The following is a 144179-nucleotide window of genomic DNA, read 5'->3' as shown; positions in this document are numbered from 1 at the left end:
ATACAAAACACTTTAAACAAGCTTTCCTTTAAAAGGGGTCTCGTTGTTGTTGTTGTTGTCATTGTTTTATTCATTGTTCCGAAGGCACAAGTTTTATACAACATAACAAACTTTAGGCATTTTGGCGGCTTCCATTTTTTTGTGTGCATGATTTTTTTTGTTAAAACGACGCGGGTTAAATAATTGTTAATTATCAATCAAATAATCAATAATTAATGAATAAATCAATTACTTGATCATTGTTTTTTTTGTAAATCACATTCAGGATGGATAGCATCAGTAGCTGATTATGAAGTGACATTTGTTTTTCTTGGAGGGTTGAATGTTGCTGCTCTACTAACAATGATTCCTGCTTATTACCACTACGACACCAAGCCTAAACACCGAGAAAGAGGAGGTCAAAATGACGGAAGAGAAACACCAATCTAACACCTTCCATGTTCTTATTATCATTATTATGTACAACGATTCCAGCTTATAACCACTATATGGCAACAATATGAAACACCGAAGAGATCAAATGATGACAGAGAAACACCAATCTAACACTTTCCTTGTTTTTACAGTCACGTGCAATGATAATCTGAAACACCATATCAATGGTGGTATTTAAGTGTGCGGCCCTTAAAACCCCCTTTCATGCCTTGCCGGCATTGCAGTTCCCAAACATATAATTTTCACCCTTTTTTATTGACCACCCCCCCCCCCCCCCGTTCCTCAGCCGCTCACTCCAGGCATTACCTCTCGAAGACCCCCATGCTAAATTCCAGTTTGACACCTCCATTTGCAGAGGGCCATCTAGCATAGCAACTTAAGTTCTTTTATATATATATATATATATATATATATATATATATATATATATATATATATATATATATATATATAATTCAGTTTCAATTGATAAAATAATTATACAACAACGATCAAAAAACAATTCCATGAAATGTCACACATGAAATACAATATAAACAAAAATAGAATAATAAAGGAATAGAAAGAGGAATGAAGGAGCGACATGAATTTCAATACATAAATATTGATAAAGATTACCACGAACATTCATAGCAAATTACAGTTCAAATCTCAATTTGCAGAAATGAAGAGTTAGTTTACCTTGCTTTTTGGTGATCATATACTCTGTCTCTCTATATTAACATACAAATGGATTTTAAAAGCTTGGTAGGTGGGAGAGTTATTTTGGAATTTACAAATATAAATAAAATATTTCAGTATAAGAAAAATGTAAGTCACAAATCTATCGTCTTTGTGTCCGAACATTCTTTCTAAGGCAGTAAATTTAATGTTATTATGCATTTCAATATTTATGGATTTAATCACTTCATTCCAAATAGGTTGAATGTGGGTGCATTCCATAAACCAAATAATGTACAAATGTTTCTTGTTTACTTTTGAAAAAATCGCACTTTGGAGAGCCCTTTCTTTTAATCTAATGTAAAAAGAAATTAAAGGCAATTGCTCTATGAAGGAATTTGAAATATAATTAACGAAAACGGGTAATGATCGAACATTTAAAAATTTTCAGATGAATTTCTTACCAATTCAAAGGTACATCTTTACAGAGAGCATTCCAGTATGATAAGGAGTTTTCAGGAATACAGTCCTCCAACATCGTATTATACACATCATGCTGGTTGATATCAGAGCTAACAAGCCAGCCTTCTGGAATATTTTTCATCCAAAAATTATGTTTCCTCCTTTCGTGTAAAATAATCAACACCATAATCAAAAACAATGTCTTGAAATGATTCAATGTCTGGAATAGGAAGGTCAAGTAAATCGCTAATATAAATCAAATGTTTATCCAACCAGTTTTCATTTAAAAAGTATTGTTTTGATTTGGACCCAATATTCCTGTTAAAAGCAACTTGAAGGGGAATCCAGCCCTGGTCAGAATATTGTGTTTGAATAGAGAAAAATAAGTAAAACAGAATGGTGAAATTTTGAAAGAAATCGGACAAGCAATAAGAAAGTTATGGCTGTTTAAAAATTTAGATCTCTCAGACTATGTAGATTTCATATTGGCAACTGGGTGAGTAAATTATGACAGGAGGCAAGGACAACTTTCACATAGGCCATGTACTTTATAATCAGTGATATGTGATTTTCTGCCAAATACCCCCTGGGACTGTAATCAAAATATAGCCTAGAGCCTAGAAATAAAACATCTAAAAATGTAATTTTAGTCATTTTATGTATTGGAGTACATGAAAGAGTAGTCCTTGCCTTAACCTTACATCACTTTGACATTACTTTTGTTGCCAATTTGAAATCTCTATAGGTATAGTGATTACCAATATTCACAACTTTAAAAATTCATAACTTTCTTATTGTTCGATATTGTTCAAACTTTCACCTACCAACTTGTCTGATTTTTCCTTTTGTTTTTATTTGGGTAGGATTCCCCATTAAGTTCTTATTCCACATCCCTACACACAAGTTTCAAAATCTGAGTGCCCGATGTTGTCACTACCATGTGATATACACAACCCAGTGACATGCAAATGAAACAGTCGATGATGTCCCTCACTCACTATTTATTTTTTATTGTTTGAATTACGCAATATTTCATTTTTACAGATTTGACAATAAGACCAACTTGATTGAACCATACAGTATTAAACAATACTAATTCCACATGTCAAGGGATGAATAAATTGTTGTTTCACCTGAAAATTATCATATTTTATATAATAGAATACAAAATAAATAGTGAGTGGATGCCGTAATCAGTCTCCTCATTTGCATACCGACCAGGATGTGCATATAACTGTTTCGTGAAATTAAGTGAAACTTCAAAAATGTCATAGCTTTCTTATTTTACATCCGATTTTGATGAAATTTTCAGCGTTATACTTGTTGGATTTTACTTTTTTTTATTTTTATAAACTTTTTGTTGGAGTAGACTCGTCCTTTAACACACCGAAACATTATCCAATAATGCGGCTTAATCCTCACTCATAATATAAATTCAGTGGGTATATTTAGGATTTCTTATATAGGGCAGTAGACTTGTAAAAGAATCCACTTTTTCTCAAAGACAAGCACCCCGAAGGATATCTTTCCCAATCACCTCCTTTCCTTGGCAAAGGCATCGAAGAGGGAGAGGGGACTTAAAGAGGAAAATACTCATACTTTTCTCAGGAATGGGGGTTCCGCCACTGGAACGATTAATTGATGACCAGTGCCTCCTAACGCAAATGTTAAAGTTTGAATGAAATAGCCTATATCGTTGACATGCGCATTTTACTCAGTATGACTAGCCGAGGGACCAATCAGAATTATTCTTTCAAATTAGCGACTAATCACTAACCTTTAATAGTATTTTACGGGGCCCGGGTAATTTTTCAGCATCATTATTTAGAAGAGGCGATTTTGAGGTGGGTTTAAATGCCAAATATTGTGTCTGACATCTTGCATGACGTGCATGCAGCCTTTACATAATCTTTGTTGCTTGCACTGCCGATGAGTCTCATAAGCTAAAGGCACCAAACTTTGAAGCATCGCATGGTTGGGATGTTCCACAGTCACAGTCAACACAATGATTTTAGAATATTGAGCAGACCATTGTGGAGGAGGTAGGCTACTGGCGAATCGGCGAGTGTGGGGAGGGGGGGGGGGCAGATCCGGCCTGTGCCCTTGAAAGTTACAGCATATATTTTCAATTGTAATATGTCGTTCATACACAAGTTTTTTGTCAAGTTTAAAGTGAACGAAATGACCTTAGATGTTAGGTTAACCCCCTTTTTTGCTCGTAATTTTTTTTCTTTGGAAAATATGCCCCCCCCCCCTCATTTGGAAAATCCTGGATCCACCCCTGAGGTAGGTCTAATAAAGGAAGGCAGTGGCACAATGAGCAAAATATTTAGAGGGGCCAGACATGTCGTATGAGGAAAAATTGAGCTGTGAGCAAGAATATTTTTTCAAAAGTCGATTTTTTGAAAATATTTTGACATAATATCCAGAAAACCAAATAATATTTGAACATTTTCCTTTCATCTTTACTTCTCTTCACGTGCTCCCGGTTCCTTGGTCTTGAATCTTCTATCATGCCCTCGAAGGAAGTGGGATAGTGTAAACTATATTGTAAGGACTCTGTTATTTTTATTCGTGGAGCTATCATTAACGGCCAAGGCGGGTGAAAATAATTTTGATTACAGTAAGCTGAATCATCATGGTATTATTTTGTAAGCAAAGAGTGCACTTATCTAATGGTAAGGTCCAAAAGACCACCAAATATTCACGAGGCCGAAGTCCACCCATTTGAAAACACGGGGCGTGTCTTAACCAGGTAGAAGTCAACCATGCACTTTCGCTTTTTGTTTTAAAATCGAATGCAAAATATAGGAGTAATCAGAAAAATATTTCAGATTTAGTGCTATAAAAAGGCAAATTTTCATTTAAAAGCTATGTTAATTCACGAGTTCATTAGTCTGAGTATTTCAAAATGATGAACTTTCCGACAGGGATGGGGGTCTAATCTATCCAGCCGATTTGGGTGTCGGACTGTCCGAGTCCTATCATGGAGCTACTAGGTCCATTGTCTTACAAACTACCAAGAAGGAAATATTAATAAAAACGAATATTATCGATTACGATCACATTATGATCACAGAAAGAAATGCCTCGATGATAAACATTAAAGCATGTTGATTTTTTATACAAAGTATTGGAAATGCACAGTTGGATGTTATACAGGTAATTATATTTCATTGTTTAATGTTATAGACGAGAATTTAAATCCTTTACTAATAAAAGACTGGCGTTGACATATCGATATAAAAAGGTATGTATACAAAAAATGATCACAAACCAGCCGAACAGATTCTGGGACAAAGCGCAAGATAATGATAATAATTATTATTCTTATTATTATCATTATAATCACTATCATAACACCCATGATAACGATAATGATGATAATAATTGTAAATTTCAAAAGCATGAAAGCCCTTAATGAAAGATTACATGAATTAGAATGAAATTGAACGGAGCGTGACCGTACTCAAACCACAACGCTCATTTATTATCGTGGCTAGCTGTACTGTGTGCGTGTGTGTGTATACGTGCAACGCATGTACATGTAGGGCCTTCGTATAGCGGCTCTGTGTGTTAGTTAACAGCATTAGAGAACCTCGGCTAATTTTATGATCCAATATATTCCATTAGAAAGCAGAATCTGAGTACACATTCTGAAAAAGAAGTATTTTATCTACTTAAACAAATGCAAAGCATGTACAGTGTAGTATCACCTTCACGTGAATGCGACATTTTATTATTTGCATCGTCAGCAGTATTGTATGCTCTCTTATATAAGTTATAATTTTTCCCGCTCATTCAAGCGAATCCCGTGTGGTCTAGTGGTTAGGATTCGTGGTTTTCACCCACGCGGCCCGGGTTCGATTCCCGGCACGGGAGAGCTCTTTTTTTTTTCTTCTTCCGTTATGATGAAGAAAATATGGTTACACATTACCAAATAAAATCTAAAATAAAATCGAAATGAAATGATACCTGACGTCTTGCGGTTATTACCACTGACAGGGTAAAATAATAGGGCAATTTTCACCAATATCATGTCACTAAAGGCACTGAGAGTTTGCTTCCCCCCGTACACTGTAAAAAATGAAGTGCTAATTTAGCACTACCAAGACTTGTATAGTGACTGCACTACGAGTGCTCATTTTCTATCTTAAATTTGAACTAGAAAGTCAGCACTCGTAGTGCTAAACAAGCACTGTAGGCCTAGGTGCTAAATTAGCACTTCATTTTTGCAGTGTATACGGTACTGGCTAGCTTCGAAATCTTTCAAATACTAGTATGTGTTTCTGATGAAACACATAATGATTCATGTAGGATAATTTTCCCCAACATTACCACTAAAAGCACTGAGAGTTTACTTTTTTTCTCACGGTATAGGGTATCTGGCTCCGGAGGGGGTGGGGGCACTTCCATTCACGAGTGGATACCATGCGCGACCATGGGGTCTCGAAAAGCACCCTAAACACGTAATTTTCATATTCTGAAAATGCACCCCTTAACAAGTGTTGACGTGTGAAACCCTACCCTTAACAAGTATTGGAAATAAAACGATACTCTTGGCAAATGTTCCCTGAGATGAACCCCTAAACAAGTACAGGAATGTTTTTTTTTTGTTACGCGTCCTTCGGTCGCCGGCTTTACCTTATTTGGTTTAGTACGACCCCAGCTAGTACACCTATAGGTGTTATTACAACACCTTTGGTGTTATATTCAATCTCAATTTTAACACATCAGGGTGTAATTAACACCTCAGGGTGTGGCTCTCTATTAACACCAACTGGTGTCAGTTTTAACACCATAGTTTTACAGTGTCGGAACGTACATATTCATTTGTAAGTTTGCTATACTTAACCTGGCTTTCGAAGTAGGGTCCATTATTAGCGGGAAACTCGCCAGTGTCGGACCATAGAGCTATTCGGACTCTCAATAACCAGCGACGGGTGTAGACTCTTCACTAGTCGCTTTTTAGCTATATTTGCGGAAAATGCCTTCGCCAGGGTGTAAAACGGAAACTCGCAGCCGGGGGAGGGCGGGGGGAAAAATAAGTAAAATAGAGTAATCAGGGGGAAATTAATGGAAGAGAATAGTCATGATAGAGGAAACTGGAGACATTTTTGTTATAACAAATAAATAAAAAATAATAATAAATAAAACGAAATGCATATGCATAATCTTGGCTTGACATGATTATGAATAGATTCAGATTAAGTTTAACAATCACTTCAGAAGCTATTATCAATTCAAAACAAGAGGTCAAGTGTTTCCAATCGCCCCACAACACGGGGTAATTTGAACACACTTATGTGGCATTTGTAACACATGAAATAATAACATTTTGTTTTTCTTTAACTTTATGCACTAGAAATTTCTAGTATAGATTATGAAAAAAAAAGAACAAAAACATTGAAGGTCCTGATTCCAATGAAATAATATTATGCAAACTTTGTAGGACGAAATTCATATTTTGCATTGCAACAAAAGAAATTTGACAGATTATATTCTAACTTATGTAGCTCTCATTTCTAAACTTATGAAGAAGGCTCTTTTTTTCTTCTAAACAAAATAAATGATTGACAGATAAGTTCTAGGTTATGCCAGTTTCTTGTATGACCTGTATTTTGAACAGTTTATTAAGTGCCACATTATTTTGGAAAGATTTTTTTTCCTTCCTTTAAAAAAAGATCTTAGCATAGGACTGGCCCCATAGGCCAAGTGACAAGTGATTTCGAAACGTAGATATTTATTTCAGTGTAATTTCACTATACAGACTTAACTCTTTCGAAGTAGGACCAATGCTTAGACGGGGGGGGGGGCAAAAAACAAGTAAAAAGAAAGTTTTAAAAAGTGATCAGGGGAAATCAGTGGGGAAAAAATAGGCTTCCTCCACTGGCCCTCTTCACTGGATTGGTCTTACGCCATCTTCGGTAGAAATATTACATGATTATGGTTATTCATTTTCCCCAACTCATTAGGCCCTAGAATCATGGAGATGATTATGATGATGATTATGATGATGATGATGATGATGATGATAATGATGATGATGATGATTATGATTATGATGATGATTGTGATGATGATGGTGATGATGATGATGATGATGATGATGATGATAATGATGATGGTGATGATGATGATGATGATAATGAAGATGATGATGACGATGATAATGAAAATGATAATGACGGTGATGATGAAGATGATAATGATATTAATAATAATAATGATAATGATTATAACAATAGTAATCACATTACACTGTAATAAAATTTGTCCTTAAAGGAGACACTCGAAGAATCCAAAGTATTTTATAATGCCTTTTTGTGGTCATCATTGTAAAGGGGAAGTATTACTAATCAGATATATAACTTCACTTTTCAAAATAGTCATTAGAGTTTGCAGAAATCAGCTCTCAAAAATGATTTATTTTCATGCCATATTTCTGCCTTCCATCGGTCCTCTTGCGAGCTCCAGCTGAGTGACGTCACACAATGAGCGTGAGCAGCTGAGCTGACAGCAGCCCATTGAAGACGATCTTTCCAATCAGCGTTTTTTGCTCTTAGAATTGTTTATTCCTCACAAGATTGGTCTTGTTATATAGATAAAAGCTTGAATTTACTGAACAGTGAAATAAAGCGCACATTTAACGTATTTTGGTAACCGATATTTAGCTTAGAAAAAATGATTTTTTTTCAAGAAATATATTTGAATAAACAAAGCATATTTTCACTTAGAAATCACACTTGCGACAAATTGATATTATGATCAATATAAAGCATAGACATTCTTCGTCACGACTGAAAAAAAATTATGAAATTTCATTACGTAACAAAGTCAGGAACCACAAAATAACATGGCAATATCCATCCCGAAATGATTGAAATTGCAGTTGAATTGCCGAAACATGATTAGCCCACAGCGGCGAGCGGACTTTGTTTGATATATCTTAAAAGCACGCCAAATTGTAGGGAGTGGTCTGTGGCCAAACGTGTTGGCCATCGTTTTGTCGTGTGCGAGGACCCTGGTTCAAAACTCGGATTAACTTGGTTAATTTTTTTTAATTCCTTCTCGTCCCTACCCAGCTTTTTTTTCTTGTGAAATCCCATTCAAACCTGTATTTATCAAATCTTATTTAATTGCTGCTTTTGATTTTCAAGTTCTTGATTAGATTCTACTCTTATTTGGGATGGGAGGGGTACAGGATGAGTTAAAAGTCAAGTCCACATCAACTAAAAATTATTTGAATAGAGTAATTTCCCTTGCTGTTTTTACTCAAAACAGTCACAAAACAATGATATGCAAATTAGTGTTGTCACATCACATTCGTTTCTAATTTTTTTGTGGCATTTTGTTTTTTAATTCTTTGCAGATTTGAGTATAGGAATTTCTTCATCCGAACACAATAGGTTACATTTACGGAACTGTAACTCTAAATGTTATTTGGAGGAATTAAAATCCCTCTGAAAATTTTTCAGAAAATAAATAGAAAATTAAATATCAAATCTACATGTCATGTAAATATATCAAACAACAAAATACAAAAGAACTTAGTGCGTGTGACATAACGGTTAGTGTAATTTGCACATCGACACAGATGAGCATATCATCGTTTTATAAATTAGGCAAAATTTCTCAATGTTAGAGTAGTAATTATATTAATTTGAATTAAAGTTTTTATGAAATTTCCTGCAATATCTTATTTTTCTTTAAATTCAAATGAATTTTTGATTGTGTGGACTTCTTTACTCTTAATGTAGGGAATGCATAGCAATATTTATCCAGAAACAAAATTGTCTTAAAATATGCAAATCTGTAATTGGGCACATGTTCACTTTTCTTTCATCCAGGCCACTTCCTCACACCCACCAGGCTTACAGTCTTAGAACAAAAAAAAATGATGAACCATCACACAACATTCAGTGCTTCACAATAAATATTTCACTTCTGTTCATACATGTACATGCAATAAATATTGTGGAAAACAAATAAAAGGCGTACCCATATTCAAATACCGTTTAAAAGGACAAATATATTGTACCTTTCGAGAAAAATCAGCACGTTAGATATCTGATAACAAAACACAAATATGGGGCACTGCAAGAAACTTATGTTCCATTGCAAATCAAGCGTAAGTCTTAAATTCAAATTCAAGCGTAATAAGGTTGAGTTGCAATAGCAGTTCAACTACATGTACATGTTTGTCTTTAATCAAAGGACTTACCCTTGATTTGGGACGTGTGATTGATTAGAAAATTTCTTGCAAAATGCCCTAATAACATTAAAATTGTTTTTTTCGTTTTAAGTTGTGTGTTCTTATTTTCGACAAGCTGTATTCCTGTCCAAGTCAATTTTTTTAGTTCTCTCCAAAACTGTGCTCAAAATCGTTTCCAAGATCGATAAAGATAAATTTTCTGTTGCATCATTATCAGTCCAAAACTTGCATCGTAGCTCCTGGAAAGAGTGAAAAAAAAATGGCTATATCCAAATCAGTAAGAAGACATGATGGAATCTCCCAGATTGAAGTAGCGAGCAGAGACCAGAAGTCACCAGAGTCAGCAAGTGTGCAGATCTGTGTGTAGAAGAGAGAAAAAATAAAGAAATAATTTAAATAATCAAATCAAAGTATGAATTTCATTATCTTGATGATTGACGACGTGCGGTGGCATGTAATTCCCGGTCAACAACAAATAATAGTAGGTTTAGACACCTGAAAAATTCCACTCAGAACACTGGTGCTCTACCTCAACGCTCAAGTGATGTTTGTGTAGGCCCCACTCTACTTACCACTTAGCGGTAGTGAATCACTTGAGGTACGGTACTCTGTGTCATTACAAAGAGTGCATTTATCTTCATTGTTTTATGTTGAAGGCACTACGCATTCATATGTAGAAGCACTCTAATCAGAAAGAAACACCAGACTCTAGTTTTGGCCAGGAATCAGCATGATCAGGGTAACCACTGCTGAAAATTTGTCTTGCTTCATGACATCGGCATTATGGTGATATAATTCTGTGTATCTGGATGTATACGATACAGGGCCCTCCTGAGCATAAACGCATTGGGTACTAGACCTGTGTATAATAAAAACTTAAACATTTGGCCTTATCGTGAAAACATTCGGCCTTATCGTGAAATTTGGTGTTTGTGCGCTCGTTGTGTACAAAGTCAATGGGAGTGGATCACCGCCGTTGACGAAATAAACGGCAGTGAATGGACTGGGGACAAAAACTACGATAATGCCAAACATTCCTCTGAAACAGCATATTTTCAGCCATGGTCCATGCCAGTGCTCCTAAATAATTTAATCGCCTGAGTCCTGACCAGTTTATTTAGAAATCTGACTGAAGTCTTTGTGAAGAAAAATCTGCTGGAATTGTGCAAAAACATTATTTCTAAAATAAAGACTTTTTAATTTTAATAGTAGTCATGCCAAAATGCATGATTCTAAAATTATATCAGATCTGTATCTGTCATCTGACCTGAATGCATCGTCAGAACAAGTACAGACTACAGTTTCCAAACATGCTTACCTTGACTTTTGACTGGATCAAACAGCGTAACCTGCATCGGCAGCAAGTGAATGGGACCGTACAGCTTGGAATCAGAGCAACACAACGAAGACTGTCGAGTGGACAAAATCGGTCTTTCCAGTTCATAATTCAATAAAAATGGACAAAGTAACACAGTTCTGGTTCTCTTATAGTCTGAAGATGTCGAAATCGGATATCACAACACATGAAGAAAACGGTAAATTCGAAGAAAAATAGAGACCAGGAAGGTGTATCAGTGTATTATGCACAGAGAGATAGTGTGTAGTCGATCATGTGACGTCATTATTCTCGACTGTTTTCGATCGCGTGAATGTCTGCCTGGGGGCGGCTGGGGGGCTGAGAAGGGTCTCTATTAATGTCATTTCTTGCATTTCCACAACATCTGTAAGACTTTTTAGTGACATATTTGTGTATAAAAAGACAAGACCTTTCCATTCATATATAATTTGTCTATAATCATCACTTTCGTGAATTTTCTTTGTGTGTATCCTTTAAAAAAAAGTTCCTGCAGCAGATTCTCGAGAATACTAATAATCTTACCAGACTGCGTGATCTTACAGGAAATCGGTATTTGGCTTATGGAATCCTACAAATTTCCTTAAATAAAACAACCTTTTCCCCTTTTTAAACAGACCTGTTCTGTTAAATTGCAGAAAAATTCCTGTTTAACATATTTACAGAATAATTCTGTCATTGCTTTCTGCAAAATCCTCTTTCTTTTTTTCTGAAAAATCAGGTTTTTTTAACAGTGTACTCTCTAATCCAGTCTTATTGCAAATCAAATACCGACTCAATATTTCAACGATGGGGCACTCAACAGGATGATTTTTCAAATATAACTTATTTCAAATATTCCTCTTTCTCGCACTCTGTTGTAAATCCTTTGGAACTATAGTTATGTATAAGCGTTCATTTGAACGCAATCATGGAACTCACATTTTATGTTTTCGTTGTCAGTATTCAAAGTGAGTTTGTTCAATCCCTTAAAACAGTTGATAAATGGAACACTCTTTAACATGTTTTAAATTCTCAAAATTTGAATTAGGCCAATATATTTGGAGTGTCTATCAAAATCCTGATCTTAATGAACACGCTTTTGTTATTTCAGGGGCTGTGGAAAAGTGGGAAATGGGGTCCGTTGCAGAAAGAGTTGTGTTTAAACGCAAGTCAAAAAATCATTTTCAAGTCCCAAATGCGCGCTGTTGATGGTTGAAAATCAAGTTGCGCATGATTTTTAGAGTTGCGATTGATTGCAACTCTTTCTGCAACGGGCCCCTGACCATGCAAATAATTTTTACGTTTTTGTACACGGTTTAAAAAAAGGTGTGTTTCGCGGCCCCTGCAAAACACCGACTATTTCGAAGTCCGATTTACGTTAATTGCCCATTGCGGATGTAAAACGTTTTATTCTAGAGTGTACGTTAACATTTTTTTTTTAATTTGGACTTTATGGAAATATAGGTGTTTAATACCCATTTCAGACTCGCCTCTTCATTTTTTCCGGCGAGCTTCATTGTTGTACGAAAAAATATATATTTTCAAACAAAATGCAAATATTGTAGATTTCGTTAAACGCTTTGATTTTTTTCTAGCGCTCTGTTGAAGATTACATTAAGGTAAAAAATAATAACTTTGTATTTCATATCATATAAATGGAGAAATGTGAATTTGCTGTAGATATATATTTTTTATTATGCTATGTAAACTATACATTTCCTGTGTATTTTTTATGTTTTGTACAGAAGTATAGCATTTATGCGATATTTTGGTATGTGAAACACTGAGATGATCATCATATGATAAATAAAAAAAGTCATAATAATCATAATCAATTTGACAGAATCACGCCCTCTGTGAATATCTTTTTCAATCGTTAGTATTTTCCACCATGATTTTCATCGAATTTCCCTAAATGGCTAGATGATTTCATGTCACTTTAATGACTATTTTTTATTAGCTCGCTTGAATTGTAATAGTATCTAAATCTAAGTCCCTCCCTGGCCCTGGGGAAGCTGAAGCAGCCCTAACTTTTAGCTGGGAGGTGCTGCGTATATTATTTACCATAGGCAGCTCACCCTGGAAATGAAAATGACCATCATTTTGTAGTAAAAATTTTTTTTTCTTGTCAAATTCAAACCAAAATCGTTCCCAGGGCCATGTATGGGCAGCTTCCCCTGGAAACCAGATCGGTAGCTAAAATGTAGAAATGTGATTATGGAGCAAAAATCTATTTTTTTTTTAGTGCTTGTTTAATTTTTTTCTCATAAAAGTCACCTTCATTTTGGGGTGGAAACCTTTTTTGTTTCTATTGTATCATAATCATATTTGCTTGTCAAGTGTTATCAAGGCCAGCACCCCTCTGCAAATATCGTTTCCAGAGCCCCGAGTCCCCTTTACTTTCCTTTACTTAGGCCTACAGCTATTATAATACAACAATGCATTAATCATGCTTTTCATTTTAGAACTTTTTGAGGGTTTGGCAAAAGGGTATTTATGATATAATCTTCAAATAATAAATCTCTTAACCTGGCAAGAAACTTGATATGTTTATTTATGGTGGGTGTAGTAACCGCGGGTTAATGGGAATGAACCTGTAGGTGGATTGTGAACTGGGGGCGTGGTATATAAGGTGGGAGGTCGGCGTCAGAGATTGATTGATATTCATTGATGATCTATGCTAGCTACGTTGACAGATTTAACATTGGCAAATTTGTATAACATATTATCGGTTTATTTCCAATTCGTCTAATGCCAACTCGTCTACTACCATTTGGTCTACTATCAGTTCGTCCACTATCCACATGGTCTAATTGCCAATTTGTCCACTCACCATTCGTCTAATAACCATTTGGTCCAATAGCCGTTTGTCCATATACCATTTGGTCTACTTAGACTAAGTGTTAATTGTGCAAAATGAATGGTAATGAAATGGATATAAGACCAACTGGGTATGATACGGAATGGTCTTAGACGAAATGGTGATTAAACGAATTGATGATTGGCCCAAATGGTTATTGAACCAAATGGTACGTTGTTAGACGAAACGTTGATGGACGCAGTGGCATTAGACTAAATGAAAGTAGACCATGTGGTGAGTGGACGAGTTGGCAGTAGACATATTGGCAATTTACCATGAAGTTACGTTGAAAGTGAAAGGTTTTTGATCTTGGAAGAAAATAAATATTTATATCATGTACATGATGAGATGGGGTTGTAATTGACAATTCTTTGGGCCAGACTAAAAAATGTATCACTATAGGTTATCAGCAAAATAGAGATTTCCTAAAAGCGAAAGCCGGAAAATTAATTGAGTTTAATCAAAATGAAAATAAACTCATTATCATAATGTGAGGAGAATGACGAAATAAGGAAACGGGTGTTTTGTGCTTTATAAACATCTGTGATGACCGATTTGCAGTACTTGTGGCAAATTGCCACTTGGTCTATACATGGTTTCAATTCAATTTGTTTCAATTTATGTTTATTTCATTTTCAACAGAACAAAGTAATGTGGTCAAAATAGTTACACTGAACTTATTCTCTGTATAACACACACCTTGTCTGCTTCCCGTTTGTTCTCGTCCCATTATGGATACACTGTAAAAAATATTAGGTAAATTTTTTAACATCACTAGGGTAATTATTGTGTCCAACCATAGGTCCATGGTCCAACCAATATGGAGAAATATTTTACCCAATGCGGGAAGCATACATGTATTGTCCAGTAAGGTTAAAAAAGTAAGCAGCAATTGCTTTAGAATGGGCAAATTTTTCATCGCACTAGTTGGATAAATTGAAATGCCCAAAAGAAATGCCCAATGGTGGTTGGACACATGATTGTCCTCATGGAGCACTTTTACCCATTTTTTTTTAAAGAGTGTAGTTCATTTTCACCCAGTTCAGCTATTAACCACTCTGTCTCACTTTCATTTAGCCCACTTGTTATTTTGTCTAATTTCCAATTAGGCTGTAGGCCTACCCATTTCGTTCACAATCCACTTGACATAATTGGTAACACATCCTCGTATTACGTGGCTAGATGAACAGTAATGTTTATGAATCATATTTTATTTGTGTGCTATAACAAGTAGAAGATATAAAAATCTGGGAATTAGACTGTATAATGTAGTTCAAATGATAGTTTTACCACAACTATTACAAGACTATTATGGTCATTACAGACTATATCATGAGAAAAACACTAAACAAATTATTGAAATTTTAAGCACGTTGCCTATGCCCGTCACTCTGAAAACTATTGTTTAACGTTTAAAAGTCGTTTGTTAAGTTCAAACAATAAATAAAAAAGTAAAGTGTTGGTAAAGGTAGAACGTACTGCATGAAGACAAAAATACCTCAATTTCCTTTATTTATTAACCCTTTCCCCGAAAAAGGATAGGTCTTTATCACTGTAAATTTTACGAATATTCTACGAAAACTATAACAAAAACAAATTGAACTACGAGATTGAGTGGAGCTCGAAATTCCTACGATATAAGCGTTTACAATATTCAGAAGAACACATATTAAACAATTCCTATATTTTACATTAACATGAGAACTAAATTTAATTTGATAAAGATGTAATTTACAAAAAAAGTTGGCGTTTAAAAATAGATCTTATAACCAGGTTAATACAGTAACAAAGGTAAATACAGTGTACTTATCCACTTATTCGATATCGAAATATCAGCTCTGCCGGGAACAAGGAAAGGACTGTATACCATCTCAATCAAATAGGGTCAGAATTACATCAGTAATTGCCAATGATCCAGTATTCTTTGGACAGACATTCTTACAATTTAAGAAGTGCATCCCACTTGCCTGTATATAGTCGACCCCTAAAGTTCGAACGTATTCAGCTCAAGTTTATCATGTATTAAATTTTCACATGACATGACACACAAGGAAGGAATATCATGAATATACAGATATGCTGCGTTCTTCTACCCAGCACCCTTCATTCCCTTTGGGCATCTCTTTAAGTGGATCGTTACAATTATTTCGAAGCTTTCCCAATTGCAATTATTTTTTTTTTTATTTTTTATTTTTTTTTTTAAATATTTGCATTTCCACCCTTCATTTGTACTATGTATCCCCTGGCATTTCCAGGGATGGGTGATGATGGGTGATTGAAATGATTAAGATTAAGAAAAATTGATTATAAGAAGGAATTTATATAATATAAGTTAAGAAAATGACATCGTCTTAAAAAGAGAATGAAACCTTTGGACCAAGATAGCTTGTTTGAAAACAGAAAAATCAAAGAAACAGATCAACGAAAGTTTGAGAAAAATCGGACAAGTAATAAGAAAGTTATGAGCTTTTGAATATTGCAATCACTAATGCTATGGAGATCCTCACATTGGCAATGCGACAAACATGTGTGATGTCACTCTTGAACAACTCTCCCCATTACTTTAGTATATATTTCACTTAAATTGCGTCTTTTATTACATATATCAGTAGAACATGTATTCTTTCTATAGGAGGGCATGTAATACAGATTTTTAAAGAATACATCATGGATAAAAAATACGAAAAAGCAAAAAGACACATTTTCAGGGTATTTCATAGTCCATCAAAGGGAAAGTTGTTCATCAGTGACATCAAACATCCTTGTCGCGTTGCCAATGGGAGGATCTCCATAGCATTAGAGATTGCAATATTCAAATGCTCATAACTTTCTCATTATTTGTCCGATTTTTCTCAAACTTTCTTTGTTCTTATTCTTTGATTTTTCTGTTTCGACATAAGCCTACTTGTTCCAAAGGTTTCATTCCCCTTTAAATATTGAAATGGAAATTTCAATAAATGTATACGAGTATACTCTCGCTGCTATCTTGATCAAAGCAGGGGAACAGATGCACACGATTAATAGTGAAAATGTGTTTTCCACGTGGGAATTCACACGAAAACATGTGGTAATGAAATCTAACTGTTTATCTAGCAAAAAAAAAAAATCTGCCGTGTATATGATTATGAGTGTTTGTTGCGAATGAGGCTCTCAGCACTTATCTTGAGCATGTCGAGAAGAATTTGATATCATGATAAATTAGGAATGAATGTTAAATGGATATGATTCAGCCAAACTGGATTTTTCTTATGTCGTCAGATGATCAGATGATAGTGGTAAATGTAATTATGATGACTCGGCTTGGCTATGTTTTCTCTCACTCTTTCTTTTCGGAAGTACGATAACTCATTGTCAGCCATGCAGTCAAAGAGATAATCATAATACTCGAAACAAAACTCATACAATTAAGAAAAGGAGTATAGTGTTTGTATTCTTACCCTCCCTCTGGACTGTCATCGAATCCCTCCATTTCTTATACTCTATAAACAAAATATTCGAGTTTAGTTACATAGGACATGACAGATTCAAAGTCCTCTGCTTACTTATTTGAATGGATTCTATTAATTATTTTATTTAGTTTTATAGTGGCATTTTGCTCGAACAAAAATTGATGAATGTATTCCAAATGTGGAGAAGGAGGGGGGGGGGGGGGCTATAAATAAAATTTTATTTTCTTTATCAATGAAAGTTAAATTGAAACTGACCCAGTGCATTATCAATAATGTTATTTATAATTTCTCCCTGCCTCCTATTTTTCAAAACTACTTTATTAATTTATTTATTTTTCAATTTTGAAAGAATTCGTAAATAGGGGGGGGGGGGGCTTGGCACGTTACCTTACTATTTTTCCCGAGATATCTATCTTCTTTTTTTTTCCCTTCCCTTCTATTTTCTCCTCTTTTTTAGCTTTGTTTTTTCAGATCAGTTCATATAGTCTGCACGGTTACAAAACAATCAAGAATGAAACAACTGAATAAATATATTCTACAGAATGACACCCGCGCACGCACTGGACATAACTCCAACAAAAGGTATAGATCGATTCGTGAAAGATACATTCTTATCATCGTGTGTTATCATCGTGATCACTGCCATCTGTATCTTCGCGATTCGTATAAATGAATTCCACCTGATACATCATTATCTGTTTTAGGCAGGCAAGTTCGGAAGTACATTGCCACAGGTTGAAATTCCCAAGGTTATTGCTAAGGTCAAAGTATGAAACCGTGGTTTCAGAGGAAAACAATAATTTGTACAAAAAAGAGAAATACATGCAGAAAACTGCACTTAAAGGTATCTCTGTATATTGAAGGAGGGGATATGAGGAGGAGGTGGAAGCTAGGAGTTTGGGAGGAGAAGTAGCTCCATAGCCAGAGTTTGACTGATCAAGAAAAAAAGTTGCGAGCGAGCAAAAATTGTACACTTTTATTACAAAATCAATTTTTTCTATATATTTTGACTTAATATTCAAAAAATTATATTATGATTAACACTTTGTCTCTCCCGTGATTTTTATTTTATTTTATTTATTTATTAGTATTTTTTTTTTTATTCATTCATTTATTCATTTATATATTTATTTATTTATTTTATTTATTTATTTATTTATTTTTTTTTTGGGGGGGGCATGTGCCTCCCAAGCTACCCCATCTGTATGTCACTGTTTCTTGACCGTAACGCATCAAGAGAGAAGGGTTGATACCCTCGTCGTAGGCCTCCACCCGGGGTCTCCACACATAAAATTTTCAAATTTTGAACTATATGCGAGCGCAAGCTGAATTTTGAAAAAAAAGAGGATATTGCAAGCACCCTTTGAAGTTTTCAGTTTATCATAAATTCTGAAAAATGGGTGCTTCAGTGATATTGTATAGGTAAAATGATTATCATCGGAAAGAATGCAAACAAGGTTATAGCAACCGTTTTTTCATAACAAAATTTCAAACGACCTTTGAATTTCAGGGACGTGTGTCCCTTAAAGCATACAGATGAGAGGATTGTGCGCTTTTTTAATATAATTGTGTCTCTTTATTTTCAAGTAGGGTAAAACTCATCTCTTGGAACTAAAAATGTAGATGACAAGTGTGTCTAAACTAGACAGCTTTATTGTAAATCATAATATTGCAACATCTTTATAAAATGACCATATTTTCTTCTGACATGCAAGAACACATGGGAGTAAACGAAAATAATAGTCTGCACTCTGTCGACGCCCACGTAACTCAAGGCAGTTACTTCTTGGTAACTCAGTGCAGTTTGGTAATAGTCAATGATCGCGAATTTGTATTTCTAATTTCCCTCGCTCTCCGAATGCAATTTCCAATTTGTTAAGGTTCGAAGTACTTTCAAGAGAACCTGTTGGTCAGTTTAAACTTTAAACAAGGAAGAATGATTCACGTCCTGGAAATTCTAGGTGGTCAGTCTGGTCAGTATGAATCGGAAGACTTGTATACTGAGAAACTTAATTTTGATAATTTCTTGGCGCAGCTGCAAAACGTGTTGACAAAACCACAGGTCCTACGATTGGATCATAACTAAACTGTGGTGTTAAAACTGACACCAATTGGTGTTAATAGAGGACCACACCCTGAGGTGTTAAAATAACACCCTAGAGATTAAACATGTCACCAAATGTAACAACCATAGGTGTTGTAACAACACCTATAAGTGTAAAACTAACACCACTAATTTAACACCGGTGTAAAATAACTGGTATGGTCCTCTATGTACACCGGTTAACACCTGCACTTTTTGTTGTGTGGGCGCAGCTGTAAAACGTGTTGACAAAATAACAGGTCCTACGATTGGATCCCAACTAAGACCAGGGTGTACCACTTGAGTTGATGAATTGAAATAACACAGATTTGTATTACAATTGGCTAGCCGTAGCTAATCCACAACATTAGACAAAAGTTTGGATTAAACCAGACGTCAAAATACGGGCCATAGATAGTAAGTAAATAATGATGCATGATTTTTTTACATGACTTTTTCACATCATATAATAATTCCGTACATTTATGAAACAGTATAAGGCAATTCAATTTTTGCTGCTGTTGTTAAATCCAATGTCAACGAAAAATGGTCAGTGCGCAGGCGCGGTCAACCCCATTATTTGGCCAACACAATTCCGACTCCGATAAAACAAAATTGATAAGCTCTCTGCCCACCCCCCCCCCCCTTCAATATGAAATCCTGGACATGTCTGGTCGGCCGCCCTTGTGCCTCCATAGATTAAAAAAAAACAGCATCGTGTACATCATTTAATCCTATGTTTTTCATAAGCCGTCAGTGGTCCCACTCCAAGGTATCAAACGGTTGTCATCCGACAGTGCCCGTGGCTGATTTTAGGCACCCCAAAGTTTGCATCCAATTATCGCCTTGACAAGAAAGCGAATTATGATGCGAGAGAGAGAAAGTTGACACGCATCACAACCAGCGGCGATTTGGGCAAATCCAAGTTCAGCCGTGATGACTTGGAAGCCAAAATGAGGTCAGAGGTTTAAACCAACTGTTTTAGATGTTTCTAGGGGATGATAACAAACCCTTTGAATACATGTACATACATATACTAATTTGCCATTATCATCTCCCCCACCTCCCACAACAAAGATGGAAATCACTGCAATATTCCACAAGTTAGGACCCATTCCCAGATACAGATCTCCGTGGGCCCACTCGACGACAACAAATCCATATAAACACACACCCTCGCATCAAGTTACACCTCCTTTTAAAAGGACAGTTATCGAGAAAACTTTAATTCATTAAATTTTGAAAGTTTCTGAGATTGGATATCCCAAGCCGCAAGCCCCCCCCCCACACACACACATCCCTGGTCGTGCCGTTCTACTGATATGTTTATTTTGTTCTGTTTTGTTTTTGTTTTATTTTTTATTTTGTCAGTTTATTTTATTTCGCTGTTCTCGATTTTTTTTTTTTTGGGGGGGGGGGGTATGGTAACTCTCACAGGGTTCTGGCTCGAGAAAAAGGAAATTCAGATACTTAGTCAGAAACTAGAACGCGGACATACGGTTTTTGTTTAGGAATTTAGCGAGTCATTGACTAGCTCGAGGATATGCATTACCATGGATTCTACTGGAACTATATAGGATCCATAGCATTTTCAAGCTCCATGTTGATCCATGACCTTTGACCCGGATATTGTTCTGGAAATTCTAACGTCACCAGGGAATTTTGAAAAAAATGAAAGATCGTAAATCGATTAACTGCCCTGAATCCTTCGATAAGAAATGAAGAAAAGCTAACCTAAAGAAAGGAGCTCCGCGGTCAGCGTCGGGATGGACTGAAATGTCGTGGATGTTATCGCTTTTTTTTAAATTATAACATTATTTATGATTAATGATAATAGTTGCGTTGACCCTTTTGAGAAACTAATCAGCGCCCCATCTTATAAAGATATTTAAAGGGGAATGAAACCTTTGGAACAAATAGGCTTGTGTAGAAACTGAAAAATCAAAGAATAAGAATAAAGAAAGTTTGAGAAAAATCGGACAAATAGTGAGAAAGTTATGAGCATTTGAATATTGCAATCACTAATGCTATGGTGATCCTCACTTTGGCAATGCGACAAGGATGTGTGATGTCACTGATGAACAACTTCCCCTTTGGTGGACTATAAAATACCCTCAAAATGTCTCTTTTTGTTTTTTCTTATGATGATACAAACTCTTTATCCATTATGTATTCTTAAAAAATATGTATTACATGCCCTCATGTAAAAAGAACACATTATTTATGGATAGATGTGATAAAAGAGGCAATTCTCGTGAAATAAATACTAAAGTAATGAGAGAGTTGTTCAAAAGTGACATTACACATCTTTGTCGCATTGCCAATTTGCTATCTCCATAGCATTAGTGATCGCAATATTCAAATGCTCATAACTTTCTCATTATTTGTCCGATTTTTCTCAAACTTTAAGTTGATCTGTTTCTTTGATTTTTCTGTTTTCACACAAGCTATCTTGTTCCAATGGTTTCATTCTCCTTTAATGGGAAGAGAAATGATGGTTTTATTTTCTTTCGTTTTGATCGAGCAATTTAATATGCCTCTATGAACAGTTAAATAACAAATTTCCATATTTTTTTTGCATTTTTAAAGAGAAAAGAATATAAAAAAATCCTCAGTACATGAAACAAAGTGTGCTTTCCAAGTATACGAACCATATACTTGGAACATCGAGACCCTTCCCCTTGAATAGGGAATCTTATTTTGTTTCGGATGTATACCAATTACCCTTCTGAATGCCGAACCTTATTTTATTTCGGGAAGAACAAATCTTCAGATTTTATTAGATTTGAATTTTCCATTAAAAAATGTAACAATACCAATAACAATACAAAATAAACTTGAACGTGAGGATAAACCTACACTGCAGTACCAATCATAGTGCAGCGTTGCTGGTCTATCGATGGCTCCTAATAATGAAAAATAATAATAATATAGGGTATTTGTATTGCGCACATATCCACCTTAGATGCTCAAGGCGCTCCTATATTACCCGGCTAAGCTAAGCGTTCATCATGTTCATAGTGCACACAGCTTTTTTAAGGAATTACTTCCTACCTGTACCCATTTACCTCACCTTGGTTGAGTGCAGCACGTTGTGGATCAGTTTCTTGCTGAAGTAAATTACACCATGGCTGGGATTCGAACCCACAACCCTCTGTTTCAAAGTCCGAAGACTAATCCACTGGGCCACAACGTTCCACGTGAATGAACCCTATAGGGGTACCGAACCGGGGAAGTTACCCTGACAAAATGTTTAATGTAAAAAAAAGATTAAACAAAAATATTGCCGAAGTTTTGAGAAAAATCCATCAAAGAATGAAAAAAAGTTATTAGAATTTTGATTATTTGATTTGTGACGTCATACATGCAAGCAACTTTCCTACATATTGCATGGATAAAAAATCAATGAAATGTCATTTTCTCAGAAACTGAAAATGGCGTTTACTGTCAGTGCCTTCTGTATATTATAAGACAAATCATTCCACACCCGTTCCTAACAAGAAAGCAAAAATAAGTCTTCACGAACCAATAGAAAATTGAAAATTATTTATTTTAACATAACATAACATGGGGCAGCTGCTTGTTTATGACGTCACAAATCCAAAAATTGAATTCTAATAACTTTCTTAATAGTTAACGGATTTTCCTTACTTTTTTTCTTTGCTATTTTTACAACAGACTTTTCTTCACGGTGAACTTCCCCTTTAAATTCTTTATTTCATATCATGGAAACAAATAATACAAAGTAATATAAATCATATATAGATAAAATGATTTACATTTAATAGAAAAGCAGTATAAAATAGAATATCTGGAAAATGAAGGGGTCCACTAAAAGCAATGTTATGGATCCTCTGGAATATACACTTAAATAAAGTGCCACTAATTTAGCACTTACAGTGACTGCACTTCTGGGGAGTGTTTCATCAACATTTTCATCCGACAAGTTGTCAGATCTGACATCTTTCTCTGACGTTGATTGGCTGAGAGGTACTGTTACTATGGTAACTGTCGGATAAAATGGGACTTGTCGGATAAAACGTCCGACAAGTCCTTTCATGAAACGCCCCCCCCCCTCCAGAGTGCTGATTTTAGTAATTCAAATTTGAAATGAAAAAAAAAACTTTTCTCCTAAGTGCAGTCACTATACAAGCTCTGTAAGAGTCAGCACTTCATTCTTTTGGATGTATAATAATAATTTGGTACACTCTAAAAACTGTGGTGTTAAAACTGACATCAATTGGTGTTAATAAAGGACCACACCCTGCAGGTGTTAAATTAAACCATAGAGAATGAACATAACACCAAAGAGTGTCAAAGTAACACCTATAGGTGTCAAACTAACACTGTCAATTCAACATCGGTGTAAAATAACCAGTGTGGTCATCTATGTACACCGGTTAACACCACAGTTTTTAGCTCATCCGGCCCGAAGGGCAAGATGAGCTTATGGCGTGGCGCCCGTCGTCCGTCGTCTGTCGTCCGTCCAAAATTTCAAAATGCTACTTCTTCGCCATTTCAAGTCCGATTTCAATTCTGTTTGCTTTATATGATAGCACTAGGTGGGGGATTCAAAACCTCTACACAGAATTTTTAAATTCATTATATATGCGCATTTTTCAAAATTCACAAAAAATGCTTCTTCTTTTTTATTTGTTGACCGATTTTGAATTTTTTGCTTCCATCTGGTAGAGCTTCACGAGGTTCACCAACTTCTACACAGAATTTTGAAATTTTGATCAGAACAATTTTATGCTAATGTATGCATACTTTTAAAAATTCAATGAAATGCTTCTTCTTTATTTGTGACCGATTTTGATTTTTTTTTCCATCTGGTAGAACTTCATGAGGTTCACCAAATTTGTACACAGAATTTCGAAACTTTGACGAGAACAATTTTTATGCAAATTTATGCGAAATCAATTTATTCATATTTTTATTTTTTTTTACATAAAATGCTTTTTCTTCTTTAATTGTTGACCGATTTTGATTTTCTTTCTTCCATCTGGTAGAACTTTATGAGGTTCACCAAACTTTGTCAGAGTTTTGAAATTTTCAGGAGAAAATTGTTTATGCTAATTTATGTGAAATTTATTCATAAATCACAGAAAATGATTCTTCTTCTTTATTTGTTGACAGATTTTGATTTTTTTTTCCATATGGTAGAGCTGCATGAGGCTCACCAAACGTGTACATAAAATTTTGAAATTTTGTCTGGAAAATTATTTATGCTAATTTATGCAAAATTTATTCATAAATCACCCCAAAAATGTTTTTTCTTCTTCATTTGTTGATCAATTTCAATTTTGTTTGCTTTATATGATAGCTTGAGGTGGTGATACAAAGTTTTAACACAGAATTTTGAAATTCATTAAATATGCTAATTTATTCATATATTTTCAAAACTCACAAAAATTACTTATTCATTTCTTGATTGATTTTTATTATTTTTGTTCAATCTGAGAGCTACATGAGGTTTACCAAGTTTCTACACAGAGTTAAGAGATTTTGACTAGAAAGTTATTTGTACTTAATTTATATGAAATTTATTCATAGATCACAAAAAATGTTTCTATGTCATTTCTTCATCAATTTCAATTCTATATCCTCAATTTATGTCACCAATATGATTCACTACAGTGTCAACTGGGCTGAAATTAAAATTGTGCTAAATTTCGTTGCGAGATGCCGGATGAGCTCCACATCATTGATGTGGTAGTTACAGTTTATACTTGATAACTTTCTTTTTTTTTTTAGTTGAACAACGTGGCCCGTATTCTGAAGTCAGGTTTACTCTGCATGTGCTTAAATTATGGAAAGCCAAAAGTTTCATATTTTTCTTAGGACGTATGTGTCTTATGTTTACTGTGCTCTTTCCTCATTCATCGATGGTGAAGACAATCGTATATTTATACTTCCCAGACAATTATGAATGATTTGACAGCCAAATGAGCTGAAATATGATATCTCTACTGTTAGTGACTTATGTAAAAAAAAAATGCTATCCATACTCAAAGCACAACTTTAAAACCGACTTCAGAATACGGGCCTATACCGGTATATATGAAACTAAGTGCTGCAGTTCATAAATGTTATTTCGCTTGGAAAACGATTAGATTTTTCCGAAGGGAAATGAAACGTAATCCCAAGAGAACCCAAGCTTCTAGATCACTTTAGATATTACAAATTTTCAAACAAATTTTGATGTCATGATTTCATAGGGCTGCTGGCACAGAATATCAGTTTGGAGAGTTAGAGGTACTTTAGTAGTAGCCGTGAATAAAATCATGCTGGCCAGTATCCAGGGGAGGGGGCGGAGGACTTATTTATAACGGTGTAAAGAAACGCCAACAAATTACAATCAGGAAAGGGCGCTTCTTGAAATGAGGGGGAAAGTATTTTTTTCTCATAATGTATATAATTTATCATGTTCCATTTTTCCAATACTGGCCATTACTTTTGTGCGATCTAGAATTTCTTGATTACATGGATTAGGAAGCTTACGTTAGAAAGTTTATCCTGTTAAACGGGTAGATAGAATGAAGAGGGTACTATTTGACAAATGAAACTATGAGTATTTTTATGTGAACGACGATATTATTGACTGCCCCATGAAAAACGAAAGCATATCAATGTGCTGAATTGGTTTTATCTGCAAGTCTTACCAATATGCATTTGCAGGGATACATTTTTGCTGTAGCTCTGAGTCGACTTATCAGTTCATTTGATACCAACAATTTTGCTTTTCCCTTTTTTTCCAAGTGACAAATTTCAAATTTTCCATCTGCAGGCCTGTCTGGGAAATATCAATACCACATTTTCCACAACCTTTGTTAATTTTTTTACGGAGAAGAAGGGTCGGTTGCACTATTGTTCTGTCGTCGATCTGGGGCCCCCTCCCAGCTTACCTTACAATTTAGTCATGTTTTGGAGGGGTAGTTCATTTTGCTAGGCGCGAAAATGCCCTTGACCCTAGCAATCGTCTGCTTTGCGCCCTTCCTGTTTGACCGGTGCTAGAAAATTAAAATTATATCAGTCCAGGGTATAGTGAAGGAAACCAGTATGAGGTCTAGAAGGCCGGTACATTAGTATTCTAACAAAAGGTTTCTTTTACCCAGCTGGCGACATTCCGGACATCAGGGAGGCCGTTGACCATTGCTGACCGGGTCACTCATCACTTACTTCCTCTGACAAACGTCTTTCATCACCACTCTGTCCGGCCAATCTTAAGCATGTTAAGACAGTGATCGGACCAATGGTCATCCCAAAACAATACTTTCTTGTGGTATCAACCTAAACAAACAACAAGAACAAAAACCCTAGATACCGTTGCAGTCCATTTGTGAAGCCATTATTATGTTTTTCTGTACCTCTTAAGAAAATATGAAATAGAAATCTGAACTTCGCGCTTAAGAGGGAAAGGTCCACGAAAAGATCAACATAAAGAATGACCAAAGGGGTCCTTGGGTTAGTTTGTCTTCACAAAGTGCTTCCACATGTCTAAACAAAATTGAGGCATGCAAATTTGGAATTTTCTTTCTTTTCCCTTTTCCGGGCCCTTTTCAATCCAAAGTATGAGCCTATAAAGTCCAGTACACTTCCCTCATTATTGTAAGAAAAGGTGAATAGGCTTAACAATAGTTGAAATTGTACATCATAACAGAATCCGGGGAGGGGGGGGGGCAGCTTCTCCCTTTCGCCCTTCATTTGCAGCGTCAAAAAAGGAAATATGGGAAAAGAATATAAAATAAGGGGGGGGGGACAAAACCATTAATAGTGGGAGATCTTCCGCAAACAATTCATTAAAGGTCAAGTCCACTTCAGAAAAATATTGATTTGAATCAATAGAGATAAATCAGACAAGCACAATGCTGAAAATTTCATCAAAATTGGAAATAAGAAAGTTATGATATTTCGAAGTTTTGCTTATTTTTAACAAAATAGTTATATGAACGAGCCAGTTACATCCAAATGGGAGAGTGGATGATGTCACTCACTCACTATTTCTTTTGTTTTTTATTGTTTGAATTACACAATATTTAAATTTTTACGAATTTGACGATTAGGACCTCCTTGCCCGAAGCACAAAATGTTAAAATAATGGAATTCTACGTGTTCAGGGAGGAATGAAACTTCATTTCACATGACAATGACGAGAATTTGTTTTTTTTTGTTCACATAAAAGAAATAGTGAGTGAGAGATGTCATCAGTTCTGCATACCGACCGAGATGTGCATAACTGTCTTGTGAAATGAAAAGGAACTTTAAAATGTTAGAACTTTCTAATTCACTAAGCAAAATGCTGAAAATTAATCAAAATCGGATAACAAATAATAAAGTTATTAAAGTTTTAAAATTTAGCAATATATTGTGAAAACGGTCATTATAAATATTCATTAGGTGGGCTGATGATGTCACATCTACACGTTTCGTTTTCTTATGTTATTGCATAAAATCATATTATTTCATACTTGTGTGAATAATATGTCTCCCTTATATTGAAATAAGTTGCAGCAATAAATATCTAATGCACTAAATCAGTTGTCAATCCAATTTTTCTAGTTCTTGGAGGAAAAAAATTGAATAAACCTAATTTCATATAGTAAAATACAAAAGAACAAGTGGAGATATGACATCATCAGCCCACCTACTGAATATTCATGATGACTGTCACAAAATATTGCTGAAATTTAAAATTCAATAACTTTTTTATTTGTTATCGGATTTTGATGAAATTTTCGGTATTTTGCTTTAAAAATTCAATGAAGATGTAAGTATACATGAAGGAATGTATTTGAATTGTTTCTGATTGTTAAGATGGCTAGACTGTGGTCCCAACCTTTTATTACAATACCGAGCTAATGGTCGGAAATCAATCTATTTTAAAACCTACGCTTCCCTTACAATGACTGTTAAGAAAGGATGAAGATTTCATACAAAAACAAGAATTTCCTGTCTTCTTTACTTTCAACAGGAGCTTTCCGTTGTAAATATTTTTATTGGAATGCATAACCTCATCGACAAAGATAATAGAAATGTAAATGAATAGAAATATTTGTGTCTCCCTGTCCCATATCAAGAAAAAAAAACAAAGGTCCTTTCTTCATTTGTTATTTTTCTTTTTTATTATCTCTGATGTAAAATGAAATAACGATGTAAGTTTAGGTCAGTGAAATGTACGTGATCATGATTAAGATAACGAGTAATTATAGGTGATGTAAATAATAAATTGCTGCATTCATTCAACCAGGATCCTTCCATACTTCACCGAACAACAATTCATTATTCCATGATCTGCGTCAGTGGTGGATCCAGGGGAGGACACAGCCGGCCCATGCCCCCAACAAAAATCCAACAAGCATAACACATGCAAATTTCATCAAAATCAGATTAAAAAATAAGAAAGTTATGGCAATTTTTAAGTTTCGCTTAATTTCACAAAACAGTCAGATGCATGAAGAAACTGATGACGTTACCCACTCACCATTTCTTTAGTATTTTATTATATGAAATATTCTAATTTTCTCCTCATTGTCAATTGAAACAAAGATAAACTCATCCCTGAACATGCGGAATTAGAATCGTTTCATTACTATATGCTCCAGTCAAGTTCGCCTTTATTGTCAAATAAGTAAAAAATGAAATATTGTATAATTCAAGAAATAATGAGTGAGAGACATCATCGACTGTCTTATTTGCTTGTTATTGAGATTTGCATATAACTGTTTTGTGAAAAATAAGCGAAACTTTAAAATGTCATAACTTTTTAAGTTTACATCCGATTTTGATGAAATGTTCAGCATTATGCTAGTTTTATTCCTCTCTATTGATTCAAATCCACATTTTCCTGGGGTAGACTTGACCTTTAAAATCATTCTTATCCTGCTGCAAAAGTTTGCCAAAAATAATTAAGACGTGAAATGAGAAGAATATGAAAAAACAAAAAAATATGAATTTTAATGCATTAATTGATACATTTTACATGTTTGAAAAATGTAACCACGAAAAATGGAAGAAATCTTATTTAGCCCAGTATTCGATAAAAGTAAGCTTTATAATTCGAATTTAGGCTACGGTTTCACCTAATATCGCCATAAAAGTTTATTGTTATTCAAGTATGCAGATTGTATCAAATGAAGCTTGAACTGTGGAAACCCCGGGAAGGAAATGGTACATTTTGGAAACATCAAATGAAATATTGAAATCATTAATAATCACTTGTTATTCGAAGATCCTGCTTTCCCCTGGTATAATTTCATCTTATCCTTTATTATGTAGAGTTTGAAAAGTGAATTGTTAGGAATTTCCTGGTTTGATAGCACACTTCAATAGTGTTCTACATCTTAAGCCCATTTGTTTCGTGTTGGATGACAGATGATATGTATAATTAATCGTTATTAATTGCCTCCATTCGTTACGTAACATAAACTCATCATGATCATTTGATCATTATACTGGTGTCTTCATTTCAAAGGGAAAGTTTCCATCGAAAATTACACAAGAGACTTAGCAACGACGATTTTTTTTTCTTTGGGGGGGGGGTGGTTGGGGCTGAACCACTCCTCCCCTAAAAAAAAACGTCCAAACGCCCAAAATGACCACAAAGAAAGAATAAGAAACACACGCGATATATATAGGCCATGTAATTTACAGGGCAGCGATCCTGGGTTATGTTCTCTTGTACCGATCTGCGTCCTGAGTATTCCATTCAGGAATTTAAAGATGCTTTAGATTTACAGTAAAGTTTACGAATGAATTGCTCCAAATGCTCGAGTTCACTTCGAGAATATTCTTCTCATTCACATTTCCTTGGATTTTTAAGTTGGTTGGTACCAGGGTTGGAAATCTCCTCCAAAAAGGTAGGGGGACAAGGTGCTGGAAAATTTGACAAGCAAAAAAAAAGGGTTTTCTACCCAAAGGTAAGGTCATCTCGTCCAAATCCTAAAAGACCAAAAATAGTAGGGGGACATTTGATAGCGTGTCCCCTACTATTTTGAGTAGGGGGGACGCATCCCCCTAGGATTTCTGCCCATGGTTGGTACCACAATTGACATTAATAGCCCCATTATACATTTTAAAATAAGAAAATCTCGCTCTTAAATGTTGGATTTTTTTGCACGTTTACTTGGCCCACTTCTGTATAAACTGCCCTACATTTGCAACTTGCAGATACAGTAGGAACGATTTAATCATTATCTCGGTGAACGTTATGTAAGAGTTCCATCTCCCTTGTATTACCGATAAATAGTTTCACTGTGGTCATTAAAAACTTTAAAGGTCAGTTCCACCCAAGAAAATTCTTGATTTGAATCGATAGAGAAAAATAAAACAGGCATAACGCTGAAAATCCCACCAAAATCCGATGTAAAATAAGAAAGTTAAGACATTTTAAAGTTTCGCTTGTTTTTCACAAAACAGACATGTATATATGCACAATTTAGTTGCATACAAATGAGAGAATCTATGACGTCCCTCACTCACTGTTTTTTATTTTTTGAATAATACAATATTCCAATTTTTACAGATTTTCTTCATGGACCAACTCGACTTAATCGTAAAATGTTAAACAATTGTAATCATGGTAATTCAACATGTTTAGAGAAAGATGAAACTTTGTTTCAAGGGACAATGAGGACAAAATTATAATATTTCATCTTTCATATAATAAAATGCAAAATAAATAGTGGGAAATGTCATCAGTTCCCAAATCTTCATACCGAACGGGATGTGCATAATTTTGTGTAATTAAGTGAAACTCTTAAATGTCACAACTTTCTTATTTTACATCCGATTTTGAAGACATTTTCAGTTTTATGCTTGATGGATCATTCCCCGGATCTTTCTCTTTTTATTCATGGACTTGCCCTTTAAGCAAGATTGCCAACAGATAATGATATTGACAAGGTAGTGAAAGTAAATCAGTGATAATTGTGTCCATTATTATTGCCGATAAAGGGATAAAGGATAATTTGTTGATAAAAGCCATTTAAAAACAATAGATAATAATGTTCTTGACGAGGTAGCGAAAGTACAGCGGTGATAATGATGGAAGTTCAGGAAAGCATGGTGATCGATAACAAGTGAATGGAGGGGGAGGGGGCTCTCAGGATATGTTTAAAAAATGTATACCTTAGTTGTTCAAGAATTTGCTTAATCACCTTTCCTTGTTAATTTCCCGATAATTAGTCGCAAGCTGTGAACAGAGGGAGACGGCAACAAAACACGGTCAACGTCAAAGTTATATGCTTCATTATAAAGGTCAATATCAGGACTTCACATTTTTTATAGTGTATTCAAAGAAGGATTTACTCTTGTGTATTGAGTGACAATATCCAGCTGTCTTTTGAAAATCATCCATATTAGTTTTTCTGAGGGTCGACATGCAAGTTGGTAATCAGTGACGCTGTGAGCCAAATGTATTGAGATGGTAGCAAATAGCGTGTGGGGGCAACGGCTGTAATAGGCGCGAGCGAGCGAAAAAAAGTTTATCATATGAAAATCTATTATTAAAAGTAGATTTTGACGTAACATTCAGAAAATGCTAATCACACTTTCATTCTTTTTCGTCGTGGATTTTTTTTTTTTTTTTTTTTTGGGGGGGGGGGGGGTCGAGAATCCCAAGCCCCAAATACATATGCTATTAGGAAGAATTTAAATGAAATTGTTATGCTCCTTCACCTGTATTCGAAAAGGTGGACCTGAAAACAAATTTTCGCGGAAGAAGATTTTCACAAGCATTTCACAAGATACTCTGAAACATTAAACATACCGTTTGAAGAGATTGCGCATAAAATGTACATGTTTTGAAAATGCTCTTCTACAGATAAAGGAAAAATACATGTCTTCATGGAGACATTACAATATACATGTAAGGTAATTGAGCTGACCCTTCGCGCCCATATCTGACAAAGTTTATCTTCATGTTCCTTCCTAAATGTACAAAACAAGGAACTTTCATAGGGTGAGGGCATGTGAGTCATTGTGTAAGAGAATTCACAACGACTTTCCGTATTCGGATTGGCAGAAATGGGACAAGTTTGTCCGTATTAGGTAGGGGGAAGCTAGGGCGACCCTCTCCCACGGACATAATTCAAAATGGAATAAAGTAGAAAGAAAGCTATCCAAAAGTGATGCCTGGGTCAGGAGTAACTCTTTACGACCCCAATTATTCAATTTAGGAAAGAAAGAAAATACCCAAATGACGTCATTTTCAGGAGTTCTTGCCCCCCCCCCTCCCCTCCATCAAATACCCTGTCACCGCCCCTTGAAAGCGGTGAATTATTCCTGCCGTGTTTGATTCACTCTGAATCGTTTATTGCTTTATCCATAAACTAGAACAAATAGTATTTCCCTAACCCTTTTTTTTTTGGGGGGGGGAGGGGTCTAGGCCTATTGTCTAAAGAGTTCTGTGAATAGAATTATGACCAAGAGTGAGTAAGAAACTCGACTACAATCGGTATACACAGACACATCACATGTATTCGAAACTGCCCCTTGACCATTATTCATATTTTCTCTTATAAAAGTAACAATGTGTAAATTTTACCATGGGCCCTATTATCCATGATGTTACCACCCAAGTGTGATCCATAAGAAACATTTCCCATATCAAGGAAATTTATATCGAGACCCCGATCGAGATGAATAAAAGGGATACAATTCCTGACGTGAATGAATATAAAACTCCAGATTGATATCCCATTTTCTTGTGAATTTTCTCATTTTGTGACACCCCAAAACGAGCCACGCGCGTATTTTTTGAAATACACATCAAATATTGCCGAGTGCTGCAAACAAGAATGGAGATGGTGGGAGAGGTGGCGAACGAACCTTGCTCTAGACCCCTATTTTTTTTTACATCTTTAAATTAGGCTCCGTCTATTAATTCTGTTTGTCATTTATGTAAGTGCTCCGTCTGGTCAATCCCAGATCCACCCCTGCAGTTTGCCGGGGGGGGGGGGGGGGGTCGCATCATTTCAAGAAAGACAATCATCAAGCTAACTCCACATGACGAGGTTTCACTAAGAAAGTTTGCTTCAGGCAAGCTCTACATTTCTCTTCTATTGCATTTAGCCCAGGAGATCATAAAATTTAAGTCGCATGTGTTTCTGATGAAAATAGGACCAAAGCAGCCGGGTCAGAGGGCAAATTATTTTCGTGGTTTCCGGTTAGACGTATATAATTGGGTTGTGAATTTGATGAATCGCAGACAGACAGGTAGCAATATGTTTAATAGTTAATAGTACAGTTCCTTTTAATCTCCCTCTTTCATGACAAATTGACGAGCATGCTTCAGGCGTCTTGTTGCCATAGCAACCTTTGGTGGATACCGACCGCATCACCCACTCAATGTGTCGATAAATAGCCCGTAGATGTTGTCAAAGGATGTAGTCAATGGAATGTTTCTATATCCGCGATATTTATGTCTTCCATATCTACCTTAAAGGTCAAGCTTACGACGACAGAAATTGAATAGAGAAAATAAAAACAAACATAACGGACTCTAAATCGGTTTTAAAACTAAATAGTTTTCGCTAAAAATGTGCATAACTTGTGATTTAGGTATTATAATTTGATTTCTTAATTAGGTAAATTAACAGAAAACTATTCCATTTTTGTTTAAACAATTTTATGACATTTTTTGCAAGAATAAAAGCATATTCCTCGATATATTTTGTAAATCAATCTTTTCTAATTTCAAATTATCACAGAGGAAAGGAAGATATAGTTTGGGTCGGTCCAAACTTAAAAATAAAGCTATGTTAGAAATCAGCCATCTAATAAACTAAACAACATAGATAATTGGGTGTTTGAAAACGGCAATGCAATCAACATTCTTGGCAATCTCGCCTGAGCACAGCTAGACAGCCGCAAATCGTATGGGCATTGAATTTGTCAGTAGAAGGAGAATGGTATCGTGGAATCACAAATTTGATTAAGGTTCACTTTGATCAATGGAATTCCTTGGCAGTGCATGAACTCGACTACACGACTCAAGTTCTGATCTAATGGTAGCTAAACGATTTTTAAAACAAATTTAATTCCAGGACTTAAGAATACCATCAAATCATAAAAGTATTTTAATTGGAGCTTTAAAGGACAAGTCCACCCCAACAAAAAGTTGATATGAATAAAAAGAGAAAAATCCTATAAGCAAAACACTGAAAATTTCATCAAAATCGGATGTAAAATAAGAAAGTTATGACATTTTAAAATTTCGCTTAATTTCACACAACAGTTATATGCACACATCCTGGCTGGTATGCAAAAATGTCATAACTTTCTTATTTTACATCCGACTTTGATGAAATTTTCAGCACTATGCTAGTTTGATTTATCTCGATTTATTTCAAGCCAGCATTTTCCTGGGGTGCTGGACTTCACCTTTAATACGTGACACCCTGACCCAGGAGTAAATGACCTAGCTAGGAATCGAACGTGTGAAGGAATAGGGACATATTTTAAAAATGTTTTAATTTTCTGTCTGTTTTTTGTTTTCTTTTTTTTGAACAGTTCTGTCTTCCATATTTCTATCTTCATGTATGCCATTCTCTTTTCCCCTTTTCTTATTTAGCCAACTTTCCAAAAGAAAGATGCAAACAGTAAAAGTGGCTGCTATCCCTGCTGAGAACTTCAATTTGCAAGAATGAACAATTCCAACTTTAAACTCCTGAAACTCTCCACTTAAAATTTTAATGCTACCCTTCGCCATTTTATTTGTTTGGATGAAAGACAACCCATCCCCCCTCCTTCTTCTCCGTCCCCCTCATGCCACCAATACTTGACGATCCCTTCCCCATCATGCCCATGCTGTTTTTCCGCAGCGCACTCACGATGACGCGCGCTCTCTGAAAAACAGAGGCACCACCAGTCCATCCTTGTGTAAACATCCTTCGTTCGGGGCTTGATCAACCGTTCTACAAACATTGTACGTCAGGGAAGCAGTGTGATCAAGACACATGGACTTATGACTCCCTGTTCTCAGATCTGCAGATAGGGGGCAATTCCTCAGTTAATTACTACCCCACCATGAACCCGAACGAAAATTATGTGGGCACTGTGAATGTGATGCACTTCGAGCATCATCACAGAGTGTAAAAGGAATCCCGTCATTTTGAAAGCTCGCACCGTGTTTGTTTTCAAATCTCAGTTTTTCTCTAAACATTCTCAATGATTGAAGGCTACCAAGTGTGATACCTCTTATAGCCTGCAAGTCTTCGTTATGATCATATCAGCGATGTCTCAGGCCTCGGAATTCTGACATCTTCCATGAGAAACACTGAAGACTTCAGACTTCAATTAATTCAACTTGTAAGGATATTTTTCTGTGATATAGTATCAAGTTGGCATTGACTTTATTGAAACTGTTTCATCGTGTATCCGCAATTATGATTTGGGATTTGTTTGACCGTCTATCTCACAGGATATATTGATTTGGAATTCGTCCAACACTTGAATACTGCCTTTCAAATTTGGTTCATATCACGGATAAACTACAGTCATCTCCTCCTTATAATGAGCTTTGATTGCCTAGTAATGGGAACTTCGGATGCTCTGGCAAAGGGTAACACAAAAAAATACAATATTTCTTTTTGTTCGATAGCATGATGAGGAGGAACGGAAGTGCGTTTAGGTAACACTCAAAATAACTTCCTTGCAAGTATCAATTTGATTATAAACGTAATTTGGTTTTAAAACTTAATACTTAAAAGATGTAGGCATACATTGTTAACGATGTATTGAACTAATACTCAACAGTGCATTGATTGATGATCCGTCTTTTACGGGGTTCCACAAGAATGGATTTCCATTCCTTCTTGTCAAATCAATATGAATTAAGTAGTGCAATGTATGATTATAGAGCTTAAGGTCCGTATTCTGAGGTCGGGTTTAACTTAAACTAAGGTTGGCAGTTGTGGTTTAAGTACGGATTTCCCAATCGTTACCTAAATCACCAACAGGAGAGATACAACAACGCAGCTCATCTGGCTCTCAAATCACTCATAATTGTCTAGTAAAGTTCTGAGAAGTATAAATAGATGATTGTCTTCACCATCGATGAATCAGGAAAGAGCACAGTAAACATAAGAAACATAAATGTCATAAAAAATGACACTTTTGGCTTCCCATAATTTTAGCACAGAGTTGGACCATGGTCTAAGTTAAACCTGACTTCAGAATACGGGCCATAGAGTTTGTAATATTCTGTAGGTCTACAGTACAGTACGGAGAAGGATATGAGTGCAAGAGGAGGATGTTATGGTTGCCGGAATTGAAATGCCGATGATATCGACCTAAAATGCTTCTGATGATTGATATTATTATTTTTTAATTGTACCAAAACTTAGGACATATTCATACATTTTTTCAATAATAGTTCACAATATAACACGGGAGAAGAGACGAGGAAAAACAGATAAGAGAGAAGCGTCAGAGAGCTTAAATATTAGGGAAAGGAAGGCCTAAATATATTGCCTGTATATTCAATAGGTTGTCATGAGGAACAGTTATACTCGTATTGCTATTAAAATACCATAGCGTCACCCCTGTACAGTCTGACCAGGGATATCCCTGGTCTGGCAGCAGTAGTGATATTGTATCCTACAAGCAATTTGTTGATGTAATCGTTGTCAGGGTTTCTTTTTATAAACAATAACAACGATAGTGTGATCTTGATAAGTCCTTTTTGCTCATAGCCAATTTCCTAAATTTATTGCAATTATATTTGTCACGCGGCAACTTTTTGAGAGGTTTATGAGGTCGAACCTGATCATGGCAATTGTAGAGCAAGGCCTTCCGTACCTGAATCACCTTTGGTGGGTGAATGAATGGCTTTGCTCCTGGTTATGTTGTTGGATTTCTGGTTATACTTCGAGAGCAAGATTAGAGAATGTAAATCTTGTTTATACTCTGTAATCCCGTTTTAAAACATTTGCTATTTTAGGTTGATGTTCTGAACCGGCTGTTCAATATCACTAGCAGACTTGCACTTCTTATTTTAATTTCCTCTATCCGTCTAGCTGTCCCCCTTCATGTGCCTCTTCCTTATAACCCACCCCATGAAGATCTCTCTCTCTCTCTCACTCTCTCTCTCCCACTCTCTTCCCTTTCTCTCTCTCTCTCTCTAGCCACCCACCCTCCCTCCCCCCACACCCACCAAATACACACCCAACCCCCCCCAATAAATACACCATTCATCTTTTTCTCTCTCGAGAGATGGTGTCCATAGGGTATTCAAAGTAAAAATCCTGGATGAATGTAAAAATATACAGTAGGAGAGCTATCATTAGAGAGAGAGATATATATATATTCATTCAAAGAGAGGCGTGGAGGGGGGAACAAAAGAGAAATGCATACATTGCACGCAATCCCCTCACCAAGAAACAATGGTTGTTAATAATAAAATCATGATACTCGATGATGAGTACTACCGGTATAATATTGAAACTCGGCCAAAATAGAGCAAGTGTGTTCGAAAACGATACGACATGAAAGCAAGTGGTTCAGTCTATTTTGGTTTGAAATGTTAACAGTTAAAGTTCAAGTCCACACAAACGGAAATGGATTTGAATGATTATAATCAAACGTACAATAAGCATAACACTGCAAATTCCAGCAAAGTCGTATAAGGATGTAAATAGGGTTGTATTAATATTCGCTAATTTATTTCACAAATTTATTTAATACAAACAAAAATAAGATTCGATATGCAAATGAGAGGGTGACATGGACAAAATTGTAACTTTTGTAAATTCGGAAATTCGGCAATTCGGTATGATTCAGATGAAAGTCATGGTGATATCACAGGACCGGTTCAAGGATAAGTAAAATCTTTTTGTGTTATATTATAAGGAGAAAACTCAAAGACACTAACCTTAGCTTGACGATTTTAAAATAAATAATTGCTTCTGTTTTCTCTACCTTTCTTTTTTTCTCTCTCAGTTACCTAAATACGTTCGATTTTAGACCTTCCTTTTATTTCATTTTTGTCCCTCATTTATTATTTCACCATCCGATTTATCATCTCCCCTCTAAAATCGTATGCCCTCCCTTGACCTGGCCTTTGATTACCTTTTGTTTTGAGGAAAGTGCATTTGCCTGTTTCTTCCCGACATTAATCGTAGCCTTGATAAATGCTAACAGGAGTTAAAATGGGAAGCTTGTTGATTAGAGCTAAATCCTTTTTTCGTCTTCAAGAGTTGATCTTAACAATCAGCTGTCTAGTCACCTGCGAGGCACACATATGATGACGTATTTCATCAGGTTACTTGTTTAGTATACTTCATATCAGGCCCAATTAGCCATATACATTATATGTATGGCTTCTTTCCATCTCGAAGGGGATGAGGGTGGGGGCGCAACCATTTCCTTTGTTTTTCTTGAGTCACTCCTTAATTTGCAAAGTTGTATTTTGAGCTAAAGATAATGCAGGGTCCCGTAACACAAAGGTTAGCGATTGATCGCACGCTTGATTTTCACGATTGATTGTACATTGCAGTCAATGGCATCAATCGTAGAAAAATGTTCTACGACCATTGCTAAGTTTTGTGTTACTGGCCCCAGTATTCAGTCAGGATGAAATAAACATTTGCACGTCTCAGATACAGAAGATCAGCATTTCATGAATAAGTTGTTCATCTGACTAACTTGCTCTTACTTCGTAGAAGCCGAGATCTGTTGTAGCTTATAACAATGGTCAGCTCAGATAACATTACTATGTAATTTCATGAAATGCTCCCCTTGTCTCATCTTGTTAGTTATTGTTTTGAAGTAAACGTATATAGTAAACAAACATCCTTTTGTGCATCACCTTTCGCTAACTCTTGAGAACAATATATCACTCTCGTCAAATGTAACTTGACTCGTGTTATTACTTACTTGAAAATGGATAGGCCTATTTTCTTCCATGCAAGTTGAACAAAGGACAGTGGAGAACTATTAAAGGGATGATCCGGGCTGAAAATAGTTGTATCCCAATACATAGAGTAGAATTCACTGAGCAAAATGCCGAAAATTTCATCAAAATCGGATAACAAATAAAAAAGTTATTGAAGTTTAAAGTTTAGCAACATTTTGTGAAAACAGTGGTCATGAATATTTATTAGGTGGGCTGATGATGTCACATCTCCACTTTCCGTTTTCTTATGTCATTATGTGAAATTCATATTTTTTTGAATTATTTAATACTTGGGTGAATAATGTCTCCCTTATAATGAAATAAGTTGCAGCAATGAATATCTAATGCACCAAATTAGTTGTCGATCCAATTTTCTAGTTCTTGGAGGAAAAAAAATGAATAAACCTAATTTCATATAATAAAATACAAAAGAACAAGTGGAGATGTGACATCATCAGCCCACCTAATGAATATTCATGAGGAATGTTTTCACAAAATATTGCTAAACTTTGAAACTTCAATAACTTCATTATTTGTTATCCGATTTTGATGAATTTTCGGCATTATGCTCAGTGAATTATACTCTATGTATTAAGATATAAATATTTTCAGCCCGGACCATGCATCCTTTTACAAGGTGCGTGACATGTCCACCCCAGCAAAGAGTTAATTTGAATGAAAAGAGAAAAAATATATAGGATCACGCAAAAAACAATCATCAAAATCATATACACATCCTAGTCTCTATATGCAAATGAGGTGATACATGACGTCATGCACTCACTCACATTTTGTATATCATATTAAATGAAATGTCTTTTTTTCTCTCTTTTTAAAGGTTTGATTTCATCTGAAATATTTGGATTGCTATTGTTGCAACCTATTGTAATTCATATAAATTATTTCTTATTGTCTAATCTGAAAAAGGGAAATATTCTTTATAATGGGACATAACAGAAATAGGGATAGGGTGACATCATCTATATTCTCTCTCATTAATGCCAATTCATTGACATTTTTTGAAGTAAGCGAATCTCAAAATGTTAAAACTTTCTTAATTTACAACATAATGCTTATCTTTATAGTTCACTCAGATTTAATATAGCTATTAAGGCAGGAAATTCGATAAACATATTAACGAACATTACGGAGGTTTGCAGGGAAATCTAAAAAAGAATAACAAAAGTATTGCGTAAATTTGTAAGGTTGTGACGTAACGTGAGCTATATTTCATATGATATGAATTTCATGACATACGATTACTTCGTTGATATTCCATATAACGTTTCATCAGTCACGTTGCTTCGTATACACTCCTATAATCAATACTGGGAATTCATGGGTAATCTATTTTGACTAAAACAGGGCGAAAAGCCCAAAAAGCCATGATGAGAGTGAAAGCTTTCTTATCCTTCAGATGTAGATATGGTAACCACCACATTTTCAATTTATACTGGCAAGATACTAACGATTATCAAAAATCTTTAGTCTTAACTGATGACATGGGGTTACGGTACAAAAAGTCTCTGGTGGATTCACTTTTAAAAGATCAAACATTATCTACGTCTGGAATGTAAAAAGATGACACTCTTATCCATGTTTATGATACAGACGGTATGCTTAAGGGCGCGCGAAGTTCACCATGATAAGATTAAGTTGGTTTTGATAAAATCAGAAAATATAGAGAAAAAATATTGGTTAAGTTTTTATGAAAATTCTTGAAAGAATATCGGAATTATAAAGGAATTATGAAAGTGCACTACAGAAAAGCAACTCCTTCATATGCCATGTGATAGAAATTCTAAAAAAACAATTTTCTCAAAAATGTGAAACTTGAAAGTGAGTTTTCATTTGTGCGGTGGACATCATATTTCGTGCCCCCTTCTACGATTGCCCCCCCCCAGGAAAAATACACGAAATGTATATCACATTATATTTGGGGGAAGCTGTTCGCATATGACGTCACAACTTTGAAATTTCAAAATCTCATTTATACACTACTATTTTTCGATGGATTTTCCTCATTTTTTATCAATATTATTTCTCTTTTTTGCCTGCTTTTATCAAAGGCAACTTATGGGTGAACAGGGTGAACTTTACCTTGACATGCTTCAAGTGATATTCCAATATCCGGGGAAGATAGTAAAGTATGGCCTTGTTGTGAACCTTAGTCTGAGACAAAAGCGTTGGATTTAAAGCTATTTAATAGCCTAACAGTAGAAGAAAGAAAACAAAAGGAAAAGGGTGATAAAGAGAAATATTTTCTGTCTGTATTGTTCAAATCTGGCAGAATATCAGATTCAATTCAAAATGGTAAGTTTTATGCCCTTTCGCTTCGCTCTCCTTATTACGCCCCTTAATATCATTCACTAAGTGCTCAAAATGTGGCATTTTTTACTTTAAAATTGATATTAAACCTTACAGATAGAGGGCGCTACATATTAAAGAAATATCAATTTGAATTTTCACAAGTATAGATGGGTAGGGAAAAAATTAAGAGCAATGATTATGATACGTGAAATACTTGAGTGTAGTTCACAATATTGACCCGTTCGTACCGAAGCTCTACACGGGCTTTAAACTGTATTACGTAATAAGAAATAAAAGGTTATGTAACTTATGACGAATAGTCAAGATAAGGTTGATGGTAATAGTCATCAGAGTACAGACGCCGAAAGGCGCCACTGCAGTAGTAGGTACATCAGCATAATTATGGCTCAGATTATTCATTAATCATAAGGGCTTTGACCCATGAAGCATTTTTTTTTTCAAAAAAAAAACCCTGAATAGTGATTAACGTGTTTTATCCTTTAAAAGCGTGACCCCCCCAACCACCACAAAAGTTTGTGTGATTTTGGGATGGCGCAATTTTACAGACCAAGGGGGGGGGGGAGGAAGAGGGTGTGGGGTCTGCATGTGAGAACAATATTTAATGGATAGGTAATTTTCTGTTGATGAAATTGATAAAGAGTAACTGAAAGAAATATGAAATCCTGGCTCAGACTTTTGCACATCCCTTGAATACGGGGGGGGGGGGGGATCTAGATAGATGGTACTATTATTGTGTTATTGTTATTATTGTTGTAATTATTATTATTATTATTAAATTATTATAATTATTGTAGGGGCTGCCCATAACTCTCTTGCAGCTTTTTTATTCTTTGCCCTAAGACTAAGTACACCATGTCAGGCACTCAAAATTTTGGTTCGTTGTGAATACTGTTGCACATTGCATGTACATTGAAAACTTCTGATTTCCATGGATAATAACTTTTTTATTTACTTATATCATGGACCTATTTGAAACAGGTCCATGCCTATATCGATTTGTGAACAAGGTTTGCTTTCTTATTTATATAAAAGGGTAATCGAACAGGACAGCTTGTTTCCGATATAAGGTTGTCCGGAAAGACCCGTCTAAAAAATGGGCCCAACCGCATATATCAGTTTATGTTATATAATAAAACATTTTACTTCATTTGCTGGTTTCGATGAAAGTGATAATCACGGAAGTACACGGTAACTCTCAAGCCTTAATAACGCTAATCGATACACAATCGAACTGTTGATGGTGGTGATTGATTGTTGCATAATCAACATTAGTAGGATCATGGAGCTAAAAGACGTCTTTTACTAATATTTTGGTAGTAACAGAGGTGGTGGTGATGGTGGTGGTGGTAGTAGACAGTAGTAGTAGTAGTAGTAGTAGTAGTAGTAGCAGCAGCAGAAGCAGTAGTAGTAGTAGTAGTAGTATAAATTGTAGCAGTAGAAATAGTTCCAGTAGTATTTGGAGTAGTATAGTAGTAAAGCAGCAGCAGCAGTAGTAGTATAGTAGTAGTAGTAGTAGTAGTAGTAGTAGTAGTAGTAGTAGTAGTAGTAGTAGTAGTAGTAGTAGTAGTAGAAGAAGTAGTAGTAATAGTAATAGTAGTAGAAGTAGTAGTAGTAGTAGTAGTAGTAGTAGTAGTAGTAGTAGTAGTAGTAGAATTAGTAGATGTGGAATAGTTGCAGTAGCAGTAGCTGTTGTAGTAGTAGTAAAAGTAGTAGTAAAGCAGTAGCAGTAGTAGTAGAAGTAGTAGTAGTAGTGGTAGTAGTAATAATAGTAGAGGAAGAAGAAGAAGAAGTAGTAGTAGTAGTAGTAGTAGTAGTAGTAGTAGTAGTAGTAGATAGTAGTAGTAGTAGTAGTAGTAGTAGTAGTAGTAGTAGTAGTAGTAGTAGTAGTAGTAGTAGTAGTAGTAGTAGTAGTAGTAGTAGTAGTAGTAGTAGTAAAGCAGAAGCAGCAGCAGCAGCAGTAGTAGTAGTAGTAGTGGGAGGAGGAGTAGTAGGATTAGAAATATTTAGAAGTAGTAGTAGAAGTAGAAGTAGTAGTAGTAATAGTAGTAGTAGTAATAGTAGTAGTAGTAGTAGTAGTAGTAGTAGTAGTAGTAGTAGTAGTAGTAGTAGTAGTAGTAGCAGCAGTAGTAACAAATATAGCAGTAAAATAGTATTTGTTTTATATTGAACATGGTGACAAGAGGGGGGAATAAAAAATCAAGACGAAGAAAACAAGTAGAATTTTGTTGGAAGTTCGTCTGCAATCACAAGCAACCGTTTCATCCATCGATATTATCCCCGCCTTTGCTGTTGTTTGTTGTTTCGTCTGGTTTAAACAGTTCAGAAACATGAAAAGTAGACTGAATAGTTTACCAAAAATATGGACAGTGCGATCGAGGGGTCATTCAGGTGCGAGGCTGTAATCGACCCTCCTTCATATCCGTCTAAAAGGTCGTGTAAATGAAAGAGGTGTAATAAACTGCAGTCCAGGAACTGTTTTGACAGACACAGTTCCTAGAACGTGTCCTTTTTAGGGCTTCAACGTCACCCAGAATAAAGACCAAAGACGGCAATTCATACTTCGTCTGTCCATTCCCATTCTACGAAATCATTTTCATTCTTTGAAAGATAGACTTGCGTCGCAGAATTTGTGATAGACAAATCATTATCATGATTATAGTTTACTCTGATTCAGATTAGTCATTTCCCAGGTTACCAAATACGACAGTTACCAATAGCTCCAATTACTTCATGCGCACAACAACAGAGATATTACCAGGGGAACAGGAATAAAGAAGAATAACATATGATATTCAATTGCCCATATCTCATGTTTACCTCTTTTGAAAATTATAGACAGTACAATGCTCACATTTCTTTCATCGAATTTAATATTTTCAGAGATTTTGATTTTTTTTTACTTTTTATTTTTTTTTCAATATTAGGCCTGCCTATATTCCACCACACTGGCGTACTGATGGGGGGGGGGGGTGGGCTCTTGTCCCACTCCAATTTTTCACGACCAAGGGGGAGGGAGAAATATTATTTCTGAATATTATATCAAAATCTATTACAAACTTATTGGATTTTTGTAATACAAATGTCGAAATTTTGGCTCGCTCGAATCTTTTTATACATTTTACGCGATACGCCTTATCTAGCCCCCTCAATATTTTTTTTTCTTCATTCATGATACCCAACCGACTTAGTAACTTTTATTCATTCATTTGAACTCTCCTAAGGTTCCACAAATTAGTAGAGTGTTACTATAGCTAATTGTACCAGAGTCTACCGGCAAACTAACTGCAAATTCATTTATTTGAATGCTCATTTTATTCTTCAATAATCGTGAAAATAGAGAGATAACCTATTCACGATAGATCCATTGCGATACAACATACCTGTTATCATGGTTATACAGTCATTGTGGCCTAGTACCTGCTCATGACTGAGTGACAAGATGAAGTCACTGTAGAATGGTTGGGGATCTAATATCTATTTCAACGAGATATTGAAAAAGTCTGCCCTATTTCTTAAGGGATGTGAATATAGGTTAGTCTTTCAATGTGTTCCATGGTCTCGCATATATTCATCAAATCCACTGGGCTTTGATGGTAAAGTAGGCCTATATGAAATTATATGTATACATAGGCTAATCTCGAACATATACTTTGCTGGTTTCGAGTACAAGGAAAGTCGCGAGCTTCCGACTAGTCTAGGTTGAATGTACTGTGAAGATCCGGAGTAGGAAACGTTCATGACTCCTTAAAATGGCCTTCGCCAAGACAAGAAAACCAAACCAGGTTGTCATTGAATTGAATTGCTTGCAATAGTAACCACACCACTATAATCATGATAATAGCTGCAAGGCTAGTTATTTTCGCTGATCGGTGAAGACCCCTCCCCCTCCCGCGCTTTATGGATATTTTTATTATTATTATCATTATTATTTTTTTGGGGGGAGGGGGATGGGGTGGAATGCAGGTATAGACCCTCTGCAGTTGGACATCGAGGAAGCTACCTTCAATAATCTACAAAATTCTATGTTTATCTCCTCTCAATAAATATTTTATTTCCCTTTCCGTTTCCAAATACGGAATATTATCTCCAAATGCAGCTGACTAAATAGAAAACGAGCCATATCCATTGAATCCCGAAATACGCATTATATGCATTTTAGCAGAATTGTCACATAATTTAGTCACAGTAGAAACAATCAAATGTTGGTACATAGTATCTCGAAGTGCCTGACTAGATATTCATCTATCAAGTAATAGTATTTGGGAAATTGTCAATATTAATTTGGTACTGTCTGGAACAATTATCTAGTAGGCCTTTGTGCAGAAAAAAAATAGAAAATACAACGAAGTCATCTACCGTCGAATAGTCTATGCATATGAAAAATTTTCGAATTTCTATTTCATTAAAATGTATATCATTTTTTTTTTGCTCTTGAAAAATGTTTATACGGGAAGTGGCGTCGGAAGTTTACTACTGATAAATAGTCTTAAGCTAGCATTTCGTATATTTTGTTTCTGTCTGTCTGTATGGGATTTAAAACGTGTTTCTGACCTACTGAAGAGCCCCATGGTCAACTCCCAACTCACTGGTTTTATACTTGAAAGCATGTGTGCGTCACACACTCCCGTTTATAAGTCTGCTTTGTGTTATATTTTGAAAAAAAAGAGAGAATATTTGCACGGACCGGCACTGTTCTTCTGCAAGAGTGAGCGTACTGCATTGACCCCTGATGCTAAATTCTTTTTTTTAACCCTTAACATATTTAGTATATTTACAGCACGGAGGTATGGTTATAGAAAATATTTTACAAAGAACAGATGTAATTAGATGTTTTCGAAGAAAAAAAATGGCAGTTTGACCTCTTTCTGAGATTCTGTGTTCCATGTATCTCCAGGGTAAAAGCATGTGGTCATCAGTTCCTCTTCTTACCGTGGACCTACTAGAGTAGGTCCATGCTCTTACATTGAAAGCAAAAACGCTCAGACTTAATTGTTTAGAGCCATCCCCCTTGATGCAATGCTTTAACTTGGGAACGTGTCTCCAAGCATAGAGCTATTAATAGCTCTATGCTCCTCTATGCTCCAAGGAATGAAATTGCCAAAATGTAAAATGAGATGGACTTTCGGAAGGATTTTTGCCAGAGGATTGGGAATTCAAAGGTTGCAGGCAGTGCCCTATTCTTCATAAGAGTCGTGCGCGGTTGTTGAAAAATGAACTTGTATCTCAGTTTCCTTGATATACTTGTTCGTCAAAAAACCTCCATAATTATATCGTCTTGGATAACCAGTTGTGTTTTTTAATCCTATCAATAGTTGTTGGGAAACCACTTCATAATCATAGCTTCTATATTTTGTTTTGTCTACTTAATTTACCAAATCACTTATCTTTGTTCAGATAACACTGATATTAAGTCATCACTTTGCCACATTCCTATGGGGGGGGGGGGAGGATAAGTGTGTAGGTTGTTTTTATTATCATGGTTGTTATTTTGTCTTTTTTGTGTAACTAACTTGTGTTTATGTGATTTGCAATCACCTAATGATCATTTGTAAATTTTGTGATTTATTTTAATTTGCTATAATAAAAACAGAAATAATAATAATAATAATAATAATAATAAAAGCCATGAAAATGCACTTTAAAATGGTCAATGGTCCTGACAGGGATGTCGTACAACTTAGGGAGACAATAATAGTCTGGTATATCGTTAAACTTGGCCAACAATGTATACCTTCAACTTATATAATATGACTGGTGATAAACAATGAGTACAGGTAGCGAGGCCTATTTCCACTCCTTGTCTAGCAGAATTGTTGATTTGCCATTGCTCATCCCATGTAGTTATGAATATAATGTAAGCCTACGGGGTTAAGGCCAATTTATAAAATAAGTAAGGAGATAGTCGGCCTCAGTCCATGTTAATTATTACTGAATGCATATTTCATCTATTAAAAGGGTCTATGTAGGAATACCACACACAAGAGGAACGTAATATCCCAGGCCACTATAGGCCAGTATACAACCGCGGTCAGTGTCATGTACATGTACATTGTAATGACTTCAAGTGACCTTTCACTTGTAACTTCATATTTCTATCGTGACCCGGCTTTATAGTCGTGATTGACGGTTTTGTGGATCTTTTTTTTTTCCTAGGCCGGGGTATTTTGGGAGTTCATATGGCCGGGGGGGGGGGGTTCCCCCCCCCCCCTTGAGATCTCGACCGCTGGCTGCGCGATCGCGCTGAAAATTAATAATCTACAAAATTGTATAGTAAATTATTTCATGCAAATCGCCATTAAGTGATTGTGCTAATTTATGAGTAATTAGTATGCGAAATCATACATATCCCTCTAACTCCCTAAATAAAGCTCCAAATATTCTATTTTTTTTATTTGGAAACTCTTTGTGGTGTTCTTAGCTAGTGCACATGAAAAAAACTGCGATATCAGATCAATTTTTTATGTATTATATTGTTGTTTGCAATTTCTTATGTATATCTTTGTTTTTTGGACCTTTTATTTTCATGTTTTTTTCAATGAAATTTGTTGGGGACTCTTCTGAGATCATAAACAGCATAAAATAAATACATTTGGACCAGCAAAACTAAGAATCATTCATGTATGATTTTTGGTTGAAAACACAATTTGCATTGACTTTGTACACGAAATCACGTTTTTGAGCAATTTTTGGTCTTGCATGCACTTACATGTACATAATAATGTTGCATAATTTTGGAACCGCGTACCCAGTTGACGCAAAACTGGTCTCAAAAATTGCGCAAGACTTGAACGTAAAAAAGTCAGCAAACGGCGCAGTAAAAAAATTTCGCTCTGCGAAACTATTTCGCGAATCGATGAGGGGGGGGGGGCATTGGCGGCGGAAGCCAAAAAAAAATAGAGGGGGTCCGCCTGAAGTCTTGTGATGGACACTGGTAAAAAAAATTGACAAGAAAAAAACAACAACAACAACAAGTAATTTAGGGGGACCGTCCCCCACCTCAAATTTAGGGGAGGACCTGTCCCCCCCCCCCCGCTTCCGTCGCCTATGGGGGGAGGCCCCATCCCCCGGTTAATGCAGTAGTTAAAGGTTTATCTGAATAATGTTTTTTTTTTTACTACTATACTACTTTTACTACTACTATATTCGAAAGTCTGGAAAGCACGCTTTATGCTTTTAACATTGTAAATAATCTGTTTATTATAAAAGTAATCCAATGATGTGAAGTTGCAAGTCTAAACACTGATGTTATGTTTTGTCATTCAACACATCATGTAGATAAACACATCAAAATGACAAGTACGCAGCGGCTGTATTATTGACAAAAAATAATGAAACGAGAGAACTTCAGATTCAGACAGACCGGATCAGATGCTCTATCATGGGGATTTAAGTCTCAAGCTACGGATGAATATCATATCAGATTTTGGGAATATATCCCATATTATTCAGTGCTCACGCCTAGAAGCATCTCAGACATGATCTTTGAACTCACAAGATAGCTGAAGGGTGAGAAAAGTTCCTTTCGTACAAAATATATACATTCTCAAGTTATAAAATATTTATTGATAATTTTTGCGGAAAAAAGGGATCATGTGCATGAAGAAGGAGCCCCCTCCAAAAAAAAAAAATAAATAAATAAAAACAAGAGAGGCCAGAATAAGAAATGGGGTGGAAGGAGGCGAGGAGGGCGAACTCCACGATGATTCCTCCAGGAAAATGATGAGTAGAGGATGAAATACACGATAAAAATAAAAATAGAGGGCAGGGACATATATAGAAATTTACGGTCCTTCTTGTAAAATGTGTAAGAGAGGAAGAGTTTGCCTCACAAGCTTTCCTCAAACACGTGTCAAAAATATTGAAACATAACTTATCATCGTAACCATGGGCGTCATTGCTTTACAGCTAGTAATTTTTGCATGAACTGTGTTCCAAAGGACAGGACGAACGAATCCTGTACTCTAAAATGGTACAATTGCCAGAACGATTTGTCTCCACCTAATGTTGATGGTCATTTCTGGCCTCGTTAAAGGTTCAGGATAAATAAACACAAGGTTTATATGGTTATAAAAATGCCATTTATGGATGCCGCCTTTGTATGCATTTAAACCAAAAACATGGAGGGTTACCATGGCCGTATGCCAATGGGGGCAGTTGCTCCCCGATTAATTTTCGAATTCTCAGTTTGCATTGCAAATTTTCACAAAAATGCACTTAAAGGCGTGCACCTAATTTTTAAAGGACTAAAAAAAATGAAATAGTAAAATACATGCCTAAGTAACATGCTCGGTCGCTTCGTTCATGTGCCTAATTATATTTTCGAAACACCTTATATGAAGCCTACTCTTAAAAAAGAAATCTGCAGACGGCCATGGTTTTTTTTAACTTTCGTTTTGGTTCAGTGAAATATTTGTTTTATATAATTCGTCACGATTACAGTAGACAGGCCTTCAACTATAGGTATAGGATGGTTTACACACACACCCATATGTTTACATGTTGTATAGTATATACACACATACTGACTTATGGGGGGGGGGGCTTGGAGTGCAGCCCCCCCCCCCCTCGAAGCGAGAACATTGAAAGAAACAAAGAAATTAAAAGCATGAAAGCATTTTGAATTTCTGTCACTTGAAAATGACTGTACGAAGGCGGATTATATCTTGATCACCAGTAGTATATAGGTCTCTGTGTGACCTTTGGAGAACTTCAAAACTCAGTAAATGTGATTGTTTCCCAGAGGAATGTGTGCAATGATTTTCTGTTTTAGAACGGGGGAGGAAAATAACTAAAATAGGGGAAAGGAGAAAGGGGGGGGGGGGGGTTATCTCATAAATCGCGTGTCACAATGCGTTTGATGGAGGAAGTATTACAAATTTCCTGTGTTCAGGTCTGGGGGTAGGTTCAGGCTGTGTTATTCAATAAATAGCCCATGATCAGATTTATCCTGCAGTATGTTTTCAATTGATTCACGGGATTTCGTCTACTCTGTAATCCACATTGGACTACATAATTGCGTGATGTCGGTCAGTGACTCGGACTTATTCCGAAATGAAATCAGCTTGCAATGATGATGATCATGATCTTTTTATTGATTTTATGATGAACTTATCGAGCTCCTCTTCGTTTTGCAAATATTCACGATAAACATTCACAATATTTTCGTCTTCATGTATGCGATTCCTTTGCAAAAAATCCATATATCCATAATCCCATAAGAAATGATCGTAAATAGTGTAATTACTTTCTCTTCACTGTAGGCTGATAGGCCTATACGACAATAATCTTGTGAAATCTGTATAAGTTCGTTGCGCAGTCTAAATGAAACCATGGAACTATACAGCTCTATGATGAAAACCTGCTAAAAAATACTTTATTTTTCATTCTGCTTTTTCTGAATAAGTTTGTAATATGTTTAATTCTCGAATACCCAGTACATGGTGACTATGATGAAAAAAAAAACATTTGCTGATTTATGCATAGTACTGATTTAGATCATTGACTTGACTTAGGTAAATAATTATGTGGAGTGTCAGTTGCCAACCAGTGCATTCGCAAAGTACAACTTCTTCCATTCTTGCATTTAAAAACGTTATAAAATGAAAAAAAATGTTCAAAATTATGCCTTTGTGTAAACCATTTTCTCCTTTTGCCGATCGGTTTTCCCTTCCTCACGGATGGTGCTGACTGTGTAGAGAGTTATTTGTTTTGTGCGTGAGAGTTGAAAGTCGACAGTAATTAATGATTAATCATTTTTCAATAAATGGTGTGTGACATATCATTTGTAATTATTTAGAGTGGGTCAACAGCCTGGACCCCTCCAAAATATCTACGTGTGAGCTCTGATGAAAGTTGTATACATTATAATGCAGGCTTTTGTGAATTTGTAATCATAATTATTTGTGTTTACTCTTTCTCTGTTTTCTTTTCAGATCTGGTTTAGGTACAACCTCCAACATTTTGACTCGATTCCTTCTCTTCATTAACATTGCGCTACCAATGACGGTCGAGTGAGGGCGTAAGACTCGTTCGAAGCAAATGCAAGGTTGACCTTGTCAAAAGATCGTTGGACGTGACCAAATTCAAAGGATCCGTTTGTGTGTGTGTCTGTATTTTGTTAATACTGGCGTCCATCAAGTTCTATTATTAGAAACATTGCTAGAAAGGATAATGGTATTTTAAGCCTCGATTATTAGCGACTCTCCTGTCGAACATCACCGTGACTAACCCCAGGAAAGTCCATTTGTGAATCTGTAGGTTTAATGTGTAACGGGTTCTTTTTGTTGTTTGGGAAACTACCAAGCGAGATGGATAAAAATGTAATTATTTTTTCTGCAATAACTGTATCTAGGTGGCCCTTTTCTAAAAACAGGGTCCTTGTCGCCTCCATTTCATTTTTATTCTTAACGTTGTTTCTATTGGCCAACGATGCACATACTACCTTATATTCTAGAAGGCATGAGTTCTCTCTTACAAACAGGAACGGGAATGAGGAGAGGAACGAATCAAAACAAGTTACAGTCGCAAATGTTTCCTGTAATGAATTAATGTTAAACCATGGGTGTTATAAAATTGTCCAAGGCGAACATGAAAAGCCAAAGTACAAGCCACTGGAAGTGACGGAGTTAATACGACTCAAGTGTTCTAGAAGGGCGCCCTCTGCAATCGTAATAGGAACCAAGAAAAGTGGCACGACGACGCTCAAGAACTTTTTAAGTTATCATCCAGATGTTGCGTTTGCGGAGAGAGAGCTGAAGTTCATCAACAATAACGACCTCAGTGATTTAGATAAGTACATAGCCGTAATGCCATACTCATTGCCTCACCAAATAACCATGGAAAAAACTCCAGGATACTTCGTTCGTCTTAAGGTGCCCAGTCGAATAAAAAGTGCCATTCCCAACGTGAAATTTATTGTCATTATCCGCAATCCCGTCAATCGCGCCATCTCAGATTTCGTGCACATGAGATACAGTGATGAAACGCGAGTTGGTGGTGCAAAATTGCTTAAAAAATCACCAAAGCCTGGGGCGATTAGGTATGAAGTTTCTCAAACGTTTAGAGAATCCGTGCTTTTTGAGAATGGCTCAGTAAGGGAGAACAATGCACTCATCGACACTGGTATCTACGTCAAATACTTCCGCATGTGGCTTCAGTACTTTCCTTTGGACCAGTTTCTTATCCTTGACGGGGAGGAATTCGTCAAAGCTCCAACTCCCACCATGCACCGTGTAGAATCCTTCTTGGATATCAAACCGTTTTTCACGGAGGACCATTTTTATTTTAATGAAGAAAAGAAGTTCCACTGTTTGAAAAAACCGCTTAATACTTGTATGACGAAAAATAAAGGCAGGCCACATCCGTACGTGGATGAAGATGTCATCGAAAAGTTAAATGATTTTTATGCGCCTTTTAACAAGGAATTAGAAAAGTTTTTAAACAGAACGTTTTCATGGTAATGGCTTGTGTTTTTGTCTACGTTTTGTAGTTTTGTTAGAATGTTATTAACATTGACCTTATTACTGTGCACTTTCAAATGTGATCCTTGAATACCTTCGATAGTTTTGGGCCCCTTAGTTTTGAATGAATGCTTTTATTTGCATAATGCTAGCCCATCAGGAATAGAGTCATGATAAGAAAATTGCTCATAAATTCTAATGTCTGCAATGTTAGAAAACGTATAGATTATTCCCTTTTTTCATTTTATTTGCTAGTGAATTAAAAAGAAATAATATTTATGTATATGCATACCATGAAAACCATTTCTCAAGGGATTTATAAGGATACAATATTCTTATAGTTTTTTTATATACATGTATAATTACGAAATATTCAAGTTTCAAAGATATTGTATTATTAAATATGATAACATTACCCCAGATTCTGAATAGGACATTTCTACTTCAAATGTATCAGATAATCATACAGTCACCATTTCTTCATTTTTAGATGAACAAATATAAAGATAGTCAACTGACCCTATAAGACAGATTTTTTTTTACCAGTTTAGCTTTAGTGAGTGTTTGTATGTGTATAACGATAATGCAATGTACATTATTTAAAAATACCATGTGAAGTGTGTGAAAATAATCTATGATATATTTTGTTAATGTAGGATTTCAGATTCAAAAGAAAATATTCTGAAGGTTTTCTCATCAAGAACGAGAAATGTCTTAGTTTGATTTCGTGTCTTACATATTTTAAAGGGGAAGCTCACTCTGACAAAAAGTTTATTGTAAAAATAGAAGAAAAAAAATATTAGCAAAGGTTTGAGGAAGATCCATCAAAATTAAACTAGTAATTAGAATTCCATTTTGTCTTTTTTGTGACATCATTATGCAAGCAGATTCTCCGTTGTAGTGTATCTTGTGGAAAACAAATCAAATAATTTTCATTTTTGAAAAATAAAAAATTTCTAAGTGAACTTTCAGTATATCAACAGACAAATTGTTTCGCATCCGCTCCTGAAAGAAAGGAAAAAAAATCATGAATATTGAAAATTTAAATTAATGAATTTTTATATAATTGAGCAGCTGCTCTATATGCCTTTACAAATCGAAAGCATAAAGATTTAAAGGTCAAGTCCACCCCAGCAAAATGTTGATTTGAATAAACAGAGAAAAATCAAACTAGCATAACACTGAAAATTTCTTCAAAATCGGATGTAAAATAAGAAAGTTATGGCATGTTAAAGTTTCGCTTATTTTTCCACAAAAAGGTGATATGCACAATTCAATGACATGCAAATTACTCAGTCGATGATGTCCATCACTCACTATTTCTTTCTTTTTTTTTTTTATTTATACAATATGTAATTTTTACAGTTCTGTGAAAATGAAATATATGACCATAGGGACCGACCTGACCGAATCTTATACGCAATGCTATAATATCACATGTTCAGGGTGGAATTTATCACTGTTTCCCTTGATGATGAGGATAAAATTAGAATATTTCATATTTCATATAATAAAATACAAAAGAAAAAGTGAGTGGATGACGTCATCAGTCGCCTCTTTTGCATAGCAACAAGGATGTGCATATAACTGTTTTGTGAAATTAAGCGAAACTTAAAAATGTCATAACTTTCTTATTTTACATCTGACATGTCTGATATCGATGAAATTTTCATTGTTATGCTTGTTGGATTTTTCTCTTTTTAATCAAATCAATGTTTTGTTGGGGTGGGCTTGTCCTTTAATAACCTCTTAATCTTCGATAGATTTTTCTCAAATCTTCCATAATAATTCTCCTTATTTTTTTCTGGATTAAAACAACTTTTCTTCAGAGTGAACTCCCCCCTTGATATCAATGGTAGTATTCATTTCTGATGTTAATGCAAGGAGAACTCATAGCTTATCGGACGGTCTGCCCCTATGTCATCATGGTGTCAGTTGGGCTTTTCCAGGTTGCAGACATGTAACCCACAACAATCACAGGGGTCTTATAGGCGGAACTTCAAATGGATGGTCCAGGCTGGAGGTATCTCAATAAATACACTAACATTAACAGAGCAAAATGCTGAAAATTTTATCAAAATCGGAAAATAAATAACGAAGATATTGAATTTGAAAGACTTGCATTTTTTCCGGCAAAATAGTTCCAAGCATGTCGTCATGAATATTTATTAGGTAGGCTGATGATCTCTTATTACCAATTGTTCTTTTATATTTTATTGTATGAAAGCATGATTATTCAAAAAAATTCTACCAAGAACTAAAGCAATTGGATTGACAAATAACTGATTAAGTGCGTTAGTTTTTTTGTATTGCTGCAATTGATTTCATCCTATTATGGAGACACATCATTTACAAATGTATGAAAAATGAAACAATTATGATTTCATACATTAGAAGAAGAAAAGTGGGAATGTGACATCATCAGCCCACCTACTGAATATTCATGATGATGTGCATATAACCGTTTTCTCATATTGGTAAACTTTAAAATTCAATAACTTCGTTATTTGTTATCCAATATTGATGAAAGTTTCAGCATTTTGCTTTGTGAAATTTACTCTATTTATGGGGATATAAATATTTTTAGCCCGGACCATCCCTTCAGCTGTCTTCAAACCTATTATGGCCAAATTAATATCCAGACTTTTAGATTTTGTTTCTGTGATTACGTGAATGATGTGTATTGCATTCTGATTATATTTAGCCAAGAAAATGTGAGAATATACCTCATTGTTGTTACATGAATGGCATCATATATCGGGGGGGGGGGGGTGTGATTAATCATTGTGCATGCAATCACATCAGCTTTTTACAGTGTGCAAAGATTGGTGATGTACACTTTTATCTCAGGGAATTAATATTATCATTATCTGTACAGTTATGCAATGATTATGCGCCAGAAACGTTCTTGACCCGGAAATGAAACTCGAACTATTGATGTGCATGTTCGTGGGTTTGTCGCACCTTCTAGAACATGTAGAATGTCGGTATCCATCAAGATACAGGCCCGCTCGAATTTGACGTAGCTTTGTGACCTGAAGATCATGAATATTCAGATGTGATATTTACATTATTCGAATTAAAGGGGAAGTTCGCCCTCACGATAAGTTGCTTTCAGTAAAATCATGAAATATATTACTGAAGCCTTATGGTTTTATGAAAATCCACAAGAAACAATGGAATTGGTAATTGGATCTGTGACGTCACATGCATGGGAGCAGCTCTTCTTGTAGCACAAATTCTTTAAATTCATTTTTTCTTAATGGAACAGGCGATGGTGAATATATTCTTATAGAAGAGGGTGTGACGTTATGTTGCCTATGACAATGTCCACCGCGCAAATAGAATATTTTTTTAAATATTTTTTCTTTGAAAAATGACTTTTAAAAATTCATATCACACGACGTACTTATGGATGGGCTGTTCCTTTGAGGTGTCATTTGATCAAAATTTGATCAAAGTACATAACTCTGTTATCCTTTGTGCGATTTTCACCAAACCTTCACCATTATCTTCCTTTCATTTTTTAAAACCCTTTTAAGACCATCTTGTCGTCAGGGTGAAGTTCGCCTTTAACACATTACCATGGTTATATGAAACTCATTTTATATTTGTGCGTTGGAAATCATCATCCAAAACAACATTATCAAAGAAACAAGAAAAGTATGTAATTTGTCGAATTGAAAAAAAAAAATATTATGACTCGGCTAAATGTTCGATAGATTTAAAATATATTGCTTTGTCAGATTGTGCTTTTGTATAGACCAATTTCACGGCCGGTTTATGTATTTGGCCCTCTATCGGCGACGCCATTGCTGCGGTGGGCAAGTGCGCTGACCGCGATTGGCTCTGTGTACAAAATCAATGAAAGATTACAGATAAGCTCTGATATTGTGTCATTAACTTCATCATAAAACAATAAAATAAAACATGGACACCTGGGTAGACGATGTAAGACAATGGCCATATCTGACCGATGAAGGTATGATGAATTTTTGCACTTTGGCCACCGTTTTTCCCCTTAGTTTTGTCAGTAAAAGTGAGTTGATGATGACCAAGAATCGCTGTTGGTTTTCATCAGGGAGCTCACTTCTTGTTGCTAGTAAATTATGTTAGAGTAGCGGGAGAGTGAACGAGACATAGAGTGAGAGAGGGAGAGAGGATGAGAGAGGGGAGAGGGCCGGGGGAGAGTATGTGTGAGAGGAGGGGATAGTGAGAGGGGAATAGTGAGAAAGGGGGGGGGGGGTAGTGAGAGAGGGGGGGGGGGGGCTAGCAAGAGAGTGTGTGTGAGAGAGAGAGAGAGAGAGAGAGAGGGACTGATATTTCCGTCTAAGTCCTTTCTGTTGATGTTTTTTATCCACTGGCGACGCATTCCTTCATCACGGCCTGGAAACCTATGCAGGGAGTACGGCTTCACACACAAACAGGCTTCATGAGTCCAAGGCGAGTGAATTTCACATTCACTTTGCTTCCAATCCTGAAGCTTTCTCCAATTGTTGTGGCAATTGAACACAGCACAGCTGCGACCTGAACTTCTCCGATTAATGCTCATTGTGAATCTTACAAGAAATCTGCTCAATTGGCCCAAAATAAAAAAAAAATCGAACGAATGTACCAAATACCCTATTGACTTGTGTACTATAAAAGTTGATTCGCCCACCACAGCATGGCGACCAGTCTGCTGCCCTCTCACGTTGTGAAATTGGTCTATAGCTCTAGAATGGGCGTTGGCAAGTACGTCTAGCGCATGTCCAGGAACAAGTGCAAAGTGGCCATATTATTGTTATTATGACAGCAACGATGATGATCATCATAAATATTTTTTTATCCTTACAATAATAGTAATAATTATAATGATGGTGATGATAGTGATAATGATAAAAGTATTATTATTATCATCATCATCAATATTATTGTTATCTTCAGCATTAATGGTACTAGTATTATCATGAAACAGTATTGTTATTTATCGTTGTTTTTTTTTAATGTTATTTTTTATCGTTTCATGGCCCTACATACATATTGGGGAGTGTATGAAAATTATATCTAAATAGTTACTTCTATTTGTTTTTAAGTAGTGATGCATGTATTTCATATTTTTTCCTAGTTAAAATTGGGAAGCATATCATTAAGAACATTTTTTTTCTAATCATATAGGTTATGTTCTGAATTTCTCAACATGATTTATGGGCCTGTTAATTTTTTTTCCGGGTAGGGGGGGTCATACCCGTTTGAAATTATATAGTTCTCGAACATCATCTTGATGTGCAATATAAATTTATACATAATGTTCTGTTTCTTGGCAATCTATGTTCAAATTCGTATGTTCTTTTAATAACATGGGATGTGATTACGTACATATATGTAATGAAGTCGTAATGTTGGACAGTGTTTCATCTTTCGTTTGTCACAGGTAGTGACGATATTGATCTTGATGTATATGTGCACATGTATTTGATTGTAATAAATAAGTATCAAAAGTGTTATTTTTTTGTTCTTTGCACTTACATATTTTTGACAGACTTTAAATATAAACACTGCTTTATGGTGTTCGAGTACTTAGTACAATACTCAAACCCGTGCGATGTGCAAGAGACTACACATGCTACCCGATCAAGGGGCTGTTTCCCCCACACCCAGTACTCATTGTATCCTTCAGCTTGCTCCGGTCATGACAAACCCAGGGCCCCGTCTTACAAAGAGTCGCGATTGATCCGATCAATCGTAACTGTGGACGGCCAGCAACGTCATCATGTAAAATGCTTTTTTGTTCCAAAAAAACTCAATGTGAATGCATATCCATAAAGTGATTTCTTGACAATTTGGTGTGTTCTTCTTTGTTAACAAAGGACACTTTACAAATTTCCTGTAGAAAAAATTATGACACTGATGGATTTCCATAGAGGTACTATTGATTGGATCAATTGTAACTGTTTGTAAGACGGGCCCCTGGTGTTCCACTTGGAAGTCTGTTCGGTCCCCTGTTATTTCAGTTGTTTCTCCTCTGTAATTACACCGTCCATTACAACAATCTTCGTGCCTGTTAACATTTATTACCATTCTTTGAAACACATGAACTCACTACTAACATTTTTAGAAATCCACATTTTCAATTTCAATTTATTATTTTTCATTTTCAACAGAAGAACAAAGTAATGTGATCAAAATACTTACAATGAACTTATACAGATAAAATAAATTCAGGCATGTACGGTATATGATATTTATCTGTAAGAAATAAAAAAATTCCCGAGAAATAAAAAATCACAAAGCAGTAACTTGTTCTTATATTGCATATGGCGTCGTATCCCCACACAAAGGCCTTTTAATAGCGCGCAATGCGCGTCGCCTTCGAAAGGTACGTTATCGTCATCGTGCAGTGAACGCTACGCGCTACGGGAAGGCGACGAGCAGTGCGCGCGAACGGCCTTTGAGCGGGAAGGCGAAATATATATCCACTTCCGTACTACTAGTATATGTCCTCATAACCAACCCTTTTAATCTAATTTTGGAGCATGACCATTCATGTATTAGGCTATATTCATTACTGTAGTAATAAAATGAAACTCCAAACCAAGGTGAAATAATTATATAAATAACTAAATAAAATCTACAATAAAAAAAACCCCAATGAAATGCTCCGAACTGCATTAGAAAAATCGATAAATAACCGACATTTTTCGTGTACATTTTCACCAAAATGTTTTAAAAAGACCATTCCAAGAACCATGACAAAATGCCGTCAGATTATAACTGTGACTTGTAATTTGAATACTTTCCCAATGTCCCGTAAAATACATAATTCAGACATTTAATTTCGCCTTTATTATTTTCGAAAATTGGTGAGAATAATGGAACATCAGTTTGTTCTATGCAAGTTTCGGAGATAAAACAAAAAATGCTATTTTTTTTATTATCGATGGGTCTAGGACGAAACTACTGGTTTATTTCTCCAATTATCGTTAAAGTCTTGATTGTTAATTTTCATGGAGGCCATTTGACAATACATTTTAAGGTGCGTTCTGCGTGCACGGAGGTGCGAAAATTCCCTACTGTAGAACACAAGTAGGCCACTATACAGTGCGTATCAAAAAAAAGTTTACACTTTGAAAAAGCCCTTGGAATTAAAAAATATACAACATGTAGGTAATTTTTTCACATATTATCTTGGCTTTGGGTCTCATCTAACTAATGAAAGTAAAAGTTTTTGTAAAAGTAAAAGAATGCTACACTTGAGTGAGCAGTGTCTATTTTTGTAAAGCTCGCAGAAATCTGTTTGCGCAGAAATGCTCATTTTTCACGCTGTGTCAAGGGGAAAGGGCGAAATCAAACTTACTCTGCAAAACATTTCTCATACATTTCCCTTGCACTTTTAGTCTATTGAAATAAAAGGGATACATTCAAGCATTTTGTAACAATTTTGACGCCCACATTGAAATTTGAACACATAGTAAGAACACCTTTAACCCTTTTTGTGCCAGCTGGATCTGAGGACAAACTGAATCTGAACAAAAGTTTATATCAGACATCTCCAGCATTTTTCACTAAATTTTTATCATTTAAAGTGGGTTTACATTTCATTTATCATTTAATACTTGTTTCTCCACACATTCTCCAAGCTTTACAATAATTAACAAAATGAAAATCAAGCCTATGCCATTTCATGTAAATCACAGCTCAGTGTAAAGCAAATATCGCCACGATGGCCTCAGTGTGTGGGGGAGTGGGGTGGGGCGCAATGCACTCATCGAAGTGTTTTTAGCAAGGAAACAAGTTAAAAAAGGTAAAATGGTATCTTCAAATCAATTTTACTAGCAAAATGCCACGTGTCCTTCATGATTAAGGTCTGCTTTTAATCGCACAACTATATCAAAGTTCTGCGCAAGTCATTTTTTACTAACTTTTCATAAGTAAGTGGTGCTCACTCAAGCGGAAATATTTTTCGACAGTTATATCGTCATTTGCTTAAAAGGATCTGTACCAATGTTAAAATGTGGAAAAATCTTCAGGATAATACAAATGTATAATATTACAGGATTTTTTATAAGTGTAAACTTTTTTGATACGCACTGTATAATACATAATTTCAATAAGCTTTCGTCCAACTAAGTTCTCGTCCAAGGACCTTTACAAGCTGTCTATTAAATGGTCTAAAGTGGTCTTGTAGCTTTTTCATCAGGTCATCACTGACGAACTCATGTTGTCTCCCCTTGTTACTTCGCATACACATCTCAAAAGGATCTCGAAGACAGATAAAACCTTTCGTCTCGTTGAAATAAAACTTTGTATCATCAAAGTAGCGATCGATCCCCAGAAATTCCTCGACCTGTTGGAGAACTGGGGTGGGATCCTTAATAAACTCTTCCCCGTCCAAGATAAGGATCTGTTCTCTAGGAAAGATGTTGTACCACTGTGCTAGGTATTTGACATAGCGGCTCGAATCAAGGAGACGATTAGCAACCTTGAGTCTTCCATTCGGAAAGAGGACCGACTCACGAAAGGTGGATTTAATCTCATACTGTGGAGCACTAGTATTTTCGTTGATATGTATCTCATGATATTCATTACGAGCTACCATATGCATATAGTTTGACACTGCACGGTTTATGGGTTCACGGAGAATGATGATGAACTTGGTATCAGGCATTGCCTTCCGTAGTCTTTTTGCAATTGGTATCCTGATGAAATACCCAGCAGTTTTTTCTATTGCAATCTGATCGGGGGTGGAATACGGCATGACATCCGCGTATGCATCGTATATAAGATGACGATTGGCGAAATGCAGTTCTGTAAGTGGGAATGAAATAGCTGGATGGATTTCCAGATATGCCTTGAGAGCCGTGGTGCCACTCTTCATGGAGCCTGGAATGATGACATCGGGCCTACGTTTCTTGCATCCTCTCATCCTCAGAATGTCTTCGTTCAAAAGCTTGATTCCTGGGGGATATATATTCAACCCTTTCCGGCAGTAGCATCCACGATCAATATCACCCTCCTCGCACACATCACCAAGCTCTTCCCTGAGCTGCATGTACATGGGTCTTCTTGGAGATATGATCCCTTTGATCCTGCTGCCTGGGGCAGAAGCAGAAGTTCTGATGGCATACTGCGGCTGAACCCGGATAGCGCTGTTGGCATAATGCTCAAAAGGGCACTTTTGGAACCTTGCACAGGATTTAATCACCGACAGAAACCGCATTTCCCCTGTGAAGATTCCTAGCATCAGGAAACCACTGATGGCCACCGCCAGCAGGATTTTAATGGCTGTAGTTCCCGATGGTCTTCTAATGTGCATTTTCATGGTCATGATGGTTGAGACAGAGAGCTTTCTAAATACCTTTGCTTCGTATATTGAACTGCCACCACAAGAGTCTGCATTATGGAGATAAAGGATACAGGGTATTTTTCAATTACGAGAGAACAAGCTACACGGCACATCGTAGCATATCGTTTATGAAATAAAGTGTATCGACTGTTCCACCCTATTATACGAGGGATTCGTTATCAAAGTACATGTTTATTGGAATTTATTATGAAAATAAAGTAATTTGTGTAAGGAGAAACAAGTGGAGCGCCTCTGGCAGTCTCGCCTGCATTACGCGATTCAATGTATAGCAGCAGTGCTGACTTTGAAAACGACTGTAGAATAATCATTCACAAACAAGGCAAACGCCAAGCGTTGTCTCGCCTGCATATTGCAGTCATGACGAGAATGTATGTCAAAACTATGACTTCAGAGGCTGTCAGCAGTTTAGGGGATGAATTGTGGTTCTGACAGTTAACATATGCAAGCGCTATAGGCCTACTTTATCCCTAGGAAATGAGATAACACTAAGAATGCTGTTAATACTATGAAGCTATAATGATTTCCATGGAAGTAAGGAAATGAATGTTAGTGAAAAAGAATGTAATACATAATAATGTGAGTGAAAACTTTGACAGCTTTTCTATTGTACCTTTGGCAAATTTGTGTGAATATTATAAATGGTGCCAAGAGCTATAGCTCATTAAATGAATAACAACAACGGCTTTTAAAGAATAAACAAGTAAAATACAAAATTTGGTTCAAGTATAGAGAGTACTGAGTTCTGAAGTAAAATGTTCATTGACCTTTGACCTTAATCAAATTCAACTCACATTCGAACTTGACCTGCACCTTCAAAAGATGGACCTCTTGTATGAATTTGGCAATCCTACCTCGAAGCTGTAGAAAGTTATTGGGTGTACAACACAGCATAGTGCCAGTCATGGAAAGTTCATTGACCTTTGACCTCATTCAAATTCGACTCATATTCGAACTTGACCTGTGCCTTCAGGAGATGGACCTCTGGTATGAATTTGGTGATCCCACCTCGAAGCTGTAGAAAGTTATTGGGTGTACAACACAGCACAGTGCCAGTCATGGAAAGTTCATTGACCTTTGACCTTTAACCTTATTCCAATTCGACTCACATTCGAACTTGACCTGTGCCTTCAGGAGATGGACCTCTGGTATGAATTTGGCAATCCTACCTCGAAGCTGTAGAAAGTTATTGGGTGTACAACACAGCATAGTGCCAGTCATGGAAAGTTCATTGACCTTTGACCTCATTCAAATTCGACTCATATTCGAACTTGACCTGTGCCTTTAAGAGATGGACCTCTGGTATGAATTTGGTGATCCCACCTCGAAGCTGTAGAAAGTTATTGGGTGTACAACACAGCACAGTGCCAGTCATGGAAAGTTCATTGATCTTTGACCTTTAACCTTATTCAAATTCGACTCATATTCGAACTTGACCTGTGCCTTCAGGAGATGGACCTCTGGTATGAATTTGGCGATCCCATCTCGAAGCTATAAAAAGTTATTGGGTGTACAACACAGCACAGTGCCAGTCATGGAAAGTTCATTGACCCTTGACCTTATTCAAATTCGACTCATATTCGAACTTGACCTGTGCCTTCAGGAGATGGACCTCTGGTATGAATTTGGTGATCCCACCTCGAAGCTATAAAAAGTTATTGGGTGTACAACACAGCACAGTGCCAGTCATGAAAAGTTCATTGACCTTTAACCTTATTCAAATTCGACTCATATTCAAACTTGACCAGTGCCTTCAGGAGATGGACCTCTGGTATGAATTCGGTGATCCCACTTCGAAGCTGTAGAAAGTTATTGGATGTACAGCACAGCACAGTGCCAGTCATGGAAAGTTCATTGACCTTTGACCTTATTCAAATTCAACTCATATTCGAACTTGACCCGTGCTTTCACAAGATGGACCTCTGGTATGAATTTGGTGATCCCACCTCGAAGCTGTAGAAAGTTATTGGGTGTACAACACAATTGTTGACGACGCCGCCGTCGCCGCCGACACCGGAAATAGTGATACCTATGTCTCGCTCCGCTACGCAGGCGAGACAAAAACACCATCCATATGATGATGAAATACTATGTCCACTGACCTTAAATTACATTTGACCTTGATCGTGTGACCAATGAGCTGTGCAAGACGATCAGTGATACTGGATGTCCACATTTCATGAATAAGATCCATAAACGTTAAAAACTTATGGGCAATTCAACAAATACCCTCAACACGGCCAAAGTTAATTGACCTTGGTCATGTGACCTGAAACTCACTCACTGGTGCTTGATTACTTTTATGTCTACGTTTCATGAACAGAGTTGTGATACTAAAAAAAAACTTCAATTGTTTAAGATTTTGTTTTGATACCCCCAAACTGGTCAAAGTTAATTGACCTTAAATGACCTTTGACCTTAGTCATGTGACCTAAAACTCAGACAGGGTGCTTACTTGATTACCATTTTTTCACATTGCATTTCCTTAACCCCATACTATCCTTAACCCCGGACTATCCTTAACCCCATACTATATTTTTTTCGATTCACACTGTCATTCTTAACCCCATGCTATCTGCTCAACCGTGGTTAATGCCTTAACCCTGGACTATCCCTCAGCTCATGAATATTGATGGTTTTACCAAACAGAACGTGATTAACGTGCAATTAGACTTCTGTGATTGGCTAATGCTTAGCCCCGCTTTCCTTAGCCCTGTTTCGTTTTCACTCTGCATCTCTTAGCACCGCAATTGTGGTGCTAGCACCACAATAAGCCGGCTAACCCTGCTTTTTTGCAGGGCCAGATAGTACCGTACTAATTACCGTGCTAGCCCACTTTGCTAAAACGTAGTGTGAAAACGAAGTGGGCTAAGCTTAACTCCGGGAAATCGGTGGGGCTAAGACCCCCCCCTTAGCCCCCACCAATTTAGGACAAAAGTGCAGTGTGAAAAGCAAGTTTCAAAGCTATGATGGAAATCAACATAATCCCCTAACGTGGCCAAAGTTCATCGACCCTAAATGACCTTTGACCTTGGTCATGTGACCAGAAACTAAGGCAGGGTGCTCAGTAATACTTGGTTACACTTATGTCCAAGTTTCATGAACTATAATAGGCCCAAATACTTTCTAAGTTATGATGACTTTTCAAAAAGTTAATCTTCGGTTAAGATTTTGATATTGATTCCCCCAATATGATCTAAGTTCATTGACCCTAAATGACCTTTGATCTTGGTCATGTGACATCAAACTTTAAGAGGATGTTTAGTAATACTTGATAATCATTATGTTTAATGAACTAGGCTAATATACCAAGTTATGATGACATTTCAAAAACTTAACCTTCGGTTAAGATTTTATGTTGACTGTATACAACAAAAAAGTAAGTTCCCCCTAAATCAAATTGCTGTAACTTTTGAACCGAATTATTTTGAGATATGATATTTCATGGGTGTTCTTCTATACTCATTAAGCAACTTCTGGGGAGAGACTGATCGGAGAGACTGATCGGTTGAGTCATTCATGAGTAATTAAAGATTGAATTAAAAATGACAACTTTGAAAGTCACTGTCACAAGAGTCGTTTTTCAGATTGTGCAAATACAAAGTTGGGCAAAAATTGTTTTTAGGTGAATTTTATGGTGATATGCTGTTTTACTATGCATTATTTAACAACTTCAGACCTAATTTCGGTATCGTATGTTAATGGTTGAGTGAGGAGGATGTATTGCAGGGGCCGCGAAAGCGGGGGGGGGGGGGCTGGGGGCTTCAGGCCCCCACTTTTTTCCATAAGCAAGTACAAAAATGTAATACGATTGTGATTTTTGGCATGGTCCGCCCCCCCCCCCCCACTTTGAAAACTGTTCTGCGGCCCCTGTATTGTGACGTATCATCATAGGGTTTTTTGGTAGTATCTTCTACAACTTGTTAGATCATGTTAAAATATGAAAATGTCGATGGCTCCCCCGATTATAGGCCCCTCCCCATTTAAAATTCTTGATCCACCACTGATCTGTCCATACATTTAACTGATCCTGAGAAATTGTTAGGAAAAGAATACATTTATGCAGTATAAAGAGTATTCATTCCTAAGTTTTCGAATGTGCTCGCTCAACCATGAAAATGGTTAAAGTTCGGAAAGTGTTTGGTGATAGAAATGATGGATGATAAAAAACAACAGCAATTAAAGACACATTTGAAACCAAATTTGCCGCCAATATTCACGTCTGTGACATTGAAAATACCAATTTTCCCACTTTGATGCGTGCTCACTCATCTATAAATAAACAAATCCATTTCATTTTGCACAGAATTCTGCCCATAGGTTGATAAACATTACTGCCAAACGACATCGCTAAAGACAGCCTTGAAAAAAAGTTCCACCATATTGAATAAGGGGTTACGTAAGCTTAAACATATGCACCCATAATGTACACAAGTCTATGAGAGAGGAAGTCAAAATTTTAACAAATATGAATGAGGGTTTGTTTCATGGACGGATTTGTGTTATTTCTGCCAATAGTTATTTCATGAAACTTCGCACATGGCTTCGGAGTAACACTATCCAAAAGGCGCGCACACCAAAATAACCATTTGATACGGTACAGAGTGGGGCCAAGGCCTTGAACTTTCTTCTCATTTGCATAATTTTCGAATATTGTGTGCTCACTGATGCATTAAACATCGGAATTTTCATAAAAATCAAATCAAATGATCTGTGCAAGGAGTTTTGTGACAGATATCCATAATTACAAATTGCGATTTTTTCCAATGAACGTAAAAAAGAGCTAATCACATTCCACATGTTTATTCAAGCGTAAATGTTTAATTTGACACCTTTGAATCATTGAAGCATGTTAATTGGTCATGAACATAACGAAAAAGTTGAGAAAAGATAATTTTCAGTTACCAATATGAAGCAATACTTGCCTACGACATTTGAAAATCGCATTTTTTTGTTTCCAATAAATGTTAATTGAACCGTGAAACGATGAATATTGTTGAAGATATTCTTCCCCAAAATAACTGTCATCATTATTCTAACATTTTTATTGATAGAAATGTGTAAAAATCCAATTATAGCAAATTTGGACTTGAGTTTATTCAACCGTGAAATTTAGCTTAAAAAATGTATCGTCTTTTAGAAAGTACCTTTCACAAGCCTTCTGACTATTTTTCATGATGAGAATGTGAAATTAGTTCCAATAAAATGGAATCAAATTCATGACATTTTGCTTGTGACTTTTGAAAAGTGACATTTTTTTCCTTCTGACGGTGCTCACTGAAGCATGACGTAAGATACGTCCACCACATTTACTCAGAGGGTAGCTTATAAAATTACCTACACGCTCATGTAAAAATATATCAAAAACTCGCATTGGTTCGGAAATTATTGATGTTTGTTTAGGGGGGACTTACTTTATTTGTTGTGTGTGTATATATATATATATATATGTGTGTGTGTGTGAGGGTGTGTGTGTGTGTGTTTGGGTGTGTGTGTAAAGCTTTACATGTACAACAGCTTTTTGGCAACTCTTTTTTATCTAAATATTATAAAGAAATGGATGAAGAGAACAATGATATGCGTAGCTTAAATCAAGGTTCCCCAGAGCTATCACCAATTTTTCCAAAGGGTAGATAGCTCTGGGGAACCTTGATTTAGGCTACGCCTACCATTGTTCTCTTCATCCATTTCTTTACAATATATATATATATATATATACATATATTCAAAATAATGTGATCCTGATGCGCTAAACTAAATAATTACTGCGAGCGCGAAGTGCGAGCCTCTTTTAATGAACATTATTGGCTTGAAAAGGGACTATGTTAAGGACTTTTTGCAGTTAACCCATGAATACAAGACATAATTCAACAATCAAATAATGCGAGCGTGAACAATTTTTGTAATTCCGACCTAAAATTTGAAATAGTAGGCACTTTTTGTAATCATGAACAAGATAGGTATATAACTAGGTTGATGCAAGCACGAAGTGCGCGAGCGGGAAAAATTGTCGCTAAAGTGGGGGAAAATTGTCCCTAAAATGGGACACTCTTAATTTTTTTAGAAATCATGAAAAGGATGGGTAATTGGGCATCTTCCAACATTAATAATGCGAGCTGCATTCTCGACATTCTAAATACATTTCTTTTATTATGAAAGTCAATAATGCCAGCACGAAGCGCGAGCTGAAAAAATTCATATTCCAATCTTAAGAAGGGTCAATTTACGCACTATTTCAAGCACTGTGTCGGGAAATTGTGAAGTGGATATGGATCTCAATGAATAAATGGTGCGAACGGGAAGCGCGAGATGATATATATTATTAGTGTTATTTTGATTCAGGACCGGGATATTTATATATGGAATTGATTACTATCTTCCTATTCCTCTTCCTAAGTATGAGATTAAACTTGTCGATATTTCAATCTGAAATAGGGACAATTTGATTATTAGGAATTCGGGGATACCTAAAAAGCCTAATGAGAGCGTGAAATTTGTTGATATTATGGCCTAAAAAACTGGACATTTTAAGCAATTTTATAACGATGAATAGGATGCATGGGTTAATGCGAGCGCATTCGGAATTACGAACCTTATATCGTTTTCGCATTAACGAACCTTATTTCGTTTTCGGATTAACGGATGTATCATCGATCGTTATTACTATCATTGCATAATATCGTGTAATCTTGTTATGACAACACCGTTTTTGTTACCAAAATGAATAATTTTCATCATCGGAAATACAAACCTTATTTAATTTTCGAATTAACGAACCTTATTTCGTTTTCGGATTAACGAACCTTGGGAATTACGAACCTTATTTCGTTTTCGGATTAGCGAACCTTCGGAATTACGAACCTTATTTCGTTTTCGGATTAACGAACCTTCGTAACAACGAACCTTATTTCGTTTTCGGATTAACGAACCTTCGGAACAACGAACCTTATTTCGTTTTCGGATTAACGAACCTTCGAAACAACGAACCTTATTTCGTTTTCGGATTATCGAACCTTCAGAACAACGAACCTTATTTCGTTTTCGGATTATCGAACCTTCGGAATAACGACCCGTCGGAATAACGCCACAAATGTTCGGATTAACGAACCCTTTTTCGTTTTCGGATTAACGAACATCGAGGTATAGGCAATTTATGTGTTTCGGAATTACGAACCTTCGGAATTACGAAGTGTAACCGTGCCCCCCCCCCTTCTTTGAGAAGCCAAATTAATAATACATGTATGTAAGGTATATAAACATGCAATGAAAACAGACGTGTGCCCCCTCTTTTGAACCTGAAGACCTTTTTTTTTTGCTTGTCAAATTTTTTTCTGGTACGAAATCCTTGATTTTTGGTTGAAGACCCTTCTTTTCTTTTTTTTTGCTTGTCAACTTTTTTCGCGGACGAAATATCCTGCAAAAAATTTGCCCCCTTTTGGAAAATCCTAGGTACGTCAGTGATCATCATCATCATCAACTGTTGCTGTCATTTCTCCTAACTACTGAAACGTACTATATAATTTACCTGTAATATACCAAAAGTTGATTATGCCAAGTTTTACCGATTAAAGAGACATTTGTTGTTTTCTGCGGTGGTCAATGCTCCCATGCATGACATGGCTTAAATATCCATTTGATTTTAGTTTCGTTTTACCATTTTTTTACATGAACTTCTATACAGCATTGATTAGGTTCAACCTGTCAGATGCCTGTGCAACCAAGAGACATTTTTTGTTCGATCGCTATAGGCTCTCTTGTAAGACCAGTGCGAGAATAAAACTAACAAATGTTTGTAAATGGTTTTGTGCAAACAAGCTTACCATTAACTATAAAAAAATGCAATTACATTATATTCTGTAACTCCACAAGGCGAAAGTTAAGAACCAAATTATTCCCAGAGTTGAAAATACTACGTTTCTTGGCGTTATCATTGATAGTAATTTAACATGAATACATCACATAAATGAAATTGAGAACAAAGTTGCAAAAAATATTGGAATAATACGTCGCCTAAGTTTTTACTTTCCTAAAACTGTATTGCGTACATCATATTGCTCTTTAATCTTGCCATATTTTTATCACTGTAATTTGGTCTGGGCCAAAGTTCATTTATCTCACATGACCTTTGACCTTGATAATGTGACCTGAAACTTGCATAGGATATTCAGTGATACTTGATTACTCTTATGACCAAGTTTCAAAAGTCAGATAAATAAACTTGCAAAGTTATGATGGTAATTCAACAGATACACCCAATTCGGCCAAAGTTCATTGACCTTTGACCTTGGTCATGTGACCCTAAAATGCGCACAGGATGTTCAGTGATACTTGATTACTCTTATGTCCAAGTTTTATGAACTAGACCAATATACTTTCCAAGTTACGATGGTAATTCAACAAATACCCCAATTCGGCCAAAGCTCATTGACTCTAAATGACCTTTGACCTTGATCATGTGACCTGAAACTTGCACAGGATGTTCAGTGATACTTGATTACTATTATGTTTCATGTTTCAAGTTTCATGAATGAGATCCAAAAACTTTTAAAGTTTTGATTGTAATTCAACAGATACCCCCAAATCGGTCAAAGTTCATTGACCCTAAATGACCTTTGACCTTGGTCATGTGACGTGAAACTCAAGCAGGATGTGTGATGATACTTGATTAACCTTATGTCCAAGTTTCATGAACTAGGTTCATGCAGGTGAGACATGCAGGTGAGACAATAAAAAACTGCTTCTGTCATTTTATATATGAATATTTTCCACCTTACGTTTCCTTTGACATTAAGTTAACATGATAATATGAACCATAGACATTGTTGTTGCGGCATTTATATTTTGCCCTCACTGATACATTAAATTTTGTTGAGTATTCTATTTTATTCAGTAATTCATGCCTTCCTCCCCGCTCATGTCTCCCTCTCAATTCCCTTTCCTTCTCTTCATCTTTTCTCTGCCCTTTTCTTTGTATTGTTTTTCGTATTGTATTTTTGTCTATATAGGTGTATCCCGCCACAAGCCTCGGCTTTTAGGGTATACGCCTACTTCTTTAAACACAACATGTACATATTCATATTCTTCATAACAAATTGATTTTTGTATGAATTAATGATCCATCTTTCGCCAAATGGGGGAGGGGGGGGGCGAAAAATATTTTCATCCACATTTTTCTATATTGATTTGGGCACCCTTTACATTCTTTCTCAACCGTATGATCATGCTTTTGTTGTTCAACTGACCATGCTGACAATGGAGCAGAAAACAATGTAAATTCTTCCAGTAATATTCTCCACTAAAACTTTATCCGCCGTTGAACTAGTTTATTGTTGTAATATCTGTTGTTAAACGGACCATTTTAGGATCGGTTTGATAAATATAAAACGTAAACTCTTGTAATGTACAGGTAAAACAGATTATTTGGACTGGTATTGATGATTATTCTTGAATATTTTGATGCTGGTGCCATTCTGCTTTGGTCTCAAGAATTGTGATTTTCGGATAAATTGGTCAAAATATCACCCGGGAGTGTATATATATATATATATATATATATATATATAATATTAGTAGACCGGCCAAACCTCAAAAAGTGCTCTAGATAAGGATTCGACGGCAAAATTTGTTAATGCTTGGTATCCCAGCTAAAAGTCTTGCAAAAATACCCAGGAATAGCGTACGGCCGGATGCCAAGCGTAATTTTGCGTGAAAGTGTCATTTTAGCGTAAAATCTGAAAGACTGTCGAAAATCACGCATTTTTATATTTTGACGGATTATCATCATATTTTTGATTATCTTTGATATGAAATTATTTTTATTCAGTGTTTCAAATTATAAATCTACTAAATATGCATTTCAAATTTGAATATTACACACACACACATATGGCACAGGGAAACATAAAACCGCGATTTATTCGAAATAAAAGTTTGTGAAAACTATCAATAGTTTGAAGTTTTTTACGCAACATAAATTCTTCGATTTAAAATGCGTTTATCCATCGAATGTATAGTAAATGTTCTAGAGCCACAAATATTAAAAGAATTTTCAAATAAGATGGAAGATATCTCATTTATGTTATCCGAAAGGAGACAATGTGCATTTTACCAGGTGCGCATTTTGAAAGAAAAATTGAAAATACCGTACATTATGTACATAATTACATGTATAAGTATATACTAAAGCGAGTTTTTATTTACATGTATAAGTCCATAATAAAGCGAGTTTTTAATTGGATAGCACAATTTGTCAATTCCTTGCATCCAAGATAAAAGTCTTGCGGCAATACTGAGGAATAGCGTACGGGCGGATGCCAAGTGCACTTTTGCGTGAAAGTATCATTTTTAGCGTAAAATCTGAAAGACTGTCGGAAATCACGCATTTTAATATTTTGACGGATTATCACCATATTTTTGATTATCTTTCATATGGAATTGTTTTTATTCAGAGTTTCAAATTATAAGTCTACTAAATATGCATTTCAATTTGGAATATTACACACACACATATATGGCAATATGACACAAAAATCGTGATTTACTCGAAATAAAAGTTTGTGAACACTATCAATAGCTCTTAGTTTTTTTTTACAACACAAATTCCTCGATTTAAATTGGTTCATCTATTGAATATCGATCGTTTCTAATGTACAAATATCAAAATAATTTTTAAGTAAGGTGGAAGAGATATTTTCCGAAACGGGACATGCAAAAATTTATCGGGGGGGGGGGGGGGGGGGGGGCATTTTTAGTGTAAAATTGAAGATACTGTAAATTATAAACATAATTACATGAATAAGTACTTTAAAGGACAAGTCCACCCCAAAAAAACTTGATTTGAATAAAAAGAGAAAAATTCAACAAGCATAACACTGAACAATTCATCAAAATTGGATGTAAAATAAGAAAGTTATGACATTTTAAAGTTTCGCTTCATTTCACAAAACAGTTATTATGCACATCTCGGTCATTATGCAAACGAGGGAACTGATGGCATCACTCACTCACTATTTATTTTGTTTTTTATTATATGAAATATTTTGATTTTCTCGTCATTGTCAAGTGAAATGAAGTTTCATTCCTCCCTGAACCTGTGGAATTCCATTATCTTAACATTTTGTGGTTCAGGCAAGGAGGTCCTAATCGTCAAATTTGTAAAAATTGAAATATTGTATAATTCAAACAATAGAAAACAAAAGAAATAGTGAGTGACATCATCATCTCTCTCATTTGGATGTAACTGGCTCGTTCATAAATTTTAACCATTTTGTTAAAAATAAGCGAAACTTTGAAATGTCATAAGTTTCTTATTTTACATCCGATTTTGATGAAATTTTCAGTGTAATGCGTATTGGATTTTTTTTTCTCTTTTCAATCAAATCAATCTTATGTTGGGGTGGACTGTCCTTTAAAGTTCACATTTTAATTCTTAAAGCTCATTTCATCACAGTGTATTGCCATTTTGGGAAATGCAGTCGCACGACCATTATGACAAACAAATCTAAAGGCTAATGACCGGCGTCCAGCGCATATATTGTAATATATAGATGGTCGTACAACTGCATTTCCCAAAAGGGCATTGGTATTGCCAGGGCTGCCCAGGGTCGGGCTATCCGGCCCCCCGTCTTAGATTACGATATACAGTATAACAACATGGACCTGTGATAATAGCAAATGCAAAAACTTTGATGAAGTAAAATGAATTGAATGAAAATCATAATTTGCAATGCAAAAGACCAAATAACATTTATTATTCATATTTTAACATAATAATTATAGCAGCAGGACATTGAAAACAACTGAAATTAATAATTATTCACAAAAACGCCGTCCATAGCTCATCGAACCTAAATAACGTATGACCTTGATCATGTGAACTGAAATTTGTGCAAAATGATCGATGATACTTTAGTACCCTTATGTTCAAGTGTAATCTTTAACTGGATCAATAAAAATAAAAAGTTATGATGACATTTAAAAAAAAAATACCCCATATGGCCAAAGTTCAGTGAGTCTTAATGACTTTTGACCTTAATCATGTGATCTAAAACTTGTGCAAGACGATCAGTAATACATGAATATTAAAGTGTCTCATTAATTGTTTTCTATACGTTCAAAGTTATAATGAAATTTTGGAAAATGTAACTCTGGCTAAGATTTCAAGGTTGATATGACGCTGTTATATCAGAACTACCGTCACCTCCACCGGAGAAGTGGCTCCTTTAGTCCTGCTCTGCTATGCCGGCGAGACAAAAAATAGGTACTGCCGTGCAACGGCCATTTTTTTTTTAATATACTTTGATAATCAAATAACTGAAGTAAAATGTAGATTGACAGAGTGGTTTCAAAATGCTATTTAATCGCTTTATTCATTAATGTATGTTTTCTATGATCTTGGATATAGATATTCCTATGAAATTAATGCTACCATGGTAACGGCAAATTAAATATCAGACCTATTTCTGAATATCGCCACAGGTAGATTTAAGTTCAGCACCAATTCATTCGCGGAAATAGCAAGAAGATCGAACTCTACAAAAGCAAACATAATCCTATATAATAATATCATGACGAGTATCGCACTGATATAAGCTATATGTGCAATATCGATGTAATATTATGCGCTGTTTATTTTTTTTATCAGAAATGCGCATCTGATAAAATAATATGCATTGCTATATTTCGCATATATAACATAAAATGATATATATCTTGCATCTTATTTCAATATTTGTTTTCACTATATGTGACATGACAATTATTAAGTATTTATTCGGTTAGCACTAAATCTTGACAATATTGAGATGCGGAACACAAACATTATACCATTAATAGTTTTTACACACCTTTATTTTGAGTAAATCACGGTTTTATATTTCATATTGCCATTATGTGTGTGTAATATTCAAATTTGAAATGCATATTTAGTAGACTTATAATTTGAAACTCTGAATAAAAACAATTCCATATCAAAGATAATAAAAAATATGATGATAATCCGTCAAAATATCGAAATGCGTGATTTTCGACAGTCTTTCAGATTTTACGCGAAAAATGATACTTTCACGCAAAAGTGCACTTGGCATCCACCCGTACGCTATTCCTCAGTATTTCCGCAAAACTTTTAGCTGGGATGCAAGGAATTGACAAATTGCTATCCAATTAAAAACTCGCTTTATTATGGACTTATACGTGTAAATAAAAACTCGTTTAGTATGTACTTATACATGTAATTATGTACATAATGTACGGTATTTTCAATTTTTCTTTCAAAATGCGCACCTGGTAAAATGCACATTGTCTCCTTTCGGATAACATAAAATGAGATATCTTCCATCTTACTTGAAAATTCTTTTAATATTTGTGGCACTGGAACATTTACTTTACATTCGATGGATAAACGCATTTAAATCGAAGAATTTATGTTTCGTAAAAAAACTTCAAACTATTGATAGTTTTCAAAAACTTCGAGGAAATCGCGGTTTTATGTTTCCTTGTGCCATATGTGTGTGTGTAATATTCAAATTTGAAATGCATATTTAGTAAACTTATAATTTGAAACTCTGAATGAAAATAATTTCATATCAAAGATAATCAAAAATATGATGATAATCCGTCAAAATATAAAAATGCGTGATTTTCGACAGTCTTTCAGATTTTACGCTATAATGACACTTTCACGCAAAATTACGCTTGGCATCCGGCCGTACGCTATTCCTGGGTATTTTTGCAAAACTTTTAGATGAGATCCCAAGCATTAGCAAGTATTAACATATTTTGCCGTCCAAAGTATAAAAAATCGTTTTGGCCGGTCTACTATATATACTCTCTTATCTCAGGGACAAAATTTTGATGTAGAGCATATTCTAAATGAAAACAAAGCGGTACTATACGATATCACATCATTAACTCCAGCTCGCCTTCTTTTAATCTAAGAGGATCCCTTCTGCTTAGTGATTTGTTAAATGTTGATAGTGATGTATAATGTTGTATCACATGTCTACTCAGGAAATGCCCCCCCCCCCCCGTTCCCCTTCGTTATTATGATGATGAATACAGGAATCAAGATGTAATGTAGATGTAATTTGATTGGAAATTCTCTGATTCCTGTATTCTGTAGTTTCTTCTGCACTCTCAAATAGTTGGACAAAAAATGCCCAACTTTTAATCAACCATGGGCAACACACTGTCAACATGTGTGTTGGTTAAAATCTGTCAAAATTGGGTAATCAAAACTAATAGTTGGGTAATATATTTGCTTAATTGGATGATAATTGGCAAGAATATATATAGGCCTATACATTAATAATTATTATCATTATAATGATGATTATGATGTGGATGATGATAATGATGATGATGATGATGATAATAATATCTTATTATTCATACTTGTTATATGATTCATCAAATTAAAAATTAAAATGATTTTCGACATTAGATTTTCGACATTTCGATTACGTAGGCAACCCCCTCCCCCACCTGAAATATTTTGGGGAATATACTCCCCCCCCCCGGATATCGACACCCATGCTTGTAACAGTCACCTGATACAACACTTCTCTCTCTCTCTCTCTCTCTCTCTTGAATGGCCAGCTTTTCTCTTTTATCCTCCAGGCACATGACAAACTGAGAATTATTGACTCAATAATAAAAGAACAACACATCGGGGGAAAAAAGTCTCACTTCAAGAAAATAATGCATCGATGTTTCAAACAACATCGTCCATCCCCTACTTCTAGTCTATGTTTCCCGGTATTGAAGAACATCGTAAAATTATATCGAGGCCAATCATTTGAACAATACAAGCCACCATTAAGACAGATAAACTATCAAGTACATGATAATAGAAGTGGGAGAGATACAGAATTTTCAAAATAAAAACATCAATATAATTTACATCCATAAAACGGCTTTGTAAAAAGAAACGGTACCAGTAGGCCCTATTATTTGCATACTATGTGCTGGTACTGCCTCTTGACTTTCGTGGAACCAGAGGAACCACAATGTCATCATGAAATTTTTATACCATGTTGAAATTAATTTTCTTCCCTTTACCCTGAAATATTACTTACGTAATATATTATTTTTTTGTATCAAAGAGAGACAGGGAGATACTATATACGCTAAGGGTCCCATCATCGCAATCTTTGCTTTTCATATGTCCTACCGTGTGTATGTTTTCATTGTAAACTTATATGCCCTTGTTTTACTTGAGTTTAAAGAAGGTAGGAATAAATATATAAATAAATTATATATCTTATTATTTATTATTTTATTTTTTTTTATTATTATTCATATTTTCAACAAGTTCACATCTAATTACCAATAATGCATATTATTTCCTTTTTATTAGAAAGCAGTATAAAAGTGCATTGTAGATTAAATTCCTTGCTCACGGGCATAAGTGCCGCGGCCGTGGATCGAACCCCGGACTTTCCATGTAGCCAGGCGCCTTAGACCACTCGGCCACGGCACCTCCTTATTATTTGATGTTCGATTACTGGCGTACACTACGAATATATATTCTGCAAGCACAGACTTAAATATGACACTTACACCAATTATACCACTTCGAGAGTGAATACTATTCTAAACTCTCAATGTCACCTAGGTGGATTTACAGGCAGCCAGAGTACATAGTAAGCTCACTACTTCAGACTCTGCATTATGCACTGTGCTAATTGCAAAAAACAAGTACATGTATTGAAAAATACAAAGGTTTATGCCTCAGACTAATAAAAATCTCAGATTAAAAATCGATCCAAACGCCTGTCATCAGGACCAAACCAAAATTAGGTAAGGGTTTTTTTTTTAAAATAAGACATGCAGGCTCGTATAAGAAGTGGTCATGGTGGTGGTACAAACAATAATGAAAATGTCAACCATTTTTTTTGCTTGCTAGCCCTATTTGCCCGTATTCTGAGTCGGGTTTAACTTAAACCCAGGTTTAAAGTTGTGGTTTAATTTATATGAATGATATTTGTAATTCTTCTCGCATTCTTCAATATATACTATTTGCAGATGACACAAGTGTGTTCTTGGGTGATTATAATATCGCAAATCTAATTCTCAATTTTAATAACGAAATCAATAAAATAAGTTCATGGCTGATCTCCAACAGATTGGTTTTAAACACTAATAAAACTCGTTACATGATTTTTTCAAACAAGATAATTTATTATAATAATATAGTTGTTTCTATGAAAATTTCTGGGTGTGACTATTGATAGTAGGTTATCATTTAATGAACAAATTGATGTCATCTGCATGAAAATTTCGAAAAGTATAGGTATCCTTAACAGTTAAAGTTTTTTTCCCAAAAAAGATTCTCAAAATTTATTTATAATTCCGTTATTTCACCGTATTTTCGATATTGTAATATTGCCTGGAGTTCTTGTACTATACTCAATGCAACGATTATACCGGCTACAAAAAAGAGCAGTGAGAATTATAACACATGCCAATTTTCTTGCCCATACCATAACTAAACATGGCGAGATAGTTATATGTCTAAACATTTCATGCGAGTGCGAAGCGCAAGCTGAATACTTTTGATATTTCTACCCAAACCTTATTCTAAAGCACTTTTTGTGACAATGAACGCGATGGGTATTTATCTAAACAATTGATGCTAGCGCGAAGCGAAAAGTTTTTCAGAACAAAATCGAATTGAGATGGGAGTGAGTTTCAAATTTGTATATTTTCCAAAGTAAAAACTGCCATTTTTTTTACTGTACTATATCGGTTTGATGTTTCCTTTTTTAGCTGTTCGGTTTACTTGTTCCTTGTCCTTACTTTTTCTTTCTTTCTATCTTTCTTTCTTTTTCTTCCTTTCTCTCTTTCTTTTTAGGGGGGGGGGGACTTTTCCCTCCTCCTGAAATTTAGAAGGGACGTATACCCTCCCCCGTGTCCGCCGCCTATGGGTTATAATGAATAGAATAGTTACCTGTTGTATCTGCTCCTCAGTCTTGAAATAGGAACGGTCCTCGGATGCATCGAAGCAGATATTCTCTGCTTACAGGATGTTCGCCTATATGAGTATGAAGCCCTTGAACAGTATCGTTCAAGTGATTAAAAATTGCAAACATAAAAAACATACCAGCGGCTTGTACAACTCCATAAAATTGCCTTTCTTATTTGATACGTTGGAAAAATGATTGATGGCGCTCTTTGAGGATCTACCCGTTAAAATTATGGCTTTATGCCATATCCACCACTATCTTCATCATATTCATTATCGTCACTGCCTATACCATGTATTCCACAATCATGTACCACTGCATTCCATCAAAACCAGAGCCGAAGTTTATTTTATAGGAAGGGACAATATGACGGGGTTTTTTTAAGTTGCGTGCAACTACTTTGATCTATTTTCCTATTTTTGCGACTTTTTTAAACATATATAAAATTCAACTTCCTTCCTTAATACGAGTACTCCAGTAGCACTGCAGTAATATTGTTTGCACACTGTACTACACTAATCAGTTGGCTATGTTACTGCTTCGTTTTCCTTCCCTTTTCGTTGTTTTTCTCTTTTGCATGGAACCTTTTTGGGAAGATGAGGGCAGTGCTCCCAAACCCCCATTAATATGTCATTATCCACAACCACCATCACTATTCAATACTATACTCTGATTCGTCTTGTGGTTAAACACTTAATTTCTTGAATAGCGGCCCCACAACACAGCGTATATACTCATATACTCTAATATAAGAAATTGCAATTTCTTTCAGACAACACACAAATTGTTGGACCGCCCGTTATAGTGCAACAAACTACGCCATTTGAACACCCGTATTGCAGTATGACCATGATAGTAAGTGTCACGGCCCCTTTAAGAACCAAAAGGAGATCCTTGAACAGAGGCTAAAATCTACAGACTTTTTCAGGCTTTGAATTTAGTTTAAGTACAATTTGATTAGAGTATACTTAAACTGTTGTTCAAAACTTTCAAAGCTTGTGAAATTCCGTTACAACAGAATTTAAATACATAAACCATTAAAATAATTTTGTAGTGTTTAAGCATAACCGGCCGGCTGTAATCAAATCTGAATAAGTAAATCAACCATTCATGCACTCATACAAAGAAAGGGGGGAGAACCGTAAAAAGTCACTTGTTGTGTCGATGTCGACATCATCATGTTCCGCAGGCGATGACTAGCGGTTGACTATGGGCCTACTGGCGGTTCAGTGTCGATAAACATAAATAAAACTCTTTTTGAAAAAAAAAATCCAAACTTTCTTCTAGAATTTCATCGTAATATCACCGAACCCTTTCAGATCACACACATCCGCAATCACACGCATGCACACTGTATTCTATTCCGGCTTGAAAAATTATACTTGAAAATAATTGATCACAACTCTTCTGACTGTCATGTTTAATATGATGATGGTCCACAGCGTTTATATTGCGCCATATATCTGTTAAAAACATTCATAGGCGCAGGCTCATCTAAGAAAATAACTTGCCTAAATAAACTGTTAAATGTTAAACGTTATATTCTATCATATTATTTATCTCCCAAATCTAGTAACACATAACGATTTGAATCAAATTTATAAGTCTAATACAATCGTCAACTATTCAAATTATGCTTACCACCAAACGTGAGTTTTCCTATTAAAGTCAACGTATGCCATGTTCGACTTCTAAAGATTAGCAAACAGGCTAAAAAGAAATAACACAGCTTCCATTGCTGGTGGGAATAAATTTATCAGAACGTATCTCGATCAAAGCAGAAAACGTTAAGACCGATTCCTAACACCCGAATACAGTCACGTAGCCTTGTCCTACCTGGGGGCCGTTTCATAAAACTGTTCGTAAGTTATACCTTGGTCACATTTGCTCTACGGCGGCCGTACGGCGAGTCGAAAACAGCCGCTTTATTAATTTTAATTCAAATCACCTGTATATGTACAAAAAGAAATGTAAAAACGGTTATTTTCGAATCGCCGTACGGCCGCCGTAGAGCAAATGTGACCAAGATATAAAGAGCGACTTTAAGAATGGCTGGTGATCAATTCTTACGCGCTAAATCATCGCTAATGAATATACCATTTGCCACTAGAAAGGATCACCAGTCGTTATAAAGTCGCTCTTAACTTAAGAACAGTTCGTGCCCGTTACCCATAACTTCCCTTTTAAACCCGTAAACATTCAAAGTACTTTCGTTTATCATGAAATCACTACAGACCGTAAAAATTAGGATTAAAAAACTTATACAAGTTCAAATCAAACTCATTTGCATACGTTCCCACGATTAGGCAGTTACGAATAAATTACCGACAGAAAATGCGTTTACTCTGGTATCTACTGTATATCCAGTATCGCTTTTTTGGAGGTAGGGTAAATGAAGATTAAAACTCCCATAACTAACTTGGGAAAATAAATGTGAATAGTTAATTTTGAATATCCACTTGTGAAAGTAAGAAATATACTGCATAAACACACAATACCTATGCATCAATAAATCAATATTTGTACATAAATATAATATAACTAAAGTCCATATGATATCCCTATTTCTAGAAACATGTCTGCAACCATTAACATCAAACAATGTACAAATATAACAATTTGTTCTCTTCATTCATTTCTTTACAATATTTAAATAAAAGAGAGTTGCCAAAAGCTGTTGTACATGTAAAGCTTTACACATTTGTATTTCTTCTCCCATACGTGTACTGTATCAAAGCAATAGCTTCGATCCAGCTGAGGCATGGCGGCTTGTCATTGTTCAAAACTCACCTTCACTCGACAAAGGAAAATATAATTGGTAGAGTGTCGAAAATCTGTCTATCTGGCGGTCAGTCGGATCTGGCTCGCCCTAACCATTAACCCGTCTCTGTGGTCTAGTGGTTAAGGCACCGGCGTTCAAAGCTGGGGGCCCGGGTTCGATTCTCGTCAGAGACATTTTTTCGGCATCATCAATTTTTCCAAAGGGTAGATAGCTCTGGGGAACCTTGATTTAAGCTACGCCTACCATTGTTCTCTTGACCATTTCTTTACAATATATATATACACAATAATGTATACAGTATATAATATACAAATATACCAGGCATTGAGTAAGTATAGCGGGAATTCCGAGGATATAATTCCCTCTATATTTTCGAAATAAAGGCCTGGTCTATTTGTTTTATATCCTACATTTAATAAGGCACATAGAATTATAGTCTATCTACTCTTGTACACGTAGATCATCTTTTCTTAACGTGTTGCGCAGACTGATCTACTTTTCCCACGCGCTCAGCGGAACGCGGATTTGTGCCTGCGCCGTCCCTTCACATGACTTGCCCGGGAGATTCAACTCGCTGTCCGGTGCGCCCGAGAGATTGCATGATCTGTGCATAGACTTAAACTATCTGTGTCAATGATCTGTGACGTCAATGATGGAATGGTCAACTATTCCATCATTGACGTCACGGAATAGCACATTTTCTTCGGTGGGCGTTTCATCGACATCATCGCAAAATTATTACTCGATTCAAATTTTTTACTCGATTCAATTAGAACAATATAAACATGACATGAAAAACACATGGAAAGTTATTAATCAAGCTTTTAATATTTCAAAAAGAAATCAAATATTACTAAAATAATATTTAATAATCGGAATATAGAAGATCCCACAGAAATCGCCAATGTTTTAAATTCATACTTTTCTACGATAGGGGGAAATTTGGCACAAAAAAAATCCACAATGTAATAAGCATTTTTCTAAATTCTTGAGACAACCTAATGCCAATTCCATTTTCTTCTATCCGACTACTATATTTATGAAGTGACCGATATTGTTTCCTCCTTAAATAATAAAGACAGTGCTGGTCATGATGACATAAGTAATTTTATATTAAAAGGAACCATATCGTCTATTGTTGAGCCCTTGACACATATATTAAATAAATCTATTTTAAGTGGTATTTTTCCTAAACAAATGAAAATTGTGAAAGTTATTCCTTTATTTAAAAAGGGAGACGAGCTTGATACTGGTAATTACCGTCCTATATCCTTACTCTCTTCTCTTTCTAAGATTTTAGAAAGATTAATTTTTATTAGAACTCAATTTCTTAAAATCAATAATATATTCACTAACTTCCAATTTGGTTTTAGACAAAAACATAGCACTATCCACGCTCTTTTAAATTTTGTGCATAAAGTAGCCCATTCTTTAGATGATCATTCGCATCTAATTGGTATATTCCTGGACTTCTCCAAGGCATTTGACACTATTAACCACGACATTTTACTTTACAAGCTTTCTCATTATGTAATACTTGGAATTGCCTTGGAGTGGTTCAGTAATTACCTTAAAAAAGAAAACAATATGTTTATCTAAATAATCACATATCTGATCAACATGACATTAATTGTGGTGTCCCACAAGGTAGTATATTAGGGCCTCCTTTATTCATTATTTACATTAACGATTTTCACAGATCATCTGACATTCTTTCGTTCATTCTTTTTTGCAGATGATTCCAATGTATTTTTGCTCACAAAAACCCGCAAACTCTATTTCAGATCAAGAATTTGGAACTGCTAAATTATTTGACTCACTGGATACGCGCCAATAAACTATCTCTTAATTTAAACAAAACCATATATATGATATTTAGTAATTCTATTAAATCTTTAACTTCTGACATTATCTTTGATGATACACCTTTACAATGTGTTTCCCAAATTAATTTTTTTAGGAATTATAGTTGATAAGCTTTCTTGGAAAATCCACGTTCTTAATGTGAGCAAAATATTATCCCGTAATATTGGTGTAATTAATAAGTTAAAACACTATTTTCCTCCGGTCACATTACTCATGTTATACTCCTCGTTGATTTTACCGTACCTTAATTATGGAATATTAGCATTCTTTATTGGACAAAATATTAATTTTACAAAAGAAAACACTCCGAATTATATGTAATGCACCAGTTCGTTCTCATGCAGATCAATTGTTTCTGGAACATAAAATCATTAAAAAAAATTATATTTATTTCAATTAGGTCAATTCATGTATAGATACAAAAATAATTCGTTGCCACGCATATTTGACTCTATGTTTCACCAAAACCAATCCCTCCATAAATATCCCACCAGGCAGTCAAATGAATATCACTTGCCCCTCCTCAGAACGCATCTAGCACAAAATACTTACTTTTATACAGGACCAAGATTTTGGAATACCCTTGACGATGAGATTAAAGATGCCCGTTCTTTACTGTCCTTTGAAAACAAATTAAAATTTATGCTCCTTTAATCCTAATGACTTATATTCACTATTTAAACTAAAATTTGATATCATTTTTTGCTAATCTATTATCTATGTTTATACAGAACATAAAGCCTTATTATCATTTTTTATTTTATTTTTTTCCGCTTAGACATAAAATTTGAAATATGAAAGTTATAGCTTGTCTATACATTATATTGTACCTTTTATATTGTATGTGTGTATGTCCGAGAGGGTGTGTATGTATGTGTAGACATAATATATATGCAGCAAATTAGCTTTGCATCCCTCTCCCTATATCTCTATTTTCTTTCTATATTCTAGGCAGTTGTCATCGTACTATTGTCCACATCATGTTCCTGTTTTGTGTTGTTTCGTGTTATTTACTATTATTATCTTCATGTATTACTTTACGTATATTTCTATATTCCTTGTATCTATTTTTTGAGGGGTCCACATTCTCAAAGCTTTGCTTTTCAGTGGACCCCTCCATTCTTCTTATGATATATAATTGCATTAATTTAATTATATTTAATGATATTGATTATATTGATTTAAACTTGACATGTATGTTAATTAATATTTAAATTATTTTCAAATATGTATATTTTTTTCAATATTGATTTTAGTTCATGCTATTATTTATTTAGATTGAATCAATCTATCTTGTACTTATTTGTATCATTTTGAAGAATGAAAATGAATTTGAATTGAATTTGAATTGAAAATAGTAAGAATATGTTTGGTCACATGATGCTATTTAAACCAATCAGCATACAGGATTTAATGTATGTAGGATATAACAATAAACTAAATACGACCTTCGATCGGAGGTTCGGTGCACTGAAAAAATCCCCCCCCCCCCAGCACCAGTAACGCGAATGCGACTATATTCCTTCGTGGCTGCTGTCCTCATGAAAATAGTCGCATTCTGGTTTCACTTCGGGAAGCATAGTTCAAACCGCCTGCTCTTGTGTTCTTACACATTTCTTCACTGTTTTTATTCAAATATGCTGTGAAAGAAATGTGTATCTATACCTACAAGAAAATACTGTCATCTGTTTCCATTCTTTTAGATTTTTGCTATACTATCTAACATGTCTAATTTAGTAAGAATTTGTCCAGCTGAGTTCTCGACCAAGAACGTTTGCAAGCTCTCTATTGAATGGTCTGAAATGATCTTGGAGCTTTATCATTAAGTCACCACCGACTTCTTCATGTGGTCTTCCCTTAACGGATGCCATACACATCTCAAAGGGATCTCGAAGACAGATAAATCCTTTCGTCTCGTTGAAATAAAACTTTGTATCATCAAAGTAGTGATCGATCCCCAGAAATTCCTCGACCTGTTGGAGAACTGGGGTGGGATCCTGTGTAAATTCTTCCCCGTCCAAGACAAGGATCTGTTCTCGAGGAAAGATGTTGTACCACTGTGTTAGGTATTTAACATAGCGGCTCGTATCAAGGAGACGATTAGCAACCTTGAGGCTTCCATTCGTTAAAAGGACCGACTCACGAAAGGTAGGTTTGATCTCGTATTGTGGAGCTGGATTCGATTCATGAACCTTTAGAGCACCTGGATGCGTCGCATTAAGCGCTAGCTCATGCATATAGTTTGACACTGCACGGTTTATTGGTTCACGGAGAATGATGATGAACTTGGTATCAGGCATTTTCTTCCGTAGTTTTGCAGCAACTGCTATTCTGTTGAAATAGCCAGCCGTTTTCTCCATAGCAATCTGATCGGGGGTAGCATACGGCATCACGTTCTTATATTGGTCAAATTCATTTAATTTATGATGATTTGCAAATTTCAATTCTCTATCTGGAAATGTAATTGATGGGTGGATTTCCAAATATGCTTTGAGAGCAGTTGTGCCACTCTTCATTGCACCTGGTATGATAGCATCGGGTCTGCGTTTCTTGCACCCCCTTGCTCTTCGAATATCTGGGCTCAATAATTTCCTTTCAGGTGGATAAACATTGAAGGCTTTCTTACAGTAGCATCCGCGATCAATGTGACCAACCTCACACACAGGCTCATTCCCAGGCTGGAGGTACATGAGGCTACTCACGGTCATAGGCGATTGGGCAGTTCTGGTCGGCTTATGCGCTTCGAGAACTCGGATGGCATTGTTCTTACGTGTCCAATCCAACTGAGTAAAGTTGGTACCGCATTGAACCACGTGATGAAATTCCTGTTGATGTTCATCCGACACCAGGTACGTTGAGAAAAAACAGAGCATCAGGAATGCGGTAATAACAGCGACGGATACTTTTGAAACATTGGCCATTGCCGTCATGTTGCGAAAAGAATATAACTGCAGAAATGGAATGCCGTCCAGCTGGCGTCTCACTTCGATCAATCCTGTTTTATTAATCCATTTCGTCGTAAGGCTGTTGAGATAAAGAAATACGAACTTATTTTAGCCGTTAACTTAAAAAGATATATATGGTGCTCTATCATCAATTTCAAATTGATATAGTAGAAAATGGAACTCTTTGTTTATCACTTATAGCTCTAAGCAGTGATGATGGTAATGTCAACTAATATGCAGATCTTACAGAAATAGACGAATGGTATTTATGTCCAAAAGGATTATAAAATCGGTGATGCTGCCACAAAATTTAGATTGGCTGTGTTAGATCTCGACTTTCCAATATGTATACCTATTCATTCTTGGACTACTTTCGAGGGAGCGAAGCGGTCGAGAACGCCTGGATAAAATCAGCACCACATGCCTACTCTGACATGTCTGAGGGAAAGCCGAGATGGAACTCGAAAAAAAACCCAAAAAGAAATAGAAAAATGGAAGATAGAGGGGGAATAAAAAAAATCATATCCTCAGAAAGACCAAAGAAAAAAAAGTATTTTCGGTCATCCAAAATGATATTATCAAGAATTAAGTAGAGGGCATGGCTCAGAGCGCAGCGCGCTTCTCAGTGTTGGATACGGGGGGGGGGGGGGTCTGGTGTTTCGTCAGTTGCATGATTACAAGAGCAAATACTGAGTCCCCTGTTTGGGGATTAAAAATATTTTGTAAAAGGGGAAAAGAAAAATTAATCCATTTCATTTTCTTCTCGACGAGTCCTGAATCCTGCGATGACCCCCCCCCCCCCTTGTACCATATACACTAAAGCAGGTTTCTACAATACGAAGCACATGTTTGGTAAAATACTGATGAATATTGGCGTAAGTGTTCACACTACCAAACATTCTTTCGAGAAAGATAATAAAAAGTTGTCTTACCACCCCCCCCCCCCCTATCCATTAGGCCCTACCATGAGACCATTGCCACAACATGATTTGTAGATACGGTACCTAAGTCATGCTAATGAGAGTTCTGGAGCGAATGGAGCTCATAATTGCATTTATACGCATGACAATGACCGGGACAACGACTACACAACAAGTAGGATCGTACTCGTTTTTTAGTCCGGTTAACCATTATTATTTAGTTTAATAGTTTAATTTATCTTAGCATGAATCATATCGGAGTTAATGGCTGGCAAATGCAATTAATAGCGGCTAATGGGAAAACCAAGGCCACTGCGTGCAGAAACTGACGTTCGAATGGTATCCCAGCTATAGGGCTCATTCATTGCTAACATAATTCAATTTTGCTCAAACTTCCATTGATAAGTTGTTATGATTTTTCTCTTTGATTCAACAATTCAACTGGTTCAAGGCTTTCATTCATTCTCCTGTGAAACCTGCATGTTGGCTTATCAATTACTATAGGATGATTTTCTTGTATAAATCAACATAATTAAATATTTTCTATTTTGGAATTTAAAATAAGTAAAAAAAAAATGAAAAAATTGGCAATGAAAAATGGTAAAGCTTATAATAATATCATTGAAAGTGATACGAAAAGAACGGGAAAAGGGAAAATACAATAAATGACAATGAAAAGGGCAAAGCATATAACAATATCCTTAAACTTGTTAGGGGGAGGAAAAATGCAAAAAATGACAATGAAAAGGGGCAAAGCATATAATGATATCATTAAAAATGATTCGAAAAAAAGGGGGGAAAAGAAAAATACAAAAAAATGTTTAATGAAAAGGGCAAAGCATATTAAAAAGTGATGCGAAAAGAAGGGGAAAAGGGGAAAATACAATAAATGACAATGAAAAGGGCAAAGCATATAACAATATCATTAAACGTGTGGGGGGGGAGGAAAAATACAAAAAATGACAATGAAAAGGGGCAAAGCATATAATAATATCATTAAAAGTGATTCGAAAAGAAGGGGAAAAGGAAAAATACAAAAAATGACAATGCAAAAGGGCAAAGCATGTAATTCAATTCAAATAAAACATTCATTTTCTTCCATTTCATTACATTTTTCACACACAAAAAAAATTCATACATAAATCAATTTGTTATAAAAATATAAATTTGTACATATTGGGTTTAAGGAAGAAGGCGTATACCCTAAAAGCATAGGCTTGTGGTGGGATACGCCTGTAGACAAAAATACAATACAATACACAATACAAAGGAAAGGGCAGAGAAAAGAAAAGGAAAGGGAACAAGAGAGGGAGACGTGAGCGGGGAGGCGAGCATGAATTACTAAATAAAATAGAATGCTCAACAAAGTATCAGTGGGGGCAAAATATAAATGCCGCAACAACAATTTGTCCATGGTTCATGTTATCATGTCTGAAGTCAAAAGGAGACGTAAGATGGGAAATATTTATATATATAAAACGACAGAAGCAATTTTTTTTTCATTTTATACTTAAAGCTGGTTGTCGACAAAGATTTTTTTATGTAATCCGGAATTTCGTTCCATAGTTTGGGGCCAGTATAACGAATGTTGTGTTAGAAGATTATTTTTCTATGTTTGGGAATGAATATTTGATTATTTGAGCGGGTATCAAAATGATGTATATTGGAAACATGTGTAAATGAATCTCGATTTTTTCGTGGAATTTGAGAATTTAAACATCTGTAGATAAAATGACATTGTTGAAGTGTTATGATGTCTTCTAATTTCAACAATGTTAGGGAATGAAACAAATTCGTGGTATTTGCTAGTGGTATATTGTCGTCTGGAGAAATAATACGTACAATTTTATTTTGAAGGGAACATAATTTTTTTAAGATGGGTTTGATACAGTTTTAGGCAAGTAAAAACTTGATATTTTATTCCAATATTTTTGCAACTTTGTTCTTAATTTCATTTATGTGATGTATCCATGCTAAATTACTATCAATGATAACGCCAAGAAACCTATTTTCAACTCTCGGAATTATTTGGTTGTTAAGCTTCACCACTACGTGATAAAGATCAATACGCCTTGTGGAGTTACGGAATATAATGTAATTGCATTTCTAATAGTTAATGGTAAGCTTGTTGGCACAAAACCATTTACAAACATTTGTTAGTTCAGTATTTACAGTTTCACATAAGTGATAAAGATTTTTATCAGAATAAACAATATTGGTATCGTCGGCATACATAATAAAGGAAAGGATATTTGACGAACGATAAATGTCATTAATAAATAAAATAAACAAAAGTGGGCCAAGTAATGACCCTTGTGGTACTCCACATTCAATTGTCTTAAGTTCAGACTGAACATAGTTATAAATGGTGCATTGTTTACGATTTGAGAGGTAACTACAAAAAAGGTCGAGGGCAGTTCCATGAATACCATAGTTATCTAGTTTTGATAGTATATTATCATTAATAGTGTCAAACGCTTTTGACAAGTCAATAAATATCCCTATTGCAAATGAGTCGTGCTCAGAGGAGTCAATTACGGTATTTGTTAAATCAAGAAGAGCTCGTTCTGTTGAGTGGTCACTACGAAATCCGTATTGAGATTCATTAAGACACTTGTTATTTTAAGGAAAACTATAAGACCTTTTATAAATGATCTTTTCCAATATTTTAGAAAAAAACAGAAAGCACTGAAATGGGCCTATAATTACCAATTTGCTCTTTGTCACAAGTTTTAAAATTGGAGAAACTCGAGCAATTTTCATTTTGTCAGGAAATACACAAGAGGTTAACGATAAATTGAATATATGAAATAAAGGTTCGCTTATTAATTCGATTACAAGTTTAACAATCTTGGGTGAGCATTCATCAAGACCCGGGGCTTTATTGTTATCGAAACGCATGACAATGTTACACATTTAACGTTGGCTTACTGGATTTTAAAAAAAATATTTTGAATTTGGTTCAGATAGATAAGTTCTGAAATCTATATCACTTTGAGGAGTGATATTAGCTAACTTTGGACCTATTTCAACGAAAAAATATTAAAAGTATTTGCTATTTGGAACGGGTCTGTCGACCGACCTTCATCACAAACTATGGTGTTGGAGGTTGATTTTCTTCTTTTATTTAATATTGATTTGATCATTTGCCATGTACGGTTTATATTATTTTTATATGCTTCAAATTTGGATTTACAAAAATGTTTTTTAGCCTGCCGATTCAAATAGTTCACTTGTTTAAGAGAATCGTTGTATTGAATTTAATTTCATAATAATATCATTAAAAGTGATTCGAAAAGAAGGGGGAAAATGGAAAACTGACAAACCACTTGTCTCTACAACAAAAAGAGTGAGAGGAAAGTGCCGCTATTTCGTAAATTCTAACAATGGATAGAAAAAGAGAGAGAATTTCACAAGAGCTGATACGCATCGAGCACAACTAATAACGCAGTCATAAACCAATAATCTCAAAATCGTAAATTCTAACAATGGATAGAAACACTTGCACGATTTTGTGTCACGCACTGGCACGACTTGAGTCGTGCCAGTGCGCAAACTAGTCGTGAACTGGCGTAAAGTGTGAGTAAACACGTCGTGACTGCGTGTCATGTCGGGACGAGAATTTTGAAATGTTCAAAATTTTGGTCACGACAAAAATTTATGCTAAGTTCACACCAACGGCGAATGCCGCGCTTGAGATCGGCGATCAATTCGGCGTTATTTTTTTTTTACTTTTAGAAAAATCTCACGATCCCATCAGATATGTTATGCTCTGATAAGCTCTGATACGCTCTGATACGAAGTTCGTTCCCGCTTTGTGCGACAAATTATATCCCGAATCGCTACGGCTTCTCACGATATGATGCCGATTGATCAGGATTCATTACGCTTTAAATCACGCTTTGATATGCTTTATTACTCTTTGATAAGCTTTGATGCGCTTATCACGCTTTAAATGACGCTTGATACGATTATCAAGATCTCTTGTGCATTGATAGGGTCTGTCAAGCTCTGTTACGCAATGACAACATTCGAGATTCTGATTGCATCCCGCCTCTGATCCAGAGTATATAAAGATGCAGCAGATCGATAAACGAAATCATTACAATCATCTTTGGCAGAAGAACAAGATATGGTTCAATATGAACCAGACTATGAACCATCTTATGATGTAGACATGACCTTTGTCTCCCTGCTATATAACTACATCATAGCCCTCGGGGCAGAGGAGAGAGAAAGAACAGCAAAGACAAGAGGAGATTGAAATACCAGCAGGAGGGAGAATACCATTCATCAGGCGCTGCTGGACCAGGCCATGGCTCACTAGGGACAACTACAGATCACTGGCATATGGTTTCAAATTTGGTATCTCAACCATATCAGAGTTGATTCCAGGAGTGTGCAGGGCCATTGTAGAGGCGTATAAAGATGAGGTCTCCAACATACCTACCACCCCTGAAGCATGGAGCACCCTTGCCCAGCAGTTTGAACAGAGATGGAATATCCCCCATGCAATTGGTACCTTGGGTGGAAAGCACACAGCCATTAAGAAGCCAGCAATCACAGACAGTCTCTACTACAACTATAAGGGCTTTTCTCTATACCACTGCTGGCATTGGTAGATGCAGAGTACAAGTTCATCTAGATTGAGCTGGGAGGTAAATGACACATGTCTGACTCTGAGCTTTTCGAATGCCTAGAAGATGGGTCCATAGGGCTGCCCCCATCATGCTCCCTCCCTGGAGAATAATCATCTTGATATTTCCTACTTCATCCTGGGTGACGATGCTTTTGCCCCGAAGAGCTACGTGATGAAGCCATTCAGCAGAAGAGGGATGACAGATGAACAGAGGATCTGCAACCACAGGATCTCGAGGGGAAAAGAATGGTGGAGAATGCCTTTGGCATCATGACCAACAGGTTCCGGTGCCTGTTGGGAATACTGGAACAGAAGGTAGATAACATCACAGAGTTGGTGAGACTGCTGTGGTGCTCCACAACCTGCTGAGGAAGAGGGTGGCGCTGGCAGCCAATGCGGTGGACCACGAAGATGAAGAGCACAGCTTCGCACTAGGGGCCAGGAGAGGTGGACCTCACTGGGAAGATGTTCCGCAACCACCTGCAAGGGGAAACCTCGCCAATGTGGATGCCAGACATCAGAGAGATAATCTCAGAGAATACTCTCTAGTGGGTGCTGTTGACTGGCAACAAAGAATGGCTGGCGTGGTACTTCCTGATTGAGTCAAGAAAGGAGTGGCTCAGATATCGTCAGAAGCAAATGATGAACATAAAGACTTTTGTGTCTGGAAATAATAACATACTCCCATATGCAAACTTCGTTTATTTTTAATACAAGTTTCAAATTATTTTGTATTGTGCATACTTGTGAAGATGCAATTATTATTATTGATGTTATTGTTATGTATTTCATCTGCTTGTAAAAATATAAATACAGACTTTATTGATTTCTTATATACCCATGAAAAATCAGATAATACTACTATTGTAAATCAGGAGTGAAAATTTAAAGGAATCAAGTTGCAGAATTCGAAATTTAGATATGTGCGATTAAAGATTTTTAAAATACGCGTTTTTTTATTGGTTAAATTGATTACAAATTGAATTTCTTACTAATTAAAAAATTAGTAAGAAAATCAATTTTACATGTGAGATAAATAACCCTTATTGTAAAAGAGACAATAAAACAAAGGAAATAAAATATAAAACATTATAGAATTAAAATATGAAATATAATTTAAAAAAATAAATATAAAAAACTTTGTGGAAAACTTGGAATTTTAAACAGAGTTTTTCTATTTATCTTTTATTCTATTGCCTTTTTTATTTTATTATGTTTCATACAGGGTGTCCCATTAAAAATGCCCGGTACACTTCTGGTCGTTTTTGTCTCGCCCACCAGAGGTGAAGGCGAGACTTTAGGGATCCAAATGTCGTCCGTCCGTCACAAACCTGTAATGACACATAACTCCGCAACCATAAGTCGCTTTTCAATTAAACTTGGATGGTGGATGGACTTGGGGGACCTGCATGTTATGCTGCAATCTGAGGTCACATGGTAAGGTCAAAGGTCATTTTCAGGTCAACGTTAAAGTTTACATGCAAGACTCTCTTATGACACCTAACTCCACATCTGTAAGTCGCTTTTCAACCAAACTTGGATGGTAGATGGACTTGGGGGACCTGCATCTTATGCTGCAGTCTGAAGTCATATGGTAAGGTCAAAGGTCATTTTCAGGTCAACATTAAAGTTTACATGCAAGGCTCTTATGACAAGTGTTATTCCATCCCAGTCGTTTCACAATGAAGTTTCGATATATCCTCTTGCGTGCCCTCACAAATCATATTATTTCTGGTTATTTTCATAAGTGGGGAGACACAAAATTGCTTTTGCCTTGTTTTTTTTCTTTATTTTTTGTTTCATTGACAAGACCAACTCTTCATTTAGTAACTGATCCAAGAATACCAAAATCACATTCAGTGGTTTTTGTGTACTTCTTGAAAAGGTCTGTAAGCGGTCAAAATCAGGCTGAACGAATCCTTAACTGTATAGGCCTATGGGAAAAGTATCAAAAGTGGGGTCACCGCTTTGAACCAAGCTCTCTTAAACCCTGTTAAGCTTTCCTACGACTTTGTTAAGCTTTGTGACGCTTTGATAAGCTTTAATACACTCTCCCCGCTTTTCTCAATCCGTTAAAGATCGCCTCAAATTTTTAAACAGTTTAAAAAAATTTGGCGCTCTTGCCGAATGTCCCGAATTGCTCAAAGCTTTCTCATGCTCTATTACGGTCTTTACGCTTTAATTAAGCTTTGTTACGCTTTGCCGCCGCTTTGCACGCCGCTTTAAAGCGCCATCAAAGCGGCGTTGGTGTGAACCTAGCATTAGCGACCGGGTCGTGAACTATGCGCAAACTTTTCGTGAACTCGTCAGGATGATGCGGGAGGATGCGTGCCAGTGCGTGGCAGTGCGCGCCATGCCACGATCGACCGTCGCGAATAGTTCACGAACAAATTCGTCGTGCCAATGCGGGAAGTGCGTATAAACTATGCGTGAACTCGTCGTGAACTTGTGAACTATGCGTGAACAAGTGGTAAACAGTGCGGGAGCCTCCCAGTTCGTGCCCAAAGTGGCACGACTTGCTACGACAAAATCATGGCCAAAAGTCGTGCAAGTGTCTGCTAAAGGGCTCACACTATGCGATTCATTGCGATCCGAATTTCAAAGAAATTGTTATATAGAACATTTGATATGAACGTTCCAACCAATAAAATCTTAGTCTAGTTCAATCCTAAAAACAAAATTCAAATCCAAATCGTGATGAAGTCATTGTCGAATGCCACTTAAAGGCGATATGGACTTTACTCCGACCACAGGGCTTGCCGCAAAGTAAAATTATGATTGTTATCATTCCTCACATTACATGCATTATGCTGGACTTCAAATGAAATAATCTTACTTCTTGGAACTTTCCTATTTAATGAAAATGTGATTTATTGTTTGTTTATTCAATAAAAGAATCGCGTCCCTACAAATCGCATCTTGTGAGGCGGGCTTAAAGAAATAGCGAATGCCTTATGCAACGAATAATAATAATAATGGTGGCTATGTAGCGCACAGGTCTACCTTTCGGTGATCATGGCGCTTTAAAAAAGTCGCTGCTATTATCATTATCACGGCTAGGCTAGGCAACCGATTTAGTCACACACAGCTTTTTGAGGAATTACTTCCTGTCGGTACGCATTTACATCACCTGGGTCTAGTGCAGCACACAGTGGATGAATTCCTGGCTGAAGGAAATGACGCCATGGAAGGGATTTGAACCCACGGCCCTCTGTTTCAAAGTCCGGAGACTAATCTACTGGGCCACAGCGCTACATAATATCTTTGTAAGTTAATGAGCCAAACATTTTGAGGGGGCCAGAACTGACGTATTGGGCAATACTTAGTTTTAAAAAGTTGCAAGCAAGAGAGCGAGGCGAGCGAGCAAGAAATAGGGGGAGGGGGCTTCTACACGGCAAACCCAAACAATATCACGTCATTCGGGATATGCTAAAAGATTTCGATGTGTTACTCTGTTTTATTATCAGCCAAATAAACATTCCATCATATTACAGTTGACAATAACAGCTTTGATTTGAATATTAGGATGCAAAGTTTACTGAAACAAACAATAATAATGATAATAATATAGGGTATTTATATTGCGCACATATCCACCTTGTTAGGTGCTCAAGGCGCTCCTATATTACCCGGCTAAGCTAGGCGTTCAAAGCGCACACAGCTTTTTAAGGAATTACTTCCTACCGGAACCCATTTACCTCACCTGGGTTGAGTGCAGCACATTGTGGATCAGTTTTTTGCTGAAGGAAATTACGCCATGGCTGGGATTCGAACCCACGACCTTCTGTTTCAAAGTCCGAAGACTAATCCACTTGGCCACAACGCTCCACAACAAAGTATGGTTTCCGATGATCATTCTTCTCGGATAACACGTGTGTCGATTGTAGTACTAGCCCTCCAATTACATGCAAAAATGTAACCTACACTTTATTTTGATTCAGCATAATACTTTTTTATTCAATCATATAAAAAATCAATATACAAAGCAAAATATATACAAAATCATACCCGAATGTACAGTATTTAAATGATTAGGGTGCCCCTAAAAGCAAAAGCTAGATGAGGGAGGCCAAAGCTTTTAACAAAACTTACTTAGTCTAGTTATCTAATCAAGATGTTAACTTATCATTTCTAAGTCACGTCCAAACGCGTCTATATTGCTACTCTATCATGTCTATTACTAGTATCGTAAATATTGAGCTATACTATAACAATTCACTTATCATCTGATGAAAGCAGTGGGGTAAGGAGCCAACATTTTTGAAGGGGGGGGGGCAGATATGGCGTATCGGGAGAAATTTATTACAATTTACGGGCGAGTGACCTTGTTTATCAAATAAATCTAAGTTTGTGATAGACTTTGACGTAATATTCAGAAAATTATAATTTCCCCCTAGTCCCTTTCCTTTTTTTCCTCTTCTGTTTTTTTTTTCTTGTGTGATTTTTTTTTGGGGGGGACACCCCAATGCCCCCCCCATCTGTACGCCACAGGCTGAATGTGACAAAAATGTCCAGCGCCTATATTTTGGCACATGGGGGGGGGGGACGGTACCGCCAATATAAGATGAACTTCTTGCTCGTACATTGACTTTCATATGGAATGCAAGGAAGTAATCCTTTGATTTCAGAATAAACAATTTCCATCCCTAAAGTTGCCTCATTTATTACTTTCATGAATGAAATATATACCTTTTGTACGGGCCATACTGTTGAAAAGTATACCCCCCCTCCCCCTCCATACTTTTCCCTCTTCCATGTACGCGCGTACATCGCCTGGTGGTGAAATTTGTGAATGAGCATGATGTTGTGTCCAACTTGAATACGAGTGCCCCGTACTGATAAGATTGCAAATTGCCTACAATTGTATAACTTTCTTTAACATTTGCTGTGGTTGGATTAGAAAATTGCTACACAAAATCATATCAGCTATATAATCTACAGCGTTATATAATGTTTCATGCATACCTGCCATGTCTATATTATGAGTGACAGTCATAAGAGGTTAGATAACCAATGGAAAAGATCAAGTGGATTTTTCTCTTAATGTCCTTCTTACGTAATACGATAATGAATGCAATCATCTATGCTGTGAAATATTAAGAAACCAGTATTTTCCACAAGAGATAGAGTGCAGAATTTCACAAGAGATAGTTGTAGTTAGTCACAAAATTACAACATGAAACTCTGGCTGGACATTATAAATCACAAGTATGAACAACGAGTACTTGCAATACAAGCAATTATTGCTTTCCTGTCAATATAATTTATCTTCTATGAAGGAACCTTTTAATTCATCACAAACTTAAAATGTGAACATTATGAAAAGAAGTGAGTTTTAGTTGACATCATGTAACATATGATTTGAGTTCTTTTCAAACATGGCATTAATTTTTTTTCATACCCGAAATTGTGGTCACACTTGCATGATTTATAACAGAACGCCGCACAACGAAAGAAAACCGTTCATTCAGCATACATAAGTCAACGATATAAGTATGACGATTAGTCTGTAAATTTGCTTACCTAAGTGATAGAAGAAAAGAATGATGCAGTTCTTGTGTTTTTCATAGAATATACGAATACTGAAAAAAAAACTCGAAGTCGTGCTAGATGTCTTCTTTTGCTGTTCTGGTGCAGTATTGTGACTCATCACTATACTCTTGACACGTCAATGTCTCACCCAAAGGTGCTCTTATTTAGAGTGCAATGTCACATTCCACTTCTGCAAAGAGTCTCGGTGTCGACGCACCCAGGGTTGTATGACCTTTCCACATTTGATTTCGATCTACATCAGCTCTGACAGTGCGGTGTCGGAAGCCGGTTATTCCATAATCAAGTAAACGCATGACCTTTTTTGTTTACCGGTCTCCTTGAAAACATGGATCCTGGTAAAACTAGAAGAACCAATGCTGAAAACACTTGTTTTTTTACACCAATTAATTAGGAAATTATCTTCTATCGGCGTGTGTTGAAACTTCCATAGTATTTTGCATGAACCTCATTATAAATTATCTTTTTATCAAGTCCAGTAGCGCAATGAGGCAACAATATTTTGAGACGTGGCATGTATAACAAATGTCTAAAGAGCTGCGACATAGCGAAGCGAGACAGCACAAAATATCTCTTTAATGCAAAATATAATTTCAAGAAAAAAATTATATAATATTCAGAAAATGATATCATATTTCATCCCCTTTCCTTTCCTTTTAATTCCCTTTCTTCATTTTTTGTTTCTTTGTCGTGAAAATTTAGGGAGGTCCCAGCCCACTCTCCATCTGTACGTTTAGTGATCAGGCCTCTAAACATTAACTTCAATAGGACAGTCATTGACAATTAACTGACTTTTGGTAACAACTCTGAAACAGCATATCGTAATTCTACCCACGATTTCGTGTTTACTATCGCATTCTAATCCTTTTTTTACTAGTGTACAGCGCATGCCACTTAGGTTTATTTTTATTCTAATAAGGATGATAGCATCGTAATATCATTTATAAAAGGACAAGTCCATCCCAAAAAAAGGTTGATCTAAATAAAAAGAGAAAAATCCAACAAGCATAACACTGAAAATTTTATCAAAATCGGATGTAAAATAATAAGAAAGTTATGAAATTTTTAAGTTTCGCTTGATTTTACAAAACAATTATGCACATCCCGGTCGGTATGCAAATAAAGGAACTGATGAAATCATTCACTCACTATTTCTTTTGTATTTTATTATATGAAATATTCTCCTCATTGTCTTGTCAAACAAAGTTTTATTTCTCTCTGAACATGTGGAATTACCATTGCTAAACATTTTATGTTTCAGTCAAATTAGTCCTTACTGTCAAATCTGTAAAAAATGAAATATTGTATAATTCAAACAATAAAAAAAGTGAGTGAGTGAGGGGCATCGTCGATTCTGTCATTTGCATGTGACTAAATTGTGCATATAACTATTTTTTTTTGAAAAATAAGGAAAACTTTAAAATGTCATAACTTTCTTTTGTTCTTCTTGGTCGTGTTTTTTTTTATTCAAATCCAATTTCGGTAAAATTTTCAGTGCAATGTTGTCTGACTCTTTGCTAAAACTGGAAGGAAACTAAAAGACCTTAACCCAATATTATTTGCCGCGCTGAATATTTTGACCGCGGCGCTCTCTCAATTCCATTTCACCATGTTCAAATTTTAACTTTTGCCGGATATTTTTGGAGAAAATCTAAAAATATACATTGGAAACTTATGGTATGAGCCAACGATCGTAGAGGGCAGCAATAAAGATCTCTATCGTACGGATTTTAGGGGCTCTCACGCAACAAGCAACATGTCCAAATTGGCCAAAATTGACGAAAATAAGTTTTAATGAATTGCCCCGAACCCACCCCCCCCCAAAAAAAAGAAAACCCAGCTCTCTTCGATCTAAGGGGTCTTTTAGAATGTAGATGGGTCGACATACAAAAAATACAGAAGATCCATTTTGGACGGATGTTGGGGCCTCTCGCCTTACCCGTGAACTGTCAAAATTGGCCAAAAATAACGAAAATAAAGATTTTCAGAAATTGTCCCGAAAACCCCCTAAAACCAGCTATTTTTAGCATCCAGCTGGGTTGATATACAAAACATAAAGAAGATCCATCTCGGAAGGATTTTAGGGTCTCTCACCCAATTAACCCGCGACATGTAAAAATTGGTGAAAATTTATGAAAATAAAAACCTCCCCCCAAACTCTCTACATTCTGAGGGGTCTTTTGGCATCCAGAATGGGTCGATATACAAAGAAATAAAGACGATCCATTTCGGACACACATGGGGTCTCTCGCCCCACCCGCAACCTGTCAAAATTTACGAAAATAAAAAAATTCCCGAAAGTGCCTGAAATTCCCCCCCCCAAAACCAGATCTCTTCGCTCTGAGCTAGGGGTCTTTTATCATCCAGATGGGTCGATACACAAACATTAAGATTTATTTCGGACGGATTTGGGGGTCTCGCTCCACCTGCGACGGTTCCAAGACCGAGGGCAGCCATAATATTTGCCACATACCGAGGATCTCTCGATCTGTGTTTTAACACAGCAAGTTGTGTAGAAACTAGCAACCCTGCCTGAAGGCTTGAAGTAGAGACTATTGTGTTAACTGGTCCATTACCCATGCAATGGTATAATTAAAGAAAATCATTAAAAAAAATCAAAATAAAACCTTGTACCAACGGAGGGACATTGCAATAAATGCAGATGTATATTATAGAAACTTCGATAGATCACTATGATTTACATATTTGTTTATAGGTACCTCTAATTAGCGTTTGAGTTCATAATCACTTCAGTTTAGGAATCATTATATTTGTCAACTGATAATTAATTTTGTTCTCTCATTGTAGACACTTTAAGCTTTATTGGTGGGTCTTGGATATGTATGGCCCTTCGGAAAATATTTTAATAAAATTTTCCAAAAAAGATATTTTTAATATTACCCATTTTCTTCTCCCATTGCCATATGCAGCAAAAAGTTCTTTTTTTAAACTGAAAATTTTCATAAAATTCACCCAAAGTGTGCATGATAATACCTTCAATTTACGTTTAGAAAATGCAACAGCACCCCCTTGCCAAGCTCAGTCACTGCTCCCTCGCCTTGTTTCTTGGAGAAAGTTTAGCCATCTTGCCACCCCATTGGAAAAACATTCTGCATACGGACTCTCTCAATATGCTGACCGCCTGGCCAGATGGCTGAAATTGATTGTGATCACCATGATAAATGGTTAGAATGGTACATGATGCACTTTGATGGCAAAAAAAAAATCATTTTGTTTGGTTACATGCTTGAATTATTGCCAAAAAAGAGATAGTTGGTAGGGAAAATGCTGTTGCCAGGCAACATGGTTTCCATCTTAGGCAATGGGACATAATTCCATGATTACTCAATTATTCAGAAGATTAGAAAAGATAGTCATGAAACAGCAGGGTATCTATATGATTTATAATAGAATTATACAACGTATTGCAAGATAAGAGACCATACTGATGAGTATAGTCGTAAATACACACAAACAGTGATATTCATCACGTGCAGGGGTTAGACAGTTTTAAATTTTATAGTTCAAAGAGAGATGAATTTTCAGGTTTTCGTGAAAACAAAACATGATTAAAATAAACCTGAATCTTAGACAAAAATATGTCTTATAAGAACACTAAAAATGACACTTTAAGTTCGATTGATATATCAAAATTTTTACAGTAAATAGGGGAGAGTATAGGCCTACTCTTTCAGAAAACACCAAAAATCTGAATTGAAAATCAAAGTGTGACTTTTTGTGGGTTTTTTTGTGGTGCTGGATCACATATGATCTCCAATAGTACCCAGGCCTAGATATATTAAAGGGATGCTCTGGGCTGAGAATATTTATATCTAAATAAATAGAGTAACATTCACAGAGCAAAATGCTGAAAATTTCATCAAAATCGGATAACAAACACAGTTATTAAATTTTAGAGTTTAGCAGTATTTTGTGAAAACAGTTATGCACATCGTCATTAATAATCATTTGGTGGGCTGATGTTACATCCCCCACATTCCCTTTTCTTATGTTATTAATGAAATCATAATTGTCTAATTTTTCATACTTGTGTAAATGATGTTTCTCCATTATGATGAAATAAGTTGCAGCAATAAATAACCAATGCACTTAATCAGTTGTCAATCCTGTTGTTTTAGTTCTTGGTAGAAAATAAAAATACTAAAGAAGAATTGGGGATATGATATCATCAGTCCACCTAATGAATATTCATGACGACATGTCTAGAACTGTTTAACCGGAATAAATGCAAATCTATAAAATGAATTAATTTTGTTATTTTTCATCCGATTTTGATCAAATATCCAGCATTTTGCTCTGTGAATTTTATTCTGTTTATTGAAGTATAAATATCTTCAGCTTGGAGCATCTGTTTAAGGGAAGAAGGATCACATTAAAATACTCTCATACACCCAATACAGTAATAGCAAACAAATCAAATCTGCTCAACATACATGTACGCACAAGGTAAATCATATTGGTGTTAAGTAACCATTTAATATATCAAATAAGATCAATCCATATGTAGTTTGCCACATACATTTCATGCTGATCTTTGACTTGGATATCTATACTACCAATTACTATAAATATACAGCAGTTGCAATACAGATGATTTTATCAGAGTACAGTAATACACATTGTTGATATATCGATTAAATTATTTCACATTTGTCAAAAGTTGACAAGTGTGAAATAATTTAAACGTTTTATGAAAGCAACTTCCATGCATATCTGTAATAACCATTAAATAATTATTTTTATTGAGATTACTGTATATAAAAAGGTATACAACAAAAACCAAAATACACCAAAATCCTCAACCTCTGATTACACATATCATAGAAAAGTGTTTAAGAACGGAAGAGTAAAAGCAGGGGCTACAGATAAATTCCTTTAAAAATCTTGCCTTATTTAAGATAAAGTGACTAAGGAAACACAATGCTAAATTCACTTAAATAACATAAAATGACATTTCTTTTCCACAAAGAGTACTTTAGAAATCAGCAAATTATACATAACATTACTTTCATTATCTTTATGTGATAAGAACATGCATTACATTATAATATGATCTTTAAGCTGTTTCTTCTTAAAATATCAAACTTCTATAAAGACAAAAAAGGCAAGATATTTTTTCTGTTGTTTCATTTTTAACTTCATGTGACCAAAGGATAAGAATTTAGAAAACTAAATCACATTTTAAAGAGATTACAACTGTACATTGGGTCACAAACTGGTTGTAAGCCTTGAAAAGATTTCAGTCTTATTGCAAGTTTAGCTTTGCTTTAAATACTAATAGCCTCGACAGGTGTATCAAAAATCATATTTACAATTAAAAAGATAGAATGGATTGAATTGTTGCTATCTGTCTCTCATTAAGACATATAGAAATTATCACAATCTACAGGTACTATGCAGATCATTGAATTAAAAAAAAAAGAAAATGGAGAGAATATTGCAAGGCAGATGGGGGCAGGGTACTAATTAAAGGGAGTTAGTAACATCGCTCAAAATTCTAAATAAAAATCAAAGTGCAAGCTATTTTGTAATCATAATTGCTTGGGGAAACGATATTCCGATAAAAAATTAGGGGCTAATTGGATCCCTTAGTCTGGTCTACAAAGTATATGGTGGATGAGACAAAAAAAATATCACAAGTATAAGTGTAGGTAAGTATTATGATTAAGGCAATTAATATAGTTCGAGACACACACAATATTGAATCACGACAAGACAATATGTACACTATCATCTGGGAGTTTTGTCCCCTATAACACATGTAAAGACAGAAACGCACAAGTATATGCACATTAACAGATATATTCATGATTTATAAACACAAATGCAGCTTAATACCAGATGAATTACATTTTGTACATTTATTTTTAGCTCTCGAGAGTGCCATACATCTCCGAGTATCACAGAAATTTAGGACAAATTTTTTAAAGAAAGCGGATTAATTGTGACACTACATATCTGAAGTGCACTTTTTTTAGAATATCAGCTGTCTAGAAATGCTACGATATTTCAGACTATGAAATATACATACAGGCGATGATAATCTTTGCATTATAGTGTTTTCTGTTGACCTTCTGTGGGTCACAGCAAACCATGTCCAAAACTTCTGGGAAATCTTTAGGAACTAATTTCCAAGTAGCATTGTTAACACTTGTTTTCATGGCCTTAAAATAGATGCAAGTTGTTCACAGATCAATGTGAATGAATCATCTTGTGTTTGGAGCCTACTCATTTGCACAAGCCTAACCATTTGCAAGCAGACATTGAAATTTGCATAACTGTTACGATTATTTTCAACAATAAGCCAGTGCATAGGTAGCTCATTCATAATTATTCTTGGATGATCTTTCCCATTTTTAATTGGGATATGCATCATTACACTTCAGATGAAGCTCTTGATCAAGCTTTCCCAGCATAGCATTCTGTGTTATTGAAAGAAAGTCCTGGCATACACTACACTGTAGTTGACTAGAATAGTGTATTTATTGATAAATTAATAAAATAATTTTGGAAATCGTATGTTGCATTGTCTATTATTTGGGCTACTCTCAAATCATTATGAAAACTTAGTTGCTCTTTGGTTGATTTGATGAAAAGATTATTGCAAAAAGGAATATTTGAATAATCATCAAATCACATAGGTCCATGAATTTTAACAATACCTTGAATATATGTCTCATATTACCTTTTTCTGCTCATGCACATAATATGAACTGAAGGTGTTTCAAAAAAGGTTAAGACTTGCCTAATTAATGCTTACCAGTAAATAATGATGCACACATGATAGACAACATGCAATTTTATTGATTGATAAGCGGTAGCATGTGTGGACTTGGCATGACTTTACAAACAAAGTAACGCCTTTGGCAACTGGGAGTATAAGTCACACTTATACCGCCTGGTCCATTGCTATAATCAGGTTCTACTGTCACCCTTTATACTCAAGAAATTACGGTAATAAAAAGGGTGTAAGGCTATATAACATTTATGCATTGATTGATTGGGGCTTAAGAACACTACCAACACAATGGGTGATTTCAAGTATGGTGTTGGTGTTAGGTCAATTTTTACACAATTATAACACCAAACGTACAATGAAAATGGTCCTAAAAAGTCACTAACTAGTTGTTGAGATGTCAATAATGTGATCTGGATCAGTTTTACAAACTCTGAATAAGTTTTGGAGCTCGGGAAACCAATCCAAATTTCAACACCAAGGCCAACACTGGACTGAAATCACCCAATGTGTCGAAGAAGTGTCTAACAGTGTCTAAATGTTAGCCTGTTACATGGCAGGATTTGCTTTCTTCATGTTATTTGCATGATCTATGGACTGAATTACAAAGGTAGATGAAGTAGGTAAAAATGGCTAGCTACTTCACCAGGGAAAAAATATTCCCTACTATTTTTCAAACAGAAAACCATGTTCTTTGACATGCTGTGACTCTCCTTTATACGGGATTGAGAGCTCTAAGTCTCATTTAAAAGATGAGAAAATTTGAGTGAAATGCATTGCACAAGGTCATAGCTGTTATAATTGGAAATCTAGCAGTTTCTTAGTAAGAAATGTTTAAGATTAAGATTAAAGATAAAGTACTTAATACTTACAACATAATGAAAGATTAATTTTTTTAAAAATTCTATAATGCTTGATAATGAATCATCTATACAATTATTATCACTATTCGTTAATAGGAAGAGCTAGATTCCAAGAAAAATTCTGAAGAAAAATCACTATCATCCCCTCAGAATCGATTCGGCACACGCATATTTAAACAAGCCTACATTCCTAATCTTCTACACTGATGTTACCACCTAACTTCACACTCACAATACATTGGCCAAAATAAATTTTGTATTTTAAAAGTCTTGAATAGCCAATGCTTAGCTTTGAAATGATAACTAGCCAAAATTCAATAGCAAAAATCCAGATGACAACTTGATTTATTCAAGAAAAGAGTCCATAGACAGAACAAACACACAGAGTGGTGCAGCCACATCTCTTAAATCTATCTAGTTTAAGCAATTTGCTAAATATCAAAACACACACACACGTGAGAGAGTTATAGAATTGAAAAAATGAAGAAAAAAATATACACAAATATATTAGTACTAGTGGCAATGGTCACATATATATACAAACATCAACAATAAATTGCAATTGTGTTGAATGATTACATAACAAATCAAGCAGATTTCATCTGTTTCTAAAAGTGTCTATATGTGCCCAATAAGTGGCAGGAGGTGAATTGTTGCTCATAATAAGCACAACTGAAATGGCATTTCTATCCGCTAATGTTTCATTTCCTAAGCTATGAATGTTGCAATTACAGTGATTTTTAAGTCTTTTTCTCATTAGTGTTGCACATCCTTATACTCGACTCAATCTTTAAAAATTCCACCAACACACTGAATTGATGGTTCGCTTGCATGCTGATTTGTCCCACCCACATTTAATGACTTTCCCTAATAACCTTTACATGTGAGCTAGATTTTGAAGAAAAAAGTCACCAAGAGAGGAAAAGTTCTTAACATAAAGAAGCATTATTTCTATCATGACCAAACTACAGTAAAAGAAATTGTTGACAGGCTGATGAACACACATTCAGCATCTGACAAATCCAATATAAAAAAAACTAATAATTTCCACAAAATGCTTATTCCAATGTATACCACTCTCAAGTGAAATTATTTTAAAGTTTGATAAAAATGATAGTAAAACGTATAATATCCATATCAATCTGATGAATTCCCATACATCTAGTCGACACCAGTCATAACATTACAACCTTTACAGAAAGAAATTGATTACGGTTAAAGAGCTCACAAAATGAGATGGTTGGAGAAAATGGAAGCTCCCGTATATGGCCATCCTGATTTTAAAAGTAGATACTCTTTGCGTGGACAAAGGCATGATGGTATGTGCATACACTTTTAATCAAAACAAAGTTACTGCCCGGTACACTGACTGAACTGGTGTGAAATGATCGATACATGACACTGAGGGTGACTTCACCTTTGACACAAACAATTTCAGTCTCATCCGCAGCAACACACATGCATCATTTCCAGACTGACTGTCGTCAAAAGGACATTTCATAAAGGTCCAGTTCGTTGATTCTGCTGAAGTTCTTGCACCACGCTGACTGAGATCTGATTGTTTTTCAGTAGAATCACTGGCAAGATGCTTCCTGAAACGCCCCCTCATTATCGATAACATCTTTAAAGCATTCTCAATGCTCTCCGACATGCACTTCTTGCACAAACAGTTGTTATGAAGTACATGAATTTTTTAAAGCAACGCAATAGCCAAGTCAGTTGACTCTACATGCTTGGAGCAAGGAGTTTGCACTCAACACATTCTACACAGGACACCATATTTACTTGGGAAGGGATCCAGACTAATAGATCTAGAGTCCAGTATATGTTTACTTGAGTTTTATAGTGGAAACGTTCAGGTAAGGGGAGCGGCACAATATCAGCTTTTGTTGTTGAGCCCCCCCCCCCACAAAAAAAAGCAAGTAATATTGTTAAAGAATGTATGTTTGGCTCAAAAACAAAAAATACTCACCCATCAACTTTAATCAACAAATAGTTCAAATCTGATAAGTGAACTCCACACATGATATGAAAAAGTTTATCGAGAGGGGGGGGGGGGGGGGGGGGGGGTCAAATTGATCCCCCCCTACAGTTTAATTTATATTCCGAAATTCAATAAATGCCAAAGCCAAAGCAATTGTTGTGACGTGGCTATGTTACAGACATCACTATTACCTTCTTCTGTGATCCCAATCCAAACTTTAGCAGGGTTACCAGTATGTTTGTGGCAGATAGACATTCTAACTATGGTATACATGTATATTCATAAAATACATGTATATTTCCAGATTGTATTTCTTTTGGGCAACATATTATTTCAGTCCATTCACAAAACATCATCTGATCAAAACCTGAATACTAAAGGGCAGGAGATTTTACATTGCAATGAATCATGACTTCCAAGTCAGATTGACTGGAAAAAAAAATCCTTTTGGAACAATTGTTATTATTATCCATGTGAAGAAAATTAAGAAACATATAATCATATATTTTAATATTAGAAGTTAGAACATTCACTAGTTACTTTATACACGTATGAAACTGATACATGTAATATTACAACAGCTAAAAAATTACAACTTCCTGTTTGTTTTTTCTTAAGTACCGGTACACTAAGCTGTCTTCCTGTTTGTACTTTTGTCCAAAACAAGAAAAAACGAAGTGAATTAAGAATAATGTTATGACTGATTATCACAGAAAAAGAATACCAGACAAGCTGAACGAGATATGGGGCCAGTCACTATCAGGGACCGCAGAACAGGTTCGAAAAAGTGTCCAAAGAAATGATATGTGAATAAGGAAGGTCCAAATGAACATTACATGTACATCCTGACATCTAAAATGTTTTGGCATCAATTGATTTCTTTCCAGAGTATGTTTTCCATATCAAATGATCTCTCTCAAATCCTTACTGCATCCACTCTTGCAGAAAACCCTTGCACACCCCTAAGTTTGCAATTAATTCTTTTTATCCAACCGTTTGTGCTTGCACCCTCATTCAAGCTTGCACACACGGTTCAGAGTGAGACTCCAGACCAATGATATAACTTAATTAAAGGTCACAATGACAAAAATCAACAGAAATGCATATAAATGAAACAAAATCTCTAAGAGTCTCACTCTCATTGATTGAGAGTTGGCAGCCATGATGTTTTGGAATGGAGATGCATTTCACTGAAAAATGTGCATGCAAGTAGAATGAAGCCTCTGGCTTTCTGTCTCTCTGTCTTGCTCTTATGCATCAAGCGAGGTCTTTTTCTCCGGTTCTGTATCCACAGAGAGCACGGTGTATGTATCCATCACATCTGATGGGAAGGATCCTAGGGTGGTCAGAAGATGATTTCGGGCTCCTCGGTTGATGGCATCCAACGACACTGTGAAATTAACCTGCACCTTTGGTTGAGCATCACTGCAATAGGGGATGATAAAAACATAAAAGGATGTATTTAATACCAAAATGAAACCATGAAAAATTCATGTTAACCCCAAATATTCTGGGGGGGAGGGGGCATACTTCCTGTCAAAATTCAATTTCTATACCAGAACTCAAACTTACCTTTAATAATAATTTAAAAATGTGTATTTGAAATTATTTGGAATAAGGAGATCTTAAGCTTGTCTGGTTAGATGACCGGTAAGTGATTTATTTTGTACAAAACATTTATTAAGAAAGTTTGGCAAAAGATCATATTGTATTAAGAATACATGTACATAGATAGCAATTTGTTGATTATTAATTTGATCTACAGTGTGGATTTTATATTTGGCAAAAATGGTGCTGTACAAGTACAAGTATGTGTACAAGGGTTAGAGTTTGTGATAATTCTTATTGCACGTTTTTGAAGCATTTTCAATCTACTCAGATATGATAAATTGAGTAATTCATCAATTAAAGCAGAATTTAAAATATAATGATAAAAGGGTATTAAAGTCGGTTTATTTGTCCCTGGACAGTAATTGTTTCAAAAACAGTCATTCATATTTTCAATATTCACCTGAACAATTCTATTAGTTAGGCTAAAAAATTTGGGTAAGAAAAATAATCTATTTTGAGATTTTTGCAGAGAATAAAGTTGAGAAGAAAATGCATGGTGACATTATTTTCTATTTCTCATGCCCAACCCTCCCCCCCCCCCCCCGAATATCTGAAAACCCTCAAAATAGACAATTAAGAGACTGATATAAGAAATTGTTTTAAACTCTGAGAAAAAAAAGTATTCCAGAATTTGATGAAAACAGCTGACAGATCTTTTTCTTTTAAGATTACCCCACTGTACATGCTAAGGTTTACAAAATTAATGAAAATAAGTATTATAGTTTTTTTAAGATATAAAAGAAGAGCTTCAAAAAGTCTATCAAAGCTTTTGAAACACTGACGATTATTTGAATGGGTCTATTTTACATACTGTAGTGTATCGACACACATTTACATGTACCTTGAAAAAAAAATTGAAAAAAAAAAATGAAATATGTATACTTACACTATCTGGTCCACAATGGTGTTTTGATATATGAAATTAACAGCACTTGGAACTGCATATACTTTATCCATCTATATTGTACATACGGAAAATAAAATACAAAGCTTTATAACACAAATGATCCCATACTTTCTACAAAATGATAGGATGTTTATACGTTGTAATTGGTTTAATAATGGTCACTGCATGTTACATATCTAATTTATCTCTTGCATTTTATGCTCTTGTCAACTCACAATATAGTCTTCAGAATCTTTATATAACTACAGATACTTTTGTACAAAGCCTACTGGAATTTTCAAGAAATGTTGGGAATTTTCAAAAGTACAATTTTCTGATATTTATATACAGGAACTGAAAAAAAATACCCTGGCAAATGATTGTGCTTTGTCAGAAAGTATCAAGCCAAATATGATGTCAACAAGGCATAGTTTTAACCCTATCTACGCAAGGGGGGGGCTCGGAGGCCCCCCTCAACAAATCGCACAATATTTTCGAACCCCAATTTTTATTTTACCGCGCCACTTGCTGGCTTTTTACTTTCAAATCTTGCGCAACTTTTGAGACCAATTTTGCGTCACCCGGGAACGTGGTTCCGAAATTACGCAACATTATGTAAGTGCATGTCAGACCAAAAATTGCTCAAAAATGTGATTTCGTGTACAAAGTCAATGAAAAACGTGTTGTCAACCAAAATTCATAAATGCATGATTAATAGTTTTGCTGGTCTAAATGTATTTATTTTATGCTTTTTATGATCACAGAAGAGTCCCCAACAAATTTCATTGAAAAAACACTGAAAAACTAAAGGTCAAAAAAACAAAGAAATACATAAGTAACTGCAAAAAACAATATAATACATAAGACAATGATTTGATATCGCATACATGTACACTTGCTAAGAACACCACGAAGAGTTTCTACCCAAGAATACATTTGGAGCTTTATTTAGGGAGTTAGAGGAAAAAGTATGATTTTGCATACTATTTACGCATAAATTAGCATATTCACTTAATAGCTATTCGCATAAAATAAATTGCGATACAATTTTGTTGATTATGTCCAAGGCAACCCACGTGCCAATTTTTGGCGCGATCACGCGGTCGATGGCTGAGATCTTGGGGGGGCCTGGGAGGCCCCCCCCCCCGGCCATATGAACTCCCAAAATACCTTGGGCTAGATAGGGTTAATGAATTTCATGTAAAAGTTGATATACTTTTTAGTGGCAGAATGCTACATGTGATGGCAGTACACTGCGCATGCTACATGCATGGAGCTCTATGCTACATGTACACTTAAAGAGAAATACAGTGTACAGTACATATTCTGATCTGATCACAGATGATGATTTTTTTTTACAAAATCAATAATAATAAAAATAATGATAATAACAATAGTAATACCAATATTAATAATGAAAATTTATGGTAATTATAAAAAAAATCCCTTAAATATATTTTAAAAATCATAAAATGTCTCTGAGAAAATGACAATTTGAGGAATATGACAAACTGGGATGCTGCTTGTGAAATGTCAAATCTTAATAAACAAATCAGAACTTTTAATACCGGTCCTCTCTGGTGGATTTTCATCAAAAGCTCCATTAAACCATTCTCCTTTTCAATCAACTTGACGTCATGGTGATATTCCCCTTTATGAATTAAACATAATTATTGACACACTTTACTTGGTATTTCCCATGAAATCTGAGATCCTGATAATGCTCAGATCCTTTAATGAAAATCCCCCTAAATCCTGATATTACAATCATTCACCCTGTATTTCATCGCACATCCTGTAACTGCAAAAGGTTACATGATGCCTATGCCCTGTAATTTTTTTATTACTTTTTATTTACATTAGTCATACACATCTAACATTAGATGTTTAAATGCAAACTTTATGTTTTTCTATACATGTATATCAAATTCAATAGATTTTTATATCCCATTCTCTAAGAATATTTTTAAATATGTTGCAGGTTCTAAAGAGGGCAAGGTTACAAAGTACAAACAGGCATACATGTATTTCGATACAGCAAAATGGGGAAAAATAAAGAAAAACAGGCGAAACAAATCACCCCCAAAACGGCAATGTGAGGGGGGCTTCAGAGCACCTTTAAGTTTGTCAGTTCCAGGTATTTTCTGATTGGTAAATTTGCCCTGATCTACCCCAGATCAGAAAATACCTAGCAATTCAGGCATTGTGAAAGCAAATTACGCGTATTAAGAAATTCACAGCTAAATAATATGTACTTGTCGAAGTTACAAGAACTTTTGCATTTTTTTCCCAAGGTCGCAGGTATTTCGGCAGTGTGAAAGCAAATTACAGGAACTACATGTAGCATGTCGTTGGGCACAGGGGCAGTGAATGACTGCTGAGCTAGCGAATTTGATTCCACACCTTGCTTGCTTGGTGACACAACATTTGCTCCTGTGGCAATTGCTCAGGGCTTACTTCGTCTATAAAAGATGTAGGATTAGGATCACCATGAAGTTTTATGTTAGGTTTAGGGTAGGGTAATATGTTAAACCCAGGATGGAAGTTGGTAATTTGCTTCGTGTGTGGAATTTAGAGCAGAGCAATCGTCGCCGGAGCAAATGTCATGGAACCACCTGCTTTATATCAGGTCAAACTGCGCATGCTAGTAACTTTGAGAATTTACACAAAATGGGACTTCTTCTTAGGATGCTTTGAATGCGGAAAATAATTATCGGGTTTTTTCGAGCCTGAACAAGTTCTCGCATTAAATTACTCTGGTTACGTATGAGGTGGCCTGAATATCATTCTTCTGAAACTATGCATTATGCACTGCATGTATGTGTCTGTAAAGTGAATCTAAGCTTACCGCCTGTGTGAAGTTTGTCATCAGTTCATCAGTGCCTTGGGCTCGAACATCATCATAAGATCGCAGATATGGGGTGTCGAGGACGATTGCACCTGTGAAGGACCCTCTGACTGGAGGGCCGAATGTTGTGGGTGCAGGTGTCGGCTGGGTTGTTGTCTAAAATGAGAAATGTCAAATTTTTCCATTCTTAATAGGAACTTCGAAAAATGGAGGAAGGGTGACTGCCAAGAATCAGGGGTGAATCCAATTACCCTCGTTCAACAGAGACAAAACCAGATATCAGACTCTGGAATACTGACCTGCTGACTCACTGGTCAACCTTGCACTCCTAGTGAAAGCCTTTTCATAAAAAATTTAATTCTATTTTTCTGCAGTGGTACATATAATATATTACCAATGTTTTACCTTGGAAAGAAATGTGGCCAAGTTATTCCTATAATCCCCAGACATCCTTCTGAATATTCTTGTATTATGAACTTAAAATGTGTACATTGGGATAAGAATTTGTAGGTTTATACTAAGGTAAAATTAAATCTTCTCTTTTCAAAGGCCCCTTTCTTTTTTTATTTATGCAAATTCTATTTTGTATCAAATGTAGTGGGAATTAATGAGGGTTAGTCACCATATGCCCCTCCGCAACAGATCTTTTAAATAGGGCCTAATTTTTATGGTAATTAAAATATTTAGAACTAGAATACACCTGGTGGAGAGAAGTCCACCCCAAAATTTTGAAATTTTGTTATGTGTATACTGTATATGACATCAAAATAGCACTGAAAATTTGATCAATATTGAATGTAAAATGAGAAACAGCATTAAGTTACACTTATTTTTTTGCAAAACATTCACAACTCAGTGACATACATAATATGAGAGTCAATGTCCCCCAATCACTATTTCTGTTTGTCTGTTTGTTTTTTATAATACAATATTTAATTTTCCATATGACAATAAGGACCAATATGACTGAACTATAAAATGTTTAATAAAATAATAATTCCACATGTTCAGGGAAAAAAACAACTTTTGTTTCATATGACAATGAGGAGAAAATTGGAACTAAAATCAGGACCCTTATTCATTTGCATAACGACCAGGATGTACATACCACATGTACAAGTGTTTTGTGAAATTAAGCATTTTACATGTAAATCTATTTTTAATATAATTTTCAGCGTTGCTGGATTTTTCTCTTTTTATTAAAATCAACTTTCTGTTGGGTGGACTTGCCCTTTAAAATATGGTTTTCCGTTATTCAGTTCCAGGTACAACAATATGTAAATTATTTCATTCAAAATACAACATGCTATTAAGGAAATACCAAATGTAATCTATTTGCAAACTGCCTGTGCATACTGTGTGTGAAAATTTAGCAAAATCAATAGTGTATAAACAGTTGTTCAATATTTTGTATTGATTATTGGTACTGACACAACAGCAATGTCAAGAACTTTGAGTCAATGTTTTATAAAATGTTTGAAAATAACAAAAGACAATATTACAAAGCTATTAAAACCTCAACCTTCACAAGTCTTTTATACTTTATTTGATGCAAGTTCATGTAGACTTTAATGCACGTTGAGAAACCTACAACCCATCCCCTCCATAAAAGAACATACATGTATTTATAAATAAATTTTTGAAAATCCTACATCAAACAATTTCAAGTTGGAAAGTGCAACATGTATAATGACTACATGGATAATATGCTAGAAAATAAGGGCCAAACAAGGGCAGAGATGTCACAAACACTATCATTTCATTTCTAAAGACCTGAAACAAGAGATTAAAATCTGGGGATGGGGTGGGTACTTTGTATATTGAGGACAGTCGGTAAGTGCCGCAGAGGGGACCCCAGTTTTTAGTACTTTTTACACTCGATTTTTCGTTCCAGGGCATATTATTTTCCCCTCGGCAGCCAGCTACATGTACAATTAAAACCCATTCTGAGGCATGAGGATTTGTTTTCTTTCCGCTCCAGGAGATACCATGTTCATTCTGCCCCATGAGTCATGACGTCATCTTCCGAGCATTTTCCGAGGTGTTACAATTCTGATCTCGTGGCTCTGATTTGTGGGTTCCCGAAGCCAGCCCAAAGCCTTCATGCGTATAGCTTATACAAATTTTAATGGGTAGCGAGCTAGATGTGCAGTGGCGCTGGCCTCCGCCTGGGTGCGTATCATATCATATAGATAAAGCGCAGCTAGCCGGAATGGATGCCACCGGCACAGGACCATTTAGAATGCCCAAGAAACAAGTTCCAGGGCATCAACATTTACTAAAAATCTAGATCCAGGGCTTGCCCCATGATTTGTCAAGTATATTACTACATGTAATTCCAGGGCATCATACCTACATGTATATTTAAACTAGAGATGCTCGGCGGGTCGCGCAGCCGAGCACATGTATCCCCCGATCCCACCGCGTCATCCGTCATTGCGATATATAGAGCTCACATAGAAATTTGACAAAAAAATACAATTATCATGGCGACAACGTTGACCTGAAAATTACCTTTGAACTTACCATGTGACCTCTGACAGCAGCATAACATGCAAGTACCCCAAATCCATCTACCATCCAAGTTTGGTTGAAAAGTGACTTACAGTTGCGGAGTTAGGTGTCATAAGAGAGTCTTACATGTAAACTTTAACGTTGACCTGAAAATGACCTTTGACCTTACCATGTGACCTCCGACTGCAGCATAACATGCAGTTACCCCAAGTCCATCTATCATCCAAGTTTGGTTGAAAATTGACTTACGGTTGCGGAGTTATGTGTCATAAGAGAGTCTTGCATGTAAACTTTAATGTTGACCTGAAAATGACCTTTGACCTTATCATGTGACCTCTGACAGCAGCATAACATGCAGGTCCCTCAAGTCCATCTATCATCCAAGTTTGGTTGAAAAGTGACTTACGGTTACGGAGTTAGGTGTCATAAGAGAGTTTTGCATGTAAACTTTAAAATGTTGACCTGAAAATGACCTTTGACCTTACCATGTGACCTCCGCCCATACTAAAATCAATAGGCTTCTTCACTATATACCATACTCAACCTTCATGCCAAATTTGAAGACAATCGGAGAAGAAATGCAGCTGATAGAGCGCTCACAAGGAAATCTCTGCGGCGGAAGCGGCGGCGCGACGAGGCCAAAACCATACATGTAGTATCCTCCGAACTCTGAAGATTTAGTTCCAGGGTCCCTCTCTTCCCCAACATTTTAAGTAGTTCCAGGGACCCCTACCTTCATAACGAGCAGTTCCGGGGCCCCCTTATTCTGACTTGCCAGTAGCACATACCTGCCACACATTGGTTCAAGTGCCCCATCCCCCCCTCCCCCCCCCCCCCCCCCCCCCCCCCCCCCCCGAGTAGAATAGGGAAAGTCCAAGATGATGTTAAACAGGTTAAGTGAAAGCAAGAGGAATTTGGCAAAAATCCAGCAAAAAAACCCAAATAAATCATGGATTTTCATTTTCGAGTTGGTGAAGTCAAATGTGAGAAGTACTCACATGTGTCATGTGATGTAAATTCCATGCAATGCTGTTTTCCCCAGCATGTTTTCCCAACAACAGCAAATTGGAAATGATTTAAGCTTCCTGAAGATCCTGTAGTCTGGATATCAGTGCATCATTCAGTACATCTTCAGACACGTCTTTTCATAATGAAATGGCATTACGCCCATCCCCTTAACAAAAGATAGTGATTCTGTGGAATGAATTTCTTTAATGAAGTTTATGAAGAAAATGTGCAACTTGCAAAATGGAAATGGGGGGGGGGGGGGGGGAAGGGACTCCAGTTCCTTTTATAGTCATCCATCATACATGTGGAGCATACAGGAAATATCCCAGTTTAAAAAAAAATCAATTAAAAATAAATCATGGTTGCTTCCTTTGTCATGCTACGGCACATCCATAATGATATACTCTACAGTATGGGGCCAGTCACTGCGCACATTTGGTACGTGTCATAAATTCAAAATTTTTACGATTCATAAAAGTCAATGGATTTTTGTCAGATCTCCACTAAACTGCAAAACTTCCATTTCTGCTTTCATTAAAACAACTTGATGTCAGGATGGATTTCCAATGAAAATTCTGTACATACTGTGGCAATACCTACATGTATTACTGACAAAGTATCAACACAAGTGGAATGCCTCTGGCCGTCTCACCTGCATCACGCGGTTCAATATAGCAGCAGTGCTGACTTTGAATACTACTCTAACTCGCACAAGATGTTCAGTGATACATGGTTACTCTTATGTCCACTTTTTATGAACTAGACCAATAAACTTACAGAGATATGATGGTTATTCACCAAAAAACCCCAACATGGCCAAAGTTCATTGACCTTACATGACCTTTGACCATGATCATGTGACCTGAAACTCAAACAGGATATTCAGTGATACTTGATTACTCTTATGTACAAGTTTCATGAATCAGATCCATAAACTTTCAAAGTTATGATGGTAATTCAACAGATACACCCAATTCGGCCAAAGTTCATTGACCTTTGACCTTGGTCATGTGACCTGAAACGTGCACAGGATGTTCAGTGATACTTGATTACTCTAATGTCCAAGTTTAATGAACTAGCCCAATAAACTTCCAAAGTTATGATGGTAATTCAACAGATACCCCCGATTCGGCCAAAGTTCATTGACCCTAATGACCTTTGACCTTAATCATGAGACCTGAAACTTGCACAAAATTTTCAGTGATGCTTGATTACTATTATGTCCAAGTTTCATGAATCAGATCCATAAACTTTCAAAGTTATGATGGGAATTCAACAGATATCCCCAATTCGGCCAAAGTTCATTGACCCTAAATAACCTTTGACCTTGGTCATGTGACGTGAAACTCATGCAGGATGTTCAGTGATACTTGATTAACCTTATGTCCAAGTTTCATGAACTAGGTCCATATATTTTCTAAGTTATGATGACATTTCAAAAACTTAACCACAGGTTAAGATTTCGATGTTGATTCCTCCAACATGGTCTAAGTTCATTGACCCTAAATGACCTTTGACCTTGGTCATGTGACATGAAACTCTAATAGGACGTTCAGTAATACTTGATTAACCTTATGGCCAAGTTTCATGAACTAGGTCCATATACTTTCTAAGTTATGATGTCATTTCAAAAACTTAACCTCAGGTTAAGATTTGATGTTGACGCCGCCGCCGTCGTCGGAAAAGCGGCGCCTATAGTCTCACTTTGCTTCGCAGGTGAGACAAAAACATATTGGATTAATTTTTAATGTGTCAAATGGGGTTTGATCCTGCAGAAGCACAGACTACAGCATGCAAACTGATCCGACTTGCACTGCTTCCTACACTTGTACATGAAGATGTAGTACAGTAGCTGATGGGCCTGGGGATTCCCCAAATTTCTCACTGGAACTATTCACTTTAAAACAAGTGGAATGCCTCTGACGGTCTCATCTGCACTGATAACGCGATTCAATATAGCAGCAGTGCTGACTTTGAAAACTACTAAAATAATTATTCACAAAAAACACCATTCATATGGTATAATACTACAATCATTGATATTTGACCTTGATCATGTGATACTTGATTACCCCTATATCCACATTTTATACACTACTAGCAGCAATTACCCGTGGCAGCACAGGGGGTAGGAGTCATTTTTCTTTATCAAAGTGTGTGTGGGGGGGGGAGGGGGTGACATTCTTGTATGTACAGCTAGACTGCCTATTCACACTGAAAGCCAAGCAGTTTATTGATGAAATATATTTAGACAACTAATTCATAGCAGACTTCTCTTTCAATATAGATAGGAGGTTCAATTAAGTTAAGCATCTTGGGTTGAACTGGAGGAAGAACTTCAATAATCATTACAGAGTGAAATCCAAATCTAACTATAAAATACCATAAGCAGTCAAGAGGCAATTATTGTGATATAGAAATGTTATGATTACATGTATTGGGTCAGAAATAAATATGTATAAGTATAAGTATGTATATATAAGTACATTGCACATGTACATTAGACTGCGGTTGTTTGTACTTTTTGAATTAAAGGTTGCTCAATCATATATAAGTATGGCAGGATGTCGAAAAGAAGTGAGAGTGAGAGAAAGGGGGGGGGGTGATAAAATGAGTGAGACAGAAACAGTGGTGGGAAAAATGAGTCAGACAGACAGTGAGGAAAATGAGAGACAGAGAATGGGAAAAATGAGAGACAGAGGGGATTGAATGACAGAGAGACAGAGGTGAAAATGAAAGAGACCCACACGGGGAAAATGAATGAGAGAGAGATAGACAGACAGTGGGAAAAATGAATGAAAGAGACAGAGAGTGGGGAAAATGAGAGAGACAGTTGGGAAAATGAATGTGAGAGAGAGAGGGAAAATCAGAGAGATGAAGAGAGAGATAGAGAAATTAAAGAATACAATTTTAGAGCGAGATAGAGAGAGAGAGAAAAGGTTTTAGATGTGGAGCTAAAATATCTGCACACAATAAGCTCATTTGTGTAGTTTTACCACTTGTATTTCGCTGACCCGAGATAGGTAAAAGGGACTGGGAACTTCGAAGCTATACTCAGGGCTGCGAAAAGGAATGCCAAAAAGTTACGAATTGTAAAAAAAATTTAAATAATGCGACCAAAATACCACAAACAACCCCCCTCATGACAATCTGTGAACAATTTAACCATGTTTAGAAAAAAATTCCAGCTCTATTGAGTGGAAAACCACGGAGAAAAGCTGCTTCAAACAAACGGAAGGACACACAAGATTAGCCAAATTATAGTAAGGATGTCTATAGACTTTGAAAGTTGTGACAGCAATCGAATAATTATCTCTAAAATGGCCAAACTTCAATGACCTTAAATGACCTTTGATTTTCGTGCTGTGATTTGAAACTCAGACGGGATGTTCAAAGATACTTGATTACTATTATGCACAAGTTTTATGAACAGATTCCCCCATTATGGCCAAAGTTCATTGACCTTTGACGTTGGCATGTGACTTGAAATTCGCACAGGATGTTCAGTGATACTTGATTACTATTATGCCCAAGTTTTATGAACTAGACCAATAAACTTTCAAAGTTATGATGGTAATTCAACAAATACCCCAAACTTGGCCAAGGTTCATTGACCCTACATGACCTTTTACCTTTAATCATGTGACCTGAAACTTGCAAAGGTTGTTCAGTCATACTTGATTAATATTATGCCCAAGTTTCATGAATTAGATCCATAAACTTTCAAAGTTATGAGAGTAATTCAACAGATATCCCCAATTTGGCCAAAGTTCATTGACCCTAAATGACCTTTGACCTTGGTCATGTGATGTGAAACTCAAGCAGGATGTTCAGTAATACTTCATTAACATTATGTCCAAGTTTCATGAACTAGGTCCATATATTTTCTAAGTTATGATGACATTTCATAAACTTAACCTTAGGTTAAGATTTTGATGCTGATTCCCCCAACATGGTCTATTAAAAGTTCATTGACCCCAAATGACCTTTGACTTTGGTCATGTGACCTGAAACTAAGGCAGGATGTTCAGTAATACTTGATTAACCATATGGCCAAGTTTCATAAACTAGGTCCATATACTTTACCATATATATTACCTTTATGCACCCTTGTTATTTTGCAAATCATAACTTTGTTAATACCAATAGTCAGCCACTAATATAATTTTATCTCAATTAATATCATCTTGTTTCTAATTACAAAGAACCTTAATTAGAAATACATAGAAATCCTATTTATAAAGTGTGGTGTGTCCCATACGTCACAAAGCTTATAGCTGATTTTAGGTATTTCACTTCCATTTTTTGATGTAAAGTAATATAAATTAGAACTCTCCAAAGTGTGAAGAAAACTGTTCAACTTTTCCTTAATTAGAATCTAAAAGAACATGCTACATGTAATTAGGGACATATGGGACAGTGTCTGTTGGACATCAGATAATTAACATAAATCATTTTCAAAATCATATTTTTTCTCAAATGTTTGCATTAACTTAGCACTACATGTCTGTGACACAGAAATATTTGCAAATATAATTTGCGTTATCAAAAAATGTGATGTCTCTACGTCACACTAATTAATGATTTCTTGGAATCATGACCTTGGCATTAAACTTTACGTTTTCAGAACATAAAAAAGTATAAGGCAAAAGACTTCGGAGTATAAGCTTCAAAATTACATGCCATACATGTATGTTAAATTTAGGCAAAGATTTAATTCTTGCTTCAGAGGGAACAATAGCTTGGACCTGCCAATATATTCTGTGTTGTGCATCTTTTTTGTTTCTTGATTATATATATATCTGAAGTCTTGCAAATGGTCATTTTCAAACGTGAGTGACACGACAATCGGAGAGGTTTAAGGGCTCATATCTTCAAACTTAAAGGTTATGAATCAATCATGACTACTTTATTATATACAATGTAGGACTGGCATGGGCCACTACGAGTTTGATTTGAATTCAACAATTTGTTAGTAGATATGATTAAAAGACGGTGCGTGAGTGACACGACAAATTTTGGACATGGGTTTCTGACCACTAACACATATGGTTGGATTCGTGCCCAAGTAGTTGTCATTGAGTACTGTGAGTACCAGTAAATGGACATAAATAGTGTACCTACATGTATCTAACGCATATAGTCAAAATCAATCAAACCTTCTCTTTGGAAAATGGTAGCCTCCTATATACCGTGAGTGACACGACATCCAAAACGTGAGTGACACGACAAGTGCAAAAATACAACATTTATCTCAACATTGAAAGTATTTTTTGCATGATGTAGAAGAGTAAAATACCATTAACCAAAAAACAAGCTTAATTTCATAATGACTGCTTTCTTTAAAGTTTATAATATGTCATCCTGATGTTTTATTCTTGGTTCATGGTCATATTTGCCCATCAACTCACATTCCCTATACCATACCACATTGTCACACTAGGGCTTCTACCGCTCTCCTCTTTAGAGGAGGAGGGGGCACTTGAAGGAGGTGTTATGAGGTCTTGGCATAGACATCAACTCAAACATTCTTTTTGTGGCCTGATATCATTCAAAACTTTAGCTCTTACTCCCTATCTGTATATGAAAGTTTACAGGTTTATACAATCCAGCATCCAGAATGGATGGAATAATTTTTCCTTGTAAGAAAGGTATTCTCAATAGTCACATCATCTGGCATGGTCTGGTAGCCAATGATGTCATGTATGACTCATTTTTCTTAAAATATTGGATTACAATATTATCCTCCTTTAATATTTTAGGCATTGTCCAAATCGGACATGGCAGTTTCAATGTCTTTTTTTTGGTACCAAACCACAATCACGTTGCTGCACACTTCAGATGGACTATCAGCAAATCCTTGAGAAACTTGGGAATTCAACTCAAGAAGCATAGGTTTTCTCCTGAACACTGCTTGTACGTGGACCCTCCCAAGGCAGAACATGTACATGTAGGCACTGTACCAAAATTCAGAGCTATGCTTTTAGCTGGAATCTTGTAAGCGCCTTTTCATTGCTAATTATTTGATCATATACCATACCACAGGAATCCAGGGAAAGCCACAAGGTGAAAGACGCAGTCAGTACCTGATTCTTGCAGTCTGCTACTATTACATAACAACTACAAGTCATTAGCCTTTCCTTTTCTAAGCCCTTGGATGTCACACTAAAATCAAATTCCTCATCCCTTTATACCTCAATAGCCTTTCCCCTCGAGGTCCAGCTCTGTTCTTATAAGGGTACCTCCCCCCCCAAAAAAAATTAATCTACCGATAAATGGCAACCCATCCAAAGTTGCTCGAAACAAAATGCGGTCTCGGTTGGGACTTGTTGGGACCTACATGAACATGCATCATTTTGTTGTAATGAATACGTGTAAATGCAAATCTGCTCTGAACACACATCGGCCTGCTTATGGTAGTTTGCTGTTCAGACCCTACATGTAGTTAATCACTAGCGGTATGAATGGTGGCCGAACAAATAATGATTTTGAACTTGGCATGTAGCTGCTTAAAAGCAATATCCAAAATGTTCTATCAAATCTTAGTACATTCTCACCTGAAATGTTTATGTTTTCTTGCAAATTTGTTTATTTCATGCATGTCCTGGAATTAATGGCAATTAATTAATTTATGGCAAATGAAAAGGTTGATTTAATCAATCAGAAGGAAAAGAAAAACATTTTCTTTTCCGAATTTGAAAAAATGTTTGGTGTTCATGGTGATCTCTTATATCTCATGTACACTACTTTACCACTAAAATTTCTGCAAATTTCAAAATAGGATCCCTGACTTTTCTAGCTGAGTATAACAAAGAAATAACATTGCTCAAAAGAAAGGTGAACCTTCTGCTCATTTCTCTAAATGGAGACAGAGAATGTTCGAATAATACCTAGGTATGACTTTCACCATCACCAACCCTTTATGCAAATGTTGTAAATATGTCCATGACTAAAGTATAGTGGGTTTTCTCTTGATACATTCATAATTTTGTGTTGATTGATTATGTTGTTATATTCTTAATCACAGTACATTCACCAAAATATGAATTAGGATCCGAGTCTTCACACCAATGGAAGATTGTCAGGATTTTTTAAACCAAGGCAACCACGGAGAGGAGAGAAAATAGATGAACTCAATGTCAAATTCAATATTTCCATAAAAAGGAGTAAAATTAGGAAGATGGAGGAAATTATTAGCCTAAAATAGGCCTAAATGATGTCAGGAACATTTTGACTGTATCCCTGGTAAAACGCTTCAAAAATTACTGGATGTCCTTTTTTATACACAATATAATACCGTGAGTGACACGACATTTCGTGAGTGACACGACATTGTGAGTGACACGACACAACTTTAAAAGTTAATTTTAGCTTTACCTTAACACACTGGACCAAGTTACTTTACATACAATAAGGTACAGATAAACTGTATTTGCTCCAGTACTGGGATAAATTAATTTTCAGAATACACAGCTCTAGAAAACTTTCTGCATTTAAAACTTGAGTGACACGACAACCAGTTTTGAAAACTTCAAAACCCATTTTTTTTCAGAAAAACATTTCACAGAATTTTTTTTTGCTATTTAGGAGTTAGATACAATACACAGCTTGTATCTTGCCAACAAATGCGCTTCTAATACAAATTTTATATTGTGATAGGCAATATGTGAATGTTAATGCAAAAATCAACATTTTGTAACATTTAATTTCCCTTGCATAAAATTCACTGTATCTCAAGACATAATTAATAATTCTATGTAAATGAAATGGAAAAATATCCTTTAAGATGTCTAGTTTCAAAAAACATTGAAGCCTAATGATTTCTAGCAAGTTTTAATTTTCACCCCCATGTCCACTTTTGTTTGAAAATGACCAAATATTTTGTGCCTTGAATATTGTGACTTGCATATAATATCATGTCCTTATATTTTATGTGTAGATATCTTGAATATTTTTGGTCTTGAGTATATATATTTCATATATTTGTTGCATACATTTTTCTTCATGAAAATATAATTTCCTATTTTGTTTGATATAATGTATATTTCTTCTTGAACATAAATATTTTCTTCAAATGCTCACCATTGCCTAATTACCTGGACATGTTGCAAAACATTATCCAGCCAATCAGAACTCTGGATTTCATGCTACTCAGAAATTTAAAAACTCTTGTCTTGTATCTTATTGTTAAAGAGAAATTCCAGTAGTTGCAGTAAACACTGATTTCATGAGAAAGTCTGTAAAACAAGGCTTAATTGTCAGTATATCATCGAGGATCTAGATCTGGTACAGTTACATTAACTGAACTTTGTGAAATCTTGAAATCTACGCTGAAAAATGTTCACACCCGATCCCCAACACAGATAAGCGCACGTGGGACAATGTATAATTATTGCTTAGGGCGTTGGGCCCGACGCCCTACCCGATTCCTGTGCTTATTTGCTGATTTCTCAGCAATTACACAATTTCTTCCAGAATTCTTTGGCACATGCGTTTCATCTATACAGACACTTTAGTGGTCATTTCATTGGATTCTGTACGAACTCATTTTGATATCCTTACGAAAACTAGCATTTACCTTTAATTGCTGGATCCTGACCCATTTCCATGGTGCAACATACCAATCTATATTATTTTGGCTCAAAATTAAAAGTTTTGCACAATTTGCAAGAGAATTTAACAGAAGAAGAAAATTCTGTTTTCAGACATCTTTTCAAGCCTAAAATTCACCTGTATCAAATTATTTAATTCAAAATAAATGACCATTATGGAAGAGTAACATTTACTCTTTCCAATGATGCAATAAAATTTGATTTCATCTGAAGATAAAGTGAATGAATTCTTTGAGAAAGAAAGTCTCACAATCCACAAGATTCTGCAGGGATGTGAATTCAACCATGAGATGTTAAGAATAAATCTTGCTTATTTGCTCATGAGCACAGGGCTCTGCAATCTGGCTGAATAGCTTCACCAACATTTTCTTTATTAATTTTTCAGCTTTTTTCAATAAAATTTATGTAGGACACTTTAATTTTTTATGATAACAGTGAGCGCAAACAAATTTGTTCCCATTATGACCCTTTTCTCATTATGTTCTAAATTTAGTTTACTGGAAACTAGTTTCACGTGCAATAAGAATGCTCGAAGCCGCCTTGGAAGCTATCTCCCACACCAGTTCAGAAAACTACCTTGCAATAAAATTGCATTGCCTTGTTAAACTGATTTTAACGTGAGAACACATTCAACACAACCCTTCTCCAGAAAGCGATCTACAAAGAATGTGAGCTCGCTACTCCACACACTGTGAGTAGAATGTCTACACTGCGGTTTCGAATTTCACACGAAACATTTCCCCCACTGAGAGCGTTCCCGTAGCAAAACAAGACCGCTTCACATGAAGTGGTTTTAAAAACCACTTTCAGGCGATCAAATGAGAACGGTAGCAAAGCAATCTTCCAAACAGATTTCCTGAACGGGTTTCTAGTTTTCGAAAGTATAGTCAGAACGGGGTCGAAGATGCAATGAAACATTGTAACATCATGCAAGCAGTGGCCAAGGTTCTGAATATTGATACATGCAGGTGTTGCAAGGCATTGAAACATGCGTGCATTGTAAAACTATGCTACTGTATATTGCAAATGACAGCATTAAATCAGCAATTAGCAGTGATCTAACTCCATTCTCATTTTTCAAGGATTTTGTGTTCCTTGTCACAAACTTTGACCTACATGTACATTAGTATGTACAGTGTACAATCCAATAAAATGGGTCTACAATAAAAAGCAAATGTGCACACAGTCAAAACAACAGTATCATCCCCATAATATCTAAAGTTAAATAAATTCTGTACAGAAGTCTGATAGGGAAATAAAAGTGAGATGTGAAAAAGAAATTGTGCAATTCTGCAAAAGGGCTACAGTTATTTCACATTTAGGGTGAGTTGCAAGAAATTAAATATTAATTAGTGATAAAAGATAAATGAAAATTGATAACTGGGACTACACGTAAGTCTATGAAATCAATATACACTACATCTGTTAATGGTTAAAGCAGACCTGCAATCCACTATAAAAACTACTATAGTTTAAAGCCACTAGTCACATTCCCCAAGAGACTATTTTTAACAAACAACATATTTTGCCAGATGTTTTACAAACTACATGGACAGATGGACAGAAGAGCATCTGCATTAACCTCAGGTGGAGCTATACATGTAGAATGTGTTTTTGAAAGTCATTTGAAAAGAAAAGCCCCATGGATGCTGGTGTACAATTGAATATATTGGGAGATAATTCTACTGGGTTTACATTGTGGGTAAAAATGATAATGTAAATTATCAGACATGCATGGACCTACGTGTATATATGTAGTCCAAGTACAAAAAAACAATGCCATGTCACTTGAAATCATAAAAATTACCGTAGCACTTACAGACTTAATAGTTGATTGTGTGGCAGCTCCCTATTTATAAAAAACATAACAAAACAAAACAAAATCTAACAATCAACCACAGGCAGGCCATAAAAAAGAATAGTATAGTGTAACTTGATTTCCCAAGCTATGTCGCGAAACTCTCCAATTATTCTAATATCCATGTTTTTTTTACTGTATCATCATAATAGTCAGGGTCTCTGGGAACCTTCAATATACCTGACTCACCCCTCTGTGTAGTGTACTGAAATGTACTAATGACCACAACTGTGAGTCAGAAGATGGGTGTCAGCTAGGGGGCTTCAATCTGGTTTGGCACCCCCCCCCCTGGGCTCCTCAGTTATTATAATTTACCCCACAGAGCCCATGGACCGAAGTACATGCAAGTTTATATGATAGTTGACTTGTACATCTACATGTAGGTATACATAATAAAAAATATACATGTAAAGTGTATAATCGGACGAGTAACGCAATTGCCAAAGTGCAGCTGGCAGCCTGGCACAAGTCCTAAAAACATGCCCATGACCTAAAAATTACCAAAGATACAGTAGTTGTACATGTACATTAGGCCAGCTAGGTACAAGTATGGGTGCATTATATATCTCTTAAATGAAATCATAATTTCATCATATTTTCATACATGTGTGTATGATATGCATCCCTTATAACAAAATAAGATGCAGATTATTTTAATGCATTGAATCAGTTGTCAACCAAGTTTTTGTCATTCTTGGAGGAGAAAATTTGAATAAATATAATGTTGCATAATAAAATACAAAAGCATGCATTGAGGGATATGACATCACCGGCTTGCTTCAATAGAGACATGCACAAAATTGTTTCACCAAAATAATGTAAAGCTTTCAAAAGTCATTGTCATTTTCAGTGTCTTGTTTGTAATTTTCTTCAATACTGTTCAATTTTCAACCTGAGCTACCCCTTTTTCTATAACGAAAAGACAAGGATAATAAGGAAAGATTTTTGGGGGTTTTCCTGAAAATTTTGAAAGTGAAACTACATGAAGTACTATAAAAGTACTATTTAGACCATACATACCATCATTGAGGTCACAATTGCAGCTGGAAAAGACAAAAAGGAAGGAAACACTAAAGTTATGACATTACAAATAGAATTTAAAATGTCTTCATTTGATACTGCAACTACATGTACATGTATACTTACTGTACTTTTAATCCTTTGCTGTACATGTACATGTAAGTTACCAAAGAATCCACAGAACCTTTGCCCTTTCTTGTTTTTTTTTTCTTTCTTTACATGTATTATTAGTACTGTAAACACAACCTTTTAAAATCATGGAAATTAAGAGCTCACTAAAATGTGTCGGCTTGCCTAATGGCAGATATAACTTGCCTATAAAAATGGCACAAACTTTTATGATTCTTGCGGAGTTGCCACGGATACACTGTACGGCTTGCCACAGAATTATAGAGCGGTCATGAACCGAAACACTATGAGGCATAATTATATTGCAGTATGAAAATTACAAAGTCATAACTTGACAATATTAATAAATAATAAAGATGGCGATGAATAAAAGACACTTCTATACTTAATTTCACCAAAACACTTCCTAGTCAGTATGCTAATAAGGGGACTGATGATGTCATCCACTCTCTATTTCTTTTGTATTGTATCATATGGAATATTCTAATTTCTCCTTATTCTTCTGTGAACAAAGTTTTCTTCCTCCCTGGACATGTGGAATTACCATAGTTTAAATATTTATGGTTCAGTCATGTTGGTCCTTATTCTCAAATCTGTAAAAATTGAAATATTGTATAATCCAATTCCAAATGATTAAAAACAAAAGAAATACATGTAGAGAGTGAGGGACAACATCAACTATCTAATTTGCATGCCACTGATGAGTCGTGCATATTACTGTTTGTGAAATATAAGCGACTTTTAAATGTCATTCTTTCTTAGTTTACATTCGGTTTAGATGAAATTTTCCACGTTACTCTTCTTAGATTTTTCTCGATTGATCATAGAAAACAACATTTTTCTGGGGTGGACTTGATCGTTAAACATCATTAAACTTACCAATTGTTGTTGTATTTGCACTTGTAATCTCGCTACTACTCGACTTATTGCTTACAAGAACAGCTATGACAATGATGATCACTATGATAAGAACGATTCCAGCTGCGATTAAGAGTCTCTTTGCCGTACAAACTGAGGATGCTCCCCTGTTTTTGCCACTTGGCTTGACAGTCACCTGACCATCTTCTCCAATAGGTGCTGTCACCTGTGCATAGGCACCACGACCTCCTTGTCCATCCATTCTTCTACTGCCGATACTTTTCTACTACCGTATCAAAGAGACCTCAAATCACCTGAAAGGGAGAGAAAAAAAAAGAATAAACATATTTGGTTGAACATGAAAGCTGATCTGTGTGGGTCTACAGTAATACTGTGGCAAACTCATCTCAGTTGAGATTTCCTCTTGGGAAACATCGTCCTTTAAAATCAGGTTACATGTGGACACATGAAGCTCTTGTATTTTTATAAGAACATACAACAAAATGTTGAACTTTATTTTTGAATTAGTAATCAACAATTACCTGCCCAGTCTCTGCCTTTACATGGAAATTAAAGCTAGATCAGGGCTAAAAAAATCATTATATGTCACAGCAGTCAAATGCAGGGACCATAGTGATATTGAGAAATTAAAAAAAAAAACATGACCAAGTGTCAGTTCTCAAAAATGAGCAAAATTAAAAGCAATATCAGTGCTTTTAGATTCCCAATGGAAATGAGTGGAAATTCAATGAACTTTTCATAAAAATAACAAACATTCCTAAATGCCAACATTTTATTTTTCTTCTCAGTAAAATTTCATACAGGTTTGTACATGTAAAAGAGAAGAAAGAAATTAAACCAAGTCAAAAATTTCAACTTGACGATTTGAGGGGAAAAGCATGAAAAGATCAGCACTACATGTATTTGATACACAACAGTATGCAGAAATGTCTATTTCCGACTGTACAGTATAAAGCCTTTTCACAATTGTATGAGCAGTACTGGTCATTTGAGATAAATCATGAAGGTGGTTTTCATATTCACTGACATACAATGTACTGGTAGCTAGGCATTTGTGATGTGATGATTATTCATAGAAAGTATTTCTTTTGAAATGTTCTTATATCAAATCCAAGCTGGCAAGCTGAAGAGAACTAACAAAGTCTTCATAATCACTGGTATTTAATAGCACAACAATAATGCAATGTCCAAAATTGTGAAAAGTGAAAAATATTGACATTTTCTAAACTGTACATTTATTTTTCAATGATTTTGACCTGGTACATGTATTACCTAATTCAGAATAGTTGCAATTCTATCACGTGTGACGGTATTGAGAAACGGGCCCCAGCCTACAATGCCTTCCATTCTTAGAATTTAATTGCTTTGCCAGACATGTATATGCAACTTCTTCATTTGAAAATGTTAGCACTCATCCAAATGAAAAATCGCACAAATCATTTGAGAAAAAATTAATCATGAGCTATAAACCTTGAACTGACTTTATTGCAGTCTCCCTTCTCACTCTATTAAGAGTTAAACATGGTTAAAGCTGCCCCAAGTCTGCATGGTGTCAAAACTCCAATGTCTGCGCATACTGCACGATTCTTCAAAAGATACATGTACATGTATGCTGTGACCACAAACTGAAGTCATGCAATAGCAATAACTCAGAAAATAATTGACTCAAAAATCAAAATGGTGCCAAAAAATAATTTCATGGCGAAACAAATATTACTGCAGCCTTTTCTCATCAAAATCCCCAAATTGTGTGTATGAAAGTAAATGGAAGTGCAGACAGAGTGCACAATTTATTTATTTTTTATTTTTTGTTGATTTGATTATATACATGTAACTGGCCATGGGCATGCCATTGCCATGGTCATAGACTAACCCCTCCCCCCCCCCAAAAAAAAAATAATAAATCGTACAGAGATCTAGCAGTGGGCCTATTCTACTTCTCTAAATTTTATGTATTTTTGGCACACTTACATTACTCAGTCATAAAAAAATTAACAAACATTATGAACTTAAGTTTTTATGTTAATAAAAGAATTTCATTGATGTTTAATAATACGGTAATATTACTTGTCTTACTAGTCATAGTGTGCAGACAATGCTCCCCAAGCATAGAAATAGTGCACGAGTCCGATCTAATTCCAATTTTCAATTATCACAAAGAAAGTTTGCTATAATATTAAGGAATCTGCTCATTAAATACACACTCCTGTCATGCCTGTGATGTTAGAAATGTTCTACCCACCAATTTATCTTCCGTGCAACTCACAGAATTTTAAAAAAAGGAATAACTGTCATTTCAGGCGATTTATTTCACAATTTCTGACATGTTACATTGTACTATAATCCCCACTCACTGGCTGTACCTCATGCATATTGCATCCGCATGTGAGGTTTTGAAATCAGCAGCAAATTATTGATACATGTGAGGAACTTCATGTTGGCTCTAAATCACCAATTTTGAGACTTACATGTATAGAAGCATGGAAAAGTAAAACTTTGTCTAAAGTGAATATTAGTTTTAATTGTTTTTAAAGATCGTGATGTTGCATGAATTTTATACTCCCCCCCCATATAATCCCACGTTTGTCACTTGAAATATCAGATCGAGTACAGGTCTCGAAGTTCGGGTACGTGGAGCATAGTGTAGCGGCAGTGAAGTGGAGTGTAGCCTGCACGAACTTCGCACGAGGTACCTTTATGTTAACTCTTCAAAATGGGAACCACCTATAAAGAAAATTCTACTGAGTTATATGCTGGTTCCCATTATCACAAGTAGATAAAGATCTGAGATTTATTTCGTCAGAGAATCATCACTGACAAAAAATCTAATGTCTTTATATCTACTCTTAAAAATGGGAACCAGCTATGGAAAATCCTCCTGAATTGTACTGGTTCCCATTTTCATGAGATTAAGGCAGTTTACTAGAAAAAATTATCCCGTTTGAATCATCACTGATGAATTTTAGCAATCTGTCTTCTACTCGCTGAAATGGGAACCAGCGTGTACAACTATGGAGAATTTTCCATGCGGGTTAATTTTAGCGAGTAGATTAAATTAATACTCTACTCATTGATTGATTGAAATGGGAAAAAGTGTGTACAACTCTATGGGGAGTTTTCCATGCTGGTACCCATTTTAGTGAGTAGAGAAAAAACAGTGACGAAATCAATCCCAGGGCTCGAATTAAGAATTTAAAGGGGCAAGGCCATTTTTTAAAAGGGCACTTAAGGGAAAGGGCAGGCAGTTTTCACTTTATGGGACATCCAAGGCCACCAAAAAAGGGCATCAATAATAAATGCACTTTTCAATGGGGCACATGCACTGGATTACCGCAGGGCACCAAGGCCACAGCAAAAAAGGGCAGTTATTTTGGCCTTAAGTCTACAAATATTTGAAAGGGCATCAAGGCCATTTCTGAGGGCATCTAAGGCCATGGCCTTGGATTAATTCGAGCCCTGCAATCCTTCTGATCAGTTCTTTGATTTGAAATTGAACAGGATTAGATTTATTTAGAATTAGCGCGCCAGCTAGCAGATGCGGTGATGCAAGGGCTTGAAGCAGTGAGTTGAGATAGGTAGGTCATGTCTAGCCCAAAAGCTTCAGTCTCTGTATTTTGGTTGTTCTGCTGAACTACGTTGGCTCCACTCACCAATACAAAGACTGATGAGCTTGGAGGCCCGTACGTACAGCCAACGTATAAATGAACTAACGTTTTATAGATCGCGATTTAAAACTGTTTTTAAGCAAAATTTACAGTTTCATGGTTTCCATCATCGGTTAAATATAAATAATTGCGTACCTTGGACCGGAGTTATTGATAAAAATCCTCTGGATGATCGAGAAATCTTTCATCTAAGACATTTTCACCTGAGCTGAGCTGACAGTTTTTCTTGCAAGTTGCCATCTTGAATGACGGCATCGTTATAAACTTTTTAATGTCTCGATATATCGAATGTCGTCTGCTACATGTGATCATAGCGGTTTAGCTCGCATGTGGAGCAGATCACATAATAATCAATATTGATATGACATCCGTAAATTGTCGATGCACTCTCCATTCGTTTGTAATTTTGGCTGCTATTTTGGGAGTGATTCTGGTGTCCAAGTCGCAAGAAAACATCGGTAAAGTACCATTTTCATACCTTTTGATATAGCCATAGACCTATTTCTTTGACATTTATTCAGAATTGATTATAAATTATAAATTGATATCTTGTATGTTGTAGTTGATAAATCCTTAAGTCTTTAAGAATACAAATTCAATCTAAAAAAAGCACATCGAAGTCTGGACAGTTAATCAACAAAAGGGAGGACTGATAACACATGCGAGCTCACAATAACAACACGCTACCGTCGGTGAATTGGGATGATATTTTCTTAGTAAAATGTCAGAAATTGTTGAATACATGATGTAGGCCTAGGCCTAAAATCCCCAGAAATGACGGTTATTCCTGTCTACAGTAGAGGCACTGGTCCGAAAATTGGGATTGTCCCAGAAAACAAGGATATCCTCATAAACCAAGACAAATCATGTCTTGATAAATTGAGACTGTCCTTGTTTATGGGGACGTTTTTTTTTCACTTCCCCCTACGGGACATGACAAAGACAGCAATTACGGAAATTGAGAGTGCTAAAAATAGATTCAGTGACCTCAATTCCCCCCAGTTCACCATCTATTTTTCATGACTTACCGTCTTCCAATAATCTTGTTATGAAACCTGATATGTTTACATTGACTAGCACACTTCATTGGTGTCGGCACTTGACAGGTGAATGAACTTTCCTAGATTTCTTGTGTGAAGGAATCCTTATAAACTGAGACAGTCCCTGTAAACTGGGACAATCCCAATTTTCTGACCAGCGCCTCTATTGGTCTAGGAGTAGCTACGCCACTCTAGGCGACACCGCAATACTTACCCGTGTTAAGAAACTGAGACTCCACTCACGCGCATTTGGGCAGCCCTAGCTTAGAACTAAGCTTTCTTTCCGTAAAAAATCTTTATTCTTATGATTCAATAAATGTTAATGAATATATAATTACTCTTAAATCGGTACTCACCGGTTCTTTTCTTGAATTTTCTGCCAAATTCCCACGCTTCTGGCTTCAATTCTGCGATGGATTCTGTTGCCATAGACAGCTACACATGCAACTCTATTTATAAATGGAGCGCCCCTTACGAGAGTTGTTAATGCCGCGGATAAATTGTTAGGCATTTTGGCCTGTGGTCAAGGCGTTCTTTTGTTCTATTTTTTTTATAGGTATGAGATCGAAATCACAGCGACTATTCACACTGTTCCATAATGATTCCGAAAGGAGGTGCAGCACCCCCCCCACATGGGCGCAAATCCCAGGGGACACTTCCCCTAACCCAAAATAGTAGGGGCACATTATCAAATGTCCCCCTACTATTTTTGTTCTTTTATATATGATGGAAAGAAATAGGCCTACATCATTTAAATCGAAGTAAAACATGTATTTTGGACGAGACGACCTTCTTTTGGGGGTGATAAACCTTCCTTTTTTTTTTTTTGTTAGTTTTTTTTTTTTTTTGCCTGTTTTCCAGCCCCTGGTCCCCTACCTTAGATTTCCACCCTTGCCTCCCACTACTCTTGATATTGTTTGCGAATCTGTTTTGTAAATTAAAGGGGAATTTCACCCTGATAAAAAGATGATGAAAATATGAGAAAAATCATTTCAAAATATCGATGAAGGTGTTATTTGACAAAAAATGGAGTTGATAGAATTTAGAATGCTTGATTTATTGTGACGTCTATAACGAGCAGTTGCTCTATCCTAAATATAAAATGCCCAAATTTCCCATTTTTAATGGTCCGTAACGACCCACTTTTTTCTTTTTGATAACAAGTATGAATTGATATAGGCCTACTAAAATGTACCATAAAAATCATTATCATGTATTTCTTGACATTTCATTTACTTTTTTACCATAATAATAGCTGCTTGCAAAGGCCTACGCCGTCACAAAAAAACCCGGGGGGCGGGGGGGGGGGGCACTTACATTGACGAGTGGATACCATGCGCGACCAAAAAAAAACGTAAAAAGGATGTCCTTTTCACGATAGGGCACGTTACCTACGTAACGTGATAAGGGTGTCAAAAACACAAAAATAACGAAAAAAGGGTATCTATTAATTCGCTAGGAAAAACCGTCGTGTTTAGGGTCTAATTTGCGGGATGATAAAACAAAATCAAAATGTTTTATAAAGGATGTCCTTTTTGCTCCAACACTTCGTGTTTAGAGTCCGATTTGCGCGAGGTGTAGAAGGTGGGGTCGTACTAAACCAAATAAGGTAAAGCCGACGACCGAAGGACCCGTAACAATAAAACATTCCTGTACTTGTTTAGGGGTTCATTTCAGGGAATATTTGCCAAGAGTATCGTTTTGTTCCAATACTTGTTAAGGGTAGGGTTTCACACGCCAATACTTGTTAAGGGGTGCATTTTCAGAATATGGAAATTACGTGTTTAGGGTGCTTTTCGAGACCCCATGGTCGCGCATGGTATCCACTCGTGAATGGAAGTGGCCCCCCCCCCCCGGGCAAAAAAAATCTTACCTTTGAAAAAGATTGGTGGGAGATGGATTTTCCTCGAACGCATACCAATTTTTTTTCTGCTATTTTCATAATAAACTTTAAATGAATTCAACTTTGCACTACTTAATTTTTTCAAAGACAAAATAACAAAATTACATCTCGTCATCATCATCATCACCACTATCATTAGCATCACCATCATCATCACCACAACCGTCACCACAACCATCATCATCACCAAGATAATTTTCATCATCGTCATTGCCATCATCATCTTTTTTTTTCTTTTTTTTTCCCCATCCCTTCTTCTTTTTTTTTTCTTCTAATATTCCTCCTTTTTTTAGAGCGGCACACCGTCATGCTCCCTCACTGATTATCCGCCTCTATATGCTTGGTGTTGTATAAATTGGCGGATACCTGAATGAAATACTGAAGAGAAAATAAGGAAAGGGAAAAAGTAAGAAGAAAAAGAAGATGAGGAGAAGAAAAAAAGAAAGCCAAACAAATGAAACAAAACAATGTCAAAATTTCGTAATAAAGTCTTCTACATGTACGTCAGTTTAATAATGATGTTTTCATTGAAATGAGAACAAAAAAAGAATTGAAACCACAGGCGGCGGAAGCGGGGACGTTCCCCCCTAAATTTGTTGTTGACCTTTTTTTTTTTGCTTGTCAATTTATTTTCCTACGTCCCCCCTAAAATGTTTGGGTTGAGAGCCTTTTTTTTGCTTGTCAAAATTTTTTAGGTTGTCCCCTCCTAAAATTTGGGGCTTCCGCCGCCAATGATTGAAACAGGACTACATTATAATATAGTGTAAAGAAATAGAGGGAAGCTCCGAGACAATAAAAAGGTTGAAAAAGAAAAAAATGTGAAAACACAAAGCTCTCACAACATGAGCATAATAACAAATAATAACAAATAAGCGAGGACAAGTAGCTGAGGGACCCCCCCCCCCAACTCTCTCTCTCTAGTTATCTATCTATCTATCCGACTCGATTATATAAGAGAAGAATTTACTAATCAAAATATTATGAGCAAAGAGCACGAGCTGATATTTTTTATGAATATTCAAAACTGATAGAGAGACGCAATCGAATTATTCGATTGCGACAAAATTGATGATCTGAGAATTTATTGTTTTTAGGAATTCATTAAAAGCATAAAGTTGATCAGCATTAAAATATGGCAGGCGCAACGCATGAGCTAAAGCTTTATAGGCATACACCGATAAAAAATTTTAAGTATTTTTGGTAATCATGAAAAAAATTGATATTTCATGAAAGAAAGCTCAAATCCCGAGGAGGAATATTCTTATGAATTGACTTTAAAAAAAACTGTGGTAAGCCCCATTTAATATTTGATTATAAGTCGAATAAAACAGTAAAAGCTGACAAACGTTCGCGTGATATTTGGCAACCTCCCCCCAAAAAAAAAAAATAAATAAATAAATAAAAAATAAAAAAAAGTTTTTAACTATAATAATGATCGAAGGTAATTTTGTCTCGCGTAGAACTGGACAAATGAAAAAAATGAAGGTAATTTTGACCCACGTAAAATTTGGCGAGCCCCCCCCCAAAAAAAAAGGAAAAAGGTTTTAACAAGCAAAAAAAGGCTAAAAAGGAGAAAGAAGAGACAAGAATAATTATGAACGAAATATCCCCATTACAAATAATGCTGTGATCATCATAAGGGAGGGGTCGCATAACTAGTATGAACAACGTATTTAATTCCAAAATATTTACTACAAATCTCAATAGGGGGATCGGGCAGAAATGCTCACCCCCACCCCCCCCCCCCCCCCCCCCCGATCCGCCACTGATTCCAATCAATAATGACATTTATCTGCAATACTGATACTTTGGAATCAAGATACTGAAGATTGATACGCTTTACATAAATTATGAACGTCTGACAAAAAGATAATCTACCGATCACCTGACCGATCAGCTGACCAGTTCGCGTATCACTTCGGAGTTGATCACTCGTCGCAGCTGTGTGGAACGCTCACCGAAAATCAACAAAAAGGGCCTCAAATGTAAGTTTAATGATAATATATTTTAATTTGAACTACTTAATTAATACTTTTAATGTCTCCCCAACAAATGAAAGTCATATCACGTAACTCCAATTTGTATTAAGGCGTACATTTACCAAAGTCTTGGGTTGGAAATCAGAACAGCATTGTCTAACCCATATTTTTGGGTAATGTCGCCTATGAGGTCCATACATGTTAATGTTTGGACCTCATTGGTACTAGGAGTGAGCTACGCCATGTCATGCATGTCTTGTAAAATTTTTAAGTGGAAATTAGGAACTGGTTCCCAATTTTGCGATAATGCTTTTGGTCTACATCACTCACACAAGCATGCCCAGTATACTAACCTCGCAATACGTGTGAGTGTTGTAGGCCTAAAAGTAAAACTCAACACAGAATTGTGATTTCCCTGTTGCATATGTACGCATCGCACGCACCGGTATACAGCAGCGCCGCTGGCTCCCACGCTCCACTCATCCTACGGTACCGTATATCGACCAGAACTCGAACACCTGGCTCAACTGCCAGCGGCTGCGTCAGTGCGCCTTTTATTGCCAGCGCAAACGCGTATCGGAGAATGTGAATACGCAACGGGGCTACTGCGGGTAGGCCACGATCGTACCTTCGCACTCATGTGCGATAAGCATCAAAAACGATAATTAAACTTGGCAAAACTAGTCATTTTACTTCACAATTGAGTAGCAGTTGATATTATTCGCGATTTTGTAAGGGGTGCCCGTAATCAGTATTTTTACGGAAATTTCACATTTTTTAATAAAATTGGAAGAAGTTGAACAAATAATATACAATATTCCGAAAGTGCTTCTTACGTCGACTCGGTGTTCGTCAGGGCATCTCGTAATTACGAATAATTTTCGTTTCAGAAGGGGAAAAAGATGACACCAACATGAAAGTTTTTTCTTGCCAGAACTCGAACACCCCGATTTAATTGCATTTCAACACGTAATTAATTAATGGCAGACTAGTCTTTATCAAGCATTTATTATGATCTCTTTTCTTTTGATATCAATTTGTTTTCTTTTATTTTTTGACCAAATTTTTTTCTCTTGTGTGTTAATTTGCCCATTATAATACACATATTTATATTTCATTATTTATTTACTTTTTTGGGGGGAGTGACAAATACTAAGGACTAGATAGACGGGCTGTACGTGGACTTGGATTTTTGTTTCAATTTAGCACATGCTTTGAGGCATGGGCGGGAATTCTAGGGGGTACGTGTCCCCCAAATCCCTCCTACTATTTGTGGTATTTTTATTATGATGGAGAAAATACACCATTCACAATCGTTTTTTTTTTTTAAATGACCTTACATTTTGGGGACCCCCCTTTTTTTTTACTTGTCAATTTTTTCTGTTAAAATAACCTTACATTTTGGGTGATAACTTTTTTTTGCCTTTTTTCATATTTTGGGTGATAACCTTTTTTTTTGGGGGGGGGGGGGCTAAAAGACCTTACATTTTGGGTGTGTTAACTTTTTTTTGCTTGTCATTGTGTTTTACATGACCTTTCATTATATTTGGGGTGATAACCTTTTTTTTGGGGGGGGGGGGGGCTAAGAAGACCTTACATATTGGGTGATAACTTTTTTTTTTTGCTTGTCTTTCTTTTATGATCTTACATTTTATTTCGGGCGATTTATTTATTTTTTTTTTTTGGGGGGGGGGCTAAAAGACCTTACATTTTGGGTGATTAACTTTTCCTTGCGTGTCATTTTTTTACATGACCTTTCATTATATTTTGGGTGATAACCTTTTTTTTTTGGGGGGGGGGCTAAAAAGACCTTACATTTTGGGTGATTAACTTTTTTTTGCTTGTCATTTTTTTACATGACCTTTCATTATATATTGGGTGATAACCTTTTTTTTGGGGGGGGGGGGCTAAAAAGACCTTAGATTTTGGGTGATTAACTTTTTTTTTGCTTGTCATTTTTTTTACATGACCTTTCATTATATTTTGGGTGATAACCTTTTTTTTGGGGGGGGGCTAAAAAGACCTTACATATTGGGTGATAACTTTTTTTTGCTTGTCTTTCTTTATAATCTTACATTTTATTTCGGGTGATTTATTTATTTTTTTTGGGGGGGTGGTATTATTATTTTTTTTTGGGGGGGCTAAAAAGATGCACCTTATATTTTGGGTGATAGTTTTTTTTTTTCGGGGGGGGGGGTCAGGTCCCCGGCTACCTTTTGCATTGGCGGCGGAAGCCAAAAAATTAGGGGGGCCTACCTGAACTTTTGTGATGGACACATGTAATAAAAATTGACAAGCAAAAAAAGGTCATCAACCTAAATTTTAGGGGGGTCGGACAAGAGACATTTTAAGGGGGTTCACCAGAATTTAGGGGGACGCAGGAAACAAAATTGACAAGCAAAAAAAAAAAGTTATCAACTAAAAATTCCTCCCATCCCCCCGCCTATGACCTTTGGGGACAGATGGAAGGGTTTCCTTTTATTATAATTTTCAGCCGTTTCCTTTTATTTATTTCTGTATACATCGGGTGATTTTTTCCTTCATATAAAGTTCCTTTTCGTCAGATTACCCCTGGTTTTCATTTTTAATATTTATTTATTGGGCAATTCTCTCTAAATGCCAATGATTTATTGTCAGGTTGATATTAAATTATTTTGATACAATATCTAATTTTGGTCATTATATATAAAAAAAAACACCCCTATATGACCCTTGAGACATTGACTATGATTGACATTATAATGTCATCCACATATTGCTATTATTGTCATCATTATCATTGTGACATTACTTTTGTCATTACTATATGTATTAAAATTATAATCATTATCTCGAAACATTCTTACCTTTTTTCTGTGGTGGTATGGCCAGGACCGAATCCATTTTTTTTTTCCTTTCTCTACATTCTAGGCTGGGTATTTTGCTCACTGTGGGCATGCAGGCTTTGAATAGTATTTATCCAGGTTTGTATGCAATGGCAGCACAAGATTTTGACTAGGAGGCAAGTGCATGGGGGGGTGGCAAAGACATATTAGGGGCCAAGTTTGGCAAAAGCACATTACAATTAACTAAACACTTTTTTCCAGGTTTATTTATTAGGGGACAACTGGGGAATGCTCCATAATGCAACCCCCCCCCCCCCCCCCCTTGCCATGGACAATGCCCTATTTTGATGGAATGAAGATTTAATATTAATTATTTCTCAAAATTACAGGACTAATAACTCAACTAATACATGTAACCCTTTAAGCTCCTTTTCTTAGTTCCTTTCTTCCTCATTTTATTCCTTTATTCTATCAGGGGTAATTATTATTTTCACAGTCACGACTGTAAAAATAATAATTATGATAATGATTTTCTCTCTTTTCTCTCCTATACTATAGAAGTGGATTTATTGTCATATTTACAAGAAGATCTGTAGGCCTACCAAGTCCTTCAAGATGTCTTCTGTGGATAGGCTATATCCTAGCCATCAATGTTCTCTGTGGTTATGCATAAACTTTGAAATGTAAAAAAAGGTTACTGTTATGGAAAGTTTATTTGTTTTTAATGAACACAGTTTCACAGTAATCATGATTCATAATGATTATAACTGATTGAAAGATGAACACAAAAGATTTTGAATTGAAGAAGACTACATCATTTATATCATTGTGTTTGTAATTGCATAGTATATAGGCCATACAATTATTGATTTTTCTAATCCATAAATGATTGGTCTCAAAATAAATGTGTTTCATATATGATTACAGCAATTCATCGTTGTAGAAATTATATTTTTGCTTAATAAATATATGTATAAGATACAGAATGGATCAAGAATAAAAATAAGGGCTGCAGTGATCAAGGAAAACAAAGTCTTCTGAAATGATGCATGACAGGGAATAATTTTCCTGGTATCGCATCGCAATTTTCTCCACATTTTTTTATAGACTGCTACGAATAAATTCTTTCGTATAGCATATCTTTACATATAGGACTGTACATTACTTAGTTGAGAGCTAAATTATGACCAAAATGCTATTCGAATATGTAAAGCAAAATTATTCCTTGCATGATATAACAATTACTTTTATTTGGTTGTCTCATCTTTCTCTCTTAAAAAATATGATTGACAGTCTAAGATCACTTAAAACATTTTAAAATCTCATTTTGGGACATGATAAATGTCTTTGTGTTATTATATTTTAATTAATGCACATAAGCACTTTATTCAAGTTGATGAAACCAATTGAAATTGCTTTATGAATATTTTTTATGATTTTTTATTTATAATTCATTTATTCATTTTTATCTTTTTCTTTATTTATTTAATTTGATTAAACAAATAAAAATTGGTTATGATCTTTTTCAATTTTTTGTATTTATTTATTCATTTTTTCAATTTACTATTACATGTATTTCTTATTTTGTATTTAGTTATTGTATTAACTGTATAATTTCTGTTATGTTTTTGGAAATAAAGGAATCGATAATAAGGCAAGAGTGATATATATGTATCATCAGTAATTTATGTTTTATTATGCAATCGGAATTGAGCGCCCATGCAGAGTGTGCTAAGGTAAGTGGGAAACTTCTCTTTCGCACTTCTTTAGATGAACCAAGAAACCTGCAATAAAACACAGAAATCAAGTACCGGTAAGTGATATATGGAAATCAATGAATCAATAATGTTAAATCTCAATGTGAACCCCCCCCCCCCCCCCGAAATACTCCTACTTGCCTCAATAAAAGTAGTGAGACAACTGACATGCATTGTGGTTATACCTTCCAAAATATATCCCCCACATGAATTTCTCAAGGAAATAAGTTCACATACTGGCAGAGAAAAATTATACCACTGCGATAATAAGTGATTTTAAATAATTAAGTAATAATAGCACAAATTAGGCCCATACATAAAAGAAGATGCCAATGATGCTGATGATATTGTTAACATTGATAAAAGTAAATATTATTTTAATAATGACAATAAATCTAAAAATAATATCATAAATCATTAACAATATTAATAATTTGACTAGTCATAGAAGAATAGTAATTGAGAGTAATACATAGAAAAAGCTATTGCACATAAATGAATCCTTTCTGATTTTTTTTAAATAAAGAAATTATAAAATCTATAAGCACAAAACTCAAAATAAAAGTAAGTGATATCATGGATATGACTGAAATTATTCTAAAATTGAAATATAAGTTAAATGTAGCAGGAACTAATTCAAACAATGAAATTCATGAAAATTTATTATTTAAATGAATAGAACCTATGATTTAATGTATAAATAGTTGAAGAAACTAAAAAAATAACTACATAAAAATAGATAAAAAGGTGTATTAAGTCAATAAACACTAAATTCATAAAAAACAATCATTTAATTATCACAGAGCGAGGGGGACATGATCGCGCGATCATCAACACGCAAAATGTACTGCGCCATCTGGTGTTCGAATTCTGGCATGTAGTGTACGAATTCTGGCAGGCACGAAGCCTTCGGCGATCGTCGCGCTCCCCGAAACTTTCCCGATGAAATCCCAATCGAACGGCACCTACGGAAAGCTTAGAATTTCGGCTACACCGCAAGCCCAAGAATGTAAGCCAGAAATGCCGTAAATATATTTTATGCAACCTTTACTGAAAAGGTGTTCGAGTTCTGGCGGTTATACGGTACTGACTGTGTCTGTCACAGTCAAACTTAAAAAGAGCAAAACTTAAAGAGAACGGTCCTCTTACTAACAAAAATGACAAACGCGTTGTCAAATTAGCAAGTTGGGAGGTATATATTTTTACAATCAATTTCAACTTGACTTTGCTGCTCACCTGGTTTTGGCTTTGATATTGAAGCTGAAGGCGGTGTCCTCCCTCTCTGCATCTGTGAGTATGTCTTTACCTCTCTGTATGTAGTCGCCGCGACGCGCGCGCGGCTCGAATTAGTCTACATACCGTAACCAAGTTAAGCAGAAGAGGTGAAACCACTGTTTCCTATCATCTGAAGTCTTGAGGATTTTCCTTTTGATATTCCCTCTTTGGATGCACATTGACACCTACATTGTATTTTCCAACATTTGCAATGAAATACTTTTCCATTAAATTCAGATACCACCCCCCCCCCTGAATCCCTTACTCATATTGACCATTTTTGTAGACTATCGCCTTCGAGCGGTGCTGTTTATTGGGGAATCCCCTGTTTCGATTCGTGTTGGTTTCATCATTAGTGGGGTATGGTGTGTCATCCCGTAGGACTAGCGTGCCAAAATTGATTTTTTGGTTGTTTTGGCTTCAATAGGGTCCCCTTAGACCAAAAACGATGGGTTCAAATTTACAGACCCCTCCTTCCCTTTGTGGGGGTCCTTGTTGGCGCCATATTGGCCTGCACGAAGCCCAATAGGATAATCCATTGTTTTCAACCTTATTTCTCACCAGGGGCGT

At 35.8% G+C, this 144179-nt stretch overlaps 5 protein-coding genes and 1 non-coding gene across 10 annotated transcripts in view; 3 read left to right on the top strand and 3 right to left on the bottom strand.

Moving 5' to 3' along the window:
• LOC121406540 overlaps positions 1–690 on the top strand; it is a 6121-nt gene extending 5431 nt beyond the window's left edge. For both annotated transcript variants that reach the window (XM_041597551.1, XM_041597550.1), the window contains exon 5: positions 266–690. In XM_041597551.1, coding sequence (XP_041453485.1) covers positions 266–429 — 164 coding nt within the window. In that variant the 3' untranslated portion in view covers positions 430–690. The remainder of the gene's footprint in view (positions 1–265) is intronic.
• A 4677-nt stretch (positions 691–5367) lies between these two features.
• On the top strand, positions 5368–5439 carry TRNAE-UUC. Its single transcript has one exon. It is a non-coding gene; the product is annotated as a tRNA-Glu (tRNA).
• Positions 5440–35376: 29937 nt separating this feature from the next.
• LOC121422431 (heparan sulfate glucosamine 3-O-sulfotransferase 1-like) lies at positions 35377–54175 on the top strand. 3 transcript variants are annotated; one of them, XM_041617480.1, is made up of 3 exons: positions 35377–36064; positions 49004–49234; positions 51661–54175. In XM_041617480.1, exon 3 carries the CDS (start codon positions 51991–51993, stop codon positions 53185–53187), a length of 1197 nt encoding a protein of 398 aa, XP_041473414.1. In that variant the 5' UTR covers positions 35377–36064; positions 49004–49234; positions 51661–51990; the 3' UTR covers positions 53188–54175. The 3 variants fall into 3 exon arrangements, with proteins under 3 accessions (XP_041473414.1, XP_041473406.1, XP_041473422.1); XM_041617472.1 differs by lacking the exon at positions 49004–49234; XM_041617488.1 differs by lacking the exon at positions 49004–49234 and having other exon boundaries at positions 35377–36133.
• A 7015-nt stretch (positions 54176–61190) lies between these two features.
• LOC121422416 (heparan sulfate glucosamine 3-O-sulfotransferase 1-like) lies at positions 61191–79629 on the bottom strand. Its single transcript, XM_041617450.1, has 2 exons — positions 79479–79629; positions 61191–62559 (listed from the first exon to the last, which is right to left on the bottom strand). The coding sequence occupies exon 2, from the start codon at positions 62492–62494 to the stop codon at positions 61274–61276; it is 1221 nt and encodes a 406-aa protein (XP_041473384.1). The 5' UTR covers positions 62495–62559; positions 79479–79629; the 3' UTR covers positions 61191–61273.
• A 5848-nt stretch (positions 79630–85477) lies between these two features.
• On the bottom strand, positions 85478–98466 carry LOC121422423 (heparan sulfate glucosamine 3-O-sulfotransferase 1-like). Its single transcript, XM_041617461.1, has 2 exons — positions 98170–98466; positions 85478–87166 (listed from the first exon to the last, which is right to left on the bottom strand). Exon 2 carries the CDS (start codon positions 87070–87072, stop codon positions 85876–85878), a length of 1197 nt encoding a protein of 398 aa, XP_041473395.1. The 5' UTR covers positions 87073–87166; positions 98170–98466; the 3' UTR covers positions 85478–85875.
• Positions 98467–107912: 9446 nt separating this feature from the next.
• Positions 107913–143674, bottom strand: LOC121422408. Of its 2 annotated transcripts, XM_041617425.1 has the most exons (7): positions 143571–143674; positions 129166–129458; positions 128158–128180; positions 127099–127128; positions 113146–113301; positions 110298–110368; positions 107913–109225 (listed from the first exon to the last, which is right to left on the bottom strand). In XM_041617425.1, exons 2-7 carry the CDS (start codon positions 129404–129406, stop codon positions 109051–109053), a joined length of 696 nt encoding a protein of 231 aa, XP_041473359.1. In that variant the 5' UTR covers positions 129407–129458; positions 143571–143674; the 3' UTR covers positions 107913–109050. The 2 variants fall into 2 exon arrangements, with proteins under 2 accessions (XP_041473359.1, XP_041473371.1); XM_041617437.1 differs by lacking the exon at positions 127099–127128 and having other exon boundaries at positions 143571–143673.
• Between the last annotated feature and the right edge of the window lie 505 nt (positions 143675–144179).

Source organism: Lytechinus variegatus, chromosome 1 (genome assembly GCF_018143015.1).
Source record: "Lytechinus variegatus isolate NC3 chromosome 1, Lvar_3.0, whole genome shotgun sequence".
Classification (NCBI taxonomy): Eukaryota; Metazoa; Echinodermata; class Echinoidea; order Temnopleuroida; family Toxopneustidae; genus Lytechinus; species Lytechinus variegatus.
This window is presented reverse-complemented; position numbering and strand designations above follow the sequence as displayed.

Bases quoted from the DNA above. Each gene is read 5' to 3' on its own strand.
- LOC121422431 (XM_041617472.1), top strand. From the start codon at position 51,991: ATGTGTAACGGGTTCTTTTTGTTGTTTGGGAAACTACCAAGCGAGATG.
- LOC121422416 (XM_041617450.1), bottom strand. From the start codon at position 62,494: ATGACCATGAAAATGCACATTAGAAGACCATCGGGAACTACAGCCATT.
- LOC121422423 (XM_041617461.1), bottom strand. From the start codon at position 87,072: ATGACGGCAATGGCCAATGTTTCAAAAGTATCCGTCGCTGTTATTACC.
- LOC121422408 (XM_041617425.1), bottom strand. From the start codon at position 129,406: ATGGATGGACAAGGAGGTCGTGGTGCCTATGCACAGGTGACAGCACCT. The intron at 128,181-129,165 runs GTAAGTTTAATG...TGTCTTTTCCAG, and splicing joins TGCAAATACAACAACAATTG to CTGCAATTGTGACCTCAATG. The intron at 110,369-113,145 runs GTAAGCTTAGAT...TGTACAATATAG, and splicing joins TGACAAACTTCACACAGGCG to ATGGATAAAGTATATGCAGT.